The following is a 144,179-nucleotide window of genomic DNA, read 5'->3' as shown; positions in this document are numbered from 1 at the left end:
GAGCCTGGTTCCTCTCTAGGTTTCTTCCTAGGTTTTGGCCTTTCTAGAGAGTTTTTCCTAGCCGCCGTGCTTCTACACCTGCATTTCTTGCTGTTTGGGGTTTTAGGCTGGGTTTCTGTACAGCACTTTAAGATATCAGCTGATGTACAAAGGGCTATATACATACTTTTGATTTGATGTGTTTTAAAAGTGATGTAAATGTGACATGTTTCAATTGTGGTGGGAACCATGAAGCCACGTCTTTCGAATGCCTGACAAGGATGACAGAGAATGAGGTGGCCAAAGTTAGGGCTGTCCAGAGCATTTCATATGCAGCGTCTGTTAAAAAGGTTGAGGGTTTGAATGGTGCTCCTGAAGAGTTTGTGGTGGTGGATAGGCCTTCACTGGGCTCCAGAGTGGCGCAGTGGTTTAAGAAACTGCATCCCAGTGTACACTGCATCCCAGCACACAATTGGCCCAGTGTTGTCCGGGTTTGGCCGGGGTAGGCCGTCATTGTAAATAAATTTGTTCTTAACTGACTTGCCTAGTTAAATAAAGGTTAAATAAAATAAAAACTGCAGGCTGCAGGGATTGCCTTTCACCAACAGAACCCAGATATTTTAAAGTTTAACAAGGTGGACTTTGTGGCCTTTATAGCTATGGTGATTGTTGGCACTGCCAAGGTGGAATTCCAGGAAAATAGATATTATTGTGGATTCGGCGGAGCGGTTCCTGGGACTGAAAGGAAAGATTTCTCGGCGGAGGAGTTGCATGGAGTATTGTCACAAGCCGTACCACTCTTTCAGGACCTAGAGCCTGAGAAGCAAGAAATGGGGATTTGAAGGAAGGAAGTGGAGTTATGGTTTGGTTTTGTCAACGTACTATTTTTATCAGTGGTGTAAAGTACTTAGGTAAAAATAATTTAAAGTACACTGAACTTGTTTTTTAGGGTGTCTGTACTTTACTTTACTATTTATATTTTGACAATAAAATAATGTAATTTTTACTCCTACAATTTTCTCTGTCACCCAAAAGTACTTGTTACATTTTGAATGCTTACCTGGACAGGAATATGTTCCAATTCACGCACTTATCAAGAGACCATCCCTGGTCTACCCTACTGCCTCTGATCTGGCGGACTCACGAAACACAAATGCTTCGTTTGTAAATGATGTCTGTGTTGGAATGTGTCCCTGGCTATCCGTAAATTTAAAAAAGAAAATACAATTGTGCCGTCTGGTTTGCTTAATATAAGCAATTTGAAACGATTTATACTTTTACCTTCGATACTTAAGTATATTTAAAACCAAATACTTAGACTTTTACTCAATAAGTATTTTACTGGGTGACTTTCACTTTTCCTTTAGTCATGTTCTATTAAGGAATTTACTTTTACTCAAGTATGACAATTGGGCACTTGTTCAACCACTGATTTTTATTTGGGTTGAGTTCAGGTCGTATGGGTTTTATTTTACCTTGTTTTTTCAACCCGTCCAGTTGGTGGCGGCAATAGACCTTGTTGAGTTGTCGACCGCCATAAAGCCCACAGAAGAAGAAAAATATCATGGCGGCTTCCATTAGGTTGCTCTCTCGGAGAATAGTTCGTGATGCTTTTCGAACTATCAATAGCAGTGTGTCTGTTCGAATAGTCAGTTCAAGTTGCCCTTCAAATCTTTCAGCTTGTCGATGCTTCAGCGATGGTGCCGCGGACAAAAGTACACATTTCGGATTCGAGACTGTGTCCGAAGGAGAGAAGGCAGAGAGAGGTAACGTTAAAGTTAGGTAGCTACGTTAAGGCTGCTCAGATATTTATTAATTGATACGCCTAGCTTGTTGGTTCAGTTGGCCATTAATGCCCGATTTTGGATTGTATGTTCATTGCAAATGTATCTCAAAGTCTGTAGAGGCAAACCATTTTACCTCTAATTTAGTTAATGTTATCTCGCTTGAAAATCGATTGTTAACCTTGCTTACAACGATCCGCGTGGGTAAGTTAGTCTACATGCCCCCCCCAACTCTTTTACATGCCCCCCCCCCCCACACTCTTTTACATGCCCCCTCCCCACACTCTTTTACATGCCCCCTCCCCACACTCTTTTACATGCCCCCTCCCCCCCCTAACTCTTTTTGCCACGGTTAGCCGTGCATGCCACTATGCTGGCGTAATATGGGCTTTATTCCCAGTCCCTGATATCGACTCTTCCTTCAAAATGTTTAACCCAGAGATTTGTATCGTGATAGAGTAGGTTTCCCCTATTCATCTGTGTTCAAACCTTCACCTGTATCTCCAGTTTACAAGGTTTTTGAGAGCGTGGCCCAGAAGTATGATGTGATGAATGATGCTATGAGTCTGGGGGTCCACCGGCTCTGGAAGGACATGCTACTCCACGTTATGAACCCCCAGCCAGGCATACGCCTACTGGACGTAGCTGGAGGAACAGGTAGGCTTCTTATTCAGTGTTCATAACGGTAGTCCTTATGTAGCACAGGTGGTTTTTGAATTAGACTCTCGTGGTGAGCTAGCCCTGCCTTAGACTTGTAAGCGCATGTTTTGTTCACATCTCACTGGTTACACACTTGTAACTCAATTTTTCTCTGCCAATTCAAATAAATTACTTCAACTGTGCACCTCCCAGGTGACATCTCCTTCAGATTCCTGAACTATGTGAGGTCTCAGCAGGAGCGTGTTGCACGGCGGACTGCCCGGGCCAACCAGACCCCCTCCTGGCAGGAGATCTCAACCAGCTACACGACCCCCACGGAGGGAATAGAGATGGAGACGGAGGCCAGAGAGTCCAGGGCTGTAGTCTGTGACATCAACAAGGAGATGCTAAAAGTGGGCAAACAGAAAGCGGAGAGCATGGGCGTCAGTAGTGGTAGGGAGATTTAATTGGAACATTTTTATTGAATTGTACATTATCTGGTGTATCACCCACTGATTAGTCAGGCTACTATCTATATTATTTATATGCACACAGATTTACCCTCCATTTACTACCTTTCTTTAGTACACCATATTACCCTCCATTTACTACCTTTCTTTAGTACACCATATTACCCTCATTAGACATGTCTGTGGACTGTGTTCTCAATAAGTGCTCATGATTTCTTTTGGCTTGACTGGGGTATATGATGTGACATAACCCTGTGTTTTCCCTCACCTGTGTGTGTGTGTGTGTCTCACAGGTCTGTCCTGGGTGGTAGGAGATGCAGAGGAACTGCCTTTTGATGATGACCAGTTTGACGTGTACACCATTGCTTTTGGCATCCGTAATGTCACCCACATAGACCTGGTAATCCTTCTCAATCCACTTAATTTCAGTGTACTCCTGGCAGGCAAGGAAATAAACATTTGTAATTCGTCTTGCATTCATTCATTGTACACCAGAAACCAAACTTGATAAGGTAGCCAAAATAGAATACTCTTCTACGGGCAAATACTTACCTAAAATGATCAAATGAAATGTTTTTCCTCCGTCTTATTTCCAGGCTCTACAGGAGGCTGTACGGGTGCTGAAGCCAGGGGGAAGGTTCATGTGTCTGGAGTTCAGTAAAGTCACCAACCCCCTGCTGGCCAGGCTCTACGATGCCTACAGTTTCCAGATGATCCCAGTGCTGGGGGAGGTGATCGCTGGCGACTGGAAGTCCTATCAGTACCTGGTGGAGAGCATCAGGAAGTTCCCAGACCAGGTAAGAATGAATGATTCAATCATCCTTCTGTACCTATTCTGTCTGGCCCTTTGGTGGCCAGAATTATGCTGAATAGATTTCTCAAACTATCTTCTTCAAATACTGCCCGACTAAATTACATTGAATATTGTGCATGTTTGTAAACTTAAGTTTTGCTGTATGTTTTTACCTAACTGTTTCTCTCTCCTCTTCTCTCCCTCTACAGGAGACATTCAAACAAATGATTGAGGATGCAGGGTTATTTTCTGTTCGCTACCACAACCTGACAGGAGGAGTGGTGGCCCTACACTCTGGATTCAAGCTGTGAACAGAGCAGTGCTGATCTCGGAACGGGTACCCACTGTCGATTTATATTTGTATTCATTAGGATCTAAAAGGCAACTGATCCTAGATCAGCCCTCATACACTGAGACATTTTATGAATACGGGCCCTGCACTTAACTCTAACCAGTCAAGGCCGAGGCCCAGTGTCAGACAGACAGCTCCTCTAGGGTATGTGTGACTGGGGTATTAAACCCAAGCAGATTCCACCGCAAACGTCAAGGAAACAATATACACTGACATGCTGTCTACAATATTTGTGTATTGTATTTATTTTTTCTGGTGGTTTGAGGGAAGGCTGGCTTTTCTCAGGGGGTACAATATATCATCTATTTGGCAGGTTTCAATGTGAACCCAACCTCTGCTCACAGGTCCTCTCGAGGCCAGAGGTTCTGTCCCAAATGGCACCCTATTTCCTATATGCACCCTGGTCAAAAGTAGTGCACTATAGGGAATAGGGTGCCATTTGGGATGTTACCTGAGCAACCAATGGGAGGAGCACTTAGCAAAGGGTGTATCATGACAACTATTTAAAATCTCGCTCTTTTTTGTTATGTCAAATGGTTTTACAATAAAAGTAAACTCCTAAGTCCTCTTTTGTGCTTTAGCAATCCAATATTGTTTTCTGCTTTCAAAATAAGTATTAACTTCTGTGAAACATCTATATCCATATTTATAGAGCAGTCCTCCCATGTGAAGAGTCATACTACCCTCCTCTGGTCAACTGAGAAACTACACTGATCACTCTGAAAGTTATGGATTGATATGGTCCCCTCTTGCCAAAACTTGACTGAACCACACAAAGCCACTAATTGTGTACAAATCAATCAAATAAAACTTTATTGAAAGCACATTTTAAATTGTGACATTTTACAGTTAAACAATAGGATGAAGGATAATTATTGTTTTTAAACTGAAGGCAATAACATTCAAACAAAATGTGTAAAATAATAGTGACTGATCATCTTACAAGAGAAGATTGTTTTATGGAGACTGTCATTTTCTGTTTTCTTTTATTACAACTCCTGGCCAGTCATTACAGGTATCTGAGGACAGTCCTATTGTTGTGGCCACAGTTGTTTTTAACATTTTAATTCAGCTGTTTAAAATGTGGTTGCTTAGTAAGAATGCATTGCTGAGTTTCAGTGTGAGCCTCATGTACTAAGTTTTATATTAGCAGGGGTGGACTTGTGACAAGTTAATTTGTGTAATTGCTTTCCTTAATGCATTTGAGCTAATCAGTTGTGTTGTGACAAGGTTGGGGTGTTATACAGAAGATAGCCCTATTTGGTAAAATACCAAGTTCTTATGGCAGGAACAGTTCAAATAAAGAGAACAGTCCATCATTACTTTAAGCCATGAAGTTCAGTCAATCTGGAACATTTTAAGAATGTTGAATGTTTCTTCAAGTGCAGTCTCAAAAGCCATCAAGCGCTATGATGAAACTGGCTCTCATGAGGACCGCCATGGGAAAGGAAGACCCAGAGTTGCCTCTGCTGCAGAGGATAAGTTTGTTAGTTACCAGCCTCAGAAGTTACAAGTACCAGACACTGTTCACAGGAGACTGCGTGAATCAGGCCTTCATGGTCGAATTACTGCAAAGAAACCACGACTAAAGGACACCATTAAGAAGAAGAGACTTGCTTGAGCCAAGAAACAAGCAATGTATATTAGACCGGTAGAAATCTGTTCTTTGGTCTGATGAGTCCAAATTTGGGATTTTTGGTTCCAACCGCCATGTCTTTGTGAGACGGTGTAGGTGAACGGATGATCTCTGCATGTGTGGTTCCCACCGTGGTGAAGCATGGAGAAGGTATGATATTGTGGGGGTGCTTTGCTGGTGACACTCTGATTTTAGGATTCAACGCACACTCCTCCATGCTTCACGGTGTATTCTGCAGCGATACTCCATCCCATCTGGTTTGCGCTTAGTGGGACAATCATTTGTTTTTCAACAGGACAATGACTCAACACACCTCCAGGCTGTGTAAGGGCTGAACCGCAGATCGAAGGAAAAGCAGCGAACAAGTGTTCAGCGTATCTGGGAACTCCTTCAAGACTGTTGGAAAATCATTCCAGGTGAAGCTGGTTGAGACAATGCCAAGACAGATGAGACACACCAAGACAGTCGTGAAGAGGGCATGACAAAGCCTATTCCCCCTCAGGAAACTAAAAAGATTTGGCATGGGTCCTGAAACCTCAAAAGGTTCTAAAGCTGCAACATCGAGAGGTGGTTGCATCACTGCCTGGTACGCAACTGCTCAGCCTCCGACCAGAAGGAACTACAGAGGGTCGTGCGTATGGCCCAGTACATCACTGGGGCTAAGCTGCCTGCCATCATGGACCTCTACACCAGGTGGTGAAAGTGGTACAGGAGCGCCAAGTCTGGGACCAAAAGGCTCCTGAACAGCTTCTACCCCCAAGCCATAAGACTCCTGAACAGGTAATCGGCTACCAGATTTCCGGTTACCCGGTACATTGTGTACCTCCCCAACCCCTCTTTTTACGCTGCTGCTACTACTCTCTGTTTATCATATATGCATAGTCACTTTAACTATACATTCATGTACATACTACCTCAACTAGCCCGACCAACCAGTGCTCCCGCACATTGGCAAACTGGGCAATCTGCATTGTGTCCCGCCACCTGCCAACCCCTCTTTTACACTACTGCTACTATCTGTTCATCATATATGCATAGTCACTTTAACCATATCTACATGTAGATACTACCTCAATGAGCCTGACTAACCGGTGTCTGTATGTAGTCTTGCTACTTTTATAGCCTCGCTACTGTATATAGACTGTCTCATTACTGTTGTTTTTATTTCTTTACTTACTTATTGTGTACCAAATACCTTTTTTGCACTATTGGTTAGAGCCTGTAAGTAAGCATTTCACTGTACGGCCTACTGTTATATTCGGCACACGAGACAAACTTTGATTTGAAGAGTGTGCAAAGCTGGGATGAAGGCAAAGGGTGGCTACTTTGAAGAATATAAAATCGAAAATATATTTATTTATTACATGATTCCATATGTGTTATTTCATAGTTTTGATGTGTTTACTATTATTCTACAATTTTGAAAATAGTACAAATAAAGAAAAAACATTGAATGAGTAGGTGTCAACATTTGACTGGTACTCTACATGGGCTACACATACAGTGCATTCGGAAAGTATTTTGTTACGTTAGTCTTATTCAAAAGTTGATTTAATAAAATATTTTCACTCATTAATCTACACACAATTGCCCATAATGACAAAGCGAAAACAGATTTTTTTGAAATGTTTGCACATTAACAATAAAAAACAGACCTTATTTACTTAAGTATTCAGACCCTTTGCTATGAGACTCGAAATTGAGCTCAGGTGCATCCTGTTCCCATTGATCATCCTTGAGATGCTTCTACAACTTGATTGGAGTCCACCTGTGGTAAATTCAATTGATTGGACATGATTTGGAAAGGCACACACCTTTCTATATAAGGTCCCACAGTTGAAAGTGCAGGTCCGAGCTAAAAACCCAAGCCATGAGGTCGAAGGAATTGTCCGTAGAGCTCCGAGGCACAAATCTGGGGAAGGGTACCAAAAACATTTCTGCAGCATTGAAGGTCCCCAAGAACACAGTGGCCTCCATCATTTCTTAAATGGAATAAGTTTGGAACCACCAAGACTCTTCCTAGAACGTTCATGAGTGGTCCAGCCAGAGCCTGTACTTGAACCCTATTGAACATCTCTGGGGAGACCTAAAAATAGCTGTGCAGCAACGCTCCCCATCCAACCTGACAGAGCTTGAGAGGATCTGCAGGGAAGAATGGGAGAAACTCCTCAAATACAGGTTTACCAAGCTTGTAGTTTCATACCCAAGAAGACTCGAGGCTGTAATCGCTGCCAAAGGTTATTCAACAAAGTACTGAGTAAAGGGCCTGAATGTGATATTTCAGTTTAACATATATATATAAATTAGCAAAAAACTCTAAACACGTTTTTGCTTTGTCATAATGGGGTATTGGCTTTGTCATAATGGGGTATTGTGTGTAGATTGATGAGGGGGAAAAACAATTTAATCCATTACATCATAAGGCTGTAGCGTAACAAAATGTGGAAAAAGTCAAGGGGTCTGAATACTTTCCGAATGCACTGTTCATGTCATCTGCCTCGACAATGATGGCAGTATAATCAGCAGTGCCTGTCTTTTTACTAAAGAAATTCCTTAATTTAAGTAATTACTCTGTTAAAATTAAATCGTCTTACTTTTTATCTGCCACGCTCTGATAGCGCCCCATTGCTGCAGCTTGCGGAGCATGGACAGACCTTAAACTGAGAAATTATAAAGAAACTAAACAGGTTTTCTTGTGTCCAGCACACAAGATCCCTTGAGGATGTGAGGCCTGAGACAATTGCCTCTTCTGCCTAATGGTAAAATCTACCACTGTATATTAACGCCTATTCAATATGAGTTTAAACATGTCTTCTCTTCTAGTCCTGGCTTGGATTGCATACTACTGCCCTGCAGGAAACCAGGGGTTCAGATCTGCTAAGTTGACAGTAAATCATTCTAGATGAGCCTAGCTGTCAGTAGCTACTAAAATCCAAAATGAGTGGCACCTCGAGGAACAAGTTGACACCAGCTTAGTGGGTTGTGAAACTACCATTCCCCCTATAGGATGTCGATATCTCATATCACACTTAAAACAGTAGTCCAGACTAACAATAATCCCATAGGATCTAGATATCACATGTCAACAGATGTCCAAACTAAAAGCTGTAGCCTAAAATCCTGAGGAAAGGGTACGGGGAGGATATCCCATAGTTGATTTGTTGTGTCATGTCCTCATCTCCAACCTGGATTGACTTCAGAGCAGAATGTTGTTTAATTCCTGGAGACCCATAGGCTGTACTGACGTTTATTCCAACCCACTTCTTAATTCGTTTAACCAGGTGTGTTACTGTTGGGCTGGAACTAAGTTTGTAAAGTGAGGGTATGATACTGGAAACTTGTAAACTACCAGAATGTTGGTAGCTTTCAAGTTTTTAGGATAACATTCGTTATTTAACTAGGCAAGTCAGTTAAGAACAAATTCTTATTTACATTGACGGCCTACTCAGGCCAAATCCAGATGAAGCGAGGCAAATTGTGCTCCAACCTATGGAACTCCCAATCACAGCCTGGATTCGAACCAGGCACTATAGTGACACTTCCTGCGCTGAGATGCAGTTCCTTAGACCGCTGCACCACTCAGGAGCTAGAATATATAAAATAATCGAATAAGAATTTTAAAAAACTAGAATGACAAAGCTGTAAAACATGATCCTAAATATACTTAATGAATACAGTGGTGTTTAATATGAGAGTTTCAACATGAAATATATATATATATATATATATATATATACACACACACAGTTGAAGTCAGAAGTTTACATACACTTAGGTTGGAGTCATTAAAACTTTTTCAACAACTCCACAAATTTCTAGTTAACAAACTATAGTTTTGGCATCTTGGTTAGGACATCTACTTTGTGCATGACACAAGTAATTTTTCCAACAATTGTTTAAAGACAGATTATTTCACTTATATTTCACTGTATCACAATTCCAGTGGGTCAGAAGTTTACATACACTAAGTTGACTGTGCCTTTAAACAGCTTGGAAAATTCCAGAAAATTATGTCATGGTTTTAGAAGCTTATGATAGGCTAATTGACATAATTGGAGTTAATTGGAGGTGTACCTGTGGATGTATTTAAAGGCCTACCTTCAAACTCAGCGCCTCTGCTTGACATCATGGGAAACTGAAAAGAAAAAAATAGTAGACCTCCACAAGTCTGGTTCATCCTTGGGAGCAATTTCCAAATGCTTGAAGGTACCATTTTCATCTGTACAAACAATATATAAACACCATGGGAACATGCAGCCATCATACTGCTCAGGAAGGAGAAGCATTCTGTCTCCTAGAGATGAACGTACTTTGGTGCGAAAAGTGCAAATCAATCCTAGAACAACAGCAACGGACCTTCAGAAGATGCTGGAGGAAACATCTACAAAAGTACCTCTATCCACAGTAAAACGAGTCCTATGTCAACAACCTGAAAGGCCGCTCAGCAAGGAAGAAGCCCCTTCTCAAAAACCTCCATAAAAATCCAGACTACGGTTTGTAACTGCACATGGGGACAAATATCGTAGTTTTTCGAGAAATGTCCTCTGGTTTGATGAAATAGATGGCCTCATGAGGGATGAAAATTATGTGGATATATTGAAGCAACATCTGAAGACATCAGTCAGGAAGTTAAAGCTTGGTTGCAAATGGGTCTTCCAAATGGACAATGACACCAAGCATTCTTCCAAAGTTGTGGCAAAATGGTTTAAGGACAACAAAGTCAAGGTATTGGAGTGGAAAATCACAAAGCCCTGACCTCAATCCTAAAGAAAATTTGTGGGCACAACTGAAAAGTGTGTGCGAGCAAGGAGGCCTCCAAACCTGATTCAGTTACACCAGCTCTGTCAGGAGGAATGGGCCAAAATGCACCCAACTTATTGTGGGAAACTTGTGGAAGGCTACCCAAAACGTTTGACCCAAATTAAACAATTTTAAAGGCAATGCTACCAAATACTAATTGAGTATATGTAAACTTCTGACCCACTGGGAATGTGATGAAATAAATAAAAGCTGAAATAAATAATTTTCTCTATTATTTTTCTGACTTTTCATATTCTTAAAATAAAGTGGTGATCCTAACTGACCTATATCAGGGCATTTTTTACAAGGATTAAATGTCAGCAATTGTGAAAAACTGAGTTCAAATGTATTTGGTTGAGGTGTATGTAAACTTCCGATTTCAACTACATATGTGTATATAGTATATATTATTTTTAGCACTTTTTTTAATACTATGTTTATGTCTTTGTTGTAAATGTTTTGGCACCAAATTGGTGGCAGTTGCGAAATAAGTCAGTAATTGTAAGAGATGTACGGAATTCATAGAAAATAATGCATGTTGTTGATTGGATGCTTTTTTTTCATTAATTAGGCTATTTTCTCTTGAACCATATTTTTAATTTTTTTAATTATCCGTTATTTTACCAGATTTGTTGACTGAGACCACGTTCTCATTTACAGCAATGACCTCGGGAATAGTTACAGGGGAGAGGAGGGGAATGAAAGAGCCAATTGTAAACTGGGGATTATTAGGTGACCGTGATGGTTTGAAGGCCAGGTTGGGCATTTAGCCAGGACACCAGGGTTAACACCCCCAGGACACCAGGGTTAACACCCATACTCTTACAATAAGTGCCATGGGATCTTTTAATGGCCTCAGAGAGTCAGGACACCCATTTAACGTCCCATCCGAAAGACGGCACCCTACACAGGGCAGTGTGTAGGGTACCAATCACTGCCCTGGGGCATTGGGATATTTTTTAGACCACTTACTCCAAAAATTGAGAATAAATAATTGAGTTCAGAGAAGTTATTTTTGTAATTTAGTTGCCTAATAATTCTGCACGCTAATAGTAATAAATGTTTACACCATTATATATTCCACTGAGAAAGACAAAACACACATTTCCTTTGTTAAACATTCAGGTTTGAGGTTCAATAACATTTTGGATTGACTGAGAGCATTGTGTTTGTTCAAGAATAAAATGAATACCATTTGCCTAATAATTGTGCACGCAGTGTGCTGTGGGTGTGTAGACTCCAATACAAAATTCTACAACACTGCAATTCTGGAATTACTGTAACCTGCTCCCGCTCTCCTCCAGAGATGTGTGCGCCTACCCCATCCCCAGTCATGCCTGTCCCCGTCATTATAACAAGCACAAACACACAGTTGGAAACAACTAATTAATGAGTGTTGACTCTGGCAAGGGAAGGGGAGTGTGCAGCATTCCAGAGCCTATAGGTCTGTCTGGGTGGCTCGCTGCCCTATCCCTCCATCCTTTCTCTCTCCCTACCTAGGATTCCCCTGGCTCTCTTGTTGAGCTACGAAAACCAGACATTTCCCACTGACTTTATTTTGAAAATAATGTCACATCAGCACAATAGTTTAGAACACAGTGCCTCAGAGCGGTAAGGGAATCTCCATTCCCAGTCACTGGTTGAATCCCAAATAACAATTTATTCCCCGTATATTGCAATACTTTTGACCTACCTCTCATGTCAACTGCTAGCCTGATCCCCAGATCTATTTGTGCTGTCTCTTGCAGAGGAAGTTCAAATGGATGCAAGTCAACCACAGGGTGACACAGAGAATAGCTCTGTAGCTCAGCTTCCACTGTACACACACAAACACCATATCAACCTCAACGTCAGAAAGACGAAGGAGCTGATCGTGGACTACAGGAAACGGGGGGCCGAGCACGCCCCCCTTTCAAATTGAGGAGGCTACAGTGGAGACGGTCAAGAGATTCAAGTTCCTCTGTGTCCACATCACTAAGGACCTATCATGCCCTCTTCCCCCTCGAGGTTGAAAAGATTTGGCATGGGACCTCAGATCCTCAAAAAGTTATACAGCTACACCAGTGAGAGCGTCTTGACTGGCTGCTGCTCGGCATCCGACCACAAGGTGCTACAGAGGGTAGTGCGTATGGCCCAGAACATCACTGGGGCCTTGCTACCTTGTCAACCAGGACCTCTAACCAGGCGGTGTCAGAGGAAGGCCCCAAAACTGGTCAAAGACTCCAGCCACCCAAGTCACAGTTTGTTCTCTGCTACCGCACGGAAAGTGGTACAGGAGCGCCAAGTCTGGGACCAAAAGGCTCCTGAACAGCTTCTACCCCCAAGCCATAAGACTGCTGAACAGTTCATCAAATGGCTACTGGGACTTTCTCCTTTTCACCCTGTTGGTCAATTTCTTCAACAAATGATCAGGTCTATATAATTATCAAACATACATTAGTAAAGGAAAGGAAACACAGACTTTTTGTTTAAGTATTAAAATACTCCTTTAGTAATACAATTGTAGACAGATGTTGGGACAGAGTACAGTATAACAGTATATGATAGCTCTCCCCAAGTTCTGCAAAATGTCTAAGATAACCTGTAACTCACATAGTCTCCCCAATCCCCCTTACGTAACTTTCCCTAGCAACAACATTTTAATAAATCTAACCTCCCCCTGACAGCAGGAACCATCTTATCAGCAAGTAAAAGCTCAGAAGTGGGTTTGACTGAAACTGGACCTTTCATCACAATTATTGGGTCATAACAAGGTGAATAAAAGCATCTTCTGACAGGTGGCTGGTTTCATCAGGTCTGTGGCAGCCTTGTGTTCTCAAAAAAACAGAGAACCACGGTGGGATCCAGACAGGAGTCTGAATGTAGACGCCTTCTGATAGTGTCTGAAAGTCGCAACCCTTTTAACACACACACACAGAGGTCTCCTGAAGAAACCTTACAGTTTATCATAACATCATTTATTAACCTTTTAAAAAGTTTAAGGCCTTGGTTTAACCCTCTTCAACCCCTACCTACATGTACATATTACCTCAATCAATCAACCCAACAACCTCATCCCCTAGTACACTGACTCGTTACTCCCTGTATATAATATAGGCTCATTATTGTTATATTTTATTGTGTTACTATTTTTATCTATTTGCTCATTTTCTTACTTTTAACTGCATTGTTGGGAAAGTAAGTAAGCATTCCACAATAAAGTCTATACTTGTTGTCTTCGACACATGACAAATAAAATGAGATTTTGATATGGTGGCACTGAGAACAGCTTGCTACCCCAGATTCCACTGTTCACACAGGCAGACAAACCGAACCTATGGTAAGATAGGTCCCTGCTGCTGTATTGACTCTCTCTTCTGCTAGTCCTTTGTGAGTTCTTTGATCTGATGGATCGTTTTCCTTTTATGATTAGTGTTCTCCCCCAGCTCCCTCCCTCCGCCAAGTCAAGCACTGCAGTAGTACGGGAGGCCTGGGAACATGTTGGAAGTAGGAGAGGGGGGTGATGAGAGAGAAAAAAGGCAAGTAAGAGGAGTGAAGGAAAAGAGAGAACTGGGAAAGAACTGGGAAAGAGAGAACGGGGAAAGAGAGAATGGGGAAGAGAGAACTGGGAAAGAGAGAACGGGGAAAGAGAGAATGGGGAAAGAGAGAACTGGGAAAGAGAGAACGGGGAAAGAGAGAACTGGGAAAGAGAGAACGGGGAAAGAGAACAGGGAAAGAGAGAACGGGGAAAGAGAAAAGAGAACGGGGAAAGAGGAATGGGGAAAGGGAGAGAACGGGGAAAGAGAGAACTGGGAAAGAGAGAACGGGGAAAGAGAGAACGGGGAAAGAGAGAACGGGGAAAGAGAGAATGGGGAAAGAGAGAATGGGGAAGAGAGAACGGGGAAAGAGAGAACTGGGAAAGAGAGAACGGGGAAAGAGAGAACGGGGAAAGAGAGAACGGGGAAGAGAGAACGGGGAAAGAGAGAACGGGGAAAGAGAGAACTGGGAAAGAGAGAACGGGGAAAGAGAGAACTGGGAAAGAGAGAACGGGGAAAGAGAGAACGGGGAAAGAGAACTGGGAAAGAGAGAACGGGGAAAGAGAGAACTGGCGGGGAAAGAGAGAACGGGAAAAGGGAAAGAGAGAACTGGGAAAGAGAGAAGAACGGGGAAAGAGGGAAAGAGAACAGGGAAAGAGAGAGCGGGGAAAGAGAGAACTGGGAAAGAGAGAACGGGGAAAGAGAGAACTGGGAAAGAGAGAACGGGGAAAGAGAGAACGGGGAAGAGAGAACGGGGAAAGAGAGAACGGGGAACGGGAGAGAACGGGAAAGAGAGAACGGGGAAAGAGAGAACTGGGAAAGAGAGAACTGGGGGAAAGAGAGAACTGGGAAAGAGAGAACGGGAAAGAGAGAACGGGGAAAGAGGGGAAAGAGAACTGGGAAAGAGAGAACGGGGAAAGAGAGGGGAAAGAGAGAACGGGAAAGAGAGAACTGGGAAAGAGAGAACGGGGAAAGAGAGAACTGGGAAAGAGAGAACTGGGAAAGAGAGAACGGGGAAAGAGAGAACGGGGAAGAGAGAACTGGGAAAGAGAGAACTGGGAAAGAGAGAACGGGGAAAGAGAGAACGGGGAAAGAGAGAATGGGGAAAGAGAGAACGGGAAGAGAGAACTGGGAAAGAGAGAACGGGGAAAGAGAGAACGGGGAAAGAGAAATGGGAAAGAGAGAACGGGAAAGAGAGAACGGGGAAAGAGAGAGCGGGGAAAGAGAGAACGGGGAAAGAGAGAACTGGGAAAGAGAGAACGGGGAAAGAGAACAGGGAAAGAGAGAGCGGGGAAAGAGAGAACTGGGAAAGAGAGAATGGGGAAAGAGAGAACTGGGAAAGAGAGAACGGGGAAAGAGAGAACTGGGAAAGAGAGAACAGGGAAAGAGAGGACGGGGAAAGAAAATGGCAAAGGTTGAGAGATGGAGGAGCGGGAGAGACTGTCGCAGACTGTCTGCGTGCTTTCTCATGCTCGGTGTTCCTCGGGGTTCTTTACCTTTCCCCCTCGTTCCCAGGCTCACTTCTACATCCACTTCCCCCCTCAACATGTCACTACCTGTCAAACACCTTCGCGCAGCGGCTCTTTGAACTTAACTACAGAACATTTAAGTGGTCGGGCATTGATTTGCCGCTTCAAACTTCAGTTGGTTAAAATAAGCGAAGGCTTGATTGATCCGGGTTGACCTTAACATCCCACACAGTACATTACCCACAGCCAAGATTGTTAGCAAATATGCCAGTCTGTTTAGTTATGCTGTTGGATTAAGTTTCTCTTTTAACAAGACACACTCGCGGACCGGACCGATCTGGGTTGGCCTCATTTGTTGTTCAGAACAACACTTTTGTTTTTAGTTCTTATTTGTTTGTTTGCTTGTGTGTGTGTCGGCGGAGGTGCAGTGTGTGTGTATGTGTGCGTGTGTGTGAACACATATGACTTGAAAAAGAAAAAGAGCACCATACACTAGGTGCTCAGATGCAATCATTTTATAGCCAACATTTTGATAGCCAAACTGTTTTCATCAGGGTAGCACAAATGATTATCTACTTTATCGTCAGATTATCTCCTCTCATACTAATAAAAGTTAATTATTCTGAGGAATGATGATGATTCAAATGACTTCTAACACTCATTTCCCCCCCTGAGATCATACCTGTTTCTGCAAGCCTTAAAAGGTGCAGGTGCCCCAACTGAGGCGCGCACACACACACACACGCACGCACGCACGCACGCACGCACGCACACACACACACACACACACACACACACACACACACACACACACACACACACACACACACACACACACACACACACACACACACACACACACACACACACACACACACACACACACACACACACACACACAACCTCAGTGCAACAGGGCCTCTCTTTTCTTTCTCTGAAGACTCCACTTCCCTCCTACCATCCCCCCAGACGATTTCAGCATTCATCCCACAGAGTGTGCGTATGCGTTCACTGTGGAATTAGGGCCTATTGAAATAACTCCCCCTAATCTACACTTCAAAGTCAGTGTTCCCCGGGGCAGATCCGTCCAAGGGGCGGTCCGACTGAGGCTAGCGCTGTCTCAGAATGCTTAACACTTCAAAACCTCAAATATTCTGTCATGAACTGTTTGAAAAGTGAAATCCATTTAAAGACACAACGCAGAGCTAGAGATCATTATTATGAATCGTTGCCTATGAAGAGTAAAAGCTAAAGGTTAATGTTTTTACATAGCAGTTATTTTTCCCATGGTCAAATAAAATTACAGCCAGGTTTTAGGTACTGTTAAACCATACTACTACTAAAACCAGAAAGAATAAGATGTGAACATACCGTTATTTGTAAACAAAGACATTACTATTTATATACTGGAATCAATTGACTTCCAGCCTAGACTATGTTGGAGTTGGACATATTGTACGTCTGAAAACAAATAAAGGAATCTACAGTGTATCAAAGCTGTATCTTTCCATCTCTCTCTCCCCCCTTCCCGTCTCTTCTGCTTTTGATCCCCGACAGAAAAAAGTGTCAACAACAGTTACTATTTATGAGTTACTATTTTTTCAGAAAAAGAGTCATTTGAATGTGTAGCCTACGATTTGCGCACTACACTGCTCTGTACGCACAAACCAAGCCTCCTCTTCTCCTCTCTGTGAATTGTCTCTTTGTTGCCGGGGTGCTGACGTTGTGTTTTAATGAAGAAAGGAGATGATGGGGAAGGCAGGGTTTAGCAGCACTGCAGTGTATTATTACATAAAGCAATTAAGGGGCCCCACACACCCCCAACTGGAGGGAGATGCTTTCCCCATGACAGTGTGCTAACTATTGACTCTGGGATAGAGAGAAGAGTTTGTGTGATTCACATGACAATTGTTATGTTTGTTATCGGTGTGTGGACTCATGCATCCGTGCATGTGTGTATTTACACGTTTTTGTGAATATTTGAACACATTTGTCACCCTCTCGCTCCACTTTGAATTTGCACACCTTCTTTGACATATTTTCTATAAATCCAACAGGTTTGATATTTGTTGACATGGTATGTAGGCTACACACAACCCAGTGGGTATCTCCTTATAACATACAAGACACATACAGTGGGGCAAAAAATGATTTAGTCAGCCACCAATTGTGCAAGTTCTCCCACTTAAAAAGATTAGAGAGGCGTGTAATTTTCATCATAGGTACACTACACTTCAACTATGACAGACAAAATGAGAAAAAAACAATCCAGAAAATCACATTATAGGATTTTTTATGAATTTATTTGCAAATTATGGTGGAAAATAAGTATTTGGTCAATAACAAAAGTTTATCTCAATACTTTGTTATATACCCATTGTTGGCAATGACAGAGGTCAAACGTTTTCTGTAAGTCTTCACAAGGTTTTCACACACTGGTATTTTGGCCCATTCCTCCATGCAGATCTCCTCTAGAGCAGTGATGTTTTGGGGCTGTTGCTGGGAAACACGGACTTTCAACTCCCTCCAAAGATTTTCTTTGGGGTTGAGACCTGGAGAATGGCTAGGCCACTCCAGGACCTTGAAATGCTTCTTACGAAGCCATTCCTTCATTGCCCGGGCGGTGTGTTTGGGATCATTGTCATGCTGAAAGACCCAGCCACGTTTCATCTTCAATGCCCTTGCTGATAGAAGGTTTTCACTCAAAATCTCACGATACATGGCCCCATTCATTCTTTCTTTTACACGGATCAGTCGTCCTGGTCCCTCTGCAGAAAAACAGCCCCAAAACATGATGTTTCCACCCCCATGCTTCACAGTAGGTATGGTGTTCTTTGGATGCAACTCAGCATTCTTTGTCCTCCAAACACGACGAGTTCAGTTTTTACCAAAAAGTTATATTTTGGTTTCCTCTGACCATATGACATTCTCCCAATCTTCTTCTGGCTCATCCAAATGCTCTCCTCTGACGGGCCTGGACATGTACTGGTTAAGCAGGAGACACGTCTGGCACTGCAGGATTTGAGTCCCTGGCGGCGTAGTGTGTTACTGATGGTAGGCTTTGTTACTTTGGTCCCAGCTCTCTGCAGGTCATTCACTAGGTCCCCCGTGTGGTTCTGGGATTTTTGCTTGTGATCATTTTGACCCCACGGGGTGAGATCTTGCGTGGAGCCCCAAATCGAGGGAGATTATCAGTGGTCTTGTATGTCTTCCATTTCCTAATAATTACTCCCACAGTTGATTTCTTCAAACCAAGCTGCTTACCTATTGCAGATTCAGTCTTCCCAGCCTGGTGCAGGTCTACAATTTTGTTTCTGGTGTCCTTTGACAGCTCTTTGGTCTTGGCCGTAGTGGAGTTTGGAGTGTGACTGTTTGAGGTTGTGGACAGGTGTCTTTTATACTGATAACAAGTGGAGGACAGACAAGCCTCTTAAAGAAGAAGTTACAGGTCTGTGAGAGCCAGAAATCTTGCTTGTTTGTTGGTGACCAAATACTTATTTTCCACCATAATTTGCAAATAAATTCATAAAAAATCCTACAATGTGATTTTCTGGATTTTTTCCCTCATTTTGTCTGTCATAGTTGAAGTGTACCTATGATGAAAATTACAGGCCTCTCATCTTTTAAATTGGGAGAAATTGGTGGCTGACTAAATACTCCCCCCCCACTGTATATACACACAGCACTAATTACATCGGGGGTGTAGAACTCATTTGGCTCGGGGGACGCATTCAGTCCTCAACGAGGTCTGGGCGACGGCACTGATTTTGAAAAATATTCAAAATGTTTAATTTTTTATGCTCCCTGACTGTCACAGGAGGTTGGTGGCACCTTAATTGGGGAGAACGAGCTCATGGTAATGACCGGCACAGAATAGGTGGAATGATATCAATTACATCAAACACATGGTTTCCAGGTGTTTGAAGCCATCCCATTTGCTCTCTTCCAGGCATTATGAGCCATTCTTCCCTTCGTAGACTCTTGTCCTGTCTAGTGATCATTAGTGAGCTCGTGGTAATGGCTGGAGCGGAATGGTACCATTCCATTCACTCCGTTCCAGACATTATGAGCCGTCTACCCCTCAGCAGCCTCCACTGATACAGGTCCATTATCATGTCTACACAGTTCCGATTTGGTTTAAGTCATTTTAAAGTATGAGTTTGATTATGGGATGTTCTTATGTTGAGTGACTCAAACATAACAAGATGAATGGGGGCCCCAAGCCATGACATTTAATTAATTATATTCTCCCTGACTGTCTAGTTCATTTTGGCGATTGTTTGTAAAAAATATGTAAGCTGACACTGTTACTATACAGCCAGCTGTGTATGTTACTGAATACTTGCTGACATGTTTAACTATTTGCTGCCATAGATCGTGGGTAACACCTGGGGTGTAGTGGAGGAAGAAGTCAGGCACAGGAAGCAGAGAGTTCAGGGTAGCGCTACTTTATTTGCACCACAATGGTGAAACGACACCAACCCAAACAAATGCCCCAAACACGGGGAACAGTCCAGCAAAATACAAATACACGGACAACCGTGACCTACAGCCGTGTACAACATGTACACTGAAAACAATCCTGCACAACCAGCCGGCTGGTAAATAAAGCCCAACCAATTATCGTAAACTAAACACAGGTGCAACTAATAAACAGAAAAGGGGGAAAAGGGATCAGTGGCAGCTAGTAGGCCGGTGACGACGACCGCCGAGCGCCACCCGAACAGGAAGGGGAGCCACCTTCGGTAGGAGTCGTGACATTGTGCCTTCAGAAAGTAGTCACACCCATTGACTTATTCCACATTCTGTTGTATCACAGCCTGAATTCAAAAAATGGATTAAAAAGATTTTTCCCCCTCACCCATTTACCCATAATGACTAAATTAACACGTGTTTTTAGACATTTTTGGTGGAAACTAGGTTCTCCTCTAGGATTTCCCCTGTGCTTATAACTTTTGCAGTATAACTTTAGTGCCTTGTTACAAACAGCAGTCATGTTTTGGAATATTTGTATTCTGTACAGGCTTCCTTCTTTTCACTCTCGGTTAGTATTGTGGAGTACCTACAGTGTTGTTGATCCATCCTCAGTTCTCCTATCACAGCCATTAAACTCTAACTGTTTTAAAGTGGAACTATATCATGACACAAGGCGAGACCCAGATGCAGACACAGGGGGCAGATGGTTGGAGTCTTACAATGTTCATTAATCCAAAAGAAGTAGGCAAGAGAATGGCCATGGACAGGCACAAAGACAAAACCAGATCAGAGTCCAAGAGGTACAGAATGGCAGACAGGCTCATGGTCAAGGCAGGCAGGCGGGTACAGAGTTCAGAAACAGGCAAGGGTCAAAACCGGGAGGACTAGAAAAGGGAGAATAGCGGGAGAAAGGGAAAAATGCTGGTTGACTTGGAAAAACATACAAGATGAATTAGCACACACATAAATACACTCAGAGACACCTGGAGGGGGTGGAGACAATCACAAGGACAGGTGAAACAGATCAGGGCGTGACAGTACCCCTAGGGACGCCACCTGGCATCCTACCTGGCTGACGGCGGTGGAATTCGGTGATGAGGGCCGGGTCCAAGATGTCTTTAGCAGGAACACAGCACCTCTCCTCGGGGCCATAACCCTCCCAGTCAACCAGGTACTGGATACCCCTGCCCCGTGGTCGAACCTTCAAGAGGCGTCTCACCGTGTACACTGGCTGATCATCGATTACCCGGGGGGGGGGGGGGATGGGCCTGGAAACAGAAGACAAAGCACAGTGAGACACAGGTTTAATTCTGGACACATGGAAAGTAGGGTGGATGCGGAGGGTATGGGATTACACAATACAGACAGCAGTGGAACGCAGGACTCTGGAGATGGGAAAAGGACCAATAAACCGGGGAGTCAGTTTGCGGGACTCTACCCGCAGGGGCAGGTCCTGAGTGGAAAGCCATACCCTCTGCCCAATGCGGTAGCGGGGACTTGGTGTCCAGCGACGGTCCGCTTGCCGACAATACTTGGAGTTGGTCTTGAGAATGGCCGCCCGAGCTCTTCTCCAGGTACGTTGACAGTGGCAGACAAACATCTGGACCGAGGGAACGCTGACCTCCTGCTCTTGTTCCGGGAAGAGTGGAGGCTGATACCCCATGGAGCACTCGAAAGGGCAGAATTTCATGGCAGAACAGTGTTCCGGGCATACTCCACCCAGACCAATTGACAGCTCCAGGTAGTGGGGGTGGTTTCCAGATCTTGGTTGGCTCCCTCCAACTGACCATTGGTCTGGGGATGGAATCCAGATGACAGGCTGGCCAACCACTAGGGTTCTAGAAAAGAAGGAACCCGAGACCAGGTCTACTGGGAGTCCCTGGATCCAGAAGACATGCTGCACCATAAGCTGGGCCATCTCCTTAGCAGAAGGTAGTTTGGGGAGAGGGATTAAATGGGCGGCCTTGGAGAACCGATAGACTACCATCAGAATGACATTGTTGCCATCAGAAGTTGGGAGTCCAGTGATCAAGTCCAGAGATATGAGATCAGTGATGATGAGGGACTGTGGTAGTGGCTGGTAGTGACTGAAGGGAGGCCAGATGGAGCTTGCCATGGAGTCTTGTTCTGAGAACATACTGTGCATGCGGCGACGAAGGCAGAGACGTCAGGAACCATTGTGGGCCACCAGAAACATTGTCGGAGGAAGGCTAGTGTACGACGGGACCCTGGTTGACAAGTCAGCCTGGAGGAATGAGCCCATTCCAGGACCGGATTGGGTTAGGGACAAACAGCCGGTCTACAGTGGCAACGAGGCATGAGGTAGGAAGAATGGTTTCAGAAGTGAAGGGTGTGGCAGATGAACTGTATAAGCGGGATAGAGTGTCAGGCGTCACATTTTTTGACCCTGGGCGGTAGGAAATGGTAAAGTTGAATCTTGTAAACAAGAGGGCCCATCGGACTTGGCCTGAAGTTGAGGCGCTTGTACGGAGATATTCCAAGTTTTTATGGTCGGTCCAGACAAACAATGGCTGTTCTGCTCCTTCCAGCCAGTGCCTCCACTCTTCCAATGCCATCTTAACAGCCAGGAGATCTCGATTGCCTCTCTGCAGGATTGAGACAATGGGACAGGAAGGCACAGGGATGAAGCTTTTGGTCCTGGGTAGATTGCTGGGACAGGATGGCCCCCACTCCAACAGCCAAAGCATCAACTTCCACCACAAATTGACGCGAGGGGTCCGGATGGATGAGGATGGGAGCTGTTGTGAACTGATGCTTCAGGTCCACAAAGGCTTTGTCGTCAGCTGGGGACCATTTGAAAGGTACCTTGGGAAAGGGGAGTGCCGAGAGAGGGGCCACCAGGGTGCCATAATCCCAAATGAAACAGCGGTAGAAGTTAGCAAAACCGAGAAACCATTGCAACTGCACCTTGGACGTTGGTTTAGGCCAATCCACCACCACCTTTCCAGGATCCATCTGAACATTGCTCTCAGCAATGACATATCCCAGCGGTGGACCTCACACTTCTCAGTGTTCACAAACAATTGGTTCTCCAGGAGGTGCTGAAGAAACTGTCTGACATCAAGTACATGTTCTTGGGCAGATCGGGTAAAAAACAGGATGTCATCAAGGTAAACGAACACAAAACGGTCTAGCATGTCCCGGAGCACATCGTTGACCAAATCCTGGAAAGCAGGGGCGTTGGTGAGTCCAAATGGCATGACCTGGTATTCATAATGTCCAATGGCTGTGTTGAAGGTTGTCTTCCACTCATCCCCCTCGAGTATCGGAACCAGGTGGTAGGCATTCCGAAGGTCCAACTTGGAAAACATGGTGGCTCCCTGGAGAGGTTCAAAACGCAGAGGAGATTATGTAAGAGATACATTCTTTTTTTACCATAGTGTCGTTAAGTCCCCGGTAGTCAATGCACAGACGTAGGGTCTTGTCCCCTTCCACAAAGAAAACCCTGTGCCGGCAGGAGATGCAGACGGACGAACGGCCCCAGTGGCCAGAGACTCCTCTATGTACTCCTCCATAGCTTTGGTCTCTGGTCCGGACAGAGAATACAACCAACCCCAGGGTGGTGTAGTGCCTGGGAGAAGATCAATGGCACAGTCATACGTAGCATGTGCCTTACTGAACACTTCCAGGAAATCATTGTATTCAGTGGGAATAGCTGAGACATCCACAGTCGTGCTAACATCCTGAGGAAGACAATTTGGGGAGGCTGTGCTGCTTGAAGGCAGTGGGAATGGAAGAATGGGCTCCAACCCAGGATGGAGCTTGTGGTACAGGCAATCACCGGATTGTGCATTTTAGCCAGGAAAATCCCAAAATGACTGGAACATGGGGTGATGCAATGAGGAGGAACTGTATAGTCTAACTGTGGTTACCAGAAACCCTTAATTGAATGGGCACAGTACTATGAGTGACTTCCCCTATAGAGCGGCCGTCCAGTGCCCTAGCATCCATGAGTGGGAATACCAAGCTCCGATGCAATAGTGTCATCCATAAAACGTTCATCAGCCCCAGAGTCAATGAGCACTCAGAGCACTCAGCACTGTCTCCACACAGCACAAGCACAAAAAAAGGGTGTGCCGGTGATGGGAATTAGGGAAAGCCCAGTCTGACTCACCATAGTGCTGGTACCCACTAGAGACCAGGGTTGCCTAACAGGGCAGGTAGCTATAAAATGTCCTGCCCCTCCACAGTACAGACAACAGTTACTGTTCATCCTCTGTGAGTGTTCCCCAACTGATAACCTAGCTCTTCCCAACTGCAAAGGCTCAGGAGTATCCAACTCACCCATCGTAGAATCACGAGAGTGTTTCACGAGGGTGGCTTCGAATCCTCTGAAAAACCGCCTTCGGAAACTTCTGGATTCCCTCGAAGGTGAACGAGTCATAGAGGGTGCACGAGTGTGCCCGAGAACAGTCCTCCTCTCACTTCTACGTTCCCTTAGGCGTCCATTGATTTTGATGGTAGGGTGATAAGGGAGTCTAGGTTCACCAGCAATTCCCAAGCAGCTAGCTCATCCTTTACATCCTCAGATAATCCGTGCAGAAAAGTATCGAAAAGAGACTCCGGATTCCAGGCACCCGAGGGTGGCCAACATGCGAAAATCAACCTCGTCGTCTGCCACACTACGGGTGTTCTGACGTAAGTCAAGCAGTTTACTGGCCACCTTTCTCCCAGATACCGGAGACTCAAATACCTTTCTCACCTCTGCCATAAATTCCTCCAGGTGACCACAAATGGCAGATTGTGGCTCCCAAACTGCCGTAGCCCAGGAGAGTGCCCTTCCCGACATAAGCGTAATGATATATGCCATCTTCGATTGGTCTGAAGGAAACGAAGATGGCTATAGCTAAAAAATGAGCGAGTACTGAGAAAGAAAACCCTGGCAGGAATCAGGATTACCCGAATATCACTCCGGAGGTGGTAAGAGGGGTTCTCGGGGAGCCGGAATAGGCTGTACAAACTCACCACAGGGAGGGAAAAAATGACTGGGTGATTGTTTTTTCCCCCAGAGGTGGCAGGCAGCCTCTGAGCTAACTCCCTGATTTGCTCCATAATAGCCTAAAGGCTATTCCGCCAAGGAACTGAGCCCTTCCAAAATGCCTTGTAACAACTCCTCATGTCTCCTAATGGTGGCTCCCTGCAAGGAAACAGCGTGGTGGAGCTGGTCCAAGTCTGCTGGGTCTGTCATGGCCAGTTTGTACTCTCATGACACAAGGCGAGACCCAGATGCAGACACATGAAGCAGATGGTTGGAGTCTTACAATGTTTATTAATCGAAAAGGAGTAGGCAAGAGAATGGTCGTGGACAGGCAAAAAGTCAAAACCAGATCAGAGTCCAGGGGGTACAGAGTGGCTAACAGGCTCGTGGTCAATGCAGGCAGAATGGTCAGGCAGGCGGGTACAGAGTCCAGGATCACAACAGGGAGGAATAGAAAAAGGAGAATAGCAAAAAGCAGAAGAAGTGGAAAACCACTGGTTAACTTGGAAAAATATACAATACAAACTGGCACAGAGAGACAGGAAACACAAGGATAAATACACTGGGGAAAATCCGCGACACCTGGACGGGGTGGAGACAATCACAAGGACAGGTGAAACGGATCAGGGCGCGACAGAACTGACAGTGTTTTAACTACTTTGCAGATATGAAACAAACAGACAATCATAATATCAGAAAACATAACAAATTCCCAGTTTGCACTACAAAACCAACTTCATAAGAGGTTTAAAAAATAGGTAATATTTGACTCAACATTCCATGACATACACAAAGACATTGTTGGCAGAGTAGATGGATGCAGTTCAATGCATGATTAATAAAAAAATATTCCAAAAAATATTGTTATCAGGTTGTAAATCACAGCTAGCCTGGCACATTGTTTACTGCCTCCATTAGGTATGCACTGTTTCAGTTTCAATTGCTCAATATTTTGAACAAGAACAGACAAATGTAACTAAGGCTGGGAATGTCAATACAATTAGACTAGCAAGGGAAATGATCACAAGTCAGTCATAATGTGGCTAATAGGCTAGTGTATCTATGTATACTACCGTTCAAAATTTTGGGGTCACTTAGAAATGTTCTTGTTTTTGAAAGAAAAGCAACGTTTACTGTCCATTAAAATAACATCAAATTGATCAGAAATACAGTGTAGAAACAGCAGATTTTTTATGGAATATCTACATAGGCGTACAGAGGCCCATTATCAGCAACCATCACTCCTGTGTTTCAATGGCACGTTGTGTTAGCTAATCCAAGTTTATTGTTTTAAAAGTCTAATTGATCATTAGAAACCCTTTTGCAATTATGTTAGCACAGCTGAAAACTGACATGCTGATTAAAGAAGCAATAAATCTGACCTTCTTTAGACTAGTTGAGTATCAGGAGCATCAGCATTTGTGGGTTCGATTACAGGCTCAAAATGGCCAGAAACAAAGAACTTTCTTCTGAAACTCATCAGTTTATTCTTGTTCTGAGAAATGAAGTCTATTCCATGCGAGAAATTGCCAAGAAACTGAAGATCTGGTACAACGCTGTGTACTACTCCCTTCACAGAACAGCACAAACTGGCTCTAACCAGAATAGAAAGAGGAGTGGGAGGCCCCGGTGCACAACTATGCAAGAGGACAAGTACATTAGTGTCTAGTTTGAGAAACAGATGCCTCACAAGTCCTCAACTGGCAGCGTCATTAAATAGTACCCGCAAAACACCCGTCTCAATGTCAAGAGTGAAGAGACAACTCCAGAGTTGCAAAGAATAATCCATATCTCAGACTGGCCAATTAAATATAAGAGATTAAGATGGGCAGGAGAACACAAACACTGGACAAAGGAACTCTGTCTAGAAGGCCAGCATCTGTCCATACCCTGTTATTATATACAGTGCCTTGCGAAAGTATTCGGCCCCCTTGAACTTTGCGATCTTTTGCCACATTTCAGGCTTCAAACATAAAGATATAAAACTGTATTTTTTTTGTGAAGAATCAACAACAAGTGGGACACAATCATGAAGTGGAACAACATTTATTGGATATTTCAAACTTCTTTAACAAATCAAAAACTGAAAAATTGGGCGTGCAAAATTATTCAGCCCCTTTACTTTCAGTGCAGCAAACTCTCTCCAGAAGTTCAGTGAGGATCTCTGAATGATCCAATGTTGACCTAAATGACTAATGATGATAAATACAATCCACCTGTGTGTAATCAAGTCTCCGTATAAATGCACCTGCACTGTGATAGTCTCAGAGGTCCGTTAAAAGCGCAGAGAGCATCATGAAGAACAAGGAACACACCAGGCAGGTCCGAGATACTGTTGTGAAGAAGTTTAAAGCCGGATTTGGATACAAAATATTTCCCAAGCTTTAAACATCCCAAGGAGCACTGTGCAAGCGATAATATTGAAATGGAAGGAGTATCAGACCACTGCAAATCTACCAAGACCTGGCTGTCCCTCTAAACGTTCAGCTCATACAAGGAGAAGACTGATCAGAAATGCAGCCAAGAGGCCCATGATCACTCTGGATGAACTGCAGAGATCTACAGCTGAGGTGGGAGACTCTGTCCATAGGACAACAATCAGTCGTATATTGCACAAATCTGGCCTTTATGGAAGAGTGGCAAGAAGAAAGACATTTCTTAAAGATATCCATAAAAAGTGTTGTTTAAAGTTTGCCACAAGCCACCTGGGAGACACACCAAACATGTGGAAGAAGGTGCTCTGGTCAGATGAAACCAAAATTGAACTTTTTGGCAACAATGCAAAACGTTATGTTTGGCGTAAAAGCAACACAGCACATCACCCTGACCACACCATCCCCACTGTCAAACATGGTGGTGGCAGCATCATGGTTTGGGCCTGCTTTTCTTCAGCAGGGACAGGGAAGATGGTTAAAATTGATGGGAAGATGGATGGAGCCAATACAGGACCATTCTGGAAGAAAACCTGATGGAGTCTGCAAAAGACCTGAGACTGGGACGGAGATTTGTCTTCCAACAACACAATGATCCAAAACATAAAGCAAAATCTACAATGGAATGGTTCAAAAATAAACATATCCAGGTGTTAGAATGACCAAGTCAAAGTCCAGACCTGAATCCAATCGAGAATCTGTGGAAAGAACTGAAAACTGCTGTTCACAAATGCTCTCCATCCAACCTCACTGAGCTCGAGCTGTTTTGCAAGGAGGGAGGGGAAAAAATTTCAGTCTCTCGATGTGCAAAACTGATAGAGACATACCCCAAGCGACTTACAGATGTAATCGCAGCAAAAGGTGGCGCTACAAAGTATTAACTTAAGGGGGCTGAATAATTTTGCACGCCCAATTTTTCAGTTTTTGATTTGTTAAAAAAGTTTGAAATATCCAATAAATGTCGTTCCACTTCATGATTGTGTCCCACTTGTTGTTGATTCTTCACAAAAAAATATATTTTTATATCTTTATGTTTGAAGCCTGAAATGTGGCAAAAGGTTGAAAAGTTCAAGGGGGCCGAATACTTTCACAAGGCACTGTATTTATACTAAAACAAAATGTTTCACGAGCTGAAATAAAACATCCGAGAAATTTTACATATGCACAAAAAGCAAATATTTTCCAAACATCCCCACTTATATAGGCCTGGCATACATTTGTGTGCAGAAAAATTACCCTATACTTCTACAGTGAGCTCCAAAAGTATTGGGACAGTGATATTTTTTATTGGGGGGGGGGGGCTCTGTACTCCAGCACTTTGGATTTTAAATGATACAATGACTATGAGGTTAAAGTGCAGACTGTCCCCTTTCATTTGGAGGATACTTTTATCCATATCGGGTGGACCTCTCTGGGATAGGCGGAACAGTCACGTCTCACTTGGCCAGTAGCCAGGGAAAATGCAGAGCGCCAAATTCAAAACTTTCATTAAATCATACACGTAAGATTCCAAATTAAGCTACACTCGTTGTGAATCCAGCCAACATGTCAGATTTCAAAAAAGCTTTTCGGCGAAAGCATAAGTTGAAGTCGGAAGTCAGAAGTTTACATACACCTTAGCCAAATACAGTGCCTTGCGAAAGTATTCGGCCCCCTTGAACTTTGCGACCTTTTGACACATTTCAGGCTTCAAACATAAAGATATAAAACTGTATTTTTTTGTGAAGAATCAACAACAAGTGGGACACAATCATGAAGTGGAACAACATTTATTGGATATTTCAAACTTTTTTAACAAATCAAAAACTAAAAAAATTGGGCGTGCAAAATTATTCAGCCCCTTTACTTTCAGTGCAGCAAACTCTCTCCAGAAGTTCAGTGAGGATCTCTGAATGATCCAATGTTGACCTAAATGACTAATGATGATAAATACAATCCACCTGTGTGTAATCAAGTCTCCGTATAAATGCACCTGCACTGTGATAGTCTCAGAGGCCCGTTAAAAGCGCAGAGAGCATCATGAAGAACAAGGAACACACCAGGCAGGTCCGAGATACTGTTGTGAAGAAGTTTAAAGCCGGATTTGGATACAAAAAGATTTCCCAAGCTTTAAACATCCCAAGGAGCACTGTGGAAGCGATAATATTGAAATGGAAGGAGTATCAGACCACTGCTAATCTACCAAGACCTGGCCGTCCCTCTAAACGTTCAGCTCATACAAGGAGAAGACTGATCAGAGATGCAGCCAAGAGGCCCATGATCACTCTGGATGAACTGCAGAGATCTACAGCTGAGGTGGGAGACTCTGTCCATAGGACAACAATCAGTCGTATATTGCACAAATCTGGCCTTTATGGAAGAGTGGCAAGAAGAAAGACATTTCTTAAAGATATCCATAAAAAGTGTCATTTAAAGTTTGCCACAAGCCACCTGGGAGACACACCAAACATGTGGAAGAAGGTGCTCTGGTCAGATGAAACCTAAATTTAACTTTTTGGCAACAATGCAAAACGTTATGTTTTGCGTAAAAGCAACACAGCTCATCACCCTGAACACAGCATCCCCACTGTCAAACATGGTGGTGGCAGCATCATGGTTTGGGTCTGCTTTTCTTCAGCAGGGACAGGGAAGATGGTTAAAATTGATGGGAAGATGGATGGAGCCAAATACAGGACAATTCTGGAAGAAAACCTGATGGAGTCTGCAAAAGACCTGAGACTGGGACGGAGATTTGTCTTCCAACAACACAATGATCCAAAACATAAAGCAAAATCTACAATGGAATGGTTCAAAAATAAACATATCCAGGTGTTAGAATGGCCAAGTCAAAGTCCAGACCTGAATCCAATCGAGAATCTGTGGAAAGAACTGAAAACTGCTGTTCACAAATGCTCTCCATCCAACCTCACTGAGCTCGAGCTGTTTTGCAAGGAGGAATGGGAAAAAGTTTCAGTCTCTCGATGTGCAAAACTGATAGAGACATACACCAAGCGACTTACAGCTGTAATTGCAGCAACAGGTGGCGCTACAAAGTATTAACTTAAGGGGGCTGAATAATTTTGCACGCCCAATTTTTCAGTTTTTGATTTGTTAAAAAAGTTTGAAATATCCAATAAATGTCGTTCCACTTCATGATTGTGTCCCACTTGTTGTTGATTCTTCACAAAAAAATACAGTTTTATATCTTTATGTTTGAAACCTGAAATGTGGGAAAAGGTCGTAAAGTTCAAGGGGGCCGAATACTTTCGCAAGGCACTGTACATTTAAATTTTTCACAATTCCTGACATTTAATCCTTGTAAAAATGCCCTGTTATAGGTCAGTTAGGATCACCACTTTATTTTAAGAATGTGAAATGTCAGAATAATAGTAGAGAGAATGATTTACTTCCACTTTTATTTCAGCTTTCATCACATTCCCAGTGGGTTTACATACACTCTATTAGTATTTGGTAGCATTGCCTTTAAAATGGTTTAATTTGGGTCAAATGTTTCGGGCAGCCTTCCACAAGCTTCCCACAATAGGTTTGGTGAATTTTAGCCCATTCCTCCTGACAGAGCTGGTGTAACTGAGTCAGGTTTGGAGGCCTCCTTGCTCGCAAAAACTTTTTTAGTTATACCCACAAATTTTCTATGAGATTGAGGTCAGGTCTTTGTGATGGCCACTCCAATACCTTGACTTTGTTGTTCTTAAGCCACATTGCAACAACTTTGGAAGTATGCTTGTGTCATTGTCCATTTGGAAGAACCATTTGCAACCAAGTTTTAACTTCCTGACTGATGTCTTGAGATGTTACATCAATATATCCACATAATTTTGCTCCCTCATGATGCCATCTATTTTGTGAAGTGCACCAGTCCCTCCTGCAGCAAAGCACCCCCACAACATGTTGCTGCCAGTCCCGTGTTTCACGGTTGGGATGGTGTTCTTCGGTTTGCAAGCATCCCCCCTTTTCCTCCAAACATAACGATGGTCATCATGGCCAAACAGCTCTATTTTTGTTTCATCAGACCAGAGTACATTTCCCCAAAAAATACAAACTTTGTCCCCATGTGTAGTTGCAAACCGTAGTCTGGCTTTTTTATGGAGGTTTTGGAGAAGTGGCTTCTTTCTTGCTGAGTGGCCTTTCAGGTTATGTCGATATAGGACCTGTTTTACTGTGGATATAGATACTTTTGTACCTGTTTCCTCCAGCATCTTCACAAGGTCCTTTGCTGTTGTTCTGGGATTGATTTGCACTTTTCGCACCAAAGTACACGAATCTCTATGAGACAAAACGCGTCTCCTTCCTGAGCGGTATGACGGCTGCGTGGTCCCAGGGTTTTTATACTTGCGTACTATTGTTTGTACAGATGCACATGGTACCTTCAGGTGTTTGGAAATTGCTCCCAAGGATGAACCAGACTTGTGGAGGTCTACAATTTTCTTGGCTGATTTCTTTAGATTTTCCCATGATGTCAAGCAAAGAGGCACTGAGTTTGAAGGTAGGCCTTGAAATGCATCCACAGGTACACCTCCAATTGACTCAAATTATGTCAATTAGCCTATCAGAAGCTTCTAAAGCCTTGACATAATTTTCTGGAATTTCCAGGCTGTTTAAAGGCACAGGCAACTTAGTGTATGTTAACTTTGGACTCACTGGAATTGTGAAACAGTGAATTATAAGTGAAATAATCTGTCTGTAAACAGTTATTGGAAAAATTACTTGTGTCATGCACAAAGTTCCTGTCCTAACAGACTTGCAAAACTATAGTTTGTATACAAGAAATTTGTGGAGTGGTTGAAAAACGAGTTTGAATTATTTCAACATAAGTGTATGTAAACTTCCGACTTCAACTGTATCTTTTTATATAGAAATAATCATAAGGATTATGGCTCTAAATTGCAGGAAAAAGCTGTTCTCCAATTTCCAGTCATTATTATAAGCCGTCCTCCCCTCAGCAACTTCCACTGCATTCATGGTGAAATCTTAAATAATAAACTGACATGCGACTGAAACTCCACTGAGAGTACATGTAAATTAAATTCTTATGGCTCTTCATTAGGCTTAACTAAAAGTCTATAACTATAACACATAGAAACGCATTGAATTATACATTCATAAATAGCAAAACAGACAGTCAAAAAATAAATCATAAGGAGTAAGGTTTTGAAGTCTGTCCTATGACTAGGAGATATAAATAAGAAAGCTCGGGAAATATTTTAGTTTTTTTTCAACACATATTTAACACTTTTTTTGTTGGCACAAATCTACATTTTTTAAACCAGTACCAGGTTACCTTCAGACTAGTCCCATGACACTTGTGAGGGTCATAGAGCAAATCGCAGAGTCTCATCTTTCCATAGAGTAGTCATTTTAGTTAGTAGGCCAAACTGATCGGATGCTACAAATGTTTTTTGTGATTTTTGAGATGTCTCCTGATCTGACCAACAGCCCTGTTCTCTGCCACTTTCCACTGCAGATGCGGAAGGCTGACATGGGCGGATGCTGTGAATTGAGACGCAGCCATTGCAGATATCTAGCTTAAATTGACAGATGTTGATGGGGATTTTCATATTGTGTTATTTAGATGTTTTAAGGATGAATCATTTAGGTCGGATTCACTCGCGATATTGTTTAAATGCATTGGAAGTTTGTGCCAACTTTTGGAAGCCCCAATTTGCCAAACTAAATGTGAGTGCGTTGCACCCCTACACAGACTTCACAGCAAATGTCCACATTGCGGTTGGGGGCAGAGCACAAAATGTTGTCTCTAAGCAATTGTGATTGTGATGTTTCTGTCCTGGTTGGCACCCCCCTTGGGTTTGTGCTGTAGGGGAGATCTTTGTGGACTATACTCTGCCTTGTCTCAGGATGGCAAGTTGGTGGTTGAAGATGTCCCTCTATGGGTGTGCTGGCTGTGCTTTGGCAAAGTGGGTGGGGTTATATCCTGCCTGTTTGGCCCTGTCCGGGGGTATCGTTGGACAGGCCCACAGTGACTCCTGACCCCTCCTGTCTCAGCCTCCAGTATTTATGCTGCAATAGTTTGTGTCAGGGGGATAGGGTCAGTCTGTTATATCTGCAGTATTTCTCCGGTCTTATCCTGTGTCCTGTGTGAATTTAAGTATGCTCTCTCTAATTCTCTCTATATTTTTTCTTTTTTTTTTCTTTCTTTCTTTCTTTCTCTTTCTTTCTTTCTTTCTCGGAGGAACTGAGCCCTAGGACCATGCCTCAGGACTACCTGGCCTGATGACTCCTTGCTGTCCCCAGTCCACCTGGTCGTGCTGCTGCTCTAGTTTAAACTGTTCTGCCTGTGGCTATGGAACCCTGACCTGTTCACTGGACGTGCTACCTATCCCAAACCTGCTGTTTTCAACTCTCTAGAGACAGCAGGAGCGGTAGAGGTTACTCTGAATGATCAGCTATGAAAAGCCAACTGACATTTACTCCTGAGGTGCTGACCTGGTGCACCCTCTACAACCACTGTGATTATTATTATTATCTGACCCTGCTGGTCATCTATGAACATTTGAACATCTTGGCCATGTTCTGTTATAATCTCCACCCGGCACAGCCAGAAGAGGACTGGCCACCCCTCATAGCCTGGTTCCTCTCTAGGTTTCTTCCTAGGTTCTGGCCTTTCTAGGGAGATTTTGCTAGCCACCGTGCTTCTATACCTGCATTGCTTGCTGTTTGGGGTTTTAGGCTGGGTTTCTGTAAAGCACTTTGAGACATCAGCTGATGTAAGAAGGGCTATATAAATACATTGGATTGATTGATTGATTGATTGAATTGGGCATCATTGGCGAAAGTGGGCATGTAAGTAATCTATACCCAACCCTCCAGTAAATCGTGACGAACTCACTTACAAGACGAACCTGACTATATCATCAAAATAATATGCTATTTACACTTTGTAGTCAATTTTGATACTTTAATACATTTTTCTGATTTTATCAATGCCACATGGGCTGTTTTTCAAAAGGAGAAGTTGGTTTTCAAGGGCAGTTGACCTTTAAAGACAGAGGAAGCGATTGATCTATACTGAACAAAAATATGAATGCAAAATGTAAAGTGTTGGTCCCATGTTTCATGAGCTGAAATAAAAGATCCCAGAAATGTTCCATTTGCACAAAAAGCTTATTTCTCACAAATGTTGTGCACACATTTGTTTACATATCAAGAAGCTGATAAAACAGTGTGATCATTACACAGGTGCACCTTGTGCTGGGGACAATGAAAGGCTACTCTAAAATGTGCATTTTTTTCAAACAACACAATGCCATAGATGTCTCAAGTTTTGAGGGAGACTGCAATTGGCATGCTGACTGCGGGAATGTCCACCAGAGCTCTTGCCAGAGAATGTAATGTTAATTTCTCTACCATAAGCCACCTCCAATGTTGTTTTAGAGAATTTGGCAGTATGTCTAACCAGCCTCACAACCGCAGACCAAGTGTAACCACGCCACCCAGGACCTCCACATCTGGCTTCTTCACCTGCAGGATCATCTGAGACCAGCCACCCGGACAGTTGATTAAACTGAGGAGTATTTCTGTCTGTAGAAAGCCCTTTTGTGGGGAAAAACTCATTCTGATTTGCTGGGCCTATGCCCTCCCAGGCCCACCCATGGCTGCATTCTGCTCATTCATGTGAAATCCATAGATTATGACCTAATTTACTTCAATTAACTGATTTTCTTGAATGAACTATAACGCAGTAAAATCGTTGATTTTGTTGCATGTTGCGTTTGTATTTTTTTTATCAGTATAGAAACAAGGTTATACCCGAGCTGACAAGGTTACCTATTACATTTGTTCAGATCAACTTCAAGTTCCTAGCAGGTTAGCTAAGGGTTGCATCCCAATAATCTCCTTTCTCCTGAATTGTGCACTTGTTCACTCCCTTTCATTGATTTGGAAGGAAAATGGTGGTATGTATGGAAACTCCCTCGAGCCCATTCTACCACGAATCAAATGCTTTAAAATGTGTGGGGAGTAGTGAACGATTGCACACTTGGGACAAAACCAGGGACTCATATCATTGTGCTTGCAGGTCTTTTACAAACCAGCAGAGGGCAGGCTTGATGTAAAAACTTAAATCTACCGTTATGAGAAGCAATAGCTGCTGACTTGTTGACAGAATAAGTTCCCCTTGTCTACTGGTTTATTATAATGTAGTGTTTTGATGTCATTGTATTATACCTGTTCAAAAATGATAATGCTACACTATAGCTTCATGTTTTTTTAACAACTAACCTCTATGGGAAAATAATATCAATTTATTTGAAATAACTCAAGCCAATGGAATGTTATATTGTGTTGATCATGTATTGGCATCTTGTGTTATTATTTATAATCTGTATTGTTTAGGAGAACATGTCCGATAACTGTGGTCAGAGGTGTATACAATCAATGACAGACAGTGTTCGGACTATATCAAAACAGTCTTTACAAATACTGACATTTACATTTTACATTTACATTTAAGTCATTTAGCAGGGGAAATCCCAGAAACATTTTTACATTTAACCAGGCAAGTCAGTTAAGAACAAATTCTTATTTATAATGACAGTCTACCCCAGCCAAACCAGGACAACACTTGGCCAATTGTGCACCACCCTATGGGAATCCCAATCACAGCCTGGATTTGAACCAGGGACCTCTTACACTGAGATGCTGTGCCTTAGACTACTGCACCACTCTGTGTAGTGTAGAGCTGCTATACCATTAAATATTTAGAAAAATATTTTGATGGGCGCTCAAACAAACGGCATGTCTTACGTTTGAAAGCTAAGTATTTAATAATTGAGTGATTTTGACCACTTCAGATGACAAGACTAGAAATAGCTAAAGATGACTTTGGTGTGTGTGTGTGTGTGTGTGTGTGTGCGTGCGTGCGTGCGTGCGTGCGTGTGTGTGTGCGTGTGTGTGTTGCAGGACAGATAGACCACAGATGTGGACTTGATCACAATCAATGGTCACCAGGCAAAGGTGATCTGTTAATAATTGTCATGCTTGAGGTGGAAGAAGAAGAAAAAAAACATCTTCAGGATGAGCTTGCTCGCTTCAACTCCTTTGATTTTTTTTTTGCTCCTCTGCATTGCTGCCATTTGAGTCAGAACATATGTTGACCAGAAAGCAGCTTTTTTCCAAGGGCTGCTGCATTTTTTACCTAAAAAGGCCTCTAGTCTCCATCTCGTGCAGTTGGTTTTCATAATCACCCTGCTACTCAACTGACAGAGTTGTGAGATGAGACCTTGCTTCTGTTTTAAAAAAAGAATGTTTTTATTATATTTACATCTAGCGCTGTGGATAATAAGGATACCGTCTCATTAAGTAGATTTTACACTTAAAATAATTTTACTTGATATGAGATCACTCAAGGATGAAAAAGCTGTTGACAAGATAAGGGTAGATAAGGGTAGATAATGAATGCAGTTGTAATCAAATTAAATGTCACTTGATTCCAATTTAAAATATGTTTCTATAATATAATACCAAGATATGTATGTGATAAATATTGGAGCCCATGTTGGCCTGCATTTTGTTAAATCCATTGAACAAATAAAATGTTGCACAGAGGTCCTCTGATTCAGACACTGGAATTATACATAAGATCTGCTTGTGTTCCAAATGGCACCATATGCCCTACATAGTGCACTACATTTGACCCATATGCCCTACATAGTGCACTACATTAGTCCCCCTATGGGACTAGGAATAGGGAGCCATTTGGGACTCAGTGATCCAGGCTGTCTCCAGCACCCAGGCACTGCCATGCCCCATGCAGCACACAAACAAACGCCTCTCTCACACGCCTGTCTGGATAAAGGATTCAAGACAAGACATCAGACTGGTCCTCTGTCCAAACACCATTATATTATTCACAGCAATATTATTGTCTACTGAAAAATAATCCATGTAACAATATACTTTATTTAATTCTTATTAGATTTAAAAAAAAAAACACAGTATATTTACGTTTGTCCTCTATTTTTGTGTAATTGTTTGTGTTATGGTTTGCAATAGTTTACTCACCTCAATCGTTCACAGTGTGTAAAAAGAATGTCATGCAAAACTCGAACCCTATACATGCCTAATATTGGGCATCATTCTCTCCTACACCAAAGTGATGATGCATTTCTGTTACAAATAACCCTTGATATGCTTTAAACACCTGTGACAGCGGTTTCTCTCAATTACTGAAAGTACGTGTAATTAGCCTGTCATGCCTCAGTCTTAATAACAATTAGGGTAAGAACCCTTTGAAGATGAGAGGAATGCAGCTAGACAAAACACGGACATGGGTATTTGACAACTTTTAATGCATATTATGTTAATAATACCAACATAACTGAATTATTTGGGCAACACGTTATAATACTTTTCATAAATAAGCGTTAATGAACCATTTATAAAGGCACTTATTCATGATTTGTATAAAGTGTTGGTTAAATTGTCCCTTTTATTTAAACACGAACACGCGGCATGCTTCCGTGATCTATTCTTCAAAAACTACCGGCAACTACAGGCTGCGTAGTAACTTTCTAATCTCACATTAGGGGCAAATGTATCATTAATGTAACAAGTTACCATTAATGCCTAGTGACACAGATATATCAGAAATGAGATTGAAAAATTAGCCGGGTTAAATAATGAAGTGTTTTGAAGAGGGTAATGATTATTTTAAGGTCGTGTTCCTATCTTCAAGGGCTTCAATCCTGAGAGAATGACCCCTTCTAAAAGACAATGTTTATGAATATTTTAATCATGTTGGCTGTTAAATCTCTTGTCCATAGCTAAACTAAACCTCGATTAGGCTATGTCAGCTCAAATGTATCACGTTTGATAAAATGGCTGGCTTCAATTCGAGGTATACTTGTCGACCTATTAGACTCCTAAATAGGAAGTGTTAACGACGAATGCGCCGTGCGTCCTTAACAGAATGCTGGCACTCGAAAGCGGGGAGTGGAAAGTAGAGGGTCAGGAAAATTGGTGGGTGGGGATAACCCTTTTCGAAGGAAAAAAAACTAAAACAATCACGTGTTTGGAGATCAAAGGAGATCCGCTTTGTAGAGCTGGAGAGAGGTAGTGAGAAAGAGAAAAAGAGAGAGAAAGAGAGAAAGAGAGAGAGAGAGAGAGAGAGAGAGAGAGAGAGAGAGAGAGAGAGAGAGAGAGAGAGAGCGGGCAAGCAAGCAACGTAATTGACAAGGCTGCAATGGTGAAATAAACACTCTCGGCCAACGCACAGCTTTCGTTGCACAATTGCGAAAACACGGCGCTCTTTTGACGCATCGATCTCGCTTCAGATTCGATTTCCAGAATTTCAGCACCATCACCTAATCACGCTTGGAAATTATGTTCCGATCGGCGCATATCCAACCGGCAAGATGATGATTTTACCAAGGAGAAGGTTAGAGTGTGTAGCCGATTCGGTGGTCTTGGTGATCTTCGTGGTCACCACTTCTCTTGGAACGGTTTTCGCCAAGGATACGGCTTTTGTGGAAGTAGTGCTGTTTGAGTCAAGTCCAAATGGAGATTATACTACATACACGACGGGGTTGCAAGGACGATTCTCAAAGGCAGGAGCCACTATCAGTGCGGAGGGCGAGATCGTGCAAGTATGTACAACTCAGTTAAGTTGTGGGAAGGACATATACAATATGTTGCTACGGCTCTGTTTGCTTATCAGTATACTGAGCCTGGGCGTTCATTCTACTTCGCTACTCTACCCTAAAACTTTATCGAAGGGTGGGGAGGGGGGGGGGGGTTTGTTGAGTTGCACTGTGTGTGTTGTATGGTATGTGTGAGGATGGTACTAGCCTCCTATTGCTACCAAATGTGATTACAAGATGGCTTCTATCTTTTGGAACTCATTCACATGTACATTGCAGGTTCTTTTCGGGATAAAAGCTCAGATTCACCCAGAATCTGCCATGGCATATACATTCAATAACCTTTTTTTCACGGATTAACATGGTTATTACACTTGTAAACGTTCCCAGGAAAATCATAGAAGTTGTTCATCACAACTTGATCAGCGTTACAACTGATAGATGGTTGGTCACAGTTCCATCAAATATTGTCTGGGAGTACTCAAGAATAACGTCAAATAACGTCTAATGATTTCATTCAGCAGTACGCCTATAGGTCATTTCGTTCCTAATTAATTGGTGGATGGTTGTTTGTTTTCATTATTGACTTTTTTTAAATTTTAAATTCTTAGTTCAACCAATATAACTAAACAAACATCCTACCTACTGTACCGCCTCGCTGCGAAGATACATGATCAATTATCACACAGACAATTTCTTTGAAGTTGGCCTAGGCTAAATTATGTGTGGTTGTTTTGTAAAAACCTAAAAAATTGAACAAACTCTCCCATATATTTTATTGTACCAGCGCGTTACTTAGTTTTGGTATGGCCTTTCTACATAACTACTTCACCAACCATGCAATGTTCGTAATCATTTCGGTAAATCACCACCCGCAAGAGCAGCCTACTAAATCCTTTGATGGCCCACCAAGCCTGCTGCCATGTGGATTTCGGGCCACGCCACGGACCCCTCCAACCCCGCTGTAGCCTAACCTACCCTGCATGAAACCGGAACGATGTGGTCTATTACTACCCGTCATGATTTGGAGAACTATCTCAGCCTCGTGGTGGTTTGCATTGCTACAGTAGCCTACACATGACCATGATTTGCTAGAAATGGTCTAATTTCAAAGATTACTCCAATTATGACTATTAGTGTGCTAACCTACAGGTTTAACGAAGTAGCCGTGTGAGTTGTTTGCACATCACTCTTCATATATGACATACCTTATCTGGGTCTGGTTAGGATTGTTGCGGGAATCTATAATGATGTCTGTAACTCATTTATTACTGCTTTCTAACTCATACAGTGAAGTTACATTACAGAGCCACAAAGAATACACTTTCCCGAAGAGAACTTGAATTAATTGTGTGTGTGTGTGTGTGCACGTGCACTCACAAGTGTGTTTTTGTAAAAATAACAACCATTTGTCATATTTTGCAAGCACATTGCGGGAAGACCATCAGGATCAAAGGAGAGCGAATATTTATCACTGAAATGGATCCTGTTTCTACACACAGAGCATTTGTTGGCCGTTCTGGCTTGGCTTGCTAACCACACAGCAATGTGGGACCTCAACTTTACATTGAAAACATCTATTTAGGTTTTCATTTCTTTGCTAACATAGTGACCACTGTGTGGCAGCTTGCATTCATTGTTCTTCTTTGTAAAGAGGAGGGACATTTTGTCCAGTACAGAAGGACAGAATCACCATGTCCAACTGGTTCCGTGTCAGCGGTCGCTGTTGGTTCTTTATGTGTTTTGTGAATGATTGACTAAGAGAGATGGCAAACCTTAAGACTGTATTTTTGAATTGTTAAAGTAATGTCATTTCAAACCATAGAGGACTTGCTATTCTGCGTTAGTAAGCCTTGTGTAATGAAACTGGGTAGGTTCTTGTGTATGTTTCTGTAAAGATTACTTTGTACACACAGGTATAATGCATTATGATGCAATTATAATTAGGGCTGTGAAGATAACACTATTGGTCTTTTAAAAACCTGCTGTATGCAAAATATTGTATGCTATAGCTTGTAAGGTCTATCAAATGCGACTTTGAAGGGCAACATAATGATGTTTGTTTCCAACATTAGGGTTGTTTTCCTATTGAAGTTAAACCCACTTTGTGTTCTGTTTCCTTGATACCAATGAGTATCACGATACTTTCATCCCGGCCCTAGTTATAATGAATTGTGAGACTTGTTATTACCATACCAAAATACTTTCACTATTGTCCCCTCTAGGCTGGGAATAGCCATGGACCTCACGATACGATATTATCATGATACTTAGGTGCCGATATGTATTGTAATTCTCACGATTCAATACACTGAGTAAACCAAACATTAGGAATATCTTCCTAATATTGAGTTGCACCCCCCCCCTCCCCCCACTTTTTTTTGCCCTCAGAACAACCTCAATTCCTTGGCATGGGCTCTACAAGGTATTGAAAGCGTTCCACAGGGATGCTGGCCCATGTTGACTCCAATGCTTCCCACAGTTGTGTCACATTGGCTGGATGTTCTTTGGGGGGGATGGACCATTCTTTATACACACGGGAAACTGTTGAGCATGAAAAACCCAGCAGCGTTGCAGTACTTGACACAAACCGGTGCGCCTGGCACCTACTACCATACCCCGAATGAATACACAATTCATGTCTCATTTAACTGGCTCTTCCCCTTCATCTACACTGATTTTTAGTGGATTTAACAAGTGGCATCAATAAGGGATCATAGCTTTCACCCCCAAATCACTAGTCCCCTCCATGTATTTCTCACACTACCCTCTCTCTTTAGCCACTCCACTTCGCCGCCGTTGGCTGTCTTTGTTTCTCCCAGTCAGTGTGAATGGAGGCCTTTACTTGGCACCGTCTGAGTCTGAGAGGTGGTTTACAGGGCCGAGTCAGCCAGGTTAGGAAGGCAGGCCTCAGTCAGTCCCAGCTGTTTGGCCCCTGAGGGTTTGCTCTACCTCTTATGTACAGTGGTCTCCAGACCTCAGTAGGTAGTGGTTGGTGTTAGAAGGACTGGGGGGGCTTGGCATGGTTCCTGAGCAAAGTGGTTCAGTAACCACTACGCTCTCCCCCTTACTCTCCTGCTCCCCAAAGCGAACACCCCCTGAGCTCTGCCCCATGAGTGCAAAAAAAAAACGTCATGTGCCGGCGGGGCCAAAAATAATAAATTAAGTCAATTTTCTACTTGCTCTGCGCCGTTAAGGGGAAAGTGAGATGACTTGATGTGGATGAGACGCCAGAGTCCAGAACGATCAGCTTATCCCTCTCTCTCTTTCTCCCTCCCTACCAGCCAGGTCAGTTCCCAGGTCCCTGATTGCCTACAATTTGACTACATAATAGGGAGGTATCAATGTCTCTTTAAATCACCCTCAGTCCGGGAGTGAAACTATATGGGCTATTCTCTCTGCAGGTGTAGCGGTCCCCTCAGCATCTACCCTGTGACTGACTACCTGCCATTAGAATGTGGAACGTAGAATTAGAACATAGAATGTAGATTTTAGAACACGGAATATAATAATACCAGTGGATGCTGCTGAGGGGAGGTCAGCTCATAGTAATGCCTGGAATGGAGTCAATGGAATTGTATCAACCACATGGAAAACACACCGTTCCAGCCTTTATTATGATCCGTCCTCCCCGCAGCAGCCTCCACTGATAAATACAAATGACCTGCCTTAAGTTCAACTGGTGTGATGTGTTGTGAAAGAAAATAAAGGATGGATCTACTGTAGCCACAGCCTTTGTTAAAATACAACTTGCATACATTGTCACTTCATGTTTTGTCTCTGCAGTTTTTAGTCATTTGTGACGGTTGTCTTCATTGTCAATGAATATGTTGTGTGGGTTTGAGTGTGGCACCATTTACATTGAAATTATTGACCCTCTTGATAAAGATGAACAAAGAAGACTGTATAGAACAAAAACCAGTACTGAGCTACATTATATAGTAATTTTCCAACTCGCCACTCCAAACGTCTTGGGGACAGTACAGAGGATTCTAATTGACACCATGGCTAAATTCACAATATGCCTAACTGTAGTTTTTGTGTTTTTAATCAACTTAAATCTGAACAAAAAACTATTATGCTCATGATCATTGAATATTAGTGCTTTCAACACACTATCCCTGTGTGTGTCTCTGCAAACTCGTCTCAATCGGAGCATGCTGGGCTTTTGGAACAACAGGGATTTATTGTTAAAAACACAGAATAGCAACGTTTACTCATAACATATTTGAAAACCAATGGTTTGGGGTATAAATATACACTATAGTCTACAATATTATGCAAATGTAGCATTGATCATATTGAACAATATTTCTTTATTGCTGTTTACATTCTGTATAGAGGGAGTGTTCTTTGTGCTACTGCACCGTTTAAGCCCATATGAGAAATGTCAAATGTACAAAAATGTCATCTATGTATAATAATGCAAGGTTCATTTCAGAGTAAAATAAGACAAAAGGCATTTCAAAATGTTCACTGTTAATGCCTGAAGTCTACTATCACGTTGTAGTTCACCAAGTGATGTTGCTACTGTGTGACTTTGACGAGCATGAAAAGCCCAGATTTTCAATTGGCAAGAAATAGTCATTGATGCCCATAAAATATTTTATCATGTGCATCAGTACATTCCTCTCTTAATTGTACATCAAGTATGATCACTTATCCGAGAAGGTCCACAAAATATATCTTAGGCCGCCTCAACACAAGTTTTTGTTGCAGCTTTCAAATTGTCCACTCGTGGGAACTTGCACATAACTTGATAGTAAAACATCTGATTGGCGTAGAATAATAACAGACAGATTCATTGGTTGAAACATTAAATCGAAAGATCGAAGTAGGTTTAATAAGTACAGTACGCTGTCCTACTTGTTAAACAACATCTCTTTCTCTTCGCAATTGTAGTAGTTTAAATTCCCAATTTTATGTTAGCATACAATATAAATATAGCTCAGTATTTGAATGATTTAATTTTATATAGTAATTTCTCCTCATCTTTATCAAGGGGGTCAATCATTTCGGGAATCCACTAACTTTGAACCCTACTACAGGAGGCTGTGTGTGAATATGATGGTGTTTAACTTGCTGTAAATAACGGGCAGTGTGTCACCTCATCGGCACAACCGCACGGTGGTGTTGACATTGGTAAAGACCATGACACGGGGCCATGATGGCGGGACCACACAGTCACCCCCACCTGATTCACTCAGGTGGACAATCCGGGCGACAGTGAGCTCCAATTCACCATCACGATGCCAACCAATATTTACACAGTTGGAGGGTATCCCAATCAGTCATCACCATCTGGGCTGCGTCCCAAATATCACCCTATTCCCTATTTACTGCACTAATTTGGACCTGGGACCATAGGGTTCTGGTCAAAAGTAGTGCACTATATAGGGAATAGGGTGCCGACTTAAACAGGATCTGCATGGGGGTAGAAGCTACTGATACTACTTCCTGGTTTGGGATGACATTTATTATCGGATGCACATAGAATTACACTTTTTTTTTATTATGAAATGATAAAGTATTATAATTGTTCAAATATGCTTATAACACATCTCACAATGCATTATAACTGCATCATAATGCATTATACTTGCAGTTACCAGTGTTTTGCCATTGGTTTTGGTTTCCCCATCTGTTCATCATATCTCCTATTGTCTCCACATTGTCTCTCCCCGGGCCAAGCTGTCTGTTCCTTTAGCCTGGCAAAGGAAGCTGCCTGCATCTCATCTCATGGCCTGAGCAGAGCAGAGCACACATCTGCGTCTGATTTCCTTGCAGCTTGGCTATGCTGTCCACAGCATGCTAGAGGAGCAGGCAGGGGCAGAGGAGCAGGCAGGGGCAGAGGAGCAGGCAGGGGCAGAGGAGCAGGCAGGGGCAGAGGAGCAGGCAGGGGCAGAGGAGCAGGCAGGGGCAGAGTTGTGGCAGCATTGTCAGTCCCAGATGGAACTCAAACCAGAACCAGAATGTGGCTTTCGTCTCACTTTCATCCTTGGAATGTCTCAAACTTCCTGTGAAATAAAGTGACAGAAGAAAGCCAGCAGAGACTCTAAGGCTCTTTGTCTTACTTACTTACGTCTCAACCTGTCACCTTTTTGAAGTCCACCCATAACCTGCATCAAATGTTGATAATTTGACATTGAGTCATTTCCTTGGGAGTGGATAGCCTATACAGTAGCTTTATCTGACTTACCAGTCATAAAAGCCTGTGCATTGCACATACCAACAAAGTTAGAAAACGAGGATCCCAAGCCCATATACTGAAGCCTATGGCTCCTCTCAGCTCAGACAAAGTGAGCGGGCCAGGCAGGAGTTATGTCCCGCTACATTTAGACTATAATGAGAGCTTGGTGTGGTTGAGGGATCCAGGCAGCGCTGCTTTCTCTCGCTCGCTCCCGACCACAGGCTAGAAACCCCAAGAGAGGAGGCCATAATGGGCAAAGCCCAGAAAGGACGGGAGGTACCCGGAACAGGACCCCTCCCAGCGCCGCCCGCCTCGCCTGCCGCCAAGCAACAGAAGCAGTACACAAGCAGCTAGCACTATATAGCTATAGGGTTTAAAAGGTTAAAAGCGCCCTGCTCGCCTACTTTCTCCATTTATTGGTTTCGCGGTGGCAGCTGTATTTTAAGTGCTATCGTCTCTTTAACCGCCGCCCGGCTCCGCTTTTAAGTCCCAGCCAAAGTCATTTGAGGTTGCGTTTGTATTTTTCGGGAATAGAACAGAATAGTTTCTCTCTCACTCACTCTCACTCTTCTGCTTTCTTCTTCCCCTGCTGTCTCCTCCTCCTTTGACACACAGACGAGGAACCAGGCCCTAACACTTGCCTTTTCCCTTCACAACAAACGTGTACCGGTATATCACAACTCCCTATCACTAATCTGTACGTTGCTGCATCACGGCCTGCCACAAAGCACTGTGGGTTTGTGATGGATGTCGGAGGTGTTGTTTGACATTCTAAATTAGACCAACAGCTTAACTGCCTCATACCTCTCCCCCTGTCTTTCAGCTGCCAACACACTGACTTTATCTCACTAACCAACAACCTGGGGGACATTTCTGTCACCTGTTTTCACGGACCTGTTCTGCCTCGTGCTTCTGCCCCTCCCCCTCCGTTCTGTGTGTGTATCTGTGCACAACAGCTGGATCCAGTGCGTGTTAGTTCTGGTGGCCTCAACAGCTAAGTTACTTTCCACTGGGCTGAGTGAGAGATGGGAGAGCGGGAGAGAGGCTTTGATGCTCCTCTCTGAGAGATTAGTAGGCAGCTTCTCTCTCTGTCTGTCTTTTGAGTCAGAACCACAGTGAGGGGACTGAGACTGGGTTGCATTAACTTCTGAAAAGCCCCATCGTGGTCATCATTCCCCTCTTTGTTGACTGTCGTGCTGAAAGGGCCAGTCCATCCCTTGGCTGCATCCGGCCTCAGTCAGCCTACATTTCTATCCCCTGACACAGAAGGTCTAGCTAGAAAACAAAGGCTGTGGGGCTACGACGTGGGCTAGAGTTTGGGTTAGGAGGGAGATGACAATGCTCTCTATCCATGGCGGGTCCAGGCAGAGCAGAGGTAGGCTTTGTTGTTGGTCAGGAATGTGCTGACTACTGGAGGGAGGTCTATAACACCAGTCCAGCCCCCTTTTGTTGTGCTTCTATACACCGATAGATAGACTGATAGACTCTGGGACTGTGAACTGACTGGGGAAGGTAGTTGGGTAGCTAGCTAGCTGCATGGCCTGGAGTCGCTTTCAGTCCTCTGTCCTCTGTCTGGCTGGCTCCACACAAGCACGTACGTACAGGCTCGGGTTGTGCGCACACACACACACACACACACACACTTTTGCACGTCAAATACACGCACACACTTAGCGCCCGTTAACCTGGTTTGCTCACGCTGTCATGAGAGGAGAAGCCTTATCACAAATCTGTCTCACTCCCACGGTGTTCAAAGGTCTCTCTTTGTGTACATCGTGACATAAATTACATCAGCCTCTTAGGTCTTTCAGAGTTTTTTTACCACTGCTTTCCTTTGATCTATATAAACCTCCACTCACTGTGCTTCATTGTAAGGAGAATTAATTATTAGTTTCATAATCATCAAATCCCATATCTGTTGTTCCCTGCTCTTTCATACCGGTTTATTATAGTAAGCCAGTTTGGCTAATGGAAGTCCCTTGATGCCATTTCTGTGTTCCAGGCTTATTAGCATTATATTGTTATTACTCAGTGGAAGGCATTATTGGTTTTGTGCCTCCATCTGTCCCAAGACTAATGTATCATATCAGTGTTATTAGGGGTCTGCACAAACCATAAAGCTGACACATCCTCTGTCACAGCCTGGCCATTTCTCTCTCTCTCTCCTCCATTGTTTCCTCTTTTGGACTCTTACACAACTGTGGTATAAGGGTCATTTATAAGGCTGCCCTATGGGGACAAATAGCTTGGCTGGGATTATTTGGTGGAAGCCCCGGCCACCAGCTACCCCCTTCAGCCCAATCCCCCTCTTGGTGCCCCCACCCTGGTGGTGGTGGCGGCGGTTCCAGTAATGAGGAGGACCCAGCCAACCAAGGAGGCTCTTCGACAATGGGGCCTGAGGTATGATGAATTGGGGCTGGCTGATTGGACCAGACTGGGTTGGCTAGGAGCTTCATTTACTTTCCTGGTGAAGTGTCATCGTAGGCAGGCGTCTCCCCTGAGTACAGGAGGAAGATGTATCATCTCTGGTCCCCCATCTCCTTCCTCCCCTTCCCAGAGCTCATGTAAGCGACGTGTCCCAGATCCTGGGAGTGAGAAATGGGTCTACTCATCTGGAAAAATAGCTCCCTTGATTGTTTGTGTGATTCCCCCCCCCCCCAATACACAGGATTACACTACACCATATCAAAGCCAAGCTGCTACCTGACCTACCTCCTTGCCCTGCCCTGCCCTGCTTGCATGCCTGCTTTTCTGCCCTGCCCTGCCTGGCTACCTACCTTTCCAGTTTTGGACCCTGAACAGGGAAGGGCCTTTGGTAGGCAGGGAAGGATGGGAGGGTGAAAGGCTACTGCAGTCTGGCTGTGCTGCATAGATAATCCACATGAATGTGCCGTCTGAGCAGATAGTATCGGGTGGGGAGGGGAGGGCTGGGAGGCCGCAACGTGCTCACGCAAACGCAGCTCACAGTACTAGCATCAAAGGACCTGCCGCTCTGAGGCAGAGGCGGAGAGAAAGAGAGCGACACAGAGAGGCAGAGAGCGGGACAGCGACAGAGACAGAAAGAGGCAGAGAGAGACACAAGGTGATCACGAGAGAGGAAGAAGAAAGAGAGCGGGAGGGAGAGGCAGGGCCAGGCTGAGTTCTTCAAAGGGTTCAGTGAATAATTCCGGTCCCTGATACACCGCTCTGCTGAGAAACCCCACGATGATGTAATGTCAGCCCTGGGGCTAAATCCTTACGCTTTGCTCTGTTCCACTCCCCTTTCAAATAAAGGTGGAGGTGTTCCCTCTCTGCCTGCTGCCTGCTCGAGTGGAAGGAAAAATACTTTTGGTGAGCAGTGAGATTTCGTTTGAGGGCCAACATAGTTACAGACACCTTGTAGGTGGAGGAGGGAGGGGTAGATTTAATCCTAGATGTTCTCTGTAAGGAACTTGATTCAACTGTGTAAAGTGGAGTTAGTGTTTTAGAACATTGGCTCGCTGGGCCGTGGACCGGAGAAGCTCTGGTGAGATGGACTGATGATCTTGGATGGGAGTTTTTACCTTATTCAACAGGCTAATCCACTGGGCGTTCCTAAAGTACACAACAGGTGGAACACAGTTGACTCTGTTCTTTGTAAAGTTTATACAGGGCCTGCCTGGTGTGTGTGTTTGCATGTGCAGGGCTCCAGATGAACATTTTCATTTTTGAGTTGGTGGCACCAGCCCATGATTTGGTCCCACCAAAAATTTTGGGTGTCAAGCAATAGAAAGAACGAGTCATCTTATTAAGTCATTCACAGTGCTTTATTAAGCCTTTACACATGTGGGACTTGGCCTATTGTTTTTATTGTATTTTTATTTAACTTTTATTTAATTAGGCAAGTCAGTTAAGAACAAATTCATATTTCCAATGACGGCCAAACCCGGACGACACTGGGCCAATTGTGCTAAGCCCTATGGATCTCCCGATCACGGCCGGATGTCATACAGCCTGGATTCAAACCAGGGACTGTAGTTAATATATATATATATATATATTTCACCTTAATTTAACCAAGTAGGCCAGTTGAGAAAAAAGTTCTAATTTTACAACTGCGACCTGGCCAAGATAAAGCAAAGCAGTGCGATTTAAAAACAACAACACAGAGTATCACAAGGGATAAACAAACGTACAGTCAATAACACAATAGAAAAATCCATGTACAGTGTGTGCAAATGTAGTAAGATTAGGGAGGTAAGGCAATAAATAGGCCATAAAGGCGAAATAATTACAATTTAGCATTAACACTGGAGTGATAGATGTGCAGATGATGATGTGCAAGTAGAGATACTGGGGTGCAAAAGAACAAAAAAATTATAAAAATAACAATATGGGGATGTTTACGAGGGTATGTTTGGCAGTATGAGTGAAGGAGGCTTTGTTGTGAAATAGGAAGCCAATTCTAGTTTTAATTTTGGATTGGAGATGCTTAATGTGAGCCTGGAAGGAGAGTTTACAGTCTAACCAGACACCTAGGTATTTGCAGTTGTCAAAACCGTCCAGAGTAGTGATGCTAGTCGGGCCGGCGGGTGCGGGCAGCAATTGGTTGAAGAGCATGCATTTAGTTTTACTGGCATTTAAAAGCCGTTGGAGGCCACACAAGGAGTGTTGTATGGCGTTAAAGCTCGTCTGGAGGTTTGTTACCCTCTCTGGATATTTGGGACGCTAGCGTCCCATCTCAACAACAGCCAATGAAATTGCAGGGCCCCAAATTCAAAACAACAGAAATCCCATAATTAAAATTCCTCAAACATACAAGTATTTTACACCATTTTAAAGATAAACTTGTTGTAAATCCAGCCACAGTGTCCGATTTCAAAAAGGCTTTATGACGAAAGCACACCAAACGATTATGTTAGGTCAGTACCTAGTCACAGAAAAACACAGCCATTTTTCCAGCCATAGGGAGGAGTCCCAAAAAGCAGAACTAGAGATAAAATGAATCACTAACCTTTGATGATCTTCATCAGATGACACTCATAGGACTTCATGTTACACAATACATGTATGTTTTGTTTGATAAAGTTCATATTTATATCCAAAAATCTGTTTACATTGGCACGTTATGTTCAGTAGTTCTAAAACATCCGGTGATTTTGAAGAGAGCCATGTCAATTTACAGAAATACTCATAATAAACATCGCTAAAAGATGTTGTATGCATGAATTTTAGATCCACTTCTCCTTAATGCAACCACTGTGTCAGATTTCAAAAAAGCTTTACCGAAAAAGCACACCATGCAATAATCTGAGTACAGCACCCAGACAACAAAACGGTATTTATTATAATCACATCTTTCAACTTACATTGAGTCCTCTTAATTTACAACATTTCCCTCACTTAGACAACAAAACATAGTGGGAGGGATGGGGGTGCAACTTCTTGTCGCGCACGGTGCTCAAGTTCAAAATGGCTGTCAGTCAAAACTCATACAGAGCTGTGAAGCTGAGCTGACCCTGAGCTCTGTCATTTATAGCATATTACTTACAGCCACTGCGTTTCAGTTTAGGCACTTATCAGTGTCCAAATCTGCAATTTTCAACCTGTATAGGGGTACGCGTGTAAAGGGCTACATTTTGTGTTGACAATTAGGCTGTTATATTTTACTGTTAAAATAAAGCTCCAGAATATATATATATTTTTGTTGAAAAGAGATGAATTTACCTGCATATTCATGTAAACTAATATCCTAGACTAATTTATTTGGGGCTAATGCACCATCTGAGTAAGTGGAAACTCAAAACACATTATCTAGATCACTAACTCTAAATATAATACCCACTGCTATCAAATCAACTTTTATGTCACATACACATGGTTAGCAGATGTTAATGCGAGTGTAGTGAAATGCTTGTGCTTCTAGGTGTAACAGTGCAGTAATATCTAACAAGTAATCTAACAATTCCACAACAACTACCTAATACACACAAATCTAAAGGGATGGAATAAGAATATGTACATAGAAATATATGGATGAGCGATGACAGAGCGGCATAGGCAAGATGCAATAGATGGTATAAGATACAGTATATATATATGAGATGAGTAGTGTAAGATATGTAAACATTATTAAAGTGCCATTATTTAAAGTGACTAGTGATTCATTTATTAAAGTGGCCAATGATTTGAGTCTGTATGTAGGCAGCAGCCTCTCTGTGTTAGGGATGGCTGTTTAATAGTCTGATTTTAATAGTCTGATGGCCTTGAGATAGAAGCTGTTTTTCAGTCTCTCGGTCCCAGCTTTCATGCACCTGTACTGACCTCGCCTTCTGGATGGTAGCGAGGTGAACAGGCAGTGGCTCGGGTGGTTGTTGTCCTTGATGATCATTTTGGCCTTCCAGTAACATGTGGTGCTGTAGGTGTCCTGGAGGGCAGGCAGTTTGCCCTCACCCTCGGGAGAGCCTAGTGGTTGAGGGCGGTGATACAGCCAACAAGATGCTCTTAATTGTACATCTGTAAAAGTTTGTGAGGGTTTTAGGTGACATGTCAAATTTCTTTAGCCTGCTGAGGTTGAAGAGGTGCTGTTGCACACACTGTCTGTGTGGGTGGACCATTTCAGTTTGTAGGTGATGTGTAGGCTGCTGAGAAAAGGTACACTTTCAAACTTCTAACTGGTGTCCAGTTGATGTGGATAGGGGGGTGCTCCATCTGCTGTTTCCTGAAGTCCATGATCATCTCCTTTGTTTTGTTGACGTTGAGTGAGACGTTGTTTTCCTGACACCACACTCCGAGTGCCTTCACCTCTTCCCTGTAGGCTGCCTCTGCGTTGTTGGTAATTAAGCACACTGCTGTTGTGTCGTCTGCAAACTTCATGATTGAGTTGGACATGCAGTCATGGGTGAACAGGGAGTACAGGAGGGGGCTGAGCAGGCACCCTTGTGGGGCCCCAGTGTTGAGGATCAGCGAAGTGGAGATGTTGTTTCCTACCTTCACCACCTGGGGGCGGCCCATCAAAGTCCAGGACCCAATTGCACAGGGCAGGATTGAGACCCAGGGCCTCAAGCTTAATGATGAGCTTGGAGGATACTATGGTGTTGAATGCTGAGCTGTAGTCAATGAACAGCATTATTACATAGGTATTCCTCTTGTTCAGATGGGATAGGGCAGTGTGTAGTGTTATGGCGATTGCCATCGTCTGTGGACCTATTGGGGCAGTAAGCAAATTGAAGTGGGTCTAGGGTGACAAGTAAGGTTGAGGTGATATGATCCTGACTTGCCTCTCAAAGCACTTCACGATGACAGAAGTGAGTGCTATTGAGCGGTAGTCATTTAGTTCAGTTATCTTTGCATACTTGGGTACAGGAACAATGGTGGCCGTCTTGAAGCATGTGGGGACAGCAGACTTGGATAAGGAGCGATTGAATATGTCCGTAAACACACCTGCCAGCTGGTCTGCGCATGCCCTGAGGACGCGGCTCCGTCGGCCACAGAGAAGGAGCCATGCATTCATTTAACAGTCAATTTAATGTCCCATTTTTTTGTGCAGTTGTAGCCTACCGCCCAATACGTTCTATGCACTCGCAATGGCCAATGCGCATTTCGCACACTCCTTATCTCAAAGCCATATCAAATATCTTGTTTGTAAAATTGTTGCTATTTAGCTAAAAATGTAGAGTTGAGAAATAAAAAGTATACCTACAGAAAGCTGATAACCTCCTCTCCCCAACAGGATACTGTGACAACAGGAATAGCTGTGTTCTCCCGGCAATTGGACTTTAAAATGTTATACAATCACAACCATTTTTTTTCTCCTCAAGCATTTTTTTCCACCCCCAGGAAAGGAGGGAGAGATTGGCAATCTCTAACAGCAGCAGGCCCCAGCCAAACATGTACACTGGCAGGCAGACACTTTCATTCCAAAATTGTACTTTACGGTTTGACCAAATCATAAGGGTTTTAGCCTTAAAAAAATAGTTTTTTTTTTTAGGTGACCATGTAGAATGTGCAGCTCACACCGACGTGACCAATATACTTTTCTTTACTTGCACAGCCAAGTCAAATGGTCGCAAAATGCAACTAAATGGTCGCAGTCTGCAGCCCTAGTGTGTGTGCGTGTGTGACAGAACAGGCATGCGCATGTGTGACTGCAGACGCTTTCAAAATGCCGCCAAGATCATCAGACAGATAACTCATTGACAGCTCCCATGACAGCTGGAAGCTCACACTGAAGGAAAGAATGCCTCCCAAATGGCACCCTATTCCCTATATAGTGCACTGCTTTTGACCAGGCCCCATAGTCACTTTGTAGCCCTCAAACTCAACCCTGGGCCTTGAAGCCAGTTCCACTGATTTTTTCATTGTTCCCCTCTAATCAGAGACTGATTTAGATTTGGGACACCAGGTGGCTTCAATTAATTAATGCACTGGAATAACACCCTGTGTGTGTGTGTGTGTGTGTGTGGATGTGGTTCACTAGGGTTATTTGCATGCTTCTGATTGAAGTCTGAAGCTTTTCTTTTGGTTTCCAGATAGTGTCTCTCTGTCCCTTTGTTGTTAATGAGCAGTGACGTTTATCTGCTTGTATTTATTTAGAGTTCACAGAGTTCATTATTTCTTTTTAACCTGTGTGTCCCGGGCCTGTATTCACATAGCGTCTCAGGAGGAGAGCTGATCTAGGATCAGATCCTCACTGTCTATATAGCCATATAGCCTATTCATTATGAAGTACAAGTCTAAACTGATCCTAGATCAGCACTCCTACTCTGATTGAGAGGCTTTCTCAATACGGGCCAATACCGGTTGTAGCTCGTGAAGAATATGCCTTCTGCCTTTGTCACAGTTTGTAGAGCGTGGCACTTGGTTATAAAATGACCATCTAGTTCTTGAATCTCCAAATAACTGAGTAATACTTTGACCTGCATAAGAACATTTAAACTTCTTTTTTTATTTGGATATGGTTCACTGTTGGAGGTTGGATTTGTCATGTGAAACGGTTGTTTCAGATCAGACAGGGGGATTGAGTGAGTGAGAGAGCGATAAGTGGAAGCTCAAGAGACAGAAGAAGACTGGGACAGCAAAAAACAATCTATGTTACATACCCCGGTAAATTGGTAAGGTTTGTTGTGTCCACTCACCCCTGTTGGTCTCTACGTCCACGCCTGGAGCACAGCGCACGTACGGAAGAAAAGGTCATGGCAATTACAGCAGTTCAACCGTGTCTCTGTCTACCTCCATGCCATCCATCAATCCCTCTCTCTATAATTGCATCACTAGTTTTTGTTTCTATCAGAGAAGTCCACATCCGGAATCCTTGTGACCAGTGTAATTTTTCAGAGGATGGGAGAAAGAGGAAGAGAGAGAGAGCGATGACAAAGGAAAGGGAGGACAAAGAGAGGAGAGAGAACACATCCGTCATACCCGTCCCACAGGCATGTGACACAAGTCAAATAGTTGGTCCTGAGGCAACACACATTCCGCAACAGAGCATTCCTGAATAAACGTTGCCAGAAAGCGGTCCTGAGATTTGGACACTGGCCTCACTGAGACTTTTTTTGACCCCTCTCTCTCTCTCTCTCTCTCTCTCTGCCATTTCGGTCTTTCTCCAATGATGTGTCATGTTCTGATTTGGCTTTTTATTGAAAGGATCTTTACGTGAAGAGGTCCTAAAGATGGCTTGTGCTGCACGCCTCGGCTTCATGTCTTTGTCAACCCCAGATGCACCTAATACAGAGTCCATGAACCGGATGTTGTTGTCTTGACTGAGAGACAGACAGTTTTCATAATTTTGACAGCCGGAGAGAGACTGTGTACGTTCAAAATGGCACACTATTCCCTATATTGTGCACTACTCCTTACCAGGGCCCATTGGGAATAGGGTGCCATTTTGGACTCAACTTGAGATTGTTCAGTTAGAGACGTCGTCAACATCAGGTCTTATACCTGGAACAGTCAACCAGCGCGTCAACTATCGATGTGACAGACGGCTCTCTAACGCTGGCCTTGTCAACCCAAGTTCTGTCACATCACATCCACCCTAAATGGCTCAGTGCACGGCGTGCTGTGGTTAGATAAACAAATTGACAGGACAAAACTACACAGCAACATCCACAGTGAAATGTAATGCAGCACTACACAGCAACATACACAGTGACACCAATGCAGCGCTACACAGCGACATTGACAGTGAGTAACATCAATGCAACAATGCAAGTCAGCCCTCCTCCTTCCCTTCTTGTTACCACCTGAAGCCGGTTGCTAGGTGGGGCCTGAGGCTAGGTGCTGGGTAGGGTAACCTCAGGGCAGCGCTGATGTCTAGCGTAAGGCCCATGGGTAGGTAGGTGACGGCCAAACACCATACCAACAGATTCTGCATCAATACCTTTAGTGATTTGTACTCAGTCTGCATGGTCATGCCTAACAATGTAGCTGTGTTCATGTATAATAATATTATTATATATATAATTTTTTTCTTTTAAGCACTATTCAAGACCTCCAAAGTCGCTTTGCATACACAAGATAAACAGCAGTATAAAAAGCTAGAAAATCATACATTTAAAAATAAGTAAGTTTATAGAAGCACACTAAACATTAGGACAGACTAACCAGGGAAGTGAACTACACGGGATAAAAGCAAAGACAACAGAGAGACCGGGTACACTTGTGTGACGAGGTGTGTAGAATGTGGACTTGAATATGTGTATGGATTTTGAGGTTCTGACATGGAGAGTGAGGGAGTTTCAGAGTTCGGGGGCTGCACTGTTAAAAAGCACGGTCTCCCATGGAGTGGGGCTGGTGTGAGGGAAGGTGAGGAACACAGTGTCAGAGGAGTGCAGTGAACAGGTCAGAGTTTGGGGTGCAGGAGGTCAGTAAGGTATGCGGAGGCCAATCCGTCGAGTGCTTTGTGAGCAAGAGCAGTTTGAAGATGACCCTGTATTGAACTGGGAGCCAGTGGAGTTTGATGAGGGTGGGCGTGGAGGTGATGCGCTCCCAAAGTCGTGTGTGTGTGTGAGGTCACGTGCAGCTGAATTTTGAATGTGTTGAAGTCCGTCAAGTATTTTGGCGGGGAGGTCGAAGGGAATGGCGTTGCAGTAGTCCAGGTGTGATAAAACAATGGGGTCAATGAGGGTTTTTAACAGTGGGGTCAGTGAGAGTATGTTTTACGGTAGTGTTTGATTGGTTTTTGAATGAATTCCACAGTTACGTCAGTTATGTTAAAATAATTTCAGGGGCTTGAAGCAGGCTAAAGTCGGCATAATTCTACCTCTGTCTGCCCCCTATAGCCAGGGTATTAAACCACATGTAGCGTATTTAGGTCAGACTCCAGAGGGTTTAGTGAGTGGTAAGTTACGGGACTGGTGCGATAGTGACTATTTTCTGGAGTTATGTGTGGAGTTATGATAATTGCCCATGGCAACAGCTCGAAAAAAATCCCAAATGTATTTTCTTATTGCTTTTTTCTCTGACTGTGTATGTATTTAAAGGCTTACATTGGTAAAGACGTTCTCTTGTTTTTTCTCTCTCTCTTGCTGATTGAAACAACAAGATGAAGATGATGTCAGAACACACACACATTGTCTGTTGTCTCTGGGCTGGAGCGGGTGGATTCAGAGAGATGGGAGACCACACATGCTGTGTCAATGTTTACTGGAATAATTAGACACAATGGCGAGGCCAATAACAGGAGGAGAGGAGAGGAGAACTCGAGCAACCTGAGCTCCCTCATCCTCTCTGTGTGTGTGCGTGTGTGTGTGCGTGCACAACAAAAGCCATTCACAGAGTCGACTCAGAGATCCAGGGGCTTACCGCAGGAGCAACTGCACACTTAGCCCAGGGGAACGCGCGCGCACACACACACGCACGGTGCTTCAAAGATCTAGGAGCAGTGAAATGGATTGGTTTCTATAGTCTTGCTTCAATAGCCTAGTCTGTCATGCTAGTGGCGACTTACATGACTCACAGGGACACTGATGTCACCTTGAAAGCCTTTTAAGCATCACCGGTGTCTAGGATACTTCACTCTGGCCCTTGCCCTAGCTAAGCGAATGCATGGTGCTAGCTTAGGGGCCTCCTTAACTAAAGGATATCCGGGAGCCGGTATGTTGAGCCTAGAGATTCCTCAGCCACTAGGCTAGCCTAGTGCTCAGCCACTTAGTGGGTATGTACCAAAAAGGACCCTATTCCCTATGGGCCCTGGTCAAAAGGAGTGCACTAGGGAATAGGGTGCCATTTGGGAGGCAGCCTTTTTGTTCAGTCAGAGGTCACTTTCAGAGGGACCAGACCAGACAACTGTTGGATTGGATTAACAGGACATTGTCTTTGACTGTGATCCAATGGGAAGCTGTTTGAAGAGATAAGAGGCATGACCAACTTGTCCACTCAGTGGGGGTCTATGCATAGCCGCGGGATGAAGTTTTGAGTAGGGGGTGCTGACTGAAAAGAAAGAGAAAGTTGAGGAGGAAAATCACCTTTATAGTAAAGCATTACATCCATCTATGCAGACTAACAATTAAATACAATTCCTAAAGTGGTGAGTAGCCTATGAATAGGACAAGATTCGGTAACCGTATCACTGCAGCCAAGTGTTGTTTAGTATGATACTCGATACCGAAACGATACCATATGAAAAGTTTCACAGTGAATGTGCATAAGGGAAAGGTTTGTCAGCCCTTTCTGGCTCATTGTGCTGTGCAGGCAAGTCTTCAGGCGGCGAAGGGTGGAGAACGTGCTCTCGAGGACGTGACAGAGATCGGAAGACAAAGGCACAGTTGGATTAGGGGTTCTACTTCTCTGAAGAGACCTTGTTTGTGGGTGAAATTGGGAGTTTAAGCCACCTCTGAGGGAGAGCTGCATGGGGTATTTTTTGTGATGTCTCCCAACATGTGGTGTTGAAGCAGCAGGCGACGCTGCATGGGGAGGTGAAGGGAGTCAAGGGACTGTGCATCCAGTTGAGTTATGCTTTCTTTTTCTGTGGTTTTATCTTGTCTTGCTGATATCCCTACCCCTTCTGGTAGAATCTTCTTTCCACTTCTGATTGCACCAGATCCGCCGCTTCAAAGAACTCGTTTCTCCACCTCTCCAACACTTCGTTCTCCATTGTGTGGTGATAGTGGGCTGCTGGGGTGGCAGGTGTTTTGGCTGGCTAGTACCAGGATTGAAGAAATCTGAAATAATTGTATTTTTTTTTTTAATATTTTGATTTTTAAATTAACCTTGATCTTGGAAATGCTAAATGCAAACCTACAGGAAGGAATGAACTGGAAACGTTCAACCTTGCAGTTGTGGATTGTCAATGATTGGTTCTAACCTACAGTTTGAAGATTATTATTTGTTACATCCCATGTTTTTTCTCTCTCCACTACCCCAATTCCATTGTTATTTATATCCATATTCATCTTTTCACACGTCAATTCCAAATATCTCTAACGGTCAACCCAGCGTGAGTTGTTTTATGCACGTGATGTCAAAATGGACTCACTGTTCCAAAATGTGATTGTTACGCAACAGGACAGTTAACATGCGGTTCCTGCTTATTATCTATAGGCTATGTTTCAACTTGACAATTTCAAACAGTTTGAATCGAGGTGTGTTCCGCCTCCTCATTAATTCACATAGAAGTAGCCCATTTCAATGTTGCGGACAATTTATGTTTGAGGCTTTACTGAGCTGGACAAACTTCTCTCTTCGAGGAGATCCCAAGATCCCTGCGCTCGCATTGCCTTCATTGTTGTTTTCCTTTCAAATAATTGCTTTGGACGTGTGTGTTCCTATCAAAGTAAGTGCCATATTTTCTGTACATTGTGTTGTCCTTGCTACTGTAGCATACATGTGTGTATGGAGCATAATATATTTACAGTTTTATTCACACGTTTTCAAGTACTGGTGACAAAATATGCGTTCTGATTATTGCATAGATTGTAATGGACACCTATGTCGTGTGTAAAATACTTTTTTGAAGGTTGTACTGATAACAATGAGCTAAGGCTAGCTAAGCTATTTGCCAGCTATGTGTGGCGCCACATTATACAATGCATTCTGGCTGTCACGTAAACTTCTGTCAGACCAAAGATGTTATGAGGTGAAGGAATGGTTCACATCTTTCAAGTACACTTCTGGAAGGGAATTATCGTAGACGACACACCCCCTTCAACATGCTTACTGCAAACAAACCAAACTCATCTTGTCTTCTCTTATTATCTTTGGTTGACACGAAAAAACAAACATGGCGGCGCGCACAAACAGTGTGGCTAGCTCAAATGCTGACTGTTTCGTCAGTCAAAACTGGATGTTCTAAATAATAGAATCTGATAGAAATATAACATATTGACCTGACACTAGGGTTGGCACAATTATGGTATAACAGTGTAACCGACAGTTATGGACCGGCGCCATGAAAATAAAATTACTGTTAACTGTAAAAAAATAAAAAAAATAATGTTAAACTGTTTAAAAAAAAACCGTTTGTGGTCGGAACAGCCGGCTGAAGATGGGATGGCCGGGCATTCGTGTGGTTGAGTCAGTTTCTGCTGTAACATTGCCCGGTTGCCATTTGATTAGTTGTTCAGGAGTCATATGGCTTGAGGGTAGAAGGTTTTCTAGCTCTATAGAATACATTTTCTATCTGAAGTTTCAAAGTCTGCAATGCTGCACTGTCCTGAGTAGCCAAACCCTGTGGTGCGTTGAGTAGGCCAGTTAGATAGGGATGTGTGTCAGATCTATATGTTATTTCTATCACTGGGCGAAAAAGGTCAATATCAGGGGATATCTTTATCTATGTATTTCCGGATATCTAACTATTTATTCGATATAAGGCGTAGACATGATTCAGATATTAATGTCCTTAATTTCATATACAGACCTAGTATATTCCCCATAATGGGAAAGTTTCTACATGCATCCAATCCGGACCTGAGAAATCTCCCAGCTACCGAACGAGTCCAGGGAGCTATCTGGGGTGAGATACGTTCAAGGGGGAAAGGGGCATACCTAGTCAGTTATACAACTGAATGCCTTCAACTGAAATGTGTCTTCCGCATTTAACCCAATCTCTCTGAATCAGAGAGGTGCGGGGGGCTGCCTTAATCAAATACAAATACTAAATTCCCAATCTGTCCCTCAAACCATCATGGTCACCTAACAATCCCCAGTCTACAATTGGCTCATTCATCCCCCTCCTCTCCCCTGTAACTATTCCCCAGATCGTTGCTGTAAATGAGAACTTGTTCTCAGTCAACTTACCTGGTAAGATAACGGTAAAAGAAAATAAATAAAACTTGTCTTCAGAACCCAGGGAATAGTGGGTTAACTGCCTTGCTCAGTGGCAGAATGACAGATTTTTTACCTTGTCAGCTTGGGGATTCTATTCAGCAACCTTTTCGGTTACTGGCCCACGCTCTGATGCGCGTGCACCCGCTTACAGTGCCTTTGGAAAGTATACAGACCCCTTGACTTTTTACACATTTTGTTAGGTTACAGCCTTATTCTAAATTGGATTTATTAAAAAAAATGGATTAAAAAAAATCTACAAAATCCTCATCAATCTACACACAGCACCCCATAATTACATTTTCGCTAATGTATTAAAAAATAATTAACTGAAATATCACATTTACGTAAATATTCAGATCCTTTACTCAGTACTTTGTTGAAGCACCTTTGGCAGCAATTACAGCCTTGAGTCTTCTTGGGTATGACGCTACAAGCTTAGCATACTTGTATTTGGGGAGTTCCTCCCATTCTTCTCTGCAGATCCTCTCGAGCTCTGTCAGGTTGGATGGGGAGCTTTTCTTTCTGTGCAGCTATTTTTAGGTCTCTCCAGAGATGTTTGATCGGGTTCAAGTCCGGGCTCTGGCTGGGCCACTCAAGGACATTCAGAGACCTGTCCTGAAGCCACTCCTGCTTTGTCTTGGCTGTGTGCTTAGGGTTGTTGTCCTGTTGGATGGTGAACCTTCGCCGCAGTCTGAGAACCTGCTCCAGAGCGCTCAGGACTTCTTTGCTCCGTTCATCATTGCCTCGATCCTGACTTGTCTCCCAGCTCTGCCACTGAAAAACATCCCCACATCATGATGCTGCCACCACCATGCTTCCCCGTAGGGATGGTGCCAGGTTTCCTCCAGGTGTGACGCTTGGCATTCAGGCCAAAGAGCTGAATATTGCTTTCATCAGAACAGAGAATCTTGTTTCTCATGGTCTGACAGTATTTCGGTGTCTTTTGGCAAGCTCCAAGTAGTCTGTCGTGTGCCTTTTACTGAGGAGTGGCTTCCGTCTGGCCACTCTACCATAAAGGCCTGATTGGTGGAGTGCGGCAAAGATGGTTGTCCTCCTTATCTATTTTTTACAATTTTGTTTATTCTTTAAAAAATGTAAAGCATTGTTTAAGGGCTTGGGGCTTGTTAGTAAGCATGTGACAAATAAAATTTGATTGGCTTCTGGAAGCTTCTCCCATCTCCACAGAGGAATTCTAGAGCACTGTCAGAGTGACCATCGGGTTCTTGGTCACCTCCCAACCAAGGCCCCTTTCCTCTGATTGCTCAGTTTGGCCGGACAGCTAGCTCTAGGAAGAGTGTTGGTGGTTCCCAACTTATTCCATTTAAGAATGATTGAGGCCACTGTGTTCTTGGGGATCTTTAATGCTGCAGAATTTTTTGGTACCCTTCTCCAGATCTGTCTCGACACAATCCTGTCTAGGAGGTCTACTGACAATTCCTCCGACCTCATGTCTTGGTTTTTGCCCTGACATGCACATGCACTGTCAACTATATGCCTTTCCAAATCATGTCCAGTCTACCACAGGTGGACTCCAACCAAGTTGTAGAAACATCTCAAGGAGGATCAATGGAAGCAAGATGCACCTGAGCTCAATTTCGAGTCTCATAGCAAAGTGTCTGAATACTTATGTAAATTTGATATTTCAGTTTTTTATATTTAATGCATTTGCAACATGCTGACGTATCTAAGCCTTTATACTTAGACATGAACGAATTCACATATTTTAGAAATGTATCATATCTGTAGTCATTACCCGATTTAATTTATGTACCATTATAAAAAATAAATCATATTAATAGATATTGTTACATGAGATGTAATATCCTCATGTGTCTGATTGATAATGGGCTTAATCATACTCATATGAAATGTCCAGCGGCCAAATTATTTTACCTGTTCAAGCACCGAATATCACTGTGCTTCTTCACATGGTGACATATCTTGAGCATTTATTAGTAGGCTATACAATGCACAGAAAGGCAAACGTCGTCATATTTAAATCAAGTTGCTACTTCCAAAGCAAATCCAGTGGTCCAATCGCAACAAGTTTTCTGTGAAGATGCAAACGTGGGCCAATCTTTTCGTATACATTTTTATTTTATTCATTTAACAGAAAATACCATTTGTACACCCTTAATAATACCCCTGCCTGCCCTGTTTGTTTTGGACGATGGATGCAGATTGGGTCATCAGCGGTGGTCCCTCGCAGTCCAGACCCAATGTGGTGATAGTGTTGGTCTGTGATCCACTCCAAACTGTTGATATTGCAAGAAAATAATGTCATTTCACATAACCATACATACCACAAGGTAGCTACTCTACCTTCATTAATGACAAGAAAACTTGAACAAGCTTGCTAGCTAGCCATGTTTCTAGTTAGCTAAGTCAGTTAGCGAGCTTATGTTATGATACAAAATACGATGTAACATTTTAAAGCGTTAGCTGTCACATTGTGTCTTGATAGGGGGTGAAAAGGGCCATTTTGTTATTTGTTAGCTAGCTAGGTTACCAGTTAGCTTTTAACGTTACACACCCCCCACTCATCCAGACTTAACTAGGTAAGTAGCTAGCCTTACTGCAGTGGTCGCCAAGCGGTCGACTGGTCTATCTTCAAGGCATTCCTCGTCGATCACCAAATATTTCTGTAGAAAAGCCAACGAACGTTAAAGGCTTGCGCAACTTTAAAAAAAAATCACGTTGAGCTGTTGCACTTGATTCAAAAGTCCTGCGCACAGGGTAAGCAAAGTGTTCCCATCAGACAAACTCCGCCTACCCGGCGGACCGGCATAGCTGTGACTAAATCGAGTGCACCTACTGTTCTTCCACAACGCATAGATCAAATCACCGTGGCTTCCCTGACCACAGCCAAGTTTACTAGGCTACTTAAGATTTTAGAACTTTTAAAACCATGACCACAGAGAGACTGTCAGTTAATACAGCAAAGAGCTGCTGTTTTTATGAGTTCATGTTTAAGTTTTATATTCAGCACTGTCACACTATTACAAAACGCGCTTCGCGGTACTTCCGCTCTTGCTGCAGCTGCAATGAATGAGTAGCCAAGTATTGATAGCCCTGTGTTTTATGATTATTAGCAGCTCGTGTAGATTTTAATATTAAGGAATATTTAACTTTCTCTGGTCAGAGGAACAACATGAATTTGTGCATGAGGCAGATGCGATGCAACTTGAGTTTCGCCATCAGGTGGAAGACGGTGTCCCATCTCTCTGGTCAGTCTCACCAGAGGAAAGGAGGGAGAGAGCAGGGACCGTGAGAGGCGGTTGGGAAAAATCGTTTTGAACGGTCATCCAACTTGGAATTCCAAGTCAGAAACCCGGGCATCTTTGTAGAGCTCCGACTTTTCGACCTGAAGATCACTGATGTCGTGATTTGACCTCGTTGACCATCAGATGCAGGTACCATCAGTCCAGTAAAATAAAAAAGCAAATTATTTCAATTCATGCTCCACAGTGCCTCGCAAGTGCTAAACCAACTGATCTATTTTGTTATCAAAGCTTGAGTTTTGAAATTATAATATGGTCTGATTAACAATATTGGCACGCCAATGATATAGCCAATATGCTGTGATAATGTATTAGGCCTACTGCCCAAACCTCAACCCTACAAAACTTGGTGAGAAGTTAATGTTAAAAAAACAAAAGTCTGAGCAGTCGATCTCAGCTTGCTTTTGACTGCGAAAGTGATCTTGACTCAGAAAAGGTTGGTGACCACTGCTTTACTTGTGGCTGGCCAAATTAGCTAACGTTCTTGATTCTAGTTACCAAGATGAATAAAACCTCTCAAATTAGCTACTTATTTTAGCCTTTACGTCTTTTGAGGTATTTTCTGAACAGCTTCTTACTTATTTCTTTCTCCACACACTGTTTACACACTAATTTGTGCTGCCCAAAGACGGACACTTTCAGCAGAAAATACATGATTGTTGTTGCTAAGCTACCAGTTTCAGTGCTTTTAGCTTCCGGTTTGCACGTGCCTTTATCCAGAGGGAATACAGAAATTATAGATAGTGTCTGAAAGAATGATATGGATTTTATTTTTGCCAAATTATTGAGCAAGATGTCCACATAAGCCTATCTCAGGACATCTAATGAGTCAATATCTGGCCATACAATGTCTGATATCTTGATGAAATCCAAAAATGATTTGTGCATGAAAGAAAAATATGGATTTCATATTGGTCAAATTACTGAGCATGTGCTGAAAACACAGAAATTAATCAGAAATCGTTGTCATTATCAGCTGGAAAAAAAAGCATATTAGATCCGGATATGAACCTCAGCCAAGAGAAGCATATTTGGAATCAACATTGTAGCTTCATATCTTGAAACAAATATATGCGATGCATACAGTCCTTATTTGTCAGCATTGAGAGAGAAAATAGGATCTCACATATCTCAGGATATTGAATGAGTCCATAACCGGCCATAGGAAATGCAATATTCGGAGTAATCCCAATATCATATATGTCTAAAAGACACACCTGGATTCAGAATTTCAGGTTATGGTGCATTTCTACTCAAAATATGTATGGGAAATGGTCTGTAGTCTCTAGAATATCAAAATCCTTGTAATGTAACGATATCCCCTGATATGGACCTTTTTCGCCTAGTGTATTCTGTATGACAATACTATATCTGCTGTAGTCTACATTCATTCATCTCTAAGTAGCCTAAGCCTGTAATGTTTTGAAAGGGCGACTCTACCATACGTTCATTGACCACACCACGACACGGCAGCAGGCCTGGCCTGGTTTGTCCCCTAGCGTGGCATCCATCTTGAAAGGGGACACCACAGCACTATTGGATGCTTTATGGGAAGCATATATACATACTGTATGTCCCCAGGAGGGTGGAGGTCACAACTGTCAGGGTGGCACCTGTCCCTTCCACTCAGTCCCAACGCTGGCACAGATGTATCTACATTCTGTCCTATTGGGAAACTAGGGAAGTTCAGTAGAATCATAATCACCTCTCGCATTTTGGAATTTGGAATTTTAACAATGAGTTAAATGAATGAATAGTGTAAATCTCAGAGAAAAATGCTTTGTGGTTTATGTGTGGTGCAGCATATATACAATATAGCTACGTTTACTTATTCAAATTTCTGTCATCGGCATTCACTTCGGCATCATTCAGATATATACAGACTTTTTATTCACACATGAGTCCCTACATCTCAAGCGCAAACTGGTCTAGATACAAAAATATGGTTTCAGTGTGGAGTTTAGAGGCATGGCCCTCCAGGAATATTCTGTCACTCTCAGTCCTTTACATTTATTATTGTTCTGTTTTGTTTATGTCACAGGCTGATCTTCTCTCTCTCCTTTTACATTTTACATTTTTGAAACATTTCCAAAGCAAGTGAAGCAGATTATAAACAAAAGTGAAAGAAACAATAAAAATAAACAGTAAACATTACACTCACAGAAGTTCCAAAAGAATAAAGACATTTCAAATGTCATTATGTCTTTATACAATGTTGTAACGATGTGCAAATAGTTAAGGTACAAAAGGGAAAATAAATCAACATAAATATGGTTTGTATTGGTGTTTGTTCACTGGTTGCCCTTTTCTTGTGGCAACAGGTCACAAATCTTGTCTCTCTCATATGCTTGTTTTCTCTCTCTCATTCTCCCGCCCTTAATGTTCTCTCTCTCTCATTCTCTTCCCTCCCCACATCTGCAGTTCTGTTCTGTCAGCAATGTGTTCCTCAACACAGCTTGTGTTTCCTCTTATCTCCACTTCCTTTATCAGTGGCCGGCACACATGCCCACCATAGCGGAGAGGGGGGGGTGTAAGGTAAAACGAGGTGCACAGGAAGGATGTTGTAATTAAGAAGAGGTCACCAGGGTGTCTTTCTCATTTGTCCTCCACAGACACATTCTCGGTTCCTGATCTGTGTTGCTGTGTTATGATGCTTATAATGTGTGTATCGATACGAGACAATAACAAACAACATAGTGGCAGAATGGTATTGCACCAACACCTTGGATTATGCCAGAGAGAGAAAGCGAGAGAGAGAGAACGAGTGATGGTGGAACACAAAGAAGGGAGGGACGAAGGGAGGCAACGTACCAAAGCACGGGGAACACAAAAGCCTAAAATGATATCGCTGGTGGATATCAGGATGCTTGGGATGCCTGGGATGGCTGCTGTACACTTTGGGCTTTGTCTTTTCCGGGATGAATAGAATGAATAGAGGCCTCTGTGGCAGTGATGACAGCCAGGCAGGCAGCCTGGGCTGGGTTTGGCCTGGGCCACTGAGACACTGGGGCCAGGAGGACCATAGAAATATAATTATGTTTATGGATTCATTCAATATGGCTGCCCGTCTACCTTCCACCCACCAATTGACTTCAATAGGGATACCGGTTCTAGGGATTATATTTCTATGGTCGAGATGAGGGAGGACACGTCGCAGCGCTCATAGGGGCAGGGAGGCTTACTTACAGCTAGGGGATGGTGGATGGTGGCTGCATAATGGACCCGCTGCCTGTCTACAAAAGACTCTCTGTTCTGTTATTGTGACATGCCAGGTACACACATCAGCCAAGACCGGAGGGGTATACTACGAAGGAAGCTAGGTCTACTCAGGGTTTTCAAAAGCTCGCCAGCTTCAGTTAGCGTCACATTCCAGCTCCGGCTTCATCCTTACTACGACAGTGGACATTGCTTGTCCGATTGCCTCTAACTCTAGCAGGCTTGTAACTGCGGGGGCATGTTGTACATGGCTAATCGAACGCCGAACTCTTCATTGAGCTGAAACATCAATCCAGAGGCGAGTCAGTAACACATTTTAAGTTGTGCACAAATTAACTTATTTAATTATCTCTGCAATTCAGCAGGCAATGGTGTGAAATAGGCTTGTAGAAGTACCTTTTATTTATTGTATTACTATTTAGATTTTCAATTAAAGTTGTTGATTAGATGTCTGGTTCAACCTAGCTTTGGGTCTATGGTTCAACCTACAGTGCCTCAAAGTAGGGCACCTATTGGTAGATGGGTACATTTATTATTTGTTTTTAAACGGGGCGGCAGGGTAGCCTAGTGGTTAGAGCATTGGACTAGTAAACGGAAGGTTGCAAGTTCAAACCCCAGAGCTGACAAGGTTACAAATCTGTCGTTCTGCCCCTGAACAGGCTGTTAACCCACTGTTCCTAGGCCGTCATTGAAAATAAGAATGTGTTCTTAACTGACTTGCCTAGTTAAATAAATACATTTGATTGTTGTGAAGTTATTATTTATTACATTTTGGATTGTGTATCAATACACCTAGTCACTATAAAGGTACTGGCTCCCTTCTTAACTCAGGGATTTCGCCACGAGGCCAATGGTGACTTTAAATGGCTGCAATTGGAGAGGATGGATCAACAACATTGCAGTTACTCCACAATACTAACCTAATAGACAGAGTGAAATGAAGGAAGCCTATACAGCATACAAATATTCCCCAACATGCATTCTGTTTAACAAGGTACTAAAGTAAAACTGAATACAACGTGTTATGTTTGGGGCAAATCCAACACATCACGGAGTACCACTCTTCATATTTTCAAGCATGGATGGGGGTGGCTGCATCATGTTATGAGTATGCTTATCATCGGCAAAGGACTAGGGACCTTTTTTTAGGGGGGTAAAATAAACAAAATAGAGCTAAGCACAGGCAAAATCAGTCTAGTTTTAAACAGACACTGGGAGACATTCACCTTTCAGCAGGATAATAACCTAAAACACAAGGCAAATTATACACTGGAGTTGCTTACCAATACAACATTAAATGTGAGTGGCGTAGTTATATTTTTGACTTCTATTGGCTTGAAAATCTATGGCAAGACTTGAAAATGGCTGTCTAGCAATGATCAACAATCAACTTGACAAAGCTTGGAGAATTAAAAACATTTGTACAATCCAGGTGTGAAAAGTTCTTAGACTTACCCAGAAAGACCCATAGCTGTAATCACTGCCAAAGGTTATTCTAACATGTATTGACTATGGGGTGTGAATATTTATGTAAATGCAATATTGTTATATTTCATTTTCATATTTTTCTGTATTTCTAACCAACATTTAGCACAACTATAGCTAGCTAGGGTATACCCTAATGAATATAACCAAGGTTTCTTCGTTTCTAGTTAAAATGGACATAGCTGTGGTTAGGGTTGCACATTTTGGGGAATATTCAGTGGTGGAAACTTTCTGTGGGAATTAATGGGAATATATGCAAATTAATATTAATACCATTTTAAATGTAGATGTTTTTTGCATTGGATATATTTACCATATCATATGGAAACAGAAACATTAACCTTTTACCTTATGATAAGTAGACATAATTGCAAATGTATTAAATCCTTCCAATAGAAATAAAAAAAATGTAGTGAACTTGAATTAATGAGATGACTCTTCATATGGGATGACTTCACTGAACAACAAAAGAAAGGGAATACTGAATGATCCCCAATGATCCATCGTATCTCCCAAAAACATTTTCAACATGCATCTGTAAAATAATAGTCTAGAAACTAAAGCTTTTGGTTGTCTTCCTCTCAGGCTTCCATGTCTTCTCCCTGGTCCTCCTCAATGTCCACCTCTTGAACATCAGACTCTGAGGCCTCATCTTCACTGTCACTTTCCAACCTAGTTGAGGATGGCTCGTTGTCAGGCTCAGAAAGCCAAAGATTTGCCCTGATGGCCACCAATTGTTCAACCCTTGTATTGGTCAGCCTGTTGCGCACTTTGGTGTGTGTGTTTCCAAACAAGGACCAGTTGTGCTCTGAGGCAGTTGATGTTGGTGGGATTTGGAGGATGATGGAGGCAAGAGGGGAAAGAGCCTCAGATCCACAAAATTCCTTCCACCAGGTGGCTGATGAGATATGTTGGCACGACTGACATATTGCATCTCAATCCCAAAGCCCTTGCTTGGAAGTGTACTTTGCCCTCTACCTGGCCAAGGTGGCGAGCCACGGTAGTGATGACACCATAGACCTTGTTGATCTCTGCACCAGACAGGATGATCTTGCCAGCATACTTGGGGTCCAACATGTACATTACGGCGTGTATGGGCTTCAGGCAGAAGTCTTCACGCTTTTGGATGCATTTCAGAACTGCAGTTTGGAGCAACAGGGAAGTAGCTGGGCAGTACAGATTTCTTCTCTTACATCTGCAAGCAGAGTCAGACAGGATGGCATTGTCTCCCTCAATCTGTGCATTGGCTACTGCTATAGGTTTCAGGAGATTCAAGCTGCTTACCACTGTCTCCCAAAATACATCATCCAGAAAGATCCTCTTGATTGATATGGCTGTCCATATCGGCAGACAGTGATTTTAATTTTAATTTTTAAATTTCACCTTTATTTAACCAGGTAACCTAGTTGAGAACAAGTTCTCATTTACAACTGCGACCTGGCAGTTGTAAATGGCAGTTGATATGGTCATTTCTTGGAGAGACTGCTTCCCCTCCAGGAGACTGTCAAACATGGTGACAACACCACCTGAACGGGTGCTGCTGGGCAGCTTCAATGTGGTTCTCTTATTCTTCTCACTTTGCTTGATGTGGTAGATTGCTGCTATAACTTGACGACCCTTCACATACCTAACCATTTCCTTGGCTCTCTTGTAAAGCGTATCCATTGTTTTCAGTGTCGTGATGCCCTTGAGGAGCAGATTCAATGTATGAGCAGCACAGCCAATGGGTGTGATGTGAGGGTAGGACTCCTCCACTTTAGGCCAAGCAGCCTTCATGTTCGCAGCATTGTCTGTCACCAGTGCAAATACCTTCTGTGGTCCAAGGCCATTGATGACTGCCTTCAGCTCACCTGCAATGTAGAGACCGGTGTGTCTGTTGTCCCTTGTGTCTGTGCTCTTGTAGAATACTGTCTGAGGAATGGAGAGGATGTAGTTAATGATTCCTTGCCCACGAACCTTCGACCACCCATTAGAGATGAGTCTCTTTTCTCTATGCTTTGCTTGACCTTCACTTGAACTCTGTTGAACTCTGCAACCAGCAAATTAGTAGATAAAGCATGTCTGGTTGGAGGGGTGTATGCTGGGCGAAGAACATTCCGAAATATTTTCCAATACACATTGCCTGTGAGCATCAGAGGTGAACCAGTTGCTTACACAGCTCGAGCAAGGCATTCATCAGCATTTCTCTGACTACATTCCTCCATTGAGTCTAAAAAAACATGAGCTGTTGCTGTTGATAAGGTGTCTGATTCATAATGTTCACCTAAAATAGAAATAGAGGGACTTTTGTCAGAGGTTGCTTGTTGTGAGTGCTGTGGGAACTTTATGCACTTGGCCAGATAATTCTGCATCTTTGTTGCATTCTTCACATATGATTTGGCACAGTATTTGCAAATGTACACAGCTTTTCCTTCTACATTTAACTGCGGTGAAATGTCTCCACACATCAGATAGTGCCCGTGGCATTTGCCTGTAAAGATTAGAAAAAACAAGTAAAAAAAGTATAATATAATTCCATGTACAGGTAAATAGTTAAGCAGTTAGATTAAACAACTCCTTTTGTAAGATCAATGTTTTCAAATGAAATATGTATGGAAACAGGTGAATTAACACTCCTCAGTTAGCAGGCTCAAGCAAGCTAAAACCCACATGGTAGCAAAAACTAACTAGCCTAAATTGTTAACAAGATAGAAATGATTGAAACACATTTTGCTGTAGGCTACTATTTACTAGTTAATCATGTATATCATATAAACTATATTCACCCCACCCAGTATTGTAATCAAAACTTACCAGAAAGCATGTTGTCCTTGGCTCAGACAGTGTAGTAGTGTGGGCTCAATAGCATCTCATTAGTGTGCAAGATCTTGAGAATCAGCTGTACATGTGATGGAAGAGTGCACTAAACATGTGATGGAAGAATGCACTGTACATGAAAAGGGTTGCAATTCCATTGAAGCAGGGATAGTTTAACCAGAATTGCCTTTTATGTGTATCCCATAAAAACTGTTATAAGCTAACTTTGTTGATGGATTAAAGCAAAATTCCCAAAATTCCTGGGCTTGACTTCCCATGGAATAATTCAGGAAATGTCCTGGAAAGTTTCTAACCCTGGTCCTTCATTGGCATTCATGATGTTCAGTGTTTAGTATTCATCTTAAAGGTGTCCTCAGAGGGTCGTATGGAAGTCTGACATCTTTGGGATCTAGTGGTTTCTCTCTGGCATCCACCTGACCTTTAACCTCTGACCCCAACAATGTTCTGCTGCACGTATGAGAAGAGACACACCTCAAAGACGACCTGCTAAAAGCAGCTGGTGGCGTGGCCGTCCAATCGCCTCTGACCAGAACATCTGCCATCATTTTCTTAATTTACCCACGATTATGTTGAATCGACTCCCAGCAGTTGTTCGCCTACACACCGCGGCCACTCTCTCTGTTCTTAACCGTTCATCGGTCTGGGTGTTGTGAAATGACAATGGTTCAGATAAGTGCCAATAATAGCTTCTCACTGTACTCACCACTGCACTGCAAAATCTATTCCTCCATTTGACAAATGGCTGCCTATTTGTATTGACTTTTGTATCGACATTGAACACTTCAGTTCAATCACAGAGAAGTGGAGTAGAGTTGCTCTGAGAGAGACTGAGTTGGTGGATGATGATGATGTTAGACACTCGAGGGATAGAATGGCTTGAATAGAGGAGGAATCCTCAATGGTATATTTATTGACATATGGGTTGCCAAAACTACACATTACTGCATGGTCCTCGCTCTGGATGCATTATGATCTCATCCCGCATAAATTCACTAAGCATATTACTGCCCTCTGCTCCGTCCTTTGTTTTTTTTTTTAATCTCCTGATGTAGGCTGTGTCTGTTAGGGGCAGAACAGCCATAGCTATTTTAAAAAACGCTTTGGGGAAAAAATGTGACCGACGTGGAGCAGCAGCAGTGAGTCACAGTCCTTGCTTTCTGTCTGAAGCTGGGCCAAATGCCCCAAAGGTTACAGTCAACTAAGTGATTTCTTGTTTCTAATAAAAAAATAAACTAATCAAATAACGTGGATCTCTGGAGGTTTACAACACTGGAGTCATGAACTCTCAGAGCAGATAAACCAACACGCCTCCAACTCTCTAAATATCCTCCTTCCATAAAAAGGCATGGAGAAGCGTTTCGTCCCAAATAGCACCCTATTCTCCCATAGGGCTCTGGTCAAAGGTAGTGCACTACATGGGGAATATGGTGACATTTGGGACAACTAAGGAGTTTCTCCATGACTCTGTCAGGCAGCTCCTAACTCTGGCTATACAGTGAGGCCAGATAGAGAGCGAGAAGGGGGGGAAGGAACAATACTGTGTTTGTGCACTGCTCTGCGCTCGACCTGCTGCTAAACAAATATTGGGAGGAATTCTGGTTGGTGAGTGGACTTGCCCCTCGGCCCGGGCTGGGGCTGGCCCATCCCACAGCTACTTCAGAAACAAACTGCCCTGGCCTAGCCCGTCCCCGTCCAAAAGAACACATCACCTTTTTATAGGGACTATATGGTCATTGATTTTCCACCCTAATTCAAGTTTACTTTTCTCTTTCCTTGCTGCCCTCATGTAGACTGTTTACTGTCTTCCTGTATGGCAGTAAGTAGGGAAACATTCTGTTGGTCAGTTGCAAACGTATGTATGTTTTACTTTCTGCTGGGAGGTGTGTGTGCGCAGACTTGGCAGTCCAGCTGGTTCCACTATATCTGCATGTTTGTCCCTGATGTTTGGGGATATTTTGAACCCTACCTCAAGATTAATTTCTCCTAGCCTGAACATCACAAGATCTGTTTACAAGGATTTGGTATTTTTCATCTCCCCCTTTTTTAAATCTCAATCTCCTCAAGTTAGTTGGTTACTAAAAATCTTGTGAAATCCTGAAAATCAAAACCACTTAAGAAGAGGTGAATCTACAACCGTAAACTGTATATCTCTCTAGTCTCCATACTATAACCATATCCCTCTTTAATGTTCACACAGTGGAATGTCAGAATGTATGAGTTATGTCCTCAGGCATGGTGGGTATGAGGTGACATTGCTGAGATGAAGGGGATAGAGTAGCGCCGCCATACAGATCCACACCCAGAGAGAGCCCGGGAGGGGACGACAACGGTGTAACAGATACTACCCAGAGAGAGCCCGGGAGGGGACGACAACGGTGTAACAGATACTACCCAGAGAGAGCCCGGGAGGGGACAACGACTGTGTAACAGATACTACCCAGAGAGAGCCCGGGAAGGGACGACGACTGTGTAACAGATACTACCCAGAGAGAGCCCGGGAGGGGACGACGACTGTGTAACAGATACTACCCAGAGAGAGCCCAGGAGGGGACGACAACGGTGTAACAGATACTACCCAGAGAGAGCCCGGGAGGGGACAACGACTGTGTAACAGATACTACCCAGAGAGAGCCCGGGAGGGGACGACGACGACTGTGTAAGAGATACTACCCAGAGGGACCCGGGAGGGGACGATGACTGTATAACAGATCCAGACCCAGAGAGACCCCGGGAGGGGACGACGACTGTGTAACAGATACTACCCAGAGAGGGCCCGGGAGGGGACGACAACAACTGTGTAACAGATACTACCCAGAGAGGGCCCGGGAGGGGACGACGACTGTGTAACAGATCCAGACCCAGAGTGAGCCCGGGAGGGGACGACGACTGTGTAACAGATCCACACCCAGAGAGGGCCCGGGAGGGGACGACGACTGTGTAACAGATCCAGACCCAGAGTGAGCCCGGGAGGGGACGACGACTGTGTAACAGATCCACACCCAGAGAGGGCCCGGGAGGGGACGACGACTGTGTAACAGATCCAGACCCAGAGTGAGCCTGGGAGGGGACGACGACTGTGTAACAGATACTACCCAGAGAGAGCCCGGGAGGGGACGACGACGATTACTGTGTAACAGATACTACCCAGAGAGAGCCCGGGAGGGGACGACGACTGTGTAACAGATACTACCCAGAGAGAGACCGGGAGGGGACGACGACTGTGTAACAGATACTACCCAGAGAGAGCCCGGGAGGGGACGACGACTGTATAACAGATCCAGACCCAGAGAGAGCCCGGGAGGGGGGGACGACTGTGTAACAGATACTACCCAGAGAGGGCCCGGGAGGGGACGACAACAACTGTGTAACAGATACTACCCAGAGAGAGCCCGGGAGGGGACGATGACTGTGTAACAGATCCAGACCCAGAGTGAGCCCGGGAGGGGACAACGACTGTGTAACAGATACTACCCAGAGAGAGCCCGGGAGGGGACGACGACGATGACTGTGTAACAGATACTACCCAGAGAGAGAGCCTGGGAGGGGACGACGACTGTGTAACAGATACTACCCAGAGAGAGCCCGGGAGGGGACGACAACTGTGTAACAGATACTACCCAGAGAGAGCCCGGGAGGGGACGACAACTGTGTAACAGATACTACCCAGAGAGAGCCCGGGAAGGGACGACGACTGTGTAACAGATCCACACCCAGAGAGAGCCCGGGAGGGGACGACGACTGTGTAACAGATACTACCCAGAGAGAGCCCGGGAGGGGACGTTGACAACTGTGTAACAGATACTACCCAGAGAGAGCCCGGGAGGGGACTCCTCATCTTTACTAGATGCTGTTCTTCCACTAACATTGTGTAACAGATCCACACCCAGCCCCTAGAGTAGCCCGGAGGGGACGATCTCCTGACTGTGTAACAGATACTACCCAGAGAGAGCCCGGGAGGGGACGACGACTGTGTAACAGATCCAGACCCAGAGAGAGCCCGGGAAGAGACGACGACTGTGTAACAGATACTACCCAGAGAGAGGGAGATAAACAGGCCACAGTGTGGATCCTCCCTCTAGCAGGAATAGTCTTTCACAGAACACACACTTCATGGAGGGGGCTGAAATAATGCCTGTCCGTCTGTATTGAAAGCTGACAGGGAGGAGATTATAATATATCTGTCTCTTTCTTCCTGACAGATGTGTTTTCCAGCTTCTAGTCTTCAGGGGGGCTTTTTAGAGTTTTTAGTGTAGTGTTTATGTATAGTAGGGTACAGAGTATTTTTCCTGCTTTCTCTCTCTCCGCCTTGACTGAGGTGACTCCTCAACTGCTCAGTGACACCCACCTCATTGTGAGTAGTATCCATTTTCCCTCTAAACCCTTACACCTCACCGTTTATCCACATGCTCTCTCTCTCTCTCTCTCCCCCCCCTGCTCTGCTGCTGGGTGTTGTTGTGCTGGTGGCTGGCATGTGGAGGTGCAAAAAGCTCCCCTCTCTCTTCATCTCTCTCTCTCCTCTCTGTCGAGTGTAGCTGTTTGATCACAGTAGGGGAGACGGAGTGGTAGCTTTGAGTCTCCCAGGGTCTTTTGATAGTGCCTGTTTGGTGACCAATGGTTTGTCCGGCCCCACCAGAGTTATATTTTTCTCTCAGTACGTTTAGCCTGTTGTTGATTGTGGGTCACCCCCCCTTGATTTAGATGCACTATTGTAAAGTGGCTGTTCCACTGATGTCAGAAGGTGAATTCACTAATTTGTTTATCTTGTTGGGTTTAGCCTGTTGTTGATTGTGGGTAACTACAGATTAACTGCCCTTTTGGTCCATTTCTTGTTTCACATCCTTTTGATTCTCTTCTATTTAAAAATGGTTTGTGTTGAGCTGGGCTGCAAATGTCAACATTAGCAACAACAACAACAAAAAATCTGTATGAAGCATCCATCCTCTATGGGAAAAGTTGTTTTTATTTACCTGGTGACAGATGTTGCTAGTTGTCACTAGCCTGGTCCTAGATCTGTTTGTGCTTTTGCCTACTCAATTGTCATTGTCATGCCATGTCTAGCATGATAATTCCATAAGGAGTTGGCAAGAGAGCAGGAACAGATTATATTATCACCTCTTATTTAAATGGTGTCTTTCTGTGATTTATGCTAATAATCCTCAGAGCATATTTTCAGTTTTCCTAAATCCTCACATTCACGTAGTCAGCTGTTTATTTTGCTGTCCAAGAGGAAGCTGCTCTTACTAACTGATCAATGATTTTCAGAAGGGTCAAGGGGCCTCAGGAATCTCCCTTTTTATTTGTAAATGCCTGACCACAACCATCCACAACCCTTCTGAATGTCAGTTTAGGTCATTCTCTCCGCTCACAAAGGCCAAGGCCTCTGAGTCTATCAAGCAGAGAAAATCTGATGTAATAGGTTTAAGAAATTCTCGAAGGGGAGTCAAACCCACCCCCCTCCTGCCGTCCAAAATCGCCCCCACCCTCTTTTCCTTCAGAAAACCCCTCACAAGCTCGTCATCACCCAAATATGGCCGCTCTGAACACCCAACACCATGACCAGCAGGGTCATAGAGCGCTCCAGCTGGACATTCACTAAATAAAAGGTTAGTCATAACCTTAGATGAAAAAGTTTGACAAAAAGAAGAAAAAAAGTAGTTTCTGATTCAGTGGTTTGAGCTTTGGTTGGAGGGGGGGGGGGGTGTAGGATAGGCCAAGGACTGAGATGGGGGGAAGGAGGGAAGAGGAGAGGGTGGGGGAAAGAAGAAAGAAATCCCAGCCTTGGCACACACACATGGGTTTTCTGTGTGGTACGGCAAGCGCTAAGTACAAAAGAAACCTGCAACGCCTCCGGATTCCTCCTAGTCAAGTATCAAAGACATGAGTCCCATCCCAAATGGCACCCTATACCCTAATATAGTGCCTGTGGGGGCTGGTCAAAAGTAGTGCACTATATAGGGAATAGGGTGCTGTTTGAGACTGTGCCTTGCTTTGCTTCAGAACAAGAGACGAGTGGGTAAGATAGGTTCACTGGCTCCCTCCCTCGCCCCAAACACACACACTGAACCCAGCACAGCCTCGCCTGGGTGCTGCCAGTTCATCTCTGATAGGATTTTTCTCTTTTTCCACCTTAATCTTTCTTTTTCTTTTTGGGTGGATATCGGTATTACTGTGTAGTGGTGAATGGCGCGACTTGCCTAACCTGATCATTGGGGAGAATAAGAGAGCGATGGAGGGAGAGGCTCACTGGTTGCGTCCCAATGACCTATTTGGTGCACTACTTTTGATCAGGGGCCATATAGAGAATAGGGTGGCATTTGAAAGCAGATAGGTCTATGGTCTAGGTCTCAGCGGTAAACCCCTACTCCACTTGCAGATCAGATGATTCCTTGTTTAGTTTCGCCTTTCATATCTGAGATTTGTCCACTCTATAACTGTTTTTTTCTGTGGCTTAGGTAATGGTTCCATGATCCTTTTAACACTTGAATAGTAGGATTGGCAATACAAAAGGACACCGTTCTATGTCTCTGACGCTTGGTAGCATTTTGGGAAACACAAAATTGGTTGAAAAGCTTCTCGATATTCCAATGCTGAAAATGATGCAGCTTTATTGAAAGTCCTGCCTCTGCCTCCCCCATAGAATAACCGCTGTGACATACTACACACACCCATAGGTGGGGGCAAGGAGTATGTTGTTATTAATTCAGAATAAGTTGTCTTCTGGTTGCAATCTGGAAGAGGAGACATGCCAAGCCATGGCTGAGAGTTTTTATAATGCAGTCTCCCAACACACAAATTGCCCCCCCCCCCTCCAGCCCCTCTAACCCCCTCCAGCCATGGCAGAGAGACAGAAGTCTCTGGTTTGAAGTGTTTCCAAATAGCTTCCGGTGCTCCTGTGCGTGTCGTCCAAGGTCTTTCCCTCAAGGAATATAACTAGAGACCTGAAAGGGCCTGTACTGCTCCTCTCCTGGCACTGGCTCTCTGGCTCCAGACAGACCTGCTTCCCATTCCCCCCCTCTGTCTCTCTCTCTCTCTCTTTCCGTCTCTCCGTTATTCCCAGGAAATAGCCTGGGTATTGTTTATTCACATTCTCATTTCCTCTGGAATATCATTAGATGGAGTGCCTCCCGTCCTAATGTTCCTCTTGGATGGTGGAGCAGGGCTTTCCTCCCGATCCGACCGCCTCCCAACCGCTTCCTTTCCAGGTCGTCTTGAAAGGTGATAGCACTGCCGCCACCCCGCCATGGCCCGCCGCCGTTCACAAAATCGAGAGAGAGCGTGGAAGGAAGGAGACAAAATAATAATAATAGGAAATAGGAAAAAATAGGAAGAGGGTGGAAACTGAGCCAAGAGGGTGTCTGTAGTTTCAATAGGAAGAGAGAGATGATCTATTTCACTTGCTTTGTGTTTTTCTTTTACGTCTGTATATTTGAAAGTATTGTAGGGGTTAAGTGCTGGTAACATTATGAGTTCCAAATGTGGTCTGTCTGTCCGCATCCCTCCCTCCAGACCCCCTTTCTCTCCCACCAGGGTCAGCGTGACCTCGACCGTATGACCCGGAAGTGATGTAGGCAAGAACTTCCTTGCGGTGTACCATCAGCACCAGTTAGTGCTTCCTAAAGACAACAAGACCAAGGCCGAAACCTGAACCCAGCGCTAATACCGCTTGCCTCCCCTCTCTCCCCACCCTCTACCCCTGCATCACCTCTCTCTCCTCCATCCATCCCACCTCTGCCTCTCTCTCTAGCCTTCACCATCTGCCTTTCGCCTGCTCCCGCGCCCCACTGCCAAGGGGACAGGACAGGGGTAGCCCTCGCCCCTGTCTCCCACTTACTCCACTCTCAGGGGTAGCTCTCAAACACAGGCCAAAGGAAGTGCACAACATTTAGTTAAACATGTATGCTTGACTGGTGCATGGCCTGCATATGAATGTGTGTGCTCACCACCAGGTGCTCACTACTACCTTGTTCTATGGCTTGAGTAACACAGTCTAAAATGTGATGATTACTGGCACCTACAGTGCCATCAGAAAGTATTCATGCCCCTTGATTTATTCTACATTTAGTTGTGTTATAGCCTGATTTACAAACGGGTTAAATAGATTTTTTTCTCTCCATCTATACACAATACCCCTTAATGACAAAATGAAGACATGTTGTGAGACATTTTTGGCAAATGTATTACAAATGAAATAAATAAATCTCATTTACATAAGTATTCACACTCCTAAGTCAATACATTGTAGAAGCACCTTTGGCGTCTATTACAGCTTTGAGTTGTCTTGGGTATGTCTGTATCGGCTTTGCACATTTGAATTTGGGGATTTTCGCCCATTCTTCCATTCAGATTTTCTCAACCTCTGTTAAGTTAGATGGGGAGAAGCGGTGAACAGCAATCTGCAAGTCTTTCCGCAGATTTTCAACAAAGGGATTCAGGTCTGGGCTTTGGCTGGGCCACTCAAGGACTTTCACATTCTTGTTTTGAAGCCATTCCAGTGTTGCTTTGCCTGTATGCTTGGGGTCGTTGTCCTGAATCTTTGCCCCAGTCTGTCGTTTGCACTCTGAAGCAGGCTCTCATCAAGGATTTGCCTGTATTTGGCTCCATTTATGTTTTCACTTTGTCATTATGGGGTATTGTGTGATTTTTAAGAAAATACATTTAATACATTTTGAATTCAAGCTGTATGAATGAATATGAATACTTTCTGAAGGCACTGTAAATATAAAGAGTACAGGTAGGCACCTAGAATTAGTACTTCTGCCTATTCCAAGCGCAAATCAGAGTTCAGCACATAGCCTCTGTCAAGCACTCAGTAGTCGGTACTAGTGATGCACCGATATGACATTTTTGTCCGATACCGATAACCAATATTTTCCTTGCCAAAAAACCCTATACAGATAACCAATATTTACAAATTTAGTGGCCTTTTAAGCATTCTAGTACAGTTAAATAGTTAAACCACTGCGTCCGTGTGTGTGTGTGTTAAGGCACTGCATCTCAGTGCAAGAGCCGTCACTACAGTCCCTGGTTCGAATCCAGGCTGTATCACATGTGCACAGGGCGGTGCACAATTTGCCCAGCGTCGTCCGGGTTTGGCCGGGGTAGGCCATCATTGTAAATAAGAATTTGTTTTTAACTGACTTGCCTAGTTAAATAAAGGTTACACACACACAGCACACTGACCGAAAAGTTATTTTGTTGGCATTTACGCATGTTCCCGTTACCAGAAAAACATAATCAAAACATATTTATTTCACTTACTTGCTGTGCTGTTTCATTGTTCATTTGTTCAGTTATTTCATTCTCAACCAGGATTTCTATGGAAAGCTGTTTGGGTCTTTGCTATGGAACGCCGTTTGGGTCTTTGCGTGTCAAAAAATATACTATATAACACTATTTGACGTGTCAATTAAGCTTGTTGACCAATCAGAACCTGAATATGACTGCAAGTCACATAATAATTTAACGCGTTCATACATTTTTTACGTAGTAATTATACATTGATTACACAATCACTCGTATTTCATATGTCACAACGATTCATTGATATGTATGCTATGATGCTGGTAAAGTTGTCTCGCACACCTACAGTGCTGGTCATTAAAAAAAGCTAGCTAGCTCATGGATGCAAACTATGTCCTTCTCCAAAATAATATCAAAACGACATGATCTGTTTCTGTAGCTATAGTTAGCTAGCTAACTATATGGCTAGGTGACATCATCTAAAATAACCCTAATTTATAAGACAGTTCTTATTTGATTAATGGTGGTCACTCCCATCTATGTGAAGCAAGCCACATTAAGGATTAGCCACAACAGTGGACTTGGCGGTTAGCCTTCAAAATAAAAGTATGGCATAATTATACTATTTGTATTAATTTGCATCACCGTAAATGACATACTTTTATTTTGAACGCAAACTGCAAATTCCACTATTGTGCCTAATCCTTATTGTAGATAGCTTCACAACACATAAGCCGGTCCTGTTGAGCCTCACTAGCCAGATGAAGCTAGCTATTCTTTGGGCAGCAGGGTTAAGTATCTGCCTAGCTATTTATTTTCATCAACTGAAGTTCAATTTCAATAGGAGAACACCAAGTGGCAACCAAGCTAATACTTACTCACAAGGATTCCTAAATCATTGCTAAGAATAATGAAAATGACTGCAGTTTCTACTGGTCATTGTTTTCAGGCAGGTTGTATTGGTGCTATCTAGGTACCAAGCTAAAGCTAGCTACCCCAGAAGTTACGGCCGAACAAATGAGGCTTTTATTACCAACGCGGTATTGAAAATACATTGTTCGTAGCCGGTGTTTGCTTGTTTGTAGACTTTTGTTGCACAGCTTTGATAGTGCTACTGTATATTTTGTTGACATGCAAAGACCCAAACGGCCGTCCATAGTATGTATGTCATGAAGCTAATAGCAGTGACGCTATTACTGTGTAACTCCGGTAGTGCAACATCTGAAAAATAGTGCACTTGGTAGTGTGTACCAGTGCTCGACCAGTCGACGAAGTCAACATCACCCACGACAGAGAACGGTTGATTGTCAAGAGCAATGAATTCCAGTATCTTGGCTTTAATGGATTTTGCCTTTGAGTTGTCTCACTGAAATGTTCTTACTCTTTCAAATGACTGCTCGACTTGATTGACTGCTCGATCCACACAGCAGACATTGTGGGCAAGGTTAGAAATGCTGTGTTTGCACGTGTAGTGCCACATTTTACGTGGCGTCATTACGTCATGTACCTACGTTTATATAGGTATTAGAGGTCGACCGATTATGATTTTTTTTCAATACCGATTATTGGAGGAACAAAAATAAATCGGCTGATTTTTTTATATTTTTTATATATATATTTTTTTTTACATATATTTGTAATAATGACAATTACAACAATACTGAATTAACACTTATTTTAACTTAATATAAAACATCAATAAAATCAATTTAGCCTCAAGTAAATAATGAAACATGTTCAATTTGGTTTAAATAATGCAAAAACAAAGTGTTGGAGAAGAAAGTAAAAGTGCAATGTGTGCTTTGTAATAAAGCTAACGTTTCAGTTCCTTGCTCAGAACATGAGAACATATGAAAGACATGAGAAGATATGAAAGCTGGTGGTTCCTTTTAACATGAGTCTTCAATATTCCCAGGTAAAAAGTTTTAGGTTGTAGTTATTATAGGAATTATATGACTATTTCCCTCTATACCATTTGTATTTAATTAACTGTTGACTATTGGATGTTCTTATAGTCACTTTAGTATTGCCAGTGTAACAGTGTAGCTTCCGTCCCTCTCCTCGCTCCTCCCTGGGATCAAACCAGCAACACAATGACAACAGCCACCACATCGAAGCAGGGTTACCCATGCAGAGCAAGGGAAACAACCACCCCAAGGCTCAGTGCGAGTGACATTTGAAACGCTATTAGCGTGCGCTAACTAGCCAGCCATTTCAATTCGGTTACACCAGTCTCATCTCGGGAGTTCATAGGCTTGAAGTCATAAACGGCGCAATGCTTGACGCACAATGAGAGTGCTGTTTGAATGAATGTTACCACCACTCAGTCAGATACTTAGATACTTGTACGCTTGTATGCTCAGTCAGATTATATGCAACGCAGGACACGCTAGATAATATCTAGTAATATCATCAACCATGTGTAGTTAACTAGTGATTATGATTGTTTTTTATAAGATAAGTTAAATGCTAGCTAGCAACTTACCTTGGCTTACAGCATTTGCGTAACAGGCAGTCTCCTTGTGGAGTGCAACGAGAGAGAGAGGCAGGTTGTTATTGCGTTGGACTAGTTAACTGTAAGGTTGAAAGATTGGATTCCCCCAGCTGACAAGGTGAAAATCTGTTGTTCTGCCCATGAACGAGGCAATTAACCCACCGTTCCTAGGCCGTCATTGAAAATAAGAATGTGTTCTTAACTGACTTGCCAAGTTAAATAAAGATTAAATAAAGGTGTAAAAAAAAAATGTGGCAAATCAGCGCCCAAAAATACCGATTTCCGATTGTTATGAAAACTTGAAATCGACCATTCCGATTAATCGGTCGACCTCTAATAGGTATGCACGTCAGCTTTGACATCGGTTTTGCACATCTGCGTTAAACTAGCATTTTTAGCTAATATCCACCGAGATATTGTGCATCCCTAGTCGGTACATATGGCTGTGTTTGTACAGTTGTTGAGAAGGTCATGGTCTGTGCTGCTCTGTGCTGTCTGGTTGGTGCAGAGAAGCGGTGTAAGAAGAGGGGGGATGAGGGGAAGGGAGGGTATGGAGTTGATGGTGTGACCTTTAACAGAGCCCTGGCTGCCTGCCTCCTCTAAGGAGTGTCTTGATTAGAGTAGTCCTCTACCTCCAGCTGCTATACAGTACTCTTAACAGCCTGTGGAGACCATGACACACACACACACACACACACACACACAAAGGGACAGCCAAGAAGTCTGGTTTGATTGAGGATTCAAAAGAAGCCACTTTGTGATTTATTTATTTAGCAGAGGACACTTTGATGTCAGAGAGGAGTTTGCATAATCAGCAGGTGGCTTTGGTCATCTAGAACGCTATGGGCCCTGGTCAAAAGTAGTGCACTATAAAGGAGAATGGGTTGCCATTTTGGATGCAGACCTAAAGGTGTGTGTGTGTGAGTCCCCCTGTGTAGCTCAGTTGGTAGAGCATGGTGCTTGCAACGCCGGGGTTGCGGGTTCGATTCCCGCTGGGGATGGGTATGGAACAGAAGTTGGAAAAATGTATGCACTCATTACTTACTGTAGTCGCTCTGGATAAGAGCATCTGTTAAATTACTAGAATGTAAAGAATTAGTATTATTAAGTACTATAGTAGCCTATATAAGTACAAGTCAGTCTATCATGCCTTTAAATACAATCAAGCTTTTTATTTTGAAATAAAATAACAAATGAAATGTTCTGGCTGATTAGGCTATGGCCTAAGTATTAAGACAACAGAACAGAACAACATGTCAATAAACTAACAAATGGAGCCTTGAATAGTTAAATAATGTTCTGGATATTATTAGCTATAGGCTAACCCATGGCTTAAATATTAAGACAGAAGAACACATATTTTAGGAGAGTGCTTTAGTCTCTCTGACCACAGACACACAAGATTCAGAGTGGGGTATTTGTCCCCCTCCAGTTCCTTCTGTGAGTCATAAAACGGCTCGAGGAACTGCAAGTAATCATTTTCATTTTCTTTACTCTCACACTTTCTCCATGGGTCTCCAACTTTTCGTGCACTTAGTTGTACACGTACCTGGACAGACTTCAGGGTCAGGTACACTGTGCTAAATCTTGTGTCTCCCATCCGAAGCAGGGTCATAGAGTTGGGCAGCCAGTCCAGACTGCTAGACATACTTGATATTTATTTATCCGTTATTTTTCCAGGTAAGTTGACTGAGAACACGTTCTCATTTGCAGCAACGACCTGGGGAATAGTTACAGGGGAGAGAAGGGGGATGAATGAGCCAATTGTAAACTGGGGTTTATTAGGTGACCATGATGGTTTGAGGGCCAGATTGGGAATTTAGCCAGGACACTGGGGTTAACACCCCTACTCTTACAAGTGCCATGGGATCTTTAATGACCTCAGAGAGTCAGGACACCCGTTTAACGTCCAATCTGAAAGACAGCACCGTACACAGAAAGGGGCAGTGTCCCCAATCACTGCCCTGGGGCATTGGGATATTTCTTTAGAGGAAAGAGTGCCTCCTACTGGCCCTTCAAAACCACTTCCAGCAGCATCTGGTCTCCCATCCAGGAACTGACCAGGACCAACCCTGCTTAGCTTTAGAAGCAAGAAAGGAGTGGTATGCAGGGTGGTATGCTGCTGGCAAGATAGAGGTCATGATAAACACATCATAAACTTCCATACCGGTGCATGGAAAAATAAGCTTATCCACATGGAAATGCCCACATGGAAGGCTACATAACATTATATTAATTATATTCCTATAATGTATTGTTGGTTGGGTATATATAAATCACAAATGAATTATCATATAGCCTACCTGACCAGTGACTTTGCTGCGGTGAGGGTTTCAGCGATGTCTAGCACGTCAATGGCCAGTACTGATCTGTCAAGGTCATAGCACCATGTTTAGAATTTGGTCCTGAGAGTCCAGCCTCTGATACGGCCGAAGTGCAAGAAGGATGTTGGAGTCCTGGTCAGTCACCCAAACAATGCCGCTCAGTGACGTAGCGTCGAGGTCAAACTTTGTCACAAGCAGCTTCACCAACTCCCTCTATTCTCCCCAGTTTTGAGTCTTTAGCTGGAAACACAGCCGTGGTGAGGTTTCTTCCAATTAACTGGAACTCCTTTTAGTTATGAAATGACATGTTATTGTCAGACATGTCTGTCGTCATCCCCACTTTGCCCTCTTTCAGGATATCATTTACCTTATCTGTAAATCCTTCTTTTGTCTTCTGCCATACTCTTGCACCTGGCAGAGACGGTGTTGTTGCTGGGTAGAACAGAGCTGGCAGACACCCTCCCATAAGTGGTTCCCACGTATATATTAGCTCCTGGACAAGCTCCTGAAAGCCTGGGCCTTCGACGACATTGAATGGCCTGACGTCTTTGCAACAAAAACTGACTGATTGTCAGTCACTGCCCGTTTTGTTTTCTTTGAGACAGTTACCGTTTTGTTGATGAACGCTGTCATAGAAGCTTGGCCTGAGGAGGAGGCTGTCGCGTCACGGCGTTGTGCAAAATGGCACTGCAGGGAAGAAGTACCGGTCATCGTAGAAAGGCCTCACATTCTCTGCACTCGACATGGCCAGTTGATTCTCCTGTTGCTTCAACAACCAAGTCAAATGACTTCCACACATCTGACTTTCCCTTTCCCTCCTGAGCCACCAGTATACATTCCCCCGCAGGCAAATTTCTTTTTAATATCCTTGGCATCCATTTCGTTGCAACGTGTTATAATGGTATAACAGAGATGTTGTAACCAATGTATTGATGTGATATACGCTATGTACAAAACATTAGGAACACCTTCCTAATATTGAGTTGCATCCCTTTTGCCCACAGAACAGCCTAAATTCGTTGGGGTGTGGACTCTACAAAAGCATTCCACAGGGATGCTGGCCCATGTTGACTCCAAAGCTTCCCACAAGTTGTCAAGTTGGCTAGAAATCCTTTGGGTGGTGGACAATTCTTGAAAAACCCAGCAGCGTTGCAGATCTTGACACAAACCAGTGTGCCTGACACCTAGCCCTGTTCAAAGGCACTTAAATATTTTGTCTTGCCCATTCACCCTATGAAAAGGCACACGCACGCAATCCATGTCTCAATTGCCTCAAGGCATAAAATCCTTATTTAACCTGTCTCCTCCCCTTCATCTACACTGATTTGAAGTGGTTTTAACAAGTGACATCAAAAAGGGATCATAGCATTCACCTGGTCAGTCTGTCATGGAAAGAGCAGATGTATGATTGGCTATCCTACGTTCAGACCCTACCCTATTGGCCAGTCACATGTGCATGCGTGTGTCATATGAAAAGGGAAGGCACATTTAGCAAATAAGGAATGTTTTTGTTCTCTCAAGAAATTAGGGATTTCTTTCAACTTTTCAGTCAGAAAAATAGCAAGTAAGAAACTAGTTAAGTGTAATAAGATAGCAGCTTCAGCAACCCGGACAGCGCAGCCTGTCCCTGCTCCTGCAGCTGACAGGGAGGTAGGCACACGCTGTAATTATTACTTCTTTTTATTTTTTACATGGCGGCCTAAGTCCATTCTTGAAAACAAAGTTCCGTCCTGAACCTGTCGGGTCCCTTCGGGTTTGGGCTGAAATTGAGAACTCTAGAAGGGATAGGAGTAAAAGGGATGGATGTCATTCACTTAATCTCTGCTCCTAGAAAGACCAGCTCATGTACCAATCCTCCGTTCTATCCACTGCCTCAAACCAGTTTAGCTCTCTCTCTCAACTCCAATATTGTGGTAGCCATGTTGTCCACTCCAGTGCGTGTAAAGAGGGAGAGAATGAATGATCAAGGGAGAGAGAGTCAGTGAGAGAGGAGGGAGGCCTGCCTGGTTGTGGGCCTGCTCTGTGCTTTCTGCTCTAATCACATTCCAGCAGGCTCTGGCCTGGACTGTCTGTCGGTCAACCAGCAGCAATAGCTCTCCGCGCTCAGCTTGCTCTGCATTCCACAACTTTGGGGGCTTTCCAAGAGGAGGGCGAGCAGAACGCCACAGATTCCTCCCTCCCCCTCCTTCCCTCCTTCCCTCCCCCGCCCGGCGGAGCCATCAAAGGGCCCTGGCCACTTCAAAGGAAACGCTGAGGCTAGGTGTTGATCACTGCAATCCGCCACTGGTCCACTTTTAGCCCCCCTCCGGACTTCGAGCCACAGCCCTCCAGATAGATATTTAGATCAGCCCAGGGTCCGGGTGGGTTCCATAGCAAGGCTGTGGCATTAATCAGGACCCATTAACTTGTGACATTCACTCTGGTTTTAGTTCCAGGAATGATGATTTGAGGGACTGGTGAGAGCTAGGTGATGTTTTACTTTGGAGGGAGATCCAACTGTTATCAGAGCTGCAGAATTAGTTGTATGGGAGAAATGAGTGTACTGTAAAACAATTACGAAAAGTCATGTTATGCTTCAGAAGGGGGGTGTACCCTCAATGTATTGGCTTTATTCTGGAAATGTGCTTCTTGTTAGATCATTCATGTAACAAAGTTAATGATTTGTTGTTCTTTTAAACACAGCTTACTCTGCTCGGAGGTCGGTCTCTTTCAAAGTTCCAGTTTTTGTCAGGGGTCCTTCCCTTCGAGACAATAACTAGAAATACATTATTAGGGTGTGTGTGTGTGTGTGTGTGTGTGCACTGTATCACTTATTAACATCCTCCATGGTTGTCTCTTGTCAGTGATATGGTATGTAAGCTATGTTAATGAAGTCTCTGTGACACCTTGAAGTCAGTGAATAATTGATGCATATTGGGAATCATGCTCAACTCACCCACTTTTACTGCCAATGCAGTTAGCACAATATGCTTATTACTCTCACTATGCATGTAGATATTCTCTGCTGCTCTTTAGGGGGGGAGCGTGTGTGCATGTTGCAACTCCCCAAAATGATGGCATCCGACCAACTTTGACCTATGAACTTTGTAGGCCTTTGTTACGCCTTTGAAGACTGAAAGTGACACCACAGAGGGAGTTGAGTCCACACACACACACACACACACACACACACACACACACACACACACACACACACACACACACACACACACACACACCATCTCAGGCTCTGCTCTAAGCTAATAGAGTCACCAATGCGGCCTGTCTCTCTGTGTTAAAGCTGTCAGCTCCAGAGTCCTGCGCTACATATCAGAATATTGACATGGTATTAGGTGTCTTCTCCCAGTGTCCCCCATACACACTGAAACCACCACACTTGTTTGCTTTCCCCGTTGCTATGAAGATGGTTGTGGGGGCGGAGGTGATGTTTAGGGGGGTTAAGGAGAGGACAAGGTCAGGGGGTGTGAGTGTTGGGATGGCAAAGCTCTCAGCATGTAACATAGTGGGTCAGCTTATTATGTGGGCTCGCCAGCTGGAGGGTAATGCCATTTAAACAGACGGGCATACTGAGAGGGGAGTTTGTGAAGCACAGACTGGTTCTGCCTGCTGCCCTTGGGCCTCTAAGAGAAAACCCTAGTTGTATTTAGAGATGAAACGGTATGAAAATGTCATATCACGATTGTAGTGACCAATATAATCACGGTTATCAGTATTATCGCGGTATTGTTAAAATGTGCTGGAAATGTTAAAGTCCTGAATACACACACTGAAATCATTTCTCCAAGCTTTATATTGAAAACCAACAAGCAACAGATAAAATTAGCAGCACTATGCACCTTTTGTGTGCATAAGCATTAAAATAATAGCATTAACATTAAAGATTGTACCATGTGGCCATGAGAGGTAAAAGTCTCCCTAGTGCGGGTTTTTAATGAACACAACCTTAAGTAAGCAAATCAAATGTGCATATAAAAAGCAACACAAGTAAAGCAATGTGCACGTAAGAACAACACAACCATAGGTAAACAAATCCAATGTGCACGTAAGAACAACACAACCATAGGTAAACAAATCCAATGTGCAGGTGTTGACATTAAAATAACAACACAAATTGCAATGAGCCCATCAATTGACAATATGCAGGAGTCTTTTATAGGAGTCATAATATGCAGGAGTCTTTTATAGGAGTCATAATATGCAGGAGTCTTTTATAGGAGTCATAATATGCAGGAGTCTTTTATAGGAGTCATAATATGCAGGAGTCTTTTATAAGAGTCATAATATACAGGAGTATTTTATAGGAGTCATAATATACAGGAGTCTTTTATAGGAGTCATAATATGCAGGAGTCTTTTTTATAGGAGTCATAATATGCAGGAGTCTTTTATAGGAGTCATAATATACAGGAGTCTTTTATAGGAGTCATAATATGCACAAGTCTTTTATAGGAGTCATAATATGCACAAGTCTTTTATAGGAGTCATAATATACAGGAGTCTTTTTTATAGGAGTCATAATATGCAGGAGTCTTTTATAGGAGTCATAATATACAGGAGTCTTTTATAGGAGTCATAATATGCACGAGTCTTTTATAGGAGTCATAATATGCAGGAGTCTTTTTTTATAGGAGTCATAATATGCAGGAGTCTTTTTTATAGGAGTCATAATATACAGGAGTCTTTTATAGGAGTCTAGTGTTTATCATGTTGGAACAGTTTAACAACCAAGTCGACGACTGACAAATTTTTAATTAACAAAATATGTTGGTTGGGTGACTGTACCACATAACGTGTTATCGTGTGCAGTGGGAAATTCGAGTCTGCAGACATACGGACGCATACAACGGCAGAACGTGTCGTGTTTCTACAAACATAGGTAACACTGAAAGCTTCCATTTTACATTATTGACAAGCTATTAGCAAGTCAGACAGACAAACCATGACATCCCCCCCCCCCCCCAATTCCAAAGTCCCCACGTCATGCATCGAGCTAAAAGTTACCTTTTACCTTGCATTCGCTATAAAGTACTGGGTGGTGGTCACGAAGATGACTCACGAAGATAACTCACGAGATTTGAAGTGTTGCCCCCCTTTAGCAACGTTTTTTTGTTTGTTTTGTTTTGCATGTTCTGCTGACAGGGTGACCATCTTCGATTTAAGTTTCCCTCTGCAAAAACCCAAAATATGACCACACTTCAGATTTGGTCCTCTTAAGAAGGCTGAAACATCCCCGAGAGCGCTATCACTGCCTTCCGCCATGTTTTCGCACAAAACCAAACCCGCGTTACATGCTGCGCCTGCGCCATACCGTTGCTAACTTTGATTGATGTTGGACAGTGTTAACTTAATACTTCGGTAATCAAACACGGTTTTATGATAATTCATTTTTGAAACGTTAATACTAACCCCGTCTGGGATTTTTTTTTACCAAGGTTTATTGTGAAACCGTTTCATCCCTAGTTGTATTACACACGGGTACTACTGTCACCAATGTTAGCATACGCCCTCGGACTCACACAAACGTCTTCAAACGTCTCTTTAATCATCAACTGTGATTGTTACATTGCACAGACATTCAGAGCGACGGCATAAAGTTAATCAGGCTATGCATGTTGTTCCGTCTCATCTGTGGATAAGAGAAGACAAAGCGGAGGAGCACTGGGATCCTTTACTGAGATAATGTTACCTCAGGAGAGAGGGAAGTAGAGCGGGAGGGTGAGAGGAGGAGAGGGGAGGGATGGCCCCACCTGTAGGTCCTCCCAGCTGCTACTCCTGTAATTGGATCCCCCCCCCTCTGTCTCTCTCACTTTCTCTCTCTTCTCTTTCGCTCTCTCTCTCTCTCCGCTCCTCAAGGCTACCAGCCCCCTTTGAAGTTATTTACAGTGCTGGGAAATGAAGTAGAAAGAGGAGACAGCTACTCAATTGCTACAGTACTTCATAGGCCCGGTCAGTCAGAATGTTTTGGTTTGGTCTCTCACTTTCATTCATTCTCTTTCACTTTCATCTTCTCTCTCTCTCTGTCTGTCTGTGTGTGCGTCTGTCCTTAGTCACTGTTCAGACTGGAGAGAAAAAGCTTTTGATACAACATGATTGATTGAGAAAGATACAGACTTGACATTCCAACAATGAGAAGAGCTGGATAAAGAGAGAGCATGCGATGTCAGAGCGAGAGACTTGAATTTATTTTTGTTATTATACTTTTTTTGACCCCCTTATTTCTCCTCAACGGGCTCAGAGACGCGAAGGTAGAGTCATGCGTCCTCCGAATCTTGACCCACCTAACCGTACTCCTTAACACCCTCCAGCTTAACCCGGAAGCCATCCGCACCATTGTGTCGGAGGAAACACCGTTCAACTGGCGACCGGGGTCAGCCTGCAGGCTCCCGGCCCGCCACTTGGTTTGCTGAGCCAATGCGTCGTCCTAAGGGACCCGGGTCTGTAGTAACGCCTCTAGCACTATGATGCAGTGCATTAGACCGCAGTGCCACTCGGGAGGCCCTGAGAGAGACTATTCTATGCTACTATACTATGGCTCGGTCCTCCTCATGGATAAACAGATGGAGTGGAACTGTGTGGCAATAACTCTCTGTGAAAATCACTGTTTGGCTGCTGGGACAGAGTTTAAATGACATGCATCGACAGGAAACTGGCACGGCCACGTGTGTGTGTGTGTGTTCTCCCCGCTATGTGTGGGCATGTTATTGCGAGCGAGCATCCAGTTCTGAGGATGAGGTATCACTGGAAGTATTTGGCAGCTGGGGGGCCATTTGAGGTTGAGGGTATTTGATGTGTGTGTTCAGAGCAGACTCACACACGTTTGCGCAGGTCATTGATTAAATCCACCAACCACACAATGTAAGGGGAGTGTCAATATCTTCATGACGTGATGATATGCTAATACAAGTACGCTCTCCCATTGCAAACCTGCGACAATGTTGAACTACGATAGTATCACACATAAGCTGGGATCGTTGTAAGAGCTACCTCACACCTCTCTAAAGATGAATGGGGTTGGGGGATGCAGTGGGAGGCCCTAGCCCGTCAATGCCCCGGGTCAGTGCAGCTGGTGTGTGTGTTTTTGCATGCGTGTGTGAACGTGTGTGGGGGGTGTGGAGTGGGGTCATTGAGTTCACGGTGGAAGACTTTTGGGGAGAACACACATACTTGCCTTCTCCAGTACCAGTATCATTCATTGATTCATTGAGAGCTGTAGTGCCCTAAGCTCTCTCTTTCTCTCACAAGCACACACATACACTCTCTCCCTCCCTCCCTCCCTCAAACACACACTGGAACACACACGTCTGTAGCCTAGCTTAGGGAACACAGGTGGGTGAGACAAGAGAAGAGGACTCAAATCAAATATCTAATGGTCACATACATATTTAGTAGATGTTATTGCGGGTGTAGCAAAATGCTTGTGTTCTTAGCTCCAACAGTGCAGTAGTATCTAACAATTAACAACAATACACACATCTGAAAGTAAAATAATGGAATTAAGAAATATATAAATGTTAGGACGAGCAATGTCGAAGTGGCATTGACTAAGTACAGTAGACTGGCATGGTTCCCGGGTTCTTCTTCTCTGGTATATTTCTGTGTACACGTGAAAAGGTGCTAGCTCTTCCCCTTCCCAAAATAGAGAAACCTATAAACCTAAACCAACCGCTCTAGTGGTTAATCATTGGATCTGACCTAGAGAACATCTAGTGAAACCTGTCACTCTGCCAGACCCTGGTGGCACCACGACCATATCATTGTTGATGGCACTGTAGCTGATGGCACTATTTTGTGTTGTCACTTTGCGATGGTATTGTTTTGATGGAACTCTTTTTGAACACTGTATTTTCATGGCATAGTGTTTGTGGTGGCATGGTGCGTGGGATGGCATAGTGTTTGTGGTGGCATGGTGTTTGGAATGACAGTGTTTGTGGTGGCATGGTGCCTGGGATGGCATGGTGTTTGGGATGGCATAGTGTTTGTGGTGGGATGGTGCGTAGGATGGCATAGTGTTTGTGGTGGCATGGTGCGTGGGATGGCATAGTGTGTGTGGTGGCATGGTGTTTGGTGGCATGGTGTTTGGAATGACAGTGTTTGTGGTGGCATGGTGCCTGGGATGGCATGGTGTTTGGGATGGCATAGTGTTTGTGGGATGGCATAGTGTTTGTGGTGGCATGGTGTTTGTGTTGGCATGGTGCGTGGGATGGCATAGTGTTTGTGGTGGCATGGTGTTTGGGATGGCATAGTGTTTGTGGTGGCATGGTGTTTGGGATGGCATAGTGTTTATGGTGGCATGGTGCGTGGGATGGCATAGTGTTTATGGTGGCATGGTGTTTGGGATGGCATAGTGTTTGTGGTGGCATGGTGTTTGTGGTGGCATGGTGCGTGGGATGGCATAGTGTTTGTGGTGGCATGGTGTTTGTGGTAGGGCCGGAACAATACCAGTATTGCGATGCTCGTTAGTATCGTGGCAAGGAAACAAAACACAAAGCGTATTTAACTTTAGGAAAACCACCCTTGCGCTCTCCCTTCTGATTGTCAGTGAAACCGATCTGCATCACGACCTAAATTCTGTCATCACCAGACAGTGTCCTAAACTGTGTCTCAAATTGACCCTATTCCCTACTGAGCCCTAGGGGCCCTGGTCAAAAGTAGTGCACTATAAAGGGAATAGGGTGCGATTTCATGCAATGTTAGACTATATTAGAAGCACAGTAGTTGGGATACTGTAAGTCCCTGTGCTGAGCTGCTCTGTGACATGGTAGTGGGCTTGCTCGTGGCTTTTTTTTGTGCCAATGCCCAAGATGTTTTTTTTTAACGAGTCTGTGTTTCATTTCCTTTCTTAACTGGGATTTGAGAATGAAACAGAGGGTTCGTTTCAGTTGTTCCTTTGGTTAAGCTGAGCACAACTCCATATCCAGGATAAACAACAAGTTGCTATTATGAGTGTGTAATCTCTCTCTCCGTCTGTCTTTCAGTCTGTGGCGCGTGATGATTTTAGTAGCTGAGGAATCAAATTGTCTGCTATGTCCTTCAATCTGCCTGCTCTTTTGAAGTTAACTACCTGGTGCATCAGCAGAAGCACTGTCTAAGATGATCATGTACAGGAGCACTGTGCTCTGAATGTAGTGTTGCAGCTAACACAACCATCTTCCCACAGTCAAATGCACCCTTTGAAGCTGTAATGGCCCAAACACGTTCTTCTAAACCAGAGCCGGGGTGGATGTTTGTGAAATCTTTGACCCACACAGCATTTCTTTAAGTTAGTAGGGGCCCTATAAAATCCACAATGCGGAGAACTGCCACTTTGTGGAGCCGTTAGGATGATGCTAATGATAAACGTCTTTTGGTTAGATGGAAAGGCTTTCCCAAAAACCTTCTCAATTAAATGTTGAGATTTTTTGTTGTTGCCTTATTCCGTTTAGCTAGATTTTTGACGGCCCTAAGTTAATAAAAGATGGGGGGGCTGAAGGAAGGTGGAGAGCAGTAGGGGAAACTAGCTAGCCTTGTCCTGCCTTGAGTTTCCTCCTCCTCCTAGCTCTGAACCCTATCAAGTGCTTTCAGGCAGGGGCGGTATAGCATGCTGCGACTCAAGACAACAAAACGTGGGGAGCGATTTAAAATGTTGGGGGTTGCGGGAAAGGAGGATGTAGAAGGGGCAGGGGTGGTGCTGCAAATAGGGGTGCACAGCGATGGTGAAAAGTGAGGGATGGGGGAGGGGGGGGGGTCTGAATTAGTTGTTGTTGAATGATCAAAGGAAGAGTGAATCGTGTCACTGACAGAGGAGAATGGTGTGACTTGCATTTAGATGTCTGTTGAGAGGGGAGGACGAGAAATAGTCCTAGAAGTAGGGCTTGTTTTGATCCCACTACAAACCCAAATCGGCTCAGTCCACTCCTATAGGGGAGAGCGAGCGGGATAAAGAGCTGGGGGTGGGATTTCGGTGATGGGGGGGCCCACCTTTCATTTGACTGCATTTCACGTCTTCACATAGTATATCATCCCCATTAATGCTATGATGATGTTTTTTTAAAGCACCTAAGACAAATCAACAAGCAACAGCCATAACCCATATTTTTTTAACTCTGTATTGTATTTATTGATTGAGATGATTTATACGTACAGTATTAGTTGGCAAAGCCGCAACCCACTCCTGTTCCAAACCAAACTTCAGGGTTGTATTCATTAGTGAATGTCGCAGCCAAATGATTAGCGACAAAATACGAAAAAAAGCCTTTCTCATTGGAGAAGTTCAGGTAGTCGCTCCCTGTTTCAGTCCGTTTTCTTCCGTTTCGTGCCTGGCCCTAGTGCATACAACCCAAGTCTTTACAGTGTTTTCTGTCGATGGAGCATGGGGGGAGGGACCAGTTGAGTGACAAGCTGGGTTCAGATCACTGCCATGATTTCATTGAGAGTGTTGGCTGTGTGTAAGGGGATACCCATGTGAAAGACTGCCTCCCCTCGGGGCGAGCAAGGCAGAACTGGAGACACCATCTAGGAGAGGGGGAAAGGGAGAATAGAGGAGAGGGGATAGGGGATGAGTGGGGGGAGAAGGAAGGAAGGAAGGAAGGAAGGAAGGAGAGGTGCAAAGTGAAGTGTCATGGTAGGCAGTGCTCTTGTCCAGCTGTGGGGCCAAGAGGTAGATCCCTGCACGGGCATACATTTTAAGCCTGAGCCCTACCCATGCCCAGGCCCGATTGCTTCTGCCAAATGTAAGGCCCTGCCCGAAACCTGAAATCAGAATTAACTTCCTCCGTTAGTAAATCCATTAGCTGTTCCTCGGTCTGTCACTCAGTCCCATCCGCAGCTCGCTCTCCATACGCTCTGTTCATGGCGGCTCCGAGTCTGAGTATCCATAGGAACGGCTCCGCTTGGGTTGCCCTGCTCAATGAAGACACATGAGAGCAGTTAGCGCTTAGCTACTTTTCGTCACTCTAAACTCCGACAGCACAAGGAATATTATTATTTTCTCTGAAATAATCTCTCCTGTCTTATATTTGACGAGGTTGAAGCACTTCTGACACCATGTTATGATCTTCGATAGATGTACTTGCGCAGCAGAGCGCGAGCAAATGGCTCCACTTCAAAATGTTAGTTAACAATTTGGTGATACCTGAGCTATGCCCGTACCGTAGTTATTCCTGAAAAAAACAGGCACTACCCTGCCCTAACCTGATGTATAATGTCAGGGGCCGTCGGGCTCAGGTAGGGTAGCAGGGCTCTACCTAGAGAGGATAGCTTCTGGAGCAGTGAGCACATGACAAGCTCTGCTGTTTCTGCACTGTGTGTGTGCCAAAGACACCAAAACATTTGCCCCTTCATTCGATCCCAACTCCGTATTAACAACCTTCCCTCAATCAAGGCATGTTTTTACATCCCCGATGACCAACCAGCCTCTCTCTAGCTGTGTACCAGCAGTACAGATGGAGATAATGGTGGCCAGCCTCTAAAATAACAGCGCTGGCCATAACAACAACAGAAGGCCCTTTGGAGGTGCAGGGAAAGGACCAACACAATAGAACAGTGTTCTAGACTCAGAGCCAGGGAGACAGGCAGCCAGGGAGACAGGCAGCCAGGGAGACAGACAGGCAGAGTAGAGCAGGGCAGGCAGGGCTCATTCTCTCCCTTCTCCCACCCTCCTCCCTCTGTTCATTTTAAATACATTTCCCAATATGTCAGCCACAGCAACACCGGGGCAGGTAATGAATCCTTATTCAGTTGATTGCAATTTGTGAAGTGGAATAGTTCAGCATGATGATTAATGTATGCACTATGTAGGCATAGGGGAAAGAGCTGCTTATATCTCCAGATTCCCCCCCCCCCCCCAGCTTTCAAAGATGGAATTATCATACCAAATGTGTAGCATAGACCTCTGTTCTCCCTTCTCCTACCAACAGTAATATCGATCTATCTACAGTCATCTGTGCCAGGCAGCCTGAGCCTTCTACACTGCTCTGCCCCTTCTCTAAGTTTACAGGAGGGACCGTGTAGAGAATGCTTAGCGAATAGTGAAGATCTCTCTCTCAATTCAATTCCATTCAAAAGGGCTTCATTGGCATGTTTACATTGCGAAAGCAAGTGAAATGGATAATAAACAAAAACAAAATTAACAGTAAACATTACACTCACAAAAGTTCCAAATGAATAGAGACATGTTAAATGTCATTATGGCTATATACTGTACAGTATTGTAACGATGTGCAAATAGTTAAAGTACAAAAGGGAAAATAAATAAGCCTAAATATGGGTTGCATTTAAAATGGTGTTTGTTCTTCACTGATTGCCCTCTTTCTCTCTGAATATGAAGGTCTGCTGCTTTCACTGCTTCCTTCTTGGTGCTGTGTTGATTAAAATATCGCTCTTTTTCGCCCACAGTTTCCTAGTAATTCAATGTTTTTGTTGACAATGTTGCTAGGTATTGTTGTTGCGTCAGGAGTTTGGCTTCTCAGAAGACACAGCCTGAAGGACATGCTTCCTTTGCCTCGAATTGTACGTTACCTGAAATGCAACACTGAAATAAATAAGAACAAGAATGTGTGTGCGCGTACCCAGCGACAAGAGTATGTGTCTTTGTCAGGGTTTCGGTTGTGGCGAAAACGTTGAGCCGGACATTTGACCACCCGCACTTTTAATTTACCGGACATTTGAGAAATGTACAGGACCCATATGCATTGGGTGCGTGCCCTGATTAGGGCGTCCACCCACGGTGCTCCGAATGACAGAAATCACATTTTGATTATGGTTATTCACATATTAACAGAACATGCGAGGATGCACCGATGTGCGGTCCTTCTTACCGAATTCTGATGCGCATTTTGAAGATGTTAGAATAACTGTCCACATTTACTTTTCCTCAGCCAAAGAACAGCAAAATCACGAGCCGTTGTCAATTTACTGTCCGCCATTGTAGAAAAGTGGACCTATTGGTCAGCTTGTTGAGAAAGAAATGGCCTATTCCAAACAGATTCTCGGACCGTTGTGGGATGATAGAGCCCAAATTCGTACAACCAGTAGGATACATAAAATAAAATGGTAACAGATCAGAAGGTTTAGCTTAAAATAAACATTTATTCACGTAAGCGCAGCAATGCGTACACGGCAGTAGGTTGTTCGTTCCACAATGCAATTAGCGGGCAAACACCTTTGTCAAAAGGGCACTACATGCGAGCGGTTTCATGTGACAGAGATGACAAAATCCGTTAGACATTTAGAAAGAGGGGTGATCTAATATACAACAACTAGCATGGGTTGTTAATATGACTATGATTGTGCCTTTGGCTACTGGACAATGAAAGAAAGTTGATATAAAATAATTGCCTCCATGGATATGGTCTGATTTTGGCTTGGCTACTTTGATGCAATGTAAGACATACCTCATGTATTATCACGTTGAGGTTTCAAACAATTGAAATATGTTTTCAAAATGCAAAGTGGTGTGTGATGCGCTGATGAAGCCTGCCTTCCGTTCGTTGCCTATGCATTTCCGGTTTGAGATGCTATAGCAGCAGCTCTCGCTCGGTCAGAGATTTGTATGCTGTACGCGTGTGATAAATAAAATGCAACGAATATGCTGTACAGACGCGGCAATTTTAATTCCACTAAATTATGCAAATGTACCTTTAGACCGATAAGCATGACCAGTCAAATGTTTTTTATTAAAAAAATTTTTTTTACATTGCCTGGTATTTCCATCAATGAATAGGCTAAAAAGTATATTTCGGGATGTATTATTCTTCTCCCGAACAATTGGCCCTGTGCCAAATGTATTTATTTGATTTAAAAAATATATATACAGTACCAGTAAAAAAAATGACAACTACTCACTCCCAAGATTTTTCTTGATTTTACTATTTTCTAAATTGTAGAATAATAGTGAAGACATCAAAAGCTATAAAATAACACATATGGAATCATGTAGTAGCCAAACAAAGTGTGAAACAAGTCAAAATATATTTTGGATTTGAGATTCTTCAAAGTAACCACCCTTTGCCTTGATGACAGCTTTGCGCACTCTCTCAACATTGGCATTCTCTCAACCAGCTTCATGAGGTAGTCACCTGCAACACATTTCAATGTGTGCCTTGTTAAAAGTTAATTTGTTTAATATCTTTCCTCCTTAATGCATTTGAGCCAAATCAGTTGTGTTGTGACACGGTAGGGGTAGTATACATAAGATAGCCCTATTTGGTAAAAGACCAAGTCCATATTATGGCAAGAACAGCTCAAATAAGCAAAAGGAAACGACAGTCCATCATTACTTTAAGACATGAAGGTCAGTCAATCCGGAAAATGTCTAGAACTTTGAAAGTTTCTTCAAGTGCAGTCGCAAAAACCATCAAGCGCTATGACGAAACTGAATCTCAAGAGGACCGCCACAGGAAAGGAAGACCCAGAGTTACCTCTGCTGCAGTTCATTAGAGTTAACTGTAAAAAAGCAGCCAACAAGTGCTCAGCATATGTGGGACTCCTTCAAGACTGTCGGAAAATGATTCCTCATGATAATGGTTGAGAGAATGCCAAGAGTGTGCAAAGCTGTCAAGGCAACGGGTGGCTACTTTGAAGAATCTAAAATATGTTTTGATTTGTTTTTGGTTACTACATGATTCCATATGTGTTATGTCATAGTTTTTATGTCTTCACTACTATTCTACAATGTAGAAAATAGTAAAAATAAAGAAAAACCCTTGAATGAGTAGATGTGTCCAAAATTCTGACTGGTACTGGCTATTACTGGCTAACAGAAACCCTTGTCTGTGTACACTTAAGTGTGTGTGCTTTATGTGTTTGTGTGTGTGTCTTTAATATTCCTTCCCCATGGCTGTCCCGAGGCTCTTGATTTCTCAAATTTAGCATCTGTGGTTCCAGTATGCCTCTAGACTAGTAATGATAGAGAGGTGTTCGTGTGGAGAATCCAATGTCTCTATCACATTACATCCTTCAGTGGGGGAAATAGGGAACTTTATAGAGAAGAGAGAACTCTCAAACGACATTACACACTTTGTCAGCATTCCTTTCCTATGACACACAATGACCATCTTGGGCTATTTGCATTTAAGCCCTGAACTCTAACCCCCACCCAACACACGCACACACACACTCCTCCAAAACCCTCAGGTCAGTGGGCCGCCCCCCCTTTTCCATATGGCGATGGAGTGACAAACCTCCCCTCTAAATACACTACATGGCCAAATGTATATGGACACCCCTTCAAATTAGTGGATTTGACTATTTCAGCCACACCCTTTGCTGACAGGTGTATAAAATCGAGCACACAGCCATTACATCTCCATAGACAAACATTGGCAGTAGAATGGCCCGTACTGGAGAGCTCAGTGATGTTCAACGTGGCACCGTCATAGGATGTCACCTTTCCAACTAGTCTGTTGACATCCTGTGGAGGCTGTTATAGCAGCAAAAGGGGGGACCAACTCCATATTAATGCCCATGATTTTGAAATGTGATGTTTGAATAGCAGGTGTCCACATACTTATGGCCATGTAGTCTACCTTTTCAATGGTCCTGCTGCATGCCTCGCCCGAACTCCAACCAGCAGAGCAGCTCTCTCCCAAAGTGATGAAGTAGGGTTCAGAGGGCAGGGAGAGAGAGGGTATCTGGGGTCATCCTCAGACCCAGAGGGTCCACTAAGCTGCTGCTACTGGTCAGGGTGGAGAGGGGAGGGGATGGGTCTTTGTGACCTAAGGACACCAGCTTCCAACTTAATTTTTTTTTTTTAAAGACGTTTAATCTAATTTTGGGTATCGGAGAAGGAGTGAAATTACCCTTTCTTTTTATGCTCGAACAGATATGTGCAGTTTACACTGTAGGTTTCTCTCTTGCTGTAGTTGTCTTGTTTTTATATTTCAATGTAACTTTTGTCTTGATTTGGTTCAGTTCGATGGCCGACCATGTTGAGTGTTAAAGGCTCTACACAGAACTCAACAGCGCCGGCGGAGGTTTGTTTGCGTAGTTCTCCACCTCGTTCCATTTCCTTTTGTGCAGCTCAAATTTGTGCGTAGACGGTGAAATCACTGTGGAGAGCCCTTTTACAGTATGGTCAGTATATCCCTTACTGGCTGAGGCCTGACAGGAATACGATGAATTCTTCAAGTCTTTACCTGTTGGGTTTACAAGGCCAGGCTGAGGCCCCACAGAGCAGGAAGGAAGAAAGGCTGCTTTTAGATATAGAGAATAACAGTCCACAGCAGTCCGTGTCATCACCTCAGGAAATATTGGTGCAATACTTAAAGCATTTTGGGGAATGGCAAGTAGGCTCCTTGAAGTTAGAAGCCTAAACGACAAGTGTTCCTTTTTATGCTGTTAAAAAAAAAAGTATAGTTATTTTTGCGTGGTTTCTGTGTTTTTGTTCTCATTGGGGGATATGTATTATGACGACATACTGTAGGTCACCAAACCAGACGATCAACACTAGTGTACTATGGAAGGGAACATGGTGCCATTTGGGATGCAGACATATAGGTCTATTTCTAAATCCCCCTACGTAATCAAAGAAGAGAAAGTCTGAAGTAAAGTAGCTAAAGAGCTTTCTGAGATGAATCATGATGCATTAGTCTGTAATTACAGGGGGCTGCCTCGTGCCCACACACACACACACACACACACACACACACACACACACACACACACACACACACACACACACACACACACACACACACACACACACACACACACAGAGAGAGAGAGTGAGTCAGCCAGCCTCTGTCATGTCTGCCCTCCTATCCTCAGTCCTCAGGTCTAATCTACTCTGCAGACATCCTCCCTCTGCGTCAGGACATAAGAATACAATGACATAGAATAGACTGGGCATTTCAATTACAGACATTCTACATTGTAGTCATTTAGCGGACACTTATCCAGCGCAACTTAGGCCTATAATCAGTGCGTTCGACCTGAAGTATTGCTGTGGTCTGAAGGGGGATTCTTTTCCATTCTAGTCATTCTCTTTCTGTGCTCTGAGGAATGGCACTGCAAACCCCAAGATCATTTAGTAGCCTTAGGGATAATAGGGGGACCACTTAAGATACTCTAGACACTGGGTAATGTGCAGTGGTGTGGAACTTAGCTACTTACCATTGGCTTTTTTTCTTCTCTTCATTTAAAGCTTTACATCCTTTTCTAGTAATATGAATGTGCCTGGCTGGCTGTTAAACCGTAACGCTGCTGCTTAGCTCATCGGTACAGTGTATAAAGCGCACTTCAACGGCAATCTCTTTGAGCCCGACCGCAAACACACACACACACCTGCACCAGCTTGTATGTAATATAATAAGGGACATTTAGGTTCTTGCAGGAGCATGTTTTCCCAGGATCCCTAGAATGATTTTAACCCTATGCTGTGCCGTGAAGGACGTTAATCCTGTGTTATATGTTGTGATATTGATCCAAGCTTTTCCCCGTGTCTCCAGATGCATCCGCTGGGGCTGTGTAACAACAATGATGAGGAGGACCTATACGAGTATGGCTGGGTGGGAGTGGTGAAGCTGGAGCAGCCTGAGCTGGACCCCAGCTGTCTCACTGTCCTGGGAAAGGTGAGCAACACAGCTAGGTTATACATGCACACAGACAAACATGATGCAATGTCTTTGGGTAGGTGCTGGATGTTAAACAAGACCTTGGCCCATATGTATCAAGTGTCTCAGGGTAGGAGTGCTGATCTGGGATCAGCTCCTGTACATGCCAGACAACATCACTCCTTCATCCTATCAACATGGGCAGATTCGGCCTGGCTCTGAAGTGAAGACAACTTGTGTTCAGCAACTTAATTAAAACATTGTCAGTATTATTTATCTCTGATCCCTGGTTGTCAAGGGAACCGTTCGTTTACAGGTTTTGTTTTTGTTTTTCACCTCTCCTCTTTTCGCTTCAATAATCAGAAGAGAGGAACTGAAGCCTTCACTTGCCTCTCCCCCTCTCCCCTCCACCCCTCCACCAGACCCCCCCTCTGGTGTCCAGAGTGGTATTTTATCATGGCTTTAATTAAGTGTCCTTCCTAATGGAACATACCACTTGTCCCTGAGGAAGGGGGGGGGGGCTGGCTGGCTATCATCTCGTTTATCCTGTACACGCCTGGCCTCGCCTTCCCAGTGACAGAAAGAGGGCAGCCATTCATAATTGAAGGAGCGCTCCTTGTAGCTGTATAGACATGCTAATGGATGAGGCACTTTCTCTGGAGGCGACGGTTAGCGGTCGGTTGGCGTTCAATGCTAGCTACCGAGTAGGACAGAGGAGAACAGAACAAGCAACACGCCAGGATCTGAAAGCTGAGATAATGGTAATGCTAGAACGAAGGCACTCAAACACTTGAAGAATCTTGTACTATACCTGGGAATAGGAACAAGTGTGGCCGATAGGTTCCTCTCTTGAAAGTACCGACTGTATAATTTGTTGTAGTCGACGGGTCAGTCGAGTGTTTTTGGCGTACAGTAGTGTTCTGACTGGACTGCAGTGAGGTCTTGACTCAACGTCTGCTGAGCTGATATTTGGGGCCACCATAGGGATGATCTCTTGTCTTTGTAGGCAGGCGGCCATGTTGGAATTGGGGAGGGGTGGTTTGGTGCAGGAGCAGAGCCCATCCAGCAGACCTGTGGCCCTCTTTCAGGGGGAGGTGTTGTGAAAGTGATCTAGATGACAGTATCCATCCCCTCATTAGAGTGGAGATGAAAAGGAGGAGGGAGAAGAGGAGGCACCTTGTTCTTCCATTCTCTTTCCTGGTTTGTTTTGAGGGGACAGTGGGACATTGCTGGTCTATAATTAGTGTGTAAAGTGAGAGAGAGAAAGGAGAGGGGAAAGGCCTCTTCATTGTTGTTTGGCCCATCTTGACAGACCAGACCCTGCCTGCCTGGGCCCGAGCACAGCTGGGGGCCTGTAGTGTTCCCAGAGCCAGACACGGCCACTACTCTACTGTAATGCCAGACAGACACACAGCCCGAAGTGCCCCAGCCAGCCCCCATGCCCCTACTCCCATAATGCCCGCAGACTGTAGTCCCAAACAGGCTCAGATATCCCCCCTCACCCCACCCTGCCGTGCCCGGTCTAGCCTTACCCCCTGTATAACCCCATACTCAACCCTCCTCCCTGTTTACTACACACTTTGCCGCCCAGTTTCGGATCTAAATTCCAATTCTAGAATATGCTACATGCCCCGAATATGCTATTTGCATCACGATGTTCACCCTGAAGAAGGCACATTGATGCCCGAAACGTTGGTGATTTACCCAATAAATTACTGGGAGTTTATATATAAAGTGTGCAACTCCTTATTTTTATTTTTGCATCTTATAGTTTATTCGCCGTTAGTCAGCACCTCTACACAAAATCAATGTCCTCTGGGTGTGCGCCAGCTCACGTTTTTTTTTTAATGTATCGTGATGTTTTTAAACTGTAATTCTGACTTCATAGATTCTCTACTGAAATGGAAAACAAAGCAGCCAGGACTACTAACTACTTCTATTGTAGCTGACCCACCATTAGAGGCAGGTTTGATGAACAGAAGGCAGGACTTACTGGAAAGGGTGACAGGCAGGACTTACTGGAAAGGGTGACAGGCAGGACTTACTGGAAAGGGTGACAGGCAGGACTTACGGGAAAGGGTGACAGGCAGGACTTACGGGAAAGGGTGACAGGCAGGACTTACGGGAAAGGGTGACAGGCAGGACTTACGGGAAAGGGTGACAGGCAGGACTTACTGGAAAGGGTGACAGGCAGGACTTACTGGAAAGGGTGACAGGCAGGACTTACTGGAAAGGGTGACAGGCAGGACTTACTGGAAAGGGTGACAGGCAGGACTTACGGGAAAGGGCGACAGGCAGGACTTACGGGAAAGGGTGACAGGCAGGACTTACGGAAAAGGGTGAAAGGCAGGACTTACGGGAAAGGGTGAAAGAAAATGGAGGTGAGGGGTGGGGCATGCCAGCTTATGAAGTCCTAGTGCAGTAGAGAGAGCAGGCTTCCACACCAAAACCAGTATCGTGTCACATACAGTCAGGTCCATAATTATTGACACCCCTGGTAAAGAGATAAAGCGCAAAAAATACTGTTAAAAAAATAGTATTATAATATTTTATACTAATACAATTGCTCAGGGAAAGAGATTTTGTTTAACAAGTAATACAACAACAAAAAATCTCAAAAAGATACAGGTCAACATTATTGGCTGTTTTCAATGCTCTAGCACCCTCCCCTTGCGAGGATAACGACACTGAACCATTTTATGAGAATGGAGAACACATTGGGAGGGATCTTAGACCGGTCCTCCTTACAGAATCTTTCCAGATCCTTGATATCCTTCGTCTGCACGTATGGACTGCCCTATTCAAAATAAAACAATGGGGTTCAAGTCCGGAGACGGACATTTATTTAGATTTTTAACCATTTTCTTCTGGAATTTGATTAGTGCTTGGGGTTATTGTCTTGCTGGAAAATAATTTTTTGCTAAAATATCCTGATACTTGGTAAAGTTCATGTTGCCGTTGACCATAAAAGGTCCCATAATAGCCCCACCACCATATTTTACTGTAGGTATGAGGTACTTTTCTGCATATGCTTTTGTATTTCGATGCCAAACCCACCACTTCATTTGGTGGTGTATATATGTACACCTTTTTTTCCCAGCTCTTCCTGTCTGGTTCTTATGAGAGGCACTGGGCTGTTGACCTGTGACCCCCACCGCTGCCTCCCTCCCTGCGTGCTGCACACACAGCGGCTCCCTCTACAGCAGGGAAGCGGGGAGGCGCTGGAAGATTGGGTCCTAGCTTGTGTTTCCGTTGCCTGTGTTTGTGGAAGAGTTGTTTTTGTAGCGTTTGTAGATAACCACTGAGCTGTTCATCTAGCATCTACACACATTGTATTTCCGTGCAGGGTTTAGCTTTGTTCAGAGAGCTGTAGCTTTGCCTATACATTTTATTTGTGCAGACTAAAGAGTTATAGCACAGTAAGTTGACTTGTGGTGTTTTGTGTGAAGTGTTGAATAGATCCTCGCATGATGGTTTCTTTTAAGTGTAGTGTTGAACAGTATTGCTGCGTCTACACGGGCAGCCCAATTCAAATATTTTTTTCTCCCTAATTGGTCTTTTGATCAATCACATCAAATCTTTTCACATCAGATCTTTGTCAGAGCTGATCTCATTGGGCAAATTACCAATTTAGTGAAAAAACAAACTTTGTGCTCATAATTGTGCTGCCTGTCTTTAAGTGGTGTATTTCTGTCCTAACTAGCCTGGCTGGGGTGACATGTTCCTAGCTTCCTGGTAATCCCCTCCACGACCCTCTCCCTCTCGCCCTCTACTCTATCCCTCTTTCTCTCTCTTTCCTTCTCTCTAGTCTCTCTCACACTCTATCGCTCTTTCCTTCTCTCTAGTCTCTCTCTTTCCTTCTCTCTCGCTTTCCTTCTCTCTAGTCTCTCTCTTTCCTTCTTTCTTGTCTCTCTCTCCTCTCTAGTCTCTCTCTTTCCTTCTCTCTAGTCTCTCTCTCTATCTCTCTTTCCTTCTCTTTAGTCTCTCTCCCCCTCTCTGTGTGATATTGGCGTCTCTTGTGGAACATGTAATCATGCCATGGCTTTGGTGGCTCTGCTCTCTTTTGTCGCCATGCCAGCGTGATATTTCCACTTTTCATGTTGCCGCGCCAACGGCCGCATGGGCCCTGACCGGCATGAGGGTTTTCCCTCTCTTCCTTTCATCCCCGTCCTCATCCCTCCATCCTGTGGCATGACATCACCCCCTACACAGGGAGGGGTGTGAGGGTTGCTGTTTCAGGGTTGAGGGTGTGATGGAGGGGGTGAGAGTGGAAGGGGGGGGGGGGGGGGGTTTGTGTCAGGATATGGGGCTGTCTAATTATTATTGTTTTTTTTTCTCCCTCACAGCCTTTTCATGTTCTCCGACCCCACCACACACACACACACACACACACCACACACACACACACACGGTGGGCATGTACTCTACTCTGCCCTTACAAAAACACTAGGGCCGGGACGATACCAGTATTGTGATACTCGTTAGTATTGTGGCAAGGAAACAAAACACAAAGCGGATTTCACATATTTACGAAATCAACCCTAATGTTGGAAACAAACACCATTATGTTGTCACCCAGAGTCACATTTGATCTATTTTCCAAGATATAGCACAACCTATTTTACACACAGCAAGTTTTTGAAGGACCAAAGAGTTCAGTCTGCTATGTGTTTTCATGTTTCCCATGGAAAGAATTCTATATTACGAATCTGGTATCATTGCAGCCCTAAAAACACAACCCTAAGCTCGACTGGTTCTGGACCTGTTGCTGGCTGTAAGGGCATACAGCAAATACATTTACATTTACATTTAAGTCATTTAGCAGACGCTCTTATCCAGAGCGACTTACAAATACACAAGGCTGTAGAGTAGAGTTCCCCAAGTGGCCCGCGGGTCGTTTGATTTGGGGGCCCTCAAGTTTTCAGCAGAAAAATATATATAAGGGGGGGGAATATGTATATAAACTCAGCAAAAAAAGAAACATCCCTTTTTTCAGGAACCTGTCTTTCAAAGATAATTTAAAAAATCCAAATAACTTCACAGATCTTCATTGTAGAGGGTTTATCACTGTTTCCCATGCTTGTTCAATGAACCAAAAACAATTAATGAACATGCACCTGTGGAACGGTCATTAAGACACTAACAGCTTACAAACGGTAGGCAATGAAGGTCACAGTTATGAAAACTTAGGACACTAAAGAGGCCTTTCTACTGACTCTGAAAAACACTAAAAGAAATATTCCCAGGTTCCCTGCTCATCTGCTTGAACGTGCCTTAGGCATGCTGCAAGGGGGTATGAGGACTGCAGATGTGGCCAGGGCAATAAATTGCAACGTCCATACTGTGAGACTCCTAAGACAGCGCTACAGGGAGACAGGACGGACAGCTGATTGTCCTCGCAGTGGTAGACCACGTGTAACAACACCTCCACAGGATTGGTACATCCGAACATCACACCTGCGGGACAGGTACAGGATGGCAACAACAACTGTCCGAGTTACACCAGGAAGGCACAATTCCTCCATCAGTGCTCAGACTGTCCGCAATAGGCTGAGAGAGGCTGGACTGAGGGCTTGTAGGCCTGTTGTAAAGGCAGGTTCTCACCAGACATCACCATGGGCACAAACCCACCGTCGCTGGTCCAGACAGGACTTCACTGACGAGTCACGGTTTTATTTCACCAGGGGTGATTAGCGTTTATTGTCAAAGGAATGAGCGCTACACCGAGGCCTGTACTCTGGAGCGGGATCGATTTTGGAGGTGGAGGGTCCGTCATGGTCTGGGGCGGTGTGTCACAGCATCATCGGACTGACCTTGTTGTCATTGCATGCAATCTCAACGCTGTGCGTTACAGGGAAGACATCCTCCTCCCTCATGTGGTACCCTTCCTGCAGGCTCATCCTGACATGACTCTCCAGCATGACAATGCCACCAGCCATACTGCTTGTTCTGTGCGTGATTTCCTGCAAGATAGGAATGTCAGTGTTCTGCCATGGCCAGCGAAGAGCCCGGATCTCAATCCCAATGAGCACGTCTGGGACCTGTTGGATTGGATGGTGAGGGCTAGGGCCATTCCCCCGAGAAATGTCCAGGAACTTGTAGGTGCCTTGGTGGAAGAGTGGGGTAACATCTCACAGCAATAACTGGCAAATCTGGTGCAGTCCATGAGGAGGAGATTCACTGCAGTACTTAATGCAGCTGGTGGCCACACCAGATACTGACTGTTACTTTTGATTTTGAACCCCCCATCTTTCATTGAACCATTATTCCATATTTGTTAGTCACATGTATGTGGAACTTGTTCAGTTTATGTCTCAGTTGTTGAATCTTGTTGTGTTCATACAAATATTTACACATGTTAAGTTTGCTGAAAATAAATGCAGTTGACAGTGAGAGGACGTTTCTTTTTTTGCTGATATATATATATATATATATATATATATATATATATATATATATATATATATATATATATATATATATATATATATATATATATATATATATATATATATATATATATATATATATATACTCCTGTTCAAAAGTTTGGGGTCACTTAGAAATGTCCTTGTTTTTGAAAGAAAAGCTATTTTTTTGGTACATTAAAATAACATCAAATTCATCATAAATACAGTGTAGACATTGTTAATGTTGTAAATGACTATTGTAGCTGGAAATGGCAGATATTTAATGGAACATCTACATAGGCGTACAGAGGACCATTATCAGCAACCGTCACTCCTGTGTTCCAATGGCACGGTGTGTTAGCTAATACAAGTTTATCATTTTAAAAGTTGAATTGATCATTAGAAAACCCTTTTGCAATTATGTTAGCAGAGCTGAAATCTGTTGTATTGCTTAAAGAAGCAATAAAACTGACCTTCTTTAGACTGAGTATCTGGAGCATCATCATTTGTGGGTTCAATTACACGCTCAAAATGGCCATAAACAAGGAACTTTCTTCTGAAACTCGTCAGTCTACTCTTGTTCTGAGAAATGAAGGCTATTCCATGCGAGAAATTATCAAGAAACTGAAAATTTCGTACAACGCTGTGAGCAACTCCCTTCACAGAACAATCTCTAACCAGAATAGAAAGAAGAGTGGGAGGCCCCGGTGCACAACTGAGCTATAGGACAAGTACATTAGTGTGTCTACTTTGAGAAACAGACGCCTCACTAGTCCTAAATTGGAAGCTTCATTAAATAGTACCCGCAACACACCGGTCTCAACAGCAACAGTGAAGAGGATGCTGGCCTTCTAGGCGGAGTTGCAAAGAAAAAGCCATATCTCAGACTGGCCAATGAAAAGAAAAGATTAAGATGGGCAAAAGAACACAGACACTGGAACTCTTTATTTTACCTTTATTTAACTAGGCAAGTCAGTTAAGAACAAATTCTTATTTTCAATGACAGCCTAGGAACAGTGGGTTAACTGCCTGTTCAGGGGCAGAACGACAGATTTGTACCTTGTCAGCTCGGGGGTTTGAACTTGCAACCTTCCGGTTACTAGACCAACGCTCTAGCCACTAGGCTTCCTCTGCCTACAAGGCCAGTATCAAATGGTTATTATGGTGACGCTGTCATTTGACTGACCAGTAACCATCATCTAAAAACCATTACTGTCACAACCATACCTTTTTAATACAATAATAGCATAAGAGCCGAAGCCTCTAGACTGTTTACCCTGTGCTAAGAGCCCCTCTCCACACACTCCGACATGGTGTAGATCGAGATCAGCCTATAATTTACGTAATTTATGGTATTCTAAAATGGATTAAACACATTTTTTCCCTCATCAACCTACACACAATACCCATAATGACAAAGCAAAAACATGTTTTGTCGTTGCTAATTTATATATATATATTCAGTTGAAGTCGGAAGTTTACATACACTTAGGTTGGAGTCATTAAAAACATTCCACAAATGTTTTGTTCGCGAACTATAGTTTTGTCAAGTCAGCATGACAAGTAATTTTTCCAACAATTGTTTAGACAGATTATTTCACTTATAATTTACTGTATCACAATTCCAGTGGGTCAACACCAAGTTGACTGTGCCTTTTAAACAGCTTGGGAAATTCCAGAAAATGATGTCATGGCTTTAGAAGCTTCTGATAGGCTAATTGACATCATTTGAGCCAATTGGAGGTGTACCTGTGGATGTATTTCAAGGTCTACCTTCAAACTCAGTGCCTCTTTGCTTGACTTCATGAGAAAATCAAAAGAAATCAGCCAAGACCTCAGAAAAAAATAGTAGTCCTCCACAAGTCTGGTTCATCCTTGGGAGCAATTTCCAAACGCCTGAAGGTACCACGTTCATCTGTACAAACAATACCATGCAAGTATAAACACCATGGGACCATGCAGCTGTCATACCGCTCAGTAAGGAGACACGGTCTGTCCTAGAGATGAACGTACTTGGTGCGAAAAGTGCAAATCAATCCCAGAACAACAGCAAAGGACCTTGTGAAGATGCTGAAGGAAACCGGTACAAAAGTATCTATATCCACAGTAAAACGAGTCCTACATCGACATAACCTGAAAGGCCACTCAGCAAGGAAGAAGCCACTGCTCCAAAACCGCCATTAAAAAAGCCAGACTAAGGTTTGCAACTGCACATGGGGACAAAGATCATAGATTTTGGAGAAATGTTCTCTAGTCTGATGAAACAAAAATAGAACTGTTTGGCCATAATGACCATTGTTATGTTTGGAGGAAAAAGGGGGAGGCTTGCAAGCCGAAGAACATCATCCCAACCGTGAACCACGGGGGTGGCAGCAACATGTTATGGGGTGGCAGCAATATATTGTGGGAGTGGCTTTGCTGCAGGAAGGACTAGTGCACTTCACAAAATAGATGGCATCACAAGGCAGCAAAATTATGTTGATATATTGAAGCAACATCTGAAGACATCAGTCAGGAAGTTAAAGCTTGGTCGCAAATGGGTCTTCCAAATGGACAATGACCCCAAGCATACTTCCAAAGTTGTGGCAAAATGGCGTAAGGACAACAAAGTCAAGGTATTCGAGTGGCCATCATAAAGCCTGACCTCAATCCTATGGAACATTTGTGTGCGAGCAAGGAGGCCTCCAAACCTGACTCAGTTCTACCAGCTCTGTCAGGAGGAATGGGCCAAAATTCACCCAACTTATTGTGGGAAGCTTGTGGAAGGCTACCCAAAACGTTTGACCCAAGTTATACAATTTAAAGGCAATGCTACCAAATACAAGTTGAGTGTATGTAAACTTCTGACCACTGGGAATGTGATGAAATAAATAAAAGCTGAAATAAGTATTTCTCTCAACTATTATTCTGACATTTCACATTCTTAAAATAAAGTGGTAATCCAAACTGACCTAAAACTGGGCATTTTTACAAGGATTAAATGTCGGCAATTGTGAAAAACTGAGTTTAAATGTACTTAGCTAAGGTGTATGTAAACTTCTGACTTCAACTGAATATTTCATATTAACATAATTATGTTGATCCTTTACTTAGGAATTTGTAGAAGCACCTTAGGCAGTGATTACAGCCTTGGGTCTTCTTGGGTATGACACTACAAGCTTGGCACACCTGTATTTGGGGACTTTCTCCCATTCTTCTCTGCAGATCCTCTCAAGCTCTGTCAGGTTGGATTGGGCGTGTCGCTGCACAGCTATTTTCAGTTCTCTCCAGAGATGTTCAATCGGGTTCAATTCCGGGCTCTGGCTGGGCCACTCAAGGACATTCAGAGACTTGTCCCGAAGCCACTTCTGCATTGTGTTGGCTGTGTGCTTTGGGTCCTTGTCCTGTTGGAAGGTGAACCTTAACCCCTGTCTGAGGTCCTGAGCATTCTGGAGCAGGTTTTCATCAAGGATGTCTCTGTACTTTGCTCCGTTCGTCTTTGATCCTGACTAGTCTCGCAGTCCCTGCGGCTGAGAAACATCCCCACAGCATGATGCTGCCAGGTTTCCTCCAATTGTGACGCTTGGCATTCAGGCCAAAGAGTTCAATCTTGGAATCATCTGACCAGAGAATCTTGTTTTTCATGGTCTGAGACTCCTGGTCCCTTATGGAAAACTCCAAGTGGGCTGTCATGTGCCTTTTACTGAGGAGTGGCTTCCTTCTGGAAGGTCCTCCCATCTCCACAGAGTAACTCTGGAGCTCTGTCAGAGTGGCCATCAGGTTCTTGGTCAGCTCTCGGAAGAGTCTTTGTGGTTCCAAACTTCTTCCGTTTAAGAATGCTGGAGGCCACTGTGTTCTTGGAGACCTTCAATGTTGCAGAAATGTTTTGGTACCCTTCCCCAGATCTGTGCCCCGACACAATCCTGTCTCCGAGGTCTATGGACAATTCCATCAACCTCATGGCTTGGTTTTTGCTCTGACCTGCACTGTCAACTGTGGGACCTTATATAGAGAGGTGTGTGCCTTTCCAAATCATGTCCAAGCAATTGAATTTAACACAGGTGGACACATCTCAAGGATGATCAATGGAAACAGGATACACCTCATAGTAGAGGGTCTGAATAGCAATGTAAATAAGGTATTTGTTTTTTATTTGTAATGCATTTGCAAACATTTCTGACAACCTGTTTTTGCTTTGTCGTTATGGGGTATTGTGTGTAGATTGCTGAGGAACATTTTTTTATTTAATCCGTTTTAGAATAAGGCTGTAACTTTAAATAAATTGGAAAAAGTCAAGGGGTCTGAATACTTTCCGAATGCACTGTAATTCTATGATATAGATCCCCTGCAGTGACTAGCTAGCAGCCTGGCACTCCTCTCCTCTTTCTGTTTCTGCCTCTCTCTCTCTCTTGGCACAGCCTGCTGTGGAGCTCAGCAAACAGCTGCACCTTCTTACTGCTAAGTGGCTTTTGGATGCTTACCCTGTCTGGCATCTCAGCCAGAGAGAGAGAGAGAGAGAGAGAGAGAGAGAGAGAGAGAGATGAGAGTGAGGCAGCTAGCCACACACACACACACACAGTCTGGCCTGGGGCCTGTGTTAGGTTAACTGTTCCCACCTCTGGCTGTGTAAACCTTGGATGCCCTGCCCTGTAGCTGACCTGGGAAAGGTGTCTGTCGGTCTGTTTGTTAGAGACCATGCCAATGCCAGACCACATGGTATGGTATGCCAATGCGGTGCTGTGCCACACAGAGTGTTGTTAAACTCGTACTGTGGAGTTTTATAGGGTAGGTTCTGGCAGGGGTGCTGATCTGTTGCACCCTTTATGTTGTATTGTACACCATTCATTTTATTTTGTGGACGATAATATTGGCTGATGAAAATGTAAAAAAATAAGTGTATGCATGCGTGTGTGGTTTATGTGAGCTCATCCACTGTTTATCTGGGGGCTGAGAGATTAGGTGTGCTTTGATAAAGCACCCTCTCTGTCTCTCTCTGTCTCTCTCTTTGTCGTTCTCTCTCTCTCTGTCGTTCTCTCTCTCTCTGTCGTTCTCTCTCTCTCTGTCGTTCTCTCTCTGTCTCTCTCTCTCTCTCTCCCTGTCTCTATCTCTCTCTGTCTCTATCGCTCTCTCTCTCTGTCTGTCTCTGTCTCTCTCTCTGTCTTGGTGGACTCCATAGCAGAGCAGAGAGGGAGTGAGAAGTGTTGTGCTTCGATGGCCAGGTGGTTTTGCACAGTGATTTGGTAGATAGATTGCTGTCGAACGTCAATATAATAGGAATTGATTACCTATAATAGTTTTAGTCCATTGTTAAGATGCAGCTGCAGCTTTTTATTCCAACGTAATTACCTAGCGTTTATGGAAGAATGCTTTCTGCTGGCGGAAGGGAATAGATGGAGTAGCGGTGGGTCGATGGGACTATTTTCTCTCCTTTCAGAGGTGGGCGCACAAGTGGAGTTAAGGGCCTACTTCTTTTCATGCCATATGAGGACAGCTTGTCCATAGAAGAGCATGTTACTGTCAGACGCTGTGGTCGTTAAAGTGATGAAGACCGAAATGGTGGTTGGTGTCATCGCAGTAGCAGTAGGACGATTTATTATGAAGCGGTAATCCAGCGTTTCCCCTATAACTAACCAGTGGATTACACACATTCTAGGGTTAGGGAGGGAGGGCCCTGTGAATGTACTGGTGCTGGGGTGGATTTTAAGAGGTGAACAGAAGGCCAAGGTATCCTCCCTTATGATCAATGAAAGCATCAGTTCATCAATAGACTTTGGCACCAACAATAAAACTCACATGCTACCTTCAGTTCCCTCTCTCCCTCCCTCCTTCCCCACACCACCACATCACAGAAACAGTGCCATACCATGGCGGAAGGAGGGAGAGGGGAGGGGAGAAAAGAGGGGGGGATAGGAGGGGGAGGGAGAGCAGGAGAGAGTGAAACCCTGTGAAGCGTTGAGCTGCCTGCACCATGAGGGAGGCCTGCCTCTTGGGTGCTCCTTTCATGTTTTGTACGACTCAACTTGCTGATAGTATCTTGGCTTCTCTTCCTGGTGGGGTGTCGCTCGCTCGGTCGGAGGCTTTCTCTACACCTAGACTGGGCCTCTCTTCTCTCTCTCTTCTCTCTCTCTTCTCCTCTCTCCATTTTGGACAGCGTTTTCTTTTTTGTTCCTCCTCTGCGGGCCCTCACCGCCCCAGCCACCCTGGCTGCCCTACACCCCACCAAATCCCCCAAATCACTGCTTCACGGCCCCGGGATCCCACTGAGCACGTTGCCATGGTCACTGGGAAGCTCCTTGTGTGATGTGGCTCAAAGTGAGCCGTCCCTGGGTGGAATTACCCGCTGCTGAATGGAGAGGAAAAATGACCATTATTACACTTCACAGCCCTGGTCGGGCCCCTATTTAAAGAGAGAATAAAGGAGCCCGGGGACTTAAGACGAAAGAGAGGGAGCGGGAGAAAAGAGAAAGAAGAAGAGGGAGCGCAAAAAAGGGGGAGGGAGAAGAGAGAGAGAGAGGGGAGTGGAAATGAAAGAGCAGAGCGCCACAGAGGAGGAGGGGGGGGGGGTTCTTTTAAATGGATTAATTTGAGATGATAAATTCTTCGACATGCTTGAATTTGTTTGTAATTGTAAACGGTTAAAAAGTCGACTTCTTTTGTTTACATTTTTTTGTGATTTAAAAAAATATATTTAATTTTGTGAATTTTGACCGTTTTTGCTTATTAGCCAGAAAATACGACGGCTACTAGCTATCCAAAGAGGTAACATGGATAAAACAAAATAAAAAACCGTATCACAGTGATATGATCAGACATGGCTCCCACACCAAAGCGTCTCTTTTCTCTTCTCTCTCCCTGCGCCTCCACATAGTTAAGCCCGTGTGCGTTTGTTCCTCTCTGTGAGAGTTCCTCCATACTGGGCTGCTCTGTGTGTGATGGCCCTGTTCTCTTTGAGCCTGAGCTGCTCAGGGCCGAGGCCCACCACGCCTGAGCCTGATCTGGGCCCCATGCAGCCAGGGGCCTCGCTCTGCTACACACATACACACACTCGATCTGATCAGTTGTCTGTCCTCTCCATGGTGTGGTGGCGGGTTCCTCTGTCCATGTGAGAGAACATCCAGAGGTGTAAGAAGTTTATTCTCCTCAGAGAGGTGGGGTTTGGTTCACCCTCCTGAGAGTTTGTGTGTAAGTATGAGAGAGTGAGAAGTGCCATTGGAGCTAGCCTTGCCTTGAGAGGTTGAGCTAATGGAAGAAGAGCTCTTGAAAAAAGAGAATCACAGTTCGAGGGGTGGGGGGGTGAGTAACACACCTGGCAGCCATGGGGAGAGAGGCTGAGCGAGACAGGCTGACTGGGAGCTCTTTATGTGAGCCCGTAGCTAGGGATGGAAGGGGAAAGGGTTTGTGTGTGTGTGTGTGTGGGGGGGGGGCAGTAGTGAGAGCTAAGTTACATCCAGTTATTGTTACTCGTCTGAAGGGGCTGCCAGTGGAGGGGGGCAAAGGGGGGGAATCAATTCAATTCAAAGGGGCTTTATTGACATGGGAAACATATGTTTACAATGCCAAAGCAAGTGATATAAACAAAAATGTAATAAACGATCAGAAATGAACAGTAAACATAACACTCACAAGAGTTTCGGAATAATGATTATATTATGTTATATCATGGCTACACGGTGTTATAAAAATGTGAAAATGGTTAAAGTACGAAAGGGAAAGTAAATAAACAGATAAATAATGGTTGTATTTAGAATAGTGTTTGTGCTCCACTGGTTGCCCTTTTTGTATGGCAACCGGTCACAAATCTTGCTGCTGTAATGGTACACTGTGGTATTTCACCTAATAGATATGGGAGTTTCTAAAAAATGTATTTGCTTTCCAATTCTTTGTGGGTCTGTGTAATCTGAGGGAAATATGTGTCTTTTAATATGGTCATACATTTGGCAGGAGGTTTAGGAAGTGCAGCTCAGTTTCCACCAAATGTTGTGGGCAGTGGGCACATAGCCTGTCTTCTCTTGAATGCCAGGTCTGCCCACGGCAGACTTTCTCAATAGCAATGCTCACTGAGTCTGTACATAGTCGACGCTTTCCTTATTTTGGGGTCAGTCACGGTGGTCAGATATTCTGCCACTGTGTACTCTCTGTTTAGGGCCAGATAGCATTCCAGTTTGGTCTGTTTTTTTGGTTAGTTCTTTCCAATGTGACAAGCAATTATCTTTTTGTTTTCTCATTATTTGGTTGGGTCTAATCCTGGTACTCTGTGGGGTCTATTTGCGTTTGTGAACAGAGCCCATAGAACCAACTGGCTGAGGAAACTTTTCTCTAGGTTAATCTCTTATGGAAGGTTTGGGAATAGCTTCCTTTTAGGTGGTTGTAGAATTTAACGGCTCTTTTATGGATTTTGATAATTAGCAGGTATCGTACTAATTCTGCTCTCCATGCATTATTTGTGTTTTTACGACTGCTGGGTTTGGTTTGTCTCCTGAAAGGGAGGGAGTGAGAAAAGGACGGAGGCAGATGAAGAGCTTTTTTAAAATTGATCCTTTTTTAACTAGGCAAGTCAGTTAAGAACACATTTTTATTTACAATGACAGTCTACCAGGGAACACTGCTTTGCTCACGGGTAGAATGACAGATTTTTACCTTGTCGGCTTGGGGATTTGATCAAGCAACCTTTCGGTTACTGGCCCAACGCTCTAACCACTAAGCAACCTGCCGCCAGAGCTTAATGGGCAAAATGCTTTGGTCAGTTCTGATGAGGTAGTTGAGATCCTAGGATTATATAAATGGTTTTTGCTTCTGATTTCTGTAGAAAATCCTATTTATTAATTAACGTGGATGTTGATTTAAGACAGCCCTCCGCAATTCTCTGATTCAGACTGGTTGGGTCAAATGCGAAAGACACATTTTGGTTGAATGCGTTCAGTTGTGCAACTGACTAGGTATCCCCCTTTCCCTTCCCTAAAGGTACCCAAGTGGATGCTTATCTGACAATGACTAAATGCTCCATTATTTTGATAACTAACAGTGAAGTATTGTAACGGTTGGTCAACGTAGCGTGTTGTGTGATTGTGGTAGCTAGTTAGTGACACTGTGGCACACGTTGATGATGTAATGCCCAGAAACATTGCATCACTCTGCTGTCATGCAGTCATGTTTTTAATTTTTTTTAAACATTTTATTTAGATGATAAGGTTATTATGTTATCTTACTGTATATGACGTAAGACGTTTGTTCCTAGTCGTCTTAGCCTTTTCACTGGAATACAACACAGTCGTTTTGATGTGTACCTTTTGATAAGTGGCTGACTTACTAAGTCCCTGTTTAGTGTTTCACTTTCCCACTTTCAAGATTTTGTGGGGCCTTTTTTTGTTACAAATGGATGAGAAATATTGACCGACTATAGTAGAGTGTCCTTGCATTAGGATGTTCCTAGTAAATAGCCTAGTTCCTTGTAGCGCTTCTTTCTTCAACTGCAGTTTTGTACTGACAGCTAGGGGGAGTTTCAAAAAACAAAGAAAAGAAAAAAGAAAATGAAAAAAAAGAAGAAGTTGACTTGGTAGATTTGTGAGCAAAAAAGCCCAGTTGGTATTATTTCAGCAGTTAGTCGTGTGATTCTTTTGTTTAGCGTTGGCTCAGCCACACATGGTGGTAAATGAGCATCAGTAATAAATTCACTGCAGAGGAATCTCCAGAGACCTGTGGAATAGTAAATGAGTATTACTTCCATAGATCAATGATGCGCTCATAGCGGCTTGGGAGATGTATGCATCCCTTACCTAGGATTGGATGCATACAGGTTCCCCGTTGGGGATCCTACAGTACTTTTCCCAGTTCTGAAGTAGAGGAGGTCAGTTGGTTGGTTGATGGGCGTACTTTTATAAAAGCAGCAGCGTTCCCGAGTCTGACCCACCATCCAACCAGAAGGGTTGTTTATTTTCCTGCGGATCACAAAGGCTGGAAAAGCAAACCGGTAAGAAAACAAAAACAGGGGGATCGAGACGAGAAAAAGTGGAGGATATTTAATTAGCGGTTGTCCATTCTCTGTCCGTTTTGGTCTCCACAGGGCAGAACCCACACACAGGGAAGAGCAGTGGCTGATGGGTGCTTGATTTGGTCCTGTGTTTTAAGTAAAACTAAGGACGGGGTAGTGGATAACACACACACACACACACACACACACACACACACACAGAGAAAGAGTGCGCATAGGGATGATGGGTATACACACGGAGTGTACAAATGATTAGGAACACCTTCCCAATATTGAATGGCACCCCTTTTCCCCTCCGAACAGCCTCAATTCGTCAGGGCATGGACTCTAACAAGGTCTCGAAAGCGTTCCACAGGGATACTGGCTCATGTTGACTTCGACGCTTCCCAAAATTGTGTCAAGTTGGCTGGATGTCCTTTGGGTGGTGGACCAATCTTGATACACACAGGAAACTGTTGTGTGAAAAACCCAGCCTGACACCTACTACCATACCCCGTTCTAAGGCACTTAAATATTTTGTCTTGCCCATTCACCCTCTGAATGGCAGACATACACAATCCATGTCTCAATTGTCTCAAGGCTTAAACATCCTTATTTAACCTGTCTCTTCCCTTTCATCTACACTGATTAGAAGTGGATTTAACAAGTGACATCAATAAGGGATCATAGCTTTCACCTGGATTTACCTGGTCAGTCTATCATGGACAGCAGGTGTTTCTAATGTTTTGTACACTCAGTGGCGAGGTAGGGAAGAGGGACTGGTGTAATGGAGGACAGCGGGCAGGGTGAGAGGTAAAGAGAGGTGTAGAGCGAAAGACTGTCTGATGAGAGAGTTCTCTCCTGCAGAACTGTAGGCGTTAATGGGTCTGTTGCTGTTTGCCAAGTCACACTGCTCTGGCTGGCCCTCTGAGGTGCCCCACCTCACACACATGAACACGCACACACACCTACTCGGTGCTCATGCACACACGCAGTCATTCAAGCACTCGCGGGCACAAGTATGCAGACACACACTCATGCACGCACGCACACACACACTCACAGTGCAACTCAATTGTATCATTTTGGTTATGTAACGCTGGCTGAATGGCCAACCCCCATCATTGTGCGCTGAGGCAGAGACAGAGGAAAAGCGGGGGGACCTAGGAGAGGTAGAGGGAGGTAAGGAAAGAGGGGGAAAGGGAGAGACACAGAGGGAAAGAGTTTTGGGAGAGAGATTGAGAAGATCTATTAGGAACTCTTTTTGCCTACCTTGGGCTAGTCTTCCAAGAGTTAGGGAAGGAGGAGAGTGAGTGGGCGAGAAAGGGAATAAGATAGGGGGAGAGGAAAGAAATGGGAGAGGAGAAGAGGGGAGCACCTGGTATTAGCATCTCGCGTTAGCATTTAGCATAGTCTCTGACGTTCTAGCATTGGCGTCTAGTGGTACCTAGCGTAGCACATAGCATTAGCACCTTGCGCCAGCATCTAGTGTAGAAACTTGCTTAAGCATCTAACATGGTGTTGTCCACAGAATGCATGTTTACTGATGACATCAGCCACACACACTCCCGTAGCTGTCTCTCTCTTTCTCTATGTCTCTCTATCCGATAGAGGTCCCATACCCTTCCGTACCCACTGTGTTCCGAGTAAGGTTCCATACATACCCTCACACACGTGGTGATGGGGTGGCCCCAGAATTAATGCTGGCTCATTTCTGTCTCTGGGCCTCGATCAGGTGGTGAAGCTGGAAGAATTTTGGAAAACTATTCTGTGACGTTGCCATTTCCGTATTGATGAGACCCATCACATTGACTGACTACAAGTTGGACTGAGCAGATGACACTGATCAGGGGAATCTTCCCTCGTCATACTGTAGCTGCCTACCTGGGCCTAGCTCCTAGCTTTTGCTTTTTGGAGCCCCTTTAAAGAGGCAGAGCCCCCATTCACAACAAAACCAAACATCCCCCACCCTGCCTTGAAAGTAAATACTGATCCGACTATAATGGATAGATAAAAACTATGTACTTAAACCTGTACTAACCCCCATTCATTTGTCTTATAATAGTGATTACTTCAAGGAAGAGACGAAGGACGGATACATGTTAAAAATACCCAAACAAAACCAGCGATTCTGTTCTGCTCAGTGTACCTCACGTCTGGAACAGGGTTATGAATGGCTGTCGCCGTGGCTCCCAGAGTGGTTCAAGTGATCCCGTGTCCGTATTTACATTCAGTAAACTGCTAGTTTACACAAGGAATGTGTTCCAAATAGCACGCTAGTGCACTACTTTTGACCAGGCCCCTATGGGCCTTGGTTTAAAGTAGTGCACTATAAAGGGATCCGGGTGATATTTGGGTCCTACACCAGGAGGGCTGTAAAGGCTAGTGGACACACAAGTGGCTTTTTATGTGCTTCATAAACATTTTTTTACATCCCCCAAAAATACTTTGAAATTGTATCGTTGACATCCCCTCAACTCATGTAAAACACTCAACTTAACAGGCTGCCCCAGTGATATTAAAAAGGAGAATTACGGACGGAGGAGTGGAGTTTTTTTCAAAAGAATGTCACTTAGAAGTCAAGGGCACTCAAAGTCCACATGCAGTCAGGAATCTGGATGTGGTGTTTTTACCCCCTATAGAACTGGAAAGCCGTACAGAGTCACGGTGGAGGTTTCAGGGTGGGATTTCATGGCCGTGAGGGACGACACTGAGGATGACACTGAGGATGAGGAGAAAGGGGTTAATGTGCGTGCATGTGCACTGTATGGTACGTCCCTGTGCGATTGGTTGGACAATGTGTATAGCTCATAAGTAGCATGTCGTGATTTAGCAGTGCTGGTTGTTTTATTTTTTATTCTGCCTCGATCACTGGTTATGAGAGTAAACCCTAACTGTGCTATTGAAGCTACAGTTGAAGTCGGAAGTTTACATACACTTAGGTTGGAGTCCTTAAAACGTGTTCTTCAACCACTCCACAAATTTCTTGTTAACAAACTATAGTTTGGCAGGTTAGGACATCTACTTTGTGCATGACACAAGTCATTTTTTCAACAATTGTTTTACTTATAATTCACTGTATCACAATTCCAGTGGGTCAGAAGTTTACATACACTAAGTTGACTGTGCCTTTAAACAGCTTGGAAAATTCCAGGAAATGATGTCATGGCTTTAGAAGCTTCTGATAGGCTAATTGACACCATTTGAGTCAATTGGAGGTGTACCTGTGGATGTATTTCAAGGCCGACCTTCAAACTCAGTGCCTCTGCTTGACAGCATGGGGAAATCAAAAGAAATCGATCAAAAATGGTAGTCCTCCACAAGTCTGGTTCATCCTTGGGAGCAATTTCCAAACACCTGAAGGTACCACGTTCATCTGTACAAACAATAGTGCGCAAGTATAAACACCATGGGACCACGCAGCCGTCATACCACTCAGGAAGGAGATGCGTCCTGTCTCCTAGAGATGAATGTACTTTGGTGCGAAAAGTGCAAATCAATCCCAGAATTACAGCAAAGGACAAAAGTATCTATATTCACAGTAAAACGAGTCCTATATCGACAGAACCTGACAGGCCGCTCAGCAAGGAAGAAGCCACTGCTCCAAACCACCATAAAAAAGCCAGACTACGGTTCGCAACAGCACATTGGGACAAAGATTGTACTTTTTGGAGAAATGTCCACTGGTCTGATGAAAAAAAAAATAGAACTGTTTGTTTAAAACTCATTGTTATGTTTGGAGGAAAAAGGGGGAGGCTTGCAAACCCAAAGAACCCCATCCCAACTGGGGGTGGCGGCATCATGTTGTGGGGGTGCTTTGCTGCAGGAGGGACTGGTGCACTTCACAAAATAGATGGCATCATTTTCTCTACTATTATTCTGACAATTCACATTCTTAAAATAAAGTGGTGATCCTGACTGACCTAAGACATGGAATTGTTCCTTGGATTAAATGTCAGGAATTTTTAAAAACTGAGTTGAAATGTATTTTGTATGTAAACTTCTTGACTTCAACTGTATGTGCTAAATGTGTCGTTCTCACACAGTGTTATTGAAGTAAACTATTGTGCTCGCGCCATTAGTTTGCGTGGCGTTTTAAGTTTTTTTTCTGTCTCCTGCTGGATGTATACTGCATAGATATGTTGCTCAGTAGTGATGTTATCTCCTATAGTCGGTGGATAATAGTTAATTAGTCACATATGGGAAACGAAGTTCAGGTGGTTTGAATGCCATGTCTACATATATGTGTCGGATGAAGAGTCATTCTGAGAACAGAGCGTTTTATTTTAGCAGAATGTAAATAATGCCCTGGCACACGGTCTCTAAAAAAAGAAAGGAGGGAGAGAAAAAAAGCTGACCACATGTAAGAAAATCCATGGGAGAAAAGTATGCCTTTATCTTTTAATAAAGGGAGGAGAAGCCAGGAGGCTACATGAAATGACTGTGTAATAGCAGAGGAGAGGAGAACCTTCTGAAGACTTAATTCACTTAATTATAGCAGTGAGCAGAGCGGGAGAGCAGGGCGGGGGGGGGGGAAAGAAAAAATAGGGCGAGCAAGCAGGAGAGAGTGAGAAATGGAGAGTTAAACTCTGATGAGAGCTTAGCTAAGTATACAGGTTACAGGTGTATACACAGCCTGTGTGTGTGTGTGTGTGCGCGCTTCTAAGGCCGTGTTTACACAGGCAGCCCAATTCTGATCTTTTTTCCACTAATTGGTCTTTTGACCAATCACATCAGATCTTTTTCAGAGCTGATCTAATTGGTCAAAAGACCAATTACTGGGGGGAAAAAATCAGAATTTGGCTGCCTGTGTAAACGCAGCCTGTGTGTGTGCACTTGGGTGCATGTTTATGTGTGTGTGTGTGTGAGAGTGAAGCTGTACAGATTACACACATTGTGTACACCAGGAGGCTGCTGAGGGGAGCACAGCTCATAATATAGCCTAGAATGGAGTCAATGGCATTGTGTCAAACACATCAAACACGTGGTTTTCATGTGGCTGATACCATTCTATTGTCTACATTCCAGCCATTATTCTGAGCCGCCCTCCCCTCAGCAGCCTCCACTGGTGTACATACAGTATCTAACAGTTGGACCTAGTGTTAATGCTGATCCATCCTGAGAAAAGTCACTTTCCAGACTGCATGGTGAAATCTTCTTTCCTTTAAAAAAAAGCTGGCAGATGTACGTACCCATTCTAAACATAGGCTTCATCTTCCTCTCTGTCCTCTGTGTCTAGACGCCAGGCTCTCCTCCTCTCCTCGTTGTAGGCTGTGGTTTCTGTCCACTTGGGATGGATTGTACCCTCTTTCTCATGCTCAGGGCCAACATGTAGCCCGTTGAGCCAGCGGCTGGGCCGCACACTGTGGCTCTGGCTTTAAGTCAGTGCCTGTGTCCCAATTGGCACCATAGGGTTCTGATCATAAGCAGTGCACTATGTAGAGAGTAGGGTGCTCTTTGAGACTCCGACTAGCTCTGGGTAAGTGTAAGTGTTTATGACAGACAGGCCATATGCATGGCATGGCAGACAGCTAGAGTTTAGAGTTTCTGACCTGTGAGTTTCATGTTTTGTTTACTTTAAAACGTACTGTATGCACTTTAGAGGCAACTTTACATTGTTATTTCAGTCATCCGTTTACTTACGCAAAGACAAGGCCATATCTTTCTATAGTTCTCCTACAAATATATTATGGAGATTCACATTGTTATCTGGTAGCTGTGGAAGTAACATTACTTGAAATTCCAGAGCGGTTTTGAATTAATGAAGCAAATGGAATTACTGATCAGAACATTGTTTTTTTTGTTTTGCCCGATGTACATGTACAACACCACCATATTCTTTTTTTTACTTCATAGAAACCCTTGAACAGTGTGTGAAAGAGTAGGAGTATAAGGTTTTAGTGTGACAAGACATATGACGTTGTGGATTAGTGTGTCGGCCTTTTCCCTCTTCATAGGGACTTGAGCACACTGCTACTCTGCTCTGTTTTTCAGTGCTCTACTCCATTCTACTCAACTCTGCTCTGTTGTGCTCTACTCCACTCTGCTCTGCTCAGGGGAAATAGTTTTTTTTTTTTTTTTTAACAGCTCAATCCTCATCATTCCTCTCAACGTGTGTATGTGTGTTCATGTGTGTGTGCCTTACGTTAAAAGAGGGAGCTGCGCTTGCCTGTAGGTACATTTTTGCTGTCATCAGGCAGGCGACTCCCTACATGCAGCGCATGCCCAAATGGAGATTCTTTAGCAGGGATCTCTTTCTTCTTGAAGCGTCTTACCAAGAGCTATTAATTATTAACGTAGATGGCTAACATCAAAGCGTCTGAATTAAATGGACTACAGCCAGAGACTGGCAATGGAGAGCTGAAACTGGGTGAGAGGGAAACACACAGAGAACAGAATAAGATCATTCAGTCTTCGCCTCAGAAGTTTAAACGCATTTATGCAGTTAGGGAAAAAAGAAACGTGTTAGTGCCTATAAAGTGGACACGGCTATAGACCTAAAGAAAGGACTAGCCAAGGAGTTCTATTTAACCCCATTAGAATCAACTCGTTGGCCTCTGTGTGTGGATTGCATACTGCATTCCGTATGTGGAGTACTACTTTGTTGTGAGTCAGTTTGTTGTTGATCGATGGTGAAGCATTAGTGAATCATTCATCCCCTTCTACCCTGTGAGAACTTGTATTAAAGAACACACACACACACACACACACACACGCACACAGTGCCAGCTCACTGCACACTTCCTCTAGTCAAAATGAAGGTGAATGTGGATTGAGGTGGAGGGTTGCCAGTCAGCCTGGCCTGGCCAGATGTGCAGTACCAGTCAAGTTTGGACGCACCTACCTACGAAACTGGCTCTCATGAGGACCGCCACAGGAAAGGAAGACCCAGAGTTACCTCTGCTGCAGAGGATAAGTTCATTAGCGTTATCAGCCTCAGAAATTGCAGCCCAGCCCAATGATCAAGTAACAGACACATAGCAACTGAATCAGGCCTTCAAGGTCTAATTGCTGCAAAGAAACCACAACTAAAGAACACCAATAATAAGAAGAGAATTGCTTGGGCCAAGACACGAGCAATGGACCGGTGGATGTATGTCGTTTGGTCTGATGAGTCCAAATTTGAGATTTTTGGTTCCAAACGCTGTGTCTTTGTGAGAAGCAGAGTAGGTGAACGGATAATCTCCGCATGTGTGGTTCCCATCGTGAAGCATGGAGGAGAAGGTGTGATGGTGTGGGGATACTTTGCTGGTGATACTATCTATGATTTATTTAGAATTCAAGGCACACTTAACCAGCATGGCTACCACAGCATTCTGCAGCGATAGGACATCCCATCTGGTTTGCGCTTAGTGGGACTACCATTTGTTTTTCAACAGGACAATGACCCAACACACCCCCAGGCTGTGTAAGGGCTATTTGACCAAGAAGGAGAGTGATGGAGTGCTGCATCAGATGACCTGGCCTCCACAATCACCGGACCTCAACCCAATTGAGATGGTTTGGGATGTGCTCAGCATATGTTGGAACTCCTTCAAGACTGTTGGAAAAGCATTCCAGGTGAAGCTGGTTGAGAGAATGCCAAGAGTGTGCAAAGCTGTCATCAAGGCAAAGGCTGGCTACTTTGTAGAATCTCAAATAAAAAATATATTTTGATTTGTTTAACCATTTTTTGGCTACTACATGATTCCATATGTGTTATTCCATAGTTTATGTCTTCACTATTATTTGGCAATGTAGAAAATACTACAAATAAAGAAAAACCCTTGAATGAGTACTGTAGGTGTGTCCAAACCAAAAGACGTTCCAGGAGAATGGAACTAAACACATGGAACATAACTGGTACTTTATGTTCCATGTGTGTAGTTCCATTCTCCTGGAAGGTCTTTTGGCCCAATTGATGAAAGGTTCCACTCCATGGACCCTTTACACAGGTAGACCAAACCTTTGACTGGTACTGCATATAGATGGGAATAGAGGGAGCGGGAGGGATCAAGCACAGTATGTTCCAAATGGCAGCCTATTCCCTTTATAGTGCACTGCTTTTGACAAGAGTCTATGACTACTCTCTGCTCTCCCTCGCTAGTCTTTCTACTGATCTATCTCCGGTTGTACAGTATTGGAGAGGAATCCGTCCTGGTTGTAGGGAACACGAGTCCCAAGGGTTTCCCCGTTCTCCCCTACACGATGGCTTCTGCAAGTTCTCATCTTTGAGATAGAACATCTATCGTATGGAAAGACAGGGTCGCTGGTTCGAATCCCCGAGCTGGCAAGTTGGACAAATCTGCCGTTCTGCCCATTGAGCAAGGCGCTTACCCCCAACAACAACTGCTCTCCGGGTGCCGATGACGTGGATATCGATTGAAGCAACCCCCCGCATTTCTCTGATTCAGCGGGGTTGGGTTAAATGCAGAAGACACATTTCAGTTGAATGCATTTAGTTGTACAACTGACTGGGTATCGCCTTTCCCTTCCCTATAAATTGTCGATTCTTCCGTGCTCTAAAGTGGAATGAAGTCCGCAGGGTTTGTTCCAACTTCTTCCAGCTGCTTAACTACAACTTTAATTAAAGAACAAAACAGTTCAACTCAATAGCGCTTGGAGGAACCAGTTTCTGTTGCGAAACTTTTTGCAACAGAATCAGCGTAAAGAATACACCCCTGGGCCCAGACAGAATGGATGTTGGTTGGTCAGAGAAAGTAGGAGTTAAAGGGCCAATCAGCAGTTGAAACAATAAAAAAGCGTTCTACACGCCACTGTTTCGTTAAAAAGCTGAGGGATCGGGCTGGAGAAATGTAATCACTCTCAAATCCATAGACAGAGCAAGGACTTACCATCTCTGATATAAAAATGATAGTTTTAACCATATTTAACCATAGTGTTTGTTTACATTTACTTTCCACTGAAATGTATCTTCCGCATCAGAGAGGTGAGGGTGTCTGCCTTAATCAACATCCATATCTTCGGCACCCGGGGAACAGTGGGTTAACTGCCTTGCTCAGGGGCAGAACGACAGATTTTACCTTGTCGGCTCGGGGATTCTATCCAGCAACCATTCGGTTACTGGCCCAACGCTCACTAGGCTACCTGCTGCCCCTTCCAATGTTTGTTTACAAAATGTATAAGTACAATTATTCAAGAAATAGTGGGTACAGAGGGATGAGGTTTTGGCTTGCCTGTTGACATCCCCATGAGTTAAGTAGGTTAATAGGCCAACAAGCAAGAGATTTACAAACCTCAATAGCAGCTAGTTTCCAGTTTTCCCGTCCCCACTCAGACCTTTCTCAGACGGTCTTAGCAAACTTCTTACTGTGATTGTTTTAATTAAAATGGTCAAATAAACAAAAATAGCTTCTTAGCAAAGATCAATTTGCTCTAGGACTGTCTGGGAGAGGTCTGAGTGGGGAGGGGAAACCCAGTTCTCTGATATTATGAGTGTGATATTTTGAGTGGGGTTCGCTAAGGGCCGCCCTCTGATTATTATCAAGCATGCTTCTCTTCCTCACTCTATTGCGCGCAGGGAAATGCTGTGAGATATCTCACTCATAATATCAGAGAACTGAGGTTACACAGGTACTCTTAAGTTCTCTTTTTCAAATATATCTCACATGTGGGGATATGGTCAAGTTGCGTATTGCAACACATGCTCTTTGAAGCCAGGGAAGTCCCTACATAGCAACCCTCAGAGGTCCCGAAACTAAGGGATTACGGACCAAGAAGATGCAGGGACAACCTGTCAGGAAAAACCTCAAAAAGTGAGGGAAATCCCAATACATGGACCAATCTCAGTACAATGAGACATGTCCCAAAAACAGTACCCAAGAGGTCAACTCCTCTAGGAGAGGGCCCTTCCAAGCACCCTTGCCATTATAAATCAATAGTCCCCGTGACCTTGACAGACCTTGAGCGCCTATAGAAGACAGCCACTCAATTTTGAATCTGGACACGGTCCGCTTGTAGACATTCAGGAGCCCAAACTCCACTGGAGGATGGGAGAACGGGGTCATCAGTCCCCAACTCCTGTGCGAAATCTCAAGGATTTCCGTGACTTCATCCCATCGTCATCCTCGTTGTCCCCTAACTCGCTTTCCCCTGACACTACTTCGACAGTCAGGGGAGGGAGTCGAGGCTATCCATGACCTTGCCCAAACTGGGCTCGGTTGTGGGGAGCTGAGCCTCAGCTGTCGCTTTTGGCTCAGAGGCATGAGGGGGCTAACGAGATAAAAGCACATTTCAGCCTCCTCTTCAGACCTGCTGTAGTAAGCAATCTGCAGTGCTTACAGGACTCAGGGTCCTCCTAGGCATGTTCCCTACCCAAGCAATTAATGCATAGAGGGAGGGAATCTTTCCCCGCTATCATGAAGCCGCAAGCACAAGAACGTCGGGGTTAGAGTGCTGAGCTAGGCTCGTCCTGGGATGGGATAGCAGTGGCCATTTCAACGGATAAGGGGGACCAAACAATGCCTGTCGTAAAAATAACGTGCAGACGGCATAGGCTAGCTAGTTAGAAGCTAGCAAAAGAGTAGCTTGTGTAAACAGCGACACCAAGCTAGCTAGTTAGGAGCCTTGCAGCATAGCACAAGCAATATTGAGCACTCTGTAACGCTATAGCTGCGAAGCTAGTGGGGTGTAAGCTAGCTAGCAGCCACCTCATGGTGAAGGTGTGCTGTGGCTAGCTCAGTGCTGGCTGAAGGAAACCGAGTGACCGAGTTAGCATTCAGAGAAAAATGCTCCCGTAACCGACGGTGCCGTGAAGGCAGAGAGGGTTGGTCTAGCTAACACAATGGGTGAACGAAGCTTAACTAGACAATAGAAGGGAGCTAGCAAAGCTACCGTGTTGCAGTTAGGGTATGCTAGTGAGGTTTGCTTGCCTCTCAGCAAGCTAGCCAAGTTAGCCAAAGCCTTGCAGCATGGACTAACTGAGTCTCAATAGCTAGCAGTGACACTAGCTACTAACGGAGACTGAGAAGTAGAAAATTTCTACTTAAATCAAAAACCTGGTTAGAAGTCAACCTCTCAACAGGGTCTGAAGACCTATGCTCGGCAGCGATACCCTTCACGGTTCACTTGTGAGCTGGCAACCGGTATCCAGTCGATATGAGGAGAACTAGAGTAGTGACACTTTGGTTGAGGAAGAGAAGTGAGAATAACCAGAGGGCGGGAGAGTGTCTCCTTTGATCCTTTGATGGAATTGAGGGTCACCTCATTCGCCGCTTTGCCTGTCTGTCTCCAACAGAGTGTTTTAGATTAATACTTTCGAGAGTAGGCGATCCTTAGTGAACCCCAAATGTGAGATATCAAAATGAATAATTCAAAGAGAACTGAAAACGAGCTGTTACTGGCAGAGAGTTTTGGATCTCTTTGTCTTATTGGTCTGTTAACTAATTCACCACATGGTGATGTCACCAAGCAGGCCAAAACACCATCCCACCAAAACAGGCAGCTCTTTAGTGTGTCCTAAATGGCACCCTATTCCCTTTATAGTGCACTTCTTTTAACCAGAGAACTGGGCCCTGGACAAAAGAAGTGCACTACATAGGCAATAGGCTGTCATTTGGTATACTGGTCTGTCTCTCGTGACACCATGTAGTAAGAAAGAAAGTTGAGAGACAGACCACATGTGCTCATCCTTCCAAAGTTATCATCGTGTTGTTTACCTCTTCATGGACTGGGGTCGACTCCCTCGGTCATCTCTCGCTCGCGCTTTCTCTCTCTCTCGAGGTCTCTCTCTTTCTCTCTCTAGCTGCTGGGCCTAGCTGCTGCTGGAGTCAGGCCATTCAAAGTCACACAACCCCCTCCAGTGGCTGGGAGTGAGAGTGCAATGTCTATGGGGGGAAAATACATTGAAACAACTGAGTCTAAAAAGCATTAAGGACACCTGCTCTTTCTATGACATAGACTGACCAGGTAAATCCATGTGAAAGCTATGATCCCTTATTGATGTCACTTGTTAATTCCACTTCAATCAGTATTGACAAAAGGGAGGAGACTGGTTAAAGAAGGATTTTGAAGCCTTGAGACAATTGAGACATGGAATGTGTGTATGTATTATTCAAGGTGAATGGGCAAGACAAAATATTTTAGTACCTTTGAGCGGGTTATGGTAGTAGGTGCCAGACGCACCGGTTTGTGTCAAAAACTAACGCTGCTGTTTTTTTTAACGCTCAACAGTTTCCCATGTTTATCACGAATGGTCAACCACCCAAAGGACATCTAGCCAACTTGACACAATTGTGGGAAGTATTGGCGTCAACATGGGCCAGTATTCCTGTGGAATGCTTTCGACACCTTGTAGAGTCCATGCCCCAACGAATTGAGGCTGTTCTGAAGAAATTGTATTTATTTTTTTATTTAACTTTATTTAACTAGGCAAGTCAGTTAAGAACAAATTTGTATTTTCAATGACGGCCTAGTAACAGTGGGTTAACTGTTCAGGGGCAGAACGACAGATTTGTACCTTGTCAGCAACCTTTCAGTTACTAGCCCAACACTCTAACCACTAGGCTACCCTGTTCTTAATTTCTTGTACACTCAGTGTAGACACACTTTGGATGTTAAGCAACAAAACTGACGAGTGCGCAACTATGGGGCAAAACAGACTGGGTTGTCTTAGACTATTGACAGCATGTAAACTATATTTTGTCTCCAAATGTTTATTGAAAACACAAACCCATTTGCACACACACTTGTTGTTCAATTACATTCAATTGCATTGGTTAGCTAGCTATAACAAGATACAACGGGCTGAAACGAGCCACCTAGGATTCCCCACAAGGCAGCTTCTTGTCATCTTTGCAAGCTATTTGTCCGTTCAGAATCGTAACAACACACTCCTTCCGGCGACATTGATGCGCATGCATACATTTTTTTGTGCCAACACGTCTATTTTTCGACTCAAAGATCTTGTCTGGTCTGGCTCTCGGTTTCAATTTCCATTTCAGGTGTACTTATTTGAGTTCAAGGTGATGTTTGTAAACAAAAGTAGAGAGTGAAAGTAGTGCCTTCATTTGAATGATTGATGCATATCTAATGATTGTGTTTCTCTCTGTTTCTTGCAGGCGAAGCGAGCGGTTCAGAGGGGAGCGACGGCTGTCATCTTCGACGTGTCCGAAAACCCTGATGCCATCGATCAGGTCAGTACACACACACACACACACATAGCACTCGCATTCGAAGTCTCCACTTATTCAATGAAGGAAACAGAGAGGCTAAGCCAACATGCTAAGGCTAAAAACATATTCCTCTCCATTCAAACAGCCAAATTCTTCTTCTCTTTTCAAAGACCTTCTGTCCTAACAGACCACTGTCAACTGACTGAGACATGCCCTGCTATGACAAGCAGGTTGTGTGTTTGTCCAACAATAGACTTTTTTCCCTTCTGGTCAAACCCATGTGGATGAAGCAGGCTCATTCAACTATTAGGGGCTTTGAGTCTAGCCTAAGGACCCGTCCCAAATGGCGCTCTATTCCTTATATGGTGCATGGAGCTCTGGTCAAAAGTAGTGCACTATATAGGGAATATGGTGCCATTTAGGATGCACACGGAGTCCTACCCTGTCTGCCTTAAGAACAGTGTACTGTGTGAGAGAGACGTTAAATTGATATTCAGGTTAGGGTTTTACTCAACCATGACCGTGCTCTGTGGAGCTCATAACTGCAGAGGTAGTTTAGAGCTGCTACTGCACACCAACACATTACCTCATCCCCTAGTACCCCGAATAATCCAAGTCTCTTGTTCGCTTTTATCTCTCTCGTTCTGACTCTTTTTTTTTCTTCTCTTGCTGATTTTTCTCTCTCTACTTCTTTCTCCTTCTCTCCCTCTCTCTCTCTTTGTCTCTCTCCTTCCATTCTACCTGAGCTAGTTCCTGTTTCTATGTTGTTGGCTGGTGAGCTCCCTGTCTGTAATACAGAAGACTGTCCTCCGCCCTCTAGCCTCCACCGGTGCAGCGTCGATAGCAGCTTTGTCAGAGAGAAGAATTCTCCCGTGGTATTCAGCCAGGCCCAAAGCACCAGGCCCGGACATGCAGGTTTCTCTGTGTTCAGGCCTCCAGGCTGTAGGCAACAGCAGCAGTGTAGCAGCGACCCACAGAGATAAAAGGCTTGAGAAGGGACCACATGAAAGGCAGTGTGGCCCGCGGGGTTAAATTCCCCTAAGAGGGTTTCCAGTCGCAGCTGCCCAATCGGTACAGACACGACCCACAAGGCCGAGGGGCAGGGAGGAGGGGTTACAGAGAGTTAGAGTTAACGTACTACGGGTGAAATTAGGAGGGAGAGAGAGGGTTAGAAAGTTAATGTTTTTAACCTCTCTTTTTTTTTAAATTGTTCTTGCCATTTACATGATCTATCTACTTTTACGAAGGCTTTAATTTAATGTAGAATTAAACATGATGGTTTTTGATAATAGAGAAGCACTTTTTTAAAGTTCCATTTGACTTCGAGTGGTTGAGTATCTCATCTTTCAAATTCACTTTGTTCTTCAATTCAAGCACATGCAGCATAACTTTGCTAGCAGTGTTGGCACTTTTGAGAGTCTAGTGTAGATGAACTTTGTAGATTGCAGGGGGAAAGAACACAAGCAGAGGCAGAGATGTGAAATTGCCATTTGCTATACTGTAACCAGAGAGAGCATATTTCACTTGGTAACATGACGACGGGAAGAAATTGAAAAGTGAATATCCCTGGTATTTCCCCTGGCCTTTCTAAATTACAGACGAGAGAACAGGGAGGGAGGGGAGACGACAGAATGGTGAGACTAGAGAGGACCGGGAGGGAGGCTGAGAGACCAGATAGGGTAGGAAGGGAGGGAGGCTGACTGATTGGAGAGACTAGAGAGGGGGAGGGAGGGAGGCTGACAGACGAGGGGGGGAGGGAGGCAGGCAGGCGGACAGTCTAGAACAGGGGTGTCAAACTCATTCCATGGATGGCCTAGTGTCTGTGGGTTTTGGGTTTATCCTTTCAATTACGACCTAGACAACCAGGTGAGGGTTGTTCTTTACTAAAATGGGGACCTTAATTCATTAAAACCCAGAGACACTCGGCCCTCTGTGGAATGAGTTTGACACATGGACTAGAGAGGGCAGGAAGGGAGGGAGGCGACAGCGAACTGGAGAAAGAGGAGCTCAGTGGAGGAGGCAGTCCACAGTTTCCACATCTCTCTCTCCTACAGGTTATTTTCTCAATGGGAAATAAAATGAGAGAGTATGTTGATGATAGGACACAGTTCTTATTCTTCATTTACAATACTGAAGGTTGATGTGGTGTGGGCCGGGCCAAATGTGGAAGCTGGCCGTGTCGGTGTTCTCCTACATAGCTAACCCCTTGTGTGTGTGTGTGTGTGTGTGTTCTCTTGTATAGCTGACCTGTTGTGTGTTCTCCTTTCCTGCAGCTGAACCAGGTAGCGGAGGACCCTCTGAAGAGGCCAGTAGTTTATGTGAAGGGGGCCGATGCTGTTAAGCTGATGAACATAGTCAACAAGCAGAAAGTGGCCCGTGCCAGAATCCAGCACAGACCACCAAGGGTAAGAGCCAGACAAGCCAAACCAGGACTACTGGGAAGATGCTAGGTGTGTGTGTGTGTGTATGTGGACTAGCCAAACCATATTTTGATCATAACTCTTATTTAAACCCTACACACTTCACAAAGCACTATACTGAGTCTAGTCCCGCAGCTAACAGTTACAGACATGGGAAGACATTCTTCTCGAGAAATCTGAGCCTCTCCTTTATTCCCTCCCTCTCTATTCTTTGTTATATCACAACAATTTTCACACAGTCATTTTATCAATGGACGGTGCCAGGGGTGCATCTATGCCCAGTCCTGTGTGTCAGTGCCGGTGTGCCTGCACGTGTGTATGCAAGCATGTGTGTGAGATGTCTGCCTTGGGCTGTCATAGACATAATTTAACAAACCCTTCTCCCCCTGTCTCCCTCCCGACAGCAGCCTACGGAGTACTTTGACATGGGGATCTTCCTGGCCTTCTTCGTAGTGGTATCTCTGGTCTGCCTCATACTGCTCATCAAGATCAAACTAAAACAGAGGAGAAGCCAGGTGAGTGAGCGCACACACACACACACACACACACACACACACACACACACACACACACACACACACACACACACAGTATTGCGCAGCTAACCTTGTGGTGACATACAATTCAGTCCCATTCAAAATCCTATTTTCCCTAACCCCTAACCTGTACCCTAACTTTAACCTTAACCCAAAAACCTAACCCTAGAACTAAACCTAATTCTAACCCTAACACTAATTCCTAACCTTAACCCTAAACCATAAGAATAGCATTTGACTTTGTGTGGACTTCTGGTCCCCACATCTAGTTAACCTCTTTGGGCTGAGATCCCGTGAACGGGATCGATGTGACAACAGCCAGTGAAAGTGCAGGGCGCCAAATTCAAAACAACAGAAATCCCATAATTAAAATTCCTCAAACATACAAGTATTTTACACCATTTTAAAGATACACTTCTTGTTAACCCCACCACAGTGTCCGACTTCAAAAAGGCTTTACAGCGAAAGCAAACCAAACGATTATGTTAGGTCAGAGTCAAGTCACAGAAAAATACAGCCATTTTTCCAACCAAAGAGAGGAGTCATAAAAAGCAGAAGTAGAGATAAATTGTTAATGGCTCTCTGGCAGACCTCTGACTCATTCCCCTCTCATTCACCCCCACTTCACAGTAGAAGCATCAAACAAGGTTCTAATGACTGTTGACATCTTGTGGAAGCCTTAGGAAGTGCAATATGACCAATAGGCAATGATTTGAAAACCTACAAACCTCAGATTTCCCACTTCCTGGTTGGATTATTTCTCAGGTTTTTGCCTGCCATATGACTTCTGTTATACTCACAGACATCATTCAAACAGTTTTAGAAACTTTGGTTTCTATGCAAATATACTTATATGCATATCTTAGCTTCTGGGACTGAGTAGCAGGCAGTTTACTCTGGGCACCTCTGGGCACCTTATTCATCCAAGCTACTCAATACTGCCCCCAGCCATAAGAAGCTAATATCTACATAAAGATAATATTTAAGACGGAGAATAGTATGTTCAATAGGGAAGATAAATAATGAAGTGTGCGCACCTCATTCACTTGCCAACAAGGCTACTTGCTCATTTTTCAAAAAACAAGCCTGAAACCCTTTCTATAGACTGTTGACATCTAGTGGAAGCCATAGGAACTGCAATCTGGGTCCTATCTATTTGTATTTCCCATAGGCTAGCACTGAAATGGCCTGTGAACATCAAAAAAAATTATTCCAAAAGGATTTTCCTCGGGCTTGCCATATCAGTTCTGCTATACTCACATGCATTATTTTAACAGTTTTAGAAACTTCAGAGAGTTTTCTAAGTATATGCATATCCTAGCTTCTGGGCCTGAGTAACAGGCAGTTTACTTTGGGCACGTCAGTCATCCGAAATTCCGAACAAAGACCAGTCTTCAAAACAGGTTTTAACATCTAATTAACCTTGATGGAGAGCAGCACAGTAGCAGGTGAAATCCTGCCAGCACACCTGTGTGTGTGTGTTCGACAGAGGAACACACTCCAGGGGACTGCTTTTGGGATTAATATAGAGAAACCTGCCAGTGTGTGTGCGCACGTGTTTCTGTTTGCGTGTGTGTGTTCCTGATGAGCCATGTCGACTTCCTTGAAGTGTTAATTAAAATAGCAGTTTGTCACACGTTACGAAACCTCTTTCCAGTTGAGTTCACACTGGGGCATGCTAAGGACACTCTGTCCTCAACATATTGCTGACTCTATGTAGGCTACATGACCATCACTGTACCTGTCTACCAACACTGTACCTGTCTACCAACATTGCACCTGTCTACCAACATTGCACCTGTCTACCATCATTGTACCTGTCTACCAACATTGTACCTGTGTACCAGCACTGTACCTGTCTACCAACACTATCTACCAATACTGTACCTCTCTTTATGTTGTTGTGTACCATTATTCCCAGCCTGACCATTTCTATCCCTCCTCTCTCTCCTCCCTCTCCCCATCTCCAGAGTTCTATGAACAGGATGGCCATCCAGGCCCTGGAGAAGATGGAGACCAGGAAGTTCAAGGCCAAGGTCAAAGGGCAGCGCGAGAGCAGCTGCGGGGCATCGGATTCACTGAGCAGTAGCTCCACCTCAGACTGCGCTATCTGCCTGGAGAAGTACATCGACGGAGAGGTGCGAGAGAGAACACACACACACACACGCACACTGAATACTATTCATAAAGAAATAGCCTTATATCAGAGTGCCATTTTAATTGGAGTGGTATTTGAAAGTGGTGAGTTTAAGGCACATGGTCAAACTGACTTGAATTTCGGAAGTCACTGTAGAAAGATGTTTCCTAGACCCTAATCTGGGACCTTTGAAGGTTTACAGTAACAGCATTGCTAATCATGGCCCAGCCTGGGGACATCAGGGGACCAGCCCCGGGCCCCCAGGGGACCCAGTCAGTGAGTGTGTTATGTGTCGTCTTGGGAAACCAGGGAAGAAAACACACAACAAAGCATAGTCGTGATATAAAAGGCTGAATGGCATCAAAGGGGTTTGAGCAGTGAAGTAAGACAAAAGATGGGAGGGAGAGAGCCCAAAAAGGAGATGAGTCATGCTAAGGGGCAGTGAGAGAGGAAGGAGAGTGGGAGAGAGGGAAACAGCAAGAGAGATGGAGGGAAAAACTTGAGCCATCTCTGTCCAAGAACGGAATAATAACGATCCTTCTTTGTGTCAGTGAGTCTTGCTGTGTTCTGTATAAGGCTCTCTCTGGCTCGGCCAACGGCATGGTGTCAGGTTTGAGAATAAGGGTGACTGGTGTAGTTTGAGGGCTCTGTGCTGTCATGAGTAGTGTAGTCTTGGGTTTGATGGTGAGGTTGGATTTGTTCAGTGTAGCTGTATACTGATGTATAATGTGACACTGGTGAAGAAAAGAAACTTTCCTGCTGCTTTGCTGCCACCTGTTGGCCATTCATCCATCAAACGCCAATGATGTCCTTCGATAGCATAAGCCTTTTAACTAACCTTAACTCTTCTTCTTCCCCCTCTCCTCCTCTCCCCTGTTTCCTCCTCCTCCTCTTCTCCTGCTCTCCTTCCCCTCAACAGGAGCTGCGGGTCATCCCCTGTGCCCACAGGTTCCATAAGAAGTGTGTGGACCCTTGGCTCCTCCAGCACCACACCTGCCCTCACTGTAGACACAACATTATTGGTGAGATGGTACACACTGTCCGCATCCCAAATGGCACACTACTCCCTATGGGCCCTGGTCAAAAGTAGTGTACTATATGGGGAACAGGGTGCCAGTGGGGGAGCACCTGTGGCTCTCTAAGAAGAGTTTCCAGCACTTTTGTTCGACGACACAACCCACTAAAACAGTTCAAGCAAAATGCAGTTGATGTAAAATACCCTTTTCATGAAATAAAGTAAATATTACAACACATGAAACTGTAACTGTAACAAAGCTAACCTTTGAAAGACTCTTCTTTGACTTTCTAGGTTAACCTTAATCAAACACTCTCCCTCTTTCACACCCCTCTTCTCAGAGCAAAAGAAGGGGAACCCCGGCCCTGTCTGCATGGATGGCAATCCCGTCCACAGCCGGCAGCAGAGGGTAGTCCTGCCCGTCCACTACCCAGGCAGGGTGCACCGTGCTGGGCAGGTGACTACCTACCCCACCCGCACCTCCATGGACCCCCATGGTAACCCCATCACAATGCTCACTGTGGACCACCACCCAGACCCCCAGGGCCTGTACCCTCCCCAGTCTGCCCACGCCGGGGCCTTCCTCCGGGGCTACCACCCCCACACTACCATGCACCTGGACCACTCCCTCAACCCCCACCACTGTGGCCTGGAGCACCAACACCGCGGCCTGGGCCTCAACCCCCCCACCTACCCCCAGCACCAGCAGTCCGGGCCCCACCATGGAGCCTTCAAGAGGCCCAAATTCCATGGGCGCAGCTTCTCACGTGCTGCCTGCTACTCGCAGTATGAGACCATGTACCAACACTACTACTTCCAGGGCTTGACCTTCCCCCAGCAGGGTGAGGGGGCTGCAGGCATTGTGGGGGTGGCTGGGGGTGCCGGGCCCCACAAGGGCCACCACAGCAGGGCCTTCCAGGGGGGTCTGCTCTACCCCACGGTGGTCCACATGGCCCCTGCTACCAGCTCCAGGATAGGGGAGGCAGGGAGCGGTGCCTCAGGCCTGGGCTGTTACCATGGCCACCACTCTGTGTGCAGCGGTTACCTGGCCGACTGTCCGGGCAGCGACAGCAGCAGCAGCAGTTCGGGCCAGTGCCACTGTTCATCCAGTGATTCTATGCTGGACTGCACCGAGGTTAGCAACCAGGGGGTGTACGGCTCCTGTTCTACCTTCCGCAGCTCCCTGAGCTCTGACTACGACCCCTACGTCTACCGCAGTAAGAGCCCCTGCAGGGGTTCGCAAGGGGAGCCAGGGGCCACAGCCGCAGGGGCCTCCACCGCCTGTCCCTCCACAGCCGAGGACTCCCTAACCCCAGCTCCCTCGGGGGCCAAGATGGCTGCAGCCTGCAGCCACAGCCTCCTCCAGGAGCCTGTGGGTTCGGCTCGGGGGACCAGCTCTCCAGCTGCAGTCTGGAGCCGAACTACAGCAGCCGCTCGTCACTGGAGCAACCCAGGGACACCAGCACCACTAGCACTACCTCAGCCGGCCCTCTAGAGGGAGCCGCTGACAGAGGGAAGGGGGGGCAGACAGGGGAGGAGATAGGGGGGAATCATGTCCTGGGGGGAGTAGGAGCAGGGGCGTGTAGCTGCTGTTTTGAGGTACTCCCACCCAACATGGAGTGCATAGGTCAGCAGGGGCAAGACTCGGACACGGCTGGGTCTCTGGCCTCCTCAGGGCGTGGCTGTCACAGGGGGGCGGAGTTCCATCAGCAGAGCTCCGCCTCTCAGCATCAGCAGAACTTTTACGGCCAGGGGGAGCACCTGTTAGCTCCGTCGGAGCAGGTGAGTTACGAGGGCCTGCCCTGCTTCTTCTACAAGGAGATGAAGGTCCACCGGGCCACAGGGGGGCGCTATAACGAGGATTATGCCGTGAACGTGCAGTACGCACACCACGCTGCAGACTCAGACGCCTGCTCCGGACAGGGCTGCTGTGGCGAGCTCAGCCAGAGAATACCCATAATCCATGAGGACACAGACTGTGAACCGGGCTTGGGGGCGGAGACCCAGAGCAGCCTACTGCTAGGCAGCATCATCACGGGGGAAGGGCAAGGGGGTGAGGGGCGGACTGGGAATCGTTGGCGGGTGGAGCCAAGTGAAGGGGGGTACTTTACTTCAGGACAGTTCAGAGGTCAAACTTACCCCACCCAGGAGGAAGAGACCAGGGCCCTGTTCCACCCTCGGAACGCCACTAACCACGATGCGTCGGGAAACAGTAAAGCTACAGATGAGGGGCTTGGGGGTATATGAGGGGGTGTGGAGCCCAGAAACAGCCTCTTTGGTACCGAACTAGTCAGTCGTTCAGTCAGTCAATCAACAAACCCTCAGTTGCCTTGTTCTAAGCCTTGCTCGCTGAGCTCTGAATGTTATAATCCTATATGGTGATGGTGTGGATTTCTACTGAAAATTATATGATGGCCTGCCTGGTGTAACCAGGCCTATCCAGTTCATTCCTGTGGCTCAGCCCACCTCGTGGCCCCACCAGCAGCTTCTACAGGCTGTGATAGAGAATCAGGCTACGACATATGGGTGGATGTTCAGTGGTTGGCTTGGCAGGGGCACAACACGACATGTAGGCTACTACCACATACCATCTGTGCCAGCCAGGGTCAGTCATGAGACCCATTAGAAGATCAACTAATTGTGTTAGCTGGGCCCAGTTTGTGAGATTGTATTTTCTGATTTGGTGAGTTGTTTTTCTTTACATGATATCGAAACTCCATCTTGTGCAAAACTTTTGAGGATTTCTTTCCCTTTTTTTTCCCTCTTCTTGTTAATTCTTATTACACAAATGCCTGGATGTACATGCAGTATGTATGCACTATACGTACAGTCAGGTCAAAAATGATTGGCACCCTTGTTAAAGATGAGCAAAAAAGACTGTATACAATAAATAATACAAATAATGAGCTATATTATATTTTCGGGACTTGAACCCGATTGAAAACCTGTGGTTTGAATTGAAGAGGGCTGTCCATAAGTGCAGATGAAGGATATCAAGGATCTGGAAAGATTCTGTATGGAGGAGTAATCTAAGATCCCTCCCAATGTGTTCTCCAATCTCATAAAACATTTTAGAAAAAGACCATGTTGTTATCCTCACAAGGGGAGGGTTCTTGAGTATTGAAAAGAGGGGTACCAATATTTTTGACCCCTATCTTTTTTTGTATTACTTATTAAATAAAGTATCTCCCTCTGAGCAATAGTATTAGCATAAAATAAGTATTTTTTTTGCTCACCTTTAGACCTGACTGTGTGTACTGTACTGTACTTATTTTATGACATACAGCTACCTATACAGCTTGGAAAACAAGCTTCAACAAACCACCAACTCAGATGAAAGGTTATGTAAGAATACCAAAACCTTTCCCTTTTCTTTTTTTAGGGGGTTTGGTGGGGATTCGGATCTTTTGGTAGTTGGAGGACAGCCAGTGTCAGTCAGTCGCCCACTTCTCTCATTGGGAAGATGAAGCTAAGCTATACAAACTACTCTACAGTTCTGTCTGTTGGTGGTATACTCAGTCCAACACCAAGCCTTAGGCCAGCGAGCCATACTTACTATCTGGGGCGGGACTGTGTCACTTTTTGGTTGAATAGAGGTCCACATAGTGACAATGTTTCTCTGAGTTCCTCGAAAGAGATTTGGAAATCTTCAAAGGATTGGTTTCATATCCATTTTAGTTACTATTTCTAGTTTAGAAGCTCATGGTTTTTTTTTTTGGGGGGGGGGGGGGCAGTTACTCATCTAGCCTCCTCAACACTTAAGCTCTAATGTAGATGGTCGTATGAGGCTCTTGTGTTGCTTAAAAAAAAATAGGCCAAAGGAAAAAAGTATCATTCACAAGGGATCTCTTTTATACTGTGGCTGTGTGTTTTTGTTGATGTATTTTTTACAACACAGTTACAAAAAAAGCAGCACATCTGATTTTAGATTTTTTTTAATGATTAAATCACACAATACACACCATGCTCACAAACAATATCAACGTTGTTTGTTCATTCATACCTTCTTTCTGTTTGTTTTACAGACTGTATTCTACTGTTTCTATGAAATGTACCCATTCTCTTCACAGAGGCATTTGTTTTGAAATAACAATATTTATATGTTAACCCAGAGCCCTAATAAATTAAAGATATTGAGAATCTAATCTTGCCTTTGCATAGAGATGTGTTGCAAATGAAAATTTGGGGGTACGCAAGTCACTATTTAATTTGTTTTAATTGTTTGTAGCACTTAAGATTATATAAAAAGAAAATGTGTACAAAAAAATGCTTTTTAAAAAACAATTTAAGAAATATAATTATTTTCTCCATCATTACCATTTTAAAAAGGTTAGAAATCAATCTGTATATTTCTGTATCTGTATAGCAGCACATTTCATAAATGGAAATATGTTCTCTGAATATTTATTTACTAATATATTTATCTTTAAGCCATGTCTTATGTTGTGTATGAACATTTTGGAGTTGTTATTTGGTTGCTTTCTTTGATAAATCACTAACATGAGACTTTGTAAATACATGGTAATTGCACATAAGACGATTTTAAATACTCTCTGACCAAAAACTGATTTAAAAAATGTAGTATCATACAGTTTTGTAATTAAAGTGTACAAAGATCTGTAAAATATACAGTTTTATTCAAGTAAATCATGTTGTGGCATCTTTCTTCCTAACCTTGTCATCTTAATTCACAACAGTTCAATTAGAAGTGATGTCTTAAGTCTGGGATACATCTCTTTTGGGAAGACCATTTTTGGTGGAAAGCATCTGTGGAATATTTCAAACCATGCAACTTAACTACAGGCCAGACAAAGACTATGATTAACTGAGTACACGCTGCAGTTTTTGGGCTTGACAGCCAAAGTTAGAACTGAAGTCACTGCTGTTCTGTGCCTGTACATACACCTAGGTTCAAATTAGAGGTCGACCGATTATGATTTTTCACCGCCGATACCGATTATTGGAGGACCCAAAAAAAAGCAGATGCAGATTAATCTGCCGTTTTTTAAATAATATACATATATTTTTTATTTGTAATTATGACAATTACAACAATACTGAATGAACACTTATTTTAACTTAATATTATACATCAATAAAATCAATTTAGCCTCAAGTAAATAATGAAACATGTTCAATTTGGTTTAAATAATGCAAAAACAAAGTGTTGGAGAAGAAAGTAAAAGTGCAATATGTGCCATTTAAGAAAGCTAATGTTTCAGTTACTTGCTCAGAAAATGAGAACATATGAAAGCCGGTGGTTCCTTTTAACATGAGTCTTCAATATTCACAGGTAAGAAGTTTTAGGTTGTAGTTATTATAGGAATTATAGGACTATTTCCCTCTATACCATTTGTATTTCATTAACCTTTGACTATTGGATGTTCTTATAGGCACTTTAGTATTGCCAGTGTAACAGTATAGCTTCCGTCCCTCTCCTCGCTCCTCCCTGGGTTCGAACCAGCAACACAACGACAACAGCCACCATCGAAGCAGCGTTACCCATGCAGAGCAAGGGGAACAACTACTAGAAGGCTCAGAGCGAGTGACGTTTGAAATGCTATTAGCACGTGCTAACTAGCTAGCCATTTCACTTCGGTTACACCAGCCTCATCTCGGGAGTTGATAGGCTTGAAGTCATAAACAGTGCAATGCTTGACGCACAATGAAGAGCTGCTGGCAAAACGCACGAAAGTGCTGTTTGAATGAATGTTTACATGCCTGCTTCTGCCTACCACCGTTCAGTCAGATACTTAGATACTTGTACGCTTGTATGCTCAGTCAGATTATATGCAACGCAGGACACGCTAGATAATATCTAGTAATATCATCAACCATGTGTAGTTAACTAGTGATTATGATTGTT

At 44.0% G+C, this 144,179-nt stretch overlaps 2 protein-coding genes across 3 annotated transcripts; both read left to right on the top strand.

Annotated features, from left to right (window-relative positions):
* The first annotated feature begins 1,521 nt into the window (after positions 1 to 1,521).
* On the top strand, positions 1,522 to 5,624 carry coq5 (coenzyme Q5, methyltransferase). 2 transcript variants are annotated; one of them, XM_064973123.1, is made up of 7 exons: positions 1,522 to 1,745; positions 2,271 to 2,420; positions 2,616 to 2,855; positions 3,166 to 3,272; positions 3,469 to 3,669; positions 3,875 to 4,002; positions 4,670 to 5,624. In XM_064973123.1, exons 1-6 carry the CDS (start codon positions 1,544 to 1,546, stop codon positions 3,974 to 3,976), a joined length of 1,002 nt encoding a protein of 333 aa, XP_064829195.1. In that variant the 5' UTR covers positions 1,522 to 1,543; the 3' UTR covers positions 3,977 to 4,002; positions 4,670 to 5,624. The 2 variants fall into 2 exon arrangements, with proteins under 2 accessions (XP_064829195.1, XP_064829187.1); XM_064973115.1 differs by lacking the exon at positions 4,670 to 5,624 and having other exon boundaries at positions 3,875 to 4,582.
* Positions 5,625 to 38,361: 32,737 nt separating this feature from the next.
* Positions 38,362 to 142,960, top strand: LOC135545471 (E3 ubiquitin-protein ligase znrf3-like). Its single transcript, XM_064973105.1, is given in 9 exon segments — positions 38,362 to 38,944; positions 102,633 to 102,755; positions 132,152 to 132,226; positions 134,479 to 134,610; positions 135,030 to 135,140; positions 137,132 to 137,299; positions 138,218 to 138,320; positions 138,655 to 139,643; positions 139,646 to 142,960. Coding segments are annotated over 9 exon segments (2,847 nt in total). The 5' UTR covers positions 38,362 to 38,713; the 3' UTR covers positions 140,561 to 142,960.
* Positions 142,961 to 144,179: the final 1,219 nt, after the last annotated feature.

Source organism: Oncorhynchus masou, chromosome 1, assembly GCF_036934945.1.
Source record: "Oncorhynchus masou masou isolate Uvic2021 chromosome 1, UVic_Omas_1.1, whole genome shotgun sequence".
Classification (NCBI taxonomy): Eukaryota; Metazoa; Chordata; class Actinopteri; order Salmoniformes; family Salmonidae; genus Oncorhynchus; species Oncorhynchus masou.
This window is presented reverse-complemented; position numbering and strand designations above follow the sequence as displayed.

Bases quoted from the DNA above. Each gene is read 5' to 3' on its own strand.
- coq5 (XM_064973123.1), top strand. From the start codon at position 1,544: ATGGCGGCTTCCATTAGGTTGCTCTCTCGGAGAATAGTTCGTGATGCT. The intron at 2,421-2,615 runs GTAGGCTTCTTA...TGCACCTCCCAG, and splicing joins GGACGTAGCTGGAGGAACAG to GTGACATCTCCTTCAGATTC. The intron at 2,856-3,165 runs GTAGGGAGATTT...TGTGTCTCACAG, and splicing joins GAGCATGGGCGTCAGTAGTG to GTCTGTCCTGGGTGGTAGGA.